Source organism: Chiloscyllium plagiosum, unplaced genomic scaffold (genome assembly GCF_037043375.1).
Source record: "Chiloscyllium plagiosum isolate Xiang-an unplaced genomic scaffold, Cpla_swu_hap1 HiC_scaffold_38, whole genome shotgun sequence".
NCBI lineage: Eukaryota > Metazoa > Chordata > Chondrichthyes > Orectolobiformes > Hemiscylliidae > Chiloscyllium > Chiloscyllium plagiosum.
Window position 1 is genome coordinate 86,738,651 of NW_028270176.1, and position 144,179 is coordinate 86,882,829.

Here is a 144,179-nt window from a genome sequence, read left to right on the forward strand (position 1 = left end):
CTCTTCTCTCACTTCTTCTCTCACTTCTTCTCTCCTTCTCTCTCTTCTTCTCTCTCTCCTTCTCTCTCTTCTTCTCTCTCTTCTTCTCTCTCTTCTTCTCTCTCTTCTTCTCTCTCTCCTTCTCTCTCTCCTTCACTCTCTCCTTTACTCTCTTCTTCTCTCTTCTTCTTCTCTCTCTTCTTCTCTCTCTTCTTCACTCTCTCCTTCACTCTCTCCTTCACTCTCTCCTTCACTCTCTCCTTCACTCTCTCCTTCACTCTCTTCTTCTGTTTCTCTGATATACTCTGTCTTCCTGGTCCTTCCCTCTCCCTCTGACCCAGATTCTGGGAGTGGTTGATGTTGAGGCTGCATGGGGTGGGGGGGGGGTGAGATGTGGGAAGTCTGGAAAATGAGGTAGAGATGGAATTGTGGGAGGGAGACAGCGATTGCATGAGAGAGAGGGGGGGGAGAAGGAAGAGTGGAGGCTGGTGGAGAAACCGGGGTTGGCTGTGTGTGTGTGTGTGTGTGTGTGTGTGTGTGAGAGAGAGAAAGGGATGAGGGAGACGTTTGAGAAAGAGTGTGTGCTGAAAGAGAGAGAGAGGGAGAGAATTGAGGAGAAAGAGTAGGGGAGAGGTAATGGGAGGCCATGTTGGAGTCGGGGGGACAGAGGGAGATAACCCCAGCTCCTGAGCACAGGGCACGGTGCCCTCCCCTTCCCTGAGGACCAGGACTTGGGGCTGAGTCTGTCTCTCTCCAGCTCAGCTTCTCCAACACAAAGACACTCAACCACATCGGTCACTCTGCTGCTCGGCACGCTTTAATCAACATTTTTATTGTTTACAAATGGAAGTGAGGGATACAGTCAGTGGGATGGTGCCTTTTCTCACCGGCCCCTGAGTTGTGAGAAACATTGAAATGTTTCCCTGTAACCCCCCTGTGGGATAAGGATGGACAAACCAGTGCTACCCTCAGTCTGTTACCATAGCGACAGGCTGCTCCATCGTTGAAACACTGAACTGAAATGAGAAAATCCCGGATGGTGTGATTAATGATGGAATTTGATTGATGGTTGGATTTGGGTGAAGGGATATTTCAGCACATTCTTCAGCTGCTGCCTGAACTTAGTCTGGGTCACGGCATAAATCGCGGTGTTTGAGCAGCAACTGAGGAGCTGCAACATGAAGCCCAATTCATGCACAAAGGGATGGAGATACACAGACCGATACCCAATATGATACATCCTTATCCATATAGAATACAGCATTAACGTTGGCCATAACACGATGAAATTGGCCGAGATCACAAACAGTAAAACGATGGATTTTTTTCGGTTTCTCATTTCAGTGTCAGACTGAGCGTCCCCATTGGTGGGAGCGCGGAGTCTCCTGCGGGCTCTGCTGGTCACTACAATGTGTCTGACGGTGAGAACATTGAGCAGCAGAATCAGGAGAAACGGGACACACGGGGTTAGAATGTGGTGGAGGGACTCGATTGTGACCCAGACAATGGAGTCACGAACAGCGTCTGTTACATCACAAAACCAGGCGCGGTTCCGCAGCCGATACCGAGCCGTGAACATAAAATACCAGGAAATGTTCTTTAAACAGCTCAGCACAGTCACTGCTCCCAGAACCACAGCCGCCGTTTTCTCACTGCAATATTTACTTTTCAGCTTCTGACAACAAATGGCCACAAACCGATCAAAGGTGAAAGTGACGGTGAACCAGACAGAGCAGTCAGTGGCTGCATAAAGCACGACGGCGTGGATATTACATACGGGGACGGAGTCCCTCAGGAAATAAAACTGTTCCCGATAAACAATGGGAATGTGTCTCAGGATCAGGTCGAGGATAATGACCAGGAGATCCGCCGCTGCCATGGCCTCCAGGTAACGTCTGACACATGGAGACAATCCACAATGTTTATAAAGCAAGACGTAGATGGTCACGACGTTAACTGTGAGGAAGGAAAACAAACCCATTATCCATCAGCCTGGAGGCAAAGGGAACCGTTTGATCAGGGACCCAGTGAGATTTCCAAATGTCTCCCTGTATTCAGGGATTTATTAAAATAATTGGAGCTGGAATAACAAATGGGAAGGTCTGAATTACTGACAAAAATATGACATAAACCACAAGAAACCCTCCCTCCCCAAACACACAGAGACACATCCGTAAGGACAGATGGTTTCGAGAACATTCCAACACACTCGATCACTCGAGAGCAGACATAGGTTACTCCTTCCCAGTTCCTCATACAGACGGTGGAAACGTTGCTGTCCTGAAGGATTCTCTCCCAGTTTCCTGAGGACAAACGGAGTTTGGGAATTTCTGTATTTTGGTCTAAATTGTGGTCGATCCTGTGTCGTGAACAAATGTAAACACAGGGAAAACGTATTCCCCCCTTTAACTGCCTGAGGATCCTTCGGAACAGTGTCTCCTTCTCCCTGGAACGGGATCTCTTCCCTCGGGATCTTATCGTTTGTTCAATTCACTGACGTCCGGCCGTTCACAAACAATGTCAGAGACAGAACGTTCTGGGGACACAGCCCCAGTGCATTGATCTGTTAGCCAGGAGCAGTTGCCCTCTGAACATGTACGGCTGTGTACACCAAACCAGGGCATTGATCTGTAACCCAGGAGCAGTTACCCTCCCAGCATGTAGGACTGTGTACCCCACCCCAGTGCATTGCTCAGTAACACTGTGTGAGACCACTGCCCGGCGCGGCGAAACTTGCAGCCCGTGCTGGGAGTGACAGGATGTACAGCTCCCACCCATTTCCAGCTCAATATATCCATTGTGCCCTGACAAGGGGGTGCTGTGGGTGTGAACATCACTGCCAGAGAGAGATGGCAGGGGGAATCAGTTTAAATCTCACCACATGGGAGGGGTTTGGGGTATAGACAGAGAGGGGGAGACTGAGGGACAGTATCATGGAAGGATGTGTTCCCAGGTTTCAGAATGCTGAAATTAGACACTTCGATAACATCCTGTAACATGAGCCTGTCTTCCCACGAAAGATGGGAAAAAGGGATATTGGTGTTAGGCCAGATGAGCATTTGTTCTGCATCTTTGTAACTGGAATTAGTTTCAACCGAATCTATGACTCATTGGGCAGATTCTAACAATAATTTCTCTTTGTTTGATTTTCCTTGAGTGTGACAGAGGGATTGTCCGCACGAGGCTGAGCTAGTTTCCTGGTGCTATCGTATCGGACTCACCTCATTAACTACCCAGCCCACCCCATGGTGTCACCCTCATTCAATACTAGCCTGATTCTCCCACCCATTATGGCCGCAGTAACTCACCATCGCCCGGTTACCCCTGGATATTCTCTGATCCCTGGCATTGGTGCCATCTTTAAAAGGCCAATGGGCACACGGTTGAGCTTTCTCTGTTAGGAGATGCCCTGCACAGTTTACCCCGAGCATGGCAGATAAGAGGCAATTGCACCACAGTTTGTCGACAGGGGCACGGACGTCCTGCTGGATGGGCTAATACAGAGGGAGACCATTCTCTTTCTAGAAGGGACCACACCACTAGTCCCCTGAGCTTGGTCTGAGCTCACAAGCCAGATTAGTGCAGTATCTGTGGTCTGAAGAAATGTCCCGCAATACAGGACAAACATCAATAACCTTCCCCGTTCTGTCAGGGTAAGGGTCACCATATTCTCTCTGCTCCCTCACAGTCACTGTATATCTGTTTTCGCACCGACCCCCGAACAAGGCTCATGCTCCCACACTCTCACTGCCGCATGCTGCACCTTCTCTCTCTCTCCCTCTCTCCCCCCCCTCCCTCCACTTCACCCCCACATTAATAACACCGCATGGATACAACCCTGCGGACTGACTCCCTCCGGACACCTCACCATGACCCCCTCCCCACCTACACCAGCACTAACAGCAGGGCCACCCACTCCCACCCTCACTCCCTCCCTCCCCTTCTCCCATTCCAGGAGAAACAGCCTGGAATAAGACAGAAAGGGCCAAGCCGGGTGGTGGAGTGCCCGATATCCGTTCCCTCACCTCCCTCTCCCCCCCCACACCGCCATGTGGGGAGGACCCTGGTATGAGCTGGAGAGGAGAGGGACGCCTTGTGTGGAGATTCTGAAACATCCACGTCCCACCGACCGAGTGAGGAGCAATGTTCAGTGAAGGACAATTCTCACTTTAAACCCACTGGCAGCTCCGTTTCCCCCTGGCACAACTTAGAAGCCGTGGCCCTGATGCCATCTCCCTTTTGTGTCGAGCTGGTACAAATTGAATCCCGACGGTCTCGGTGGGCAGGAGGGTGGGCTCACATCACATCGTCACCACCACCTCCCAGGAAGGGAGCACAGAGACTCCCTCCTACACCTCCCCCTGTAAACAGCTCAGATACTGAAACTAATCTGTGAGAGTTACTGCTCTCGCCACTTGTCCTGACATCTTCAACAATCTGTGCTCATATACACGCAGTGCTCTCTGCTCCTGCAGCCCCTTTATAATGTCACGGCCTGCTTTAAACTGCCATTCGTTGTCTTTCCTACCAAAGTGTATCACCTCAAACTGCTCTGCACTGATCCCCATCTGCCTTACACCTGAACACTACACCAACGTGTCACTGTCCTGTTGGAGTGCCACACTGTCCTCCATAGAAATCAGAGTTCTTCCAGGTTCGGTGCCATCTATAAACATTGAGATTGTCATAGTATCACAGTCCCCATGAAACAACTGAAATCCTGCCCCCCACACACAAGTGTGAGCAATTAAAATACTGATATATTCCCATGGACAGCGTCGAATAATGACATGCTGTCAATGCAGCAACAAAAATCCTGACACATACGAGACAGAGTAGATGAAATATTGTAGGAGAAAGTGAGGACTGCAGATGCTGGAGATCAGAGCTGAACATGTGTTGCTGGAAAAGCGCAGCAGGTCAGGCAGCATCCAAGGAGCAGGAGAATCGACGTTTCGGGCATGAGCCCTTCTTCAGGAATGATAAAAGTGTGTCCAGCAGGCTAAGATAAAAGGTAGGGAGGAGGGACTTGGGGGAGGGGCGTTGCATATTCGATAGGTGGAAGGAGGTCGAGGTGAGGGTGATAGGCCGGAGTGGGGGTGGGGGCGGAGAGGTCAGGAAGAAGATTGCCGGTTAGGAAGGTGGTGCTGAGTTTGAGGGTTGGGACTGAGACAAGGTGGGGGGAGGGGAAATGAGGAAACTGGAGAAATCTGCGTTCATCCCTTATGGTTGGAGGGTTCCTAGGCGGAAGATGAGGCGCTCCTCCTCCAACCGTCGTGTTGCTATGGTCTGGCGATGGAGGAGTCCAAGGACCTGCATGTCCTTGGTGGAGTGGGAGGGGGAGTTGAAGTGTTGAGCCACGCGGTGGTGGGAATGGTTGGTCCGGGTGGCCCAGAGGTGTTCTCTGAAACATTCCACAAGTAGGCGGCCTGTCTCCCCAATATCGTCGAGGCCACATCGGGTGCAGCGGATGCAATAAATGATGTGTTTGGAGGTGCAGGTGAATTTGTGGCGGATATGGAAGGATCCCTTGGGGCCTTGGAGGGAAGTGGGGGGGGGGAAGTGTGGGCGCAAGTTTTGCATCCTTGGGGCCTTGGGGGGAAGTAAGGGGGTAAGTAAGGGCGCAAGTAATGTCAACACATTCCTAACCTGCAATCTTCTTCCTGACCTCTCTGCCCCCACCCCCCACTCCGGCCTATCACCCTCAACTTGACCTCCTTCCACCTATTGCATTTCCAACGCCCCTCTCCCAAGTCCCTCCTCCCTACCTAGTAGATGATGTATTGACAAACCACAGAGCAAGAATAAATCCTGATAGGTCCCACTTATCTATATTCATCAGGGTATAATGTGATGAAGTTGAAAGTGTGTACTGTAACTTTAAGAGAGGGTGAATGCTGTCCTGAACTGAGAGCTTACAAGCACCTGTGATATGAGACGATGGCCGACACGGAAACAGTATATTGCTGTAGAGCTGGAGTCGGGTAATAAGCAGTTCAGAGAAAGAGGGTCCCAGAGTTTTGAATAGTTGATGTAAAATGTTCACTTTCAGAGTGAAAAGATAAATTGATGGTTTTATTTAAACAGTGGAATTTGACAGATCTGTCCCTCATATTTTGACAGTTTATGAGGCGAATTGAGCATTTCTTTATGTTTCATTTAAGTTACCAGATGAGCTTCACGCGGTGTCCTAACCATTCCCGTGTGTGTATCTGTGTGTCTCTGTGTGGGGCAGGTCTGGCAGTCTCTCTGGTGATTAAAGTGATGCAATGCCACCCTCTGCTGGCCTCCACACGCCACTGCATTGGCAGAGGGTGAAAACCAACAGGGATTCATTCAGAGATGGGGAGGGGGAGGGCAGCTGCCCACAGCACCATCCAAACTGATGTCTTATCCATGGACTGATCTAAATGCCCTTCAAACATTGTAACTGTCCCTGCTTTTACCACTTCCTCTGGAAGTTCATTCCACACACAAGCCAGATTCCGTCTAACATAATTACCTCTCGTGACTTTTGTAAATCTTTTTCCTCACACCTTAAAATATCCCTCAGTTTTGAATCCCCAACTCTACGGAAAATACATCAGCCCTTCAGCTTCTCTGTACCCTTTATGATTTTGTAAACCACTGTAAAGTTACCGTTTAATCTCATATTCTTCAGTGAAAAAAGTCCCAGCCTACCCAGCCTCTCCTTGTAGCGCACTCCCTCCAATCCCAGCAACATCTAGGTTAATCTCTTCTGAACCCTCTCCAGCTTAATAAGGTCAAAGTGAATAGTCAAGGTATTTTCCAAGGGTATGGGGAGTCCAAATCTAGAGGAGATAGGCTTGCGATGAGAGGGGAAACACTTAAAAGTGACCTAAGAGGCATATTTTTCACCCAGAGGCTGGTGTGCCTATGGAATGAGCGGGCAGGATGACCAGACTGGACACAGTATTTCAGAAGGGGTCTCACCAAATCCTGTACAACCACAACATGACATCCCAATTCCGATAATCAAAGGTCTGACCTATGAAGACAAGTGTGTTAAACACCTTTATAACCACACTATCTATATGAGATGCAAATTATAAAGAATTATACCTGACGGCCTCGGTCTCTGTTCTACAACACTGCCAAAGACTCTGCTTTTAATTGTATAGGTCCTGCTGTTGCTTGATTTACAAAATCCAATACCTCGCATTAATCCAATCTAAACTCCATCTGCCACCCCTCAGCCCAGTGTGTGATATTACTGCCTCCTCACCCTCTCCCTTCAATTTTGAAATGCCCATCCGTCTCCAGGATGCCTGAACACTCCGGCCTTGATTTTCACAAAGATCCTAAGCTTGGTTTGCCTTGTGTGATTAGGGGGAGAAGGGACAGATTGCTGACACAGTCAGTGGGGAGGAGAGGCTGGACAGTAATCAGCGGCCTGGTATCATTTCATGTTTTTAGGAAGAGGGCAGTCGCACGTTAGAGGTGGCTAAGAGTGATCAGTGTTCTGGGACCAGAAATTAAGCTCTTCCTTCGTCTCTGGTGTTCAGTAATAAATACCCATTTGAGACCCTTCATTGGGCAGACTGTGACTGCAGGATTTCTTTCCTTAATATTGCAGAAAACAGATAATAGTGATTAAAGATGGCCATAGTTAATTTCGATAGCATAGCACATACAGTCAATATCCTACAGTTGAGACAAATATCTTGCATTTGTTTAACAATACAAAGTGTTTTGTATAACTCAGTAATGGTAACCTGATTATAATAAATCCACACTGAGCTGAAAGCTGGCACTTAAAATATGACTCAAAATCTGGGTATGGTAGTGTAGTGGGTAGTGTCCCTGCCTCTGAGACAGAACTTTGGATTTGATTCCAATTCCTGAACTTGTGTGGTAGTGTACCTAGCTCTGGACTAGAAGGCCTGGATTCATGTCCTGCCTGTTGCAGAGGTATGTCACAGTATGTCAGAACAAGCTGATGAACAAACACACAGGAGAATACTGTTACAGCTTTATGGGTATTGCTGAGTGATGCTAGTGTCCCTACCTCCGGGCACAAAGGTCTGGGTGTAAAGCTCACAGATGTATCTTGTGATACATCTGAACAAAGTGATTAAAATGGATTTAGAATTGTGACTTGATGGAGAAGGAAGAGATGTCAATATTGAATTTCAGAATTTAGGCCCAAGATGACTGAAAGCACAGCCATTCGTGTTGATTGGAGTCACATTTCGCAGCAGCAAAGGTTTATAAAATCAGAATGGCCATGGATAGGGTGAGTAGTCAGGGTTTCCCTCAGGTTAGGAGTGTCCAATACTAGACGGCATTGTTTGAAAGTGAGAGGGGAAAGGTTTTGATGAGGCCAAAAGGGCACCTTTTCACACAGAGGGTGGCGTGTGTATGGAATGAGCTCCCAGAGGAAGTGGTGGAGGCTGGTACAACAACAACACTTAAAAGGCATCTGGATGCTGACAGACATAGAACATAGAACATAGAACAGTACAGCACAGAACAGGCCCTTCAGCCCACGATGTTGTGCCGACCACTGATCCTCATGAATGCACCCTCAAATTTCTGTGACTATATGTATGTCGAGGAGTCTCTTAAATGTCCCCAATGACCCTACCTCCACAACTGCTGCTGGCAACGCATTCCATGCTCTCACAACTCTGTGTAAAGAACCAGCCTCTGACATCCCCTCTATACTTTCCTCCAACCAGCTTAAAACTATGACCCCTCGTGTTAGTCATTTCTGCCCAGGGAAATATTCTCTGGCTATCGACTCTATCTATGCCTCACATTATCTTGTAAACCTCAATTAGGTCCCCTCTTCTCCTCCTTTTCTCCAATAAAAAAAGTCCGAGCTCAGTCAACCTCTCTTTATAAGATAAGCCCTCCAGTCCAGGCAGCATCCTGGTAAACCTCCTCTGAACCCTCTCCAAAGCATCCACATCTTTCTTATAATAGGGCGACCAGAACTGGACACAGTATTCCAAGTGCGGTCTAACCAAAGTTTTATAGAGCTGCATCAAGATCTCATGACTCTTAAACTCAATCCCCCTGTTAATGAAAGCCAAAACACCATACGCTTTCTTAAAAACCCTGTCCACTTGGGTGACCATTTTAAGGGATCTATGTACCTGCACCCCAAGATCCCTCTGTTGCTCTACACTACCAAGAATCCTATCCTTAATCCTGTACTCAGCTTTCAAATTTGACCTTCCAAAAAGCATCACCTCGCATTTATCCTGGTTGAACTCCATCTGCCACCTCTCAGCCCATCTCTGCATCCTGTCAATGTCCCGCTGCAGCCAACAACAGCCCTCTATACTGTCAACGACACCTCCAACCTTTGTGTTGTCTGCAAACTTGCTGACCCCTCCTTCAATCCCCTCATCCAAGTCATTAATAAAAATTACAAACAATAGAGGCCCAAGGACAAAGCCCTGTGGAACACCACTCACCACAGACTTCCAGGCAGAATATTTTCCTTCTACTACCACTCGCTGTCTTCTGTAGGCCAGCCAATTCTGTATCCAGACAGCTAAGTTTCCCTGTAACCCATTCCTCCTGACCTTCTGAACGAGCCTACCATGGGGAACCTTATCAAATGCCTTGCTAAAGCCCATATACACCACATCCACAGCTCGACCCTCATCAACTTTTCTAGTCACATCCTTAAAGGACCCTCGATAATGTTTGTGAGGCATGACCTACCCCTCACATAGCCGTGTTGACTGCATTTAATCAAGATCTGCCGAGCTTTTCCAGCAATTTCTGTATTTCTTTAAAAAAATGCATTCAGTTTAACACAGGTATTCTGAATAAAGAAAACATTTTATGTTTTAATGACGCAGGGCCATGCAAATATATTTCAAATCGACCGAGACCATTTTCTGCCAAGAGGATGGCTCTGTATATGACAGCAGCAATGATGCACCTACATGGAACAGGGAATGCGATGGAGACATAGTTTGGACAATGTACAAGGAGACCTCACATGGTCCAGTTTGGGAGAGGATGACATTATTGTGTGACTCAGCTCAGAGAGGACGAAAATGTAATCTGTCCGAGAAGGAATGGATAATGCACTCTCGCTCTTTCATTATTCCTCATCACAACAATGTGTGCGAGTCAAAAAAACCTCTAAACTCATCGTTACCATTCTTATTTGTATAGAATCCCTGCAGTGCTGAAACAGGCCCCTCGGCCCAAAAAGTCCATATCAACCTTCCCAATCCATTCCCCTAACTATTGCACGTAAACTAGAAATCCCTGAACACTACAGACAATTTAGCGTGACCAATCCACCGAACCTACACAGTTTGAGCTGTGGTAGGAAACTGGACCACCCATTAGAAGCTCACACAGCAAGGTGGAGAATGTGCCAACTCCACACAGACAGTCACCCAAGGCTGGAATCGAACCCAAGTCCCTGGTGCTGTGAGGCAGCAGTGCTAACCACCATGCTACCCTTTGGGTGCTCCCTGACCAGAATTCATTGGAATCTACTCACTGTCTAAAGCAAAGGGAATTCAGCCAAATCCAAATCTCCCAGGATGAAATCCCATTGCAAGCAGCTGTGTGTGTACAATATCTTCAGAAGCAGAATAACGTTTTGGACAATCTCGCAATTTTTCCTTTTGTCATGAGTTCCCTTAATATCTGGACAAAGTTCTATCAAGTTAAAATTGCAGAGATTTTGTGTGTGTCAGTGGTTTTAGAAAGGGAAATATTGATTTTATATTTGCAATACCCAAACAGTTTCCCATTCATCTTTCCATCATAGTCTGAGTAACATTGCTCTGGATCATAAATGTGTTGTTTTAGCAGATTAAAGAAACTAGCCTGACTTGTTCCTAAAACTGACCCTGACCCAGTCTGAGACCGATATCATCTGCCATATAACCAAGCTGGTTATATTTAATATCAGTTGTGAGCAGTGGAGGAGTGGGACTAGAAAAGGAAACAGTGACCCCAAAAGCCTGGGAACTACAGACCGGTGAGCCTGATGTCGGTGGTGGGTAAGTTGTTGGAGGGGATTCTGTGGGCCGGCATTTACATACATTTGGTAAGGCAAGGGCTGATCGGAGTAGACGTGTCTTTCTGCATGGGAAATCATGTCTCATTAATTTGGTTGAGTTTTTTGAAGCGGTGACAAAGAAGATTGATGAAGGCAGTTTGGTAGACATTGTCTATGTGGACTTCAGCAAGGTGTTCATTTAAAGAACAAAGACCAAAGAAAATATACATCCCAGGAACAGGCCCTCCAGCCCTCCAAGCCTGAGCTGATCCAAATGTACTGTCTAAATCTGGCGGTCAATTCCTCAGCATCTGTATCCCTCTGCTCCCCACCTACTCATGCATCTGTCCAGACGCATCTTAAATGAATCGCCCTGACTACCTCTACCACCTCTGCTAGCAGCGCATTACAAACGCCCACCACCCTCTGTGTGAATTACTTACCGCGTGTATCCCCCTTAAACATTCCACCTCTCATTTAAAAAGCACGACCTCTCGTTATTGAATCCTTCATTCTGGGAAAAAGCTTGTCTCTGTCTATACCCTTCATGATTTTGAAAACGTCAATCAGGTCCCCCCTCAATCTCCTTTTTTCTAGTGAAAATAAACCTAACCTACCCAGCCTCACTTCATAGCTAGTATTTCATTCTGATTGGTAGACAGATTAGTAAGTTTCAGTCACGTGGGATACAGAAGAAGCTCGTCACAAATGGCTTGAAGGAAGAGGGATATTTTTCAGCCTGGAGGCTTGTGAGCAGCAGTGTGCTGCAAGAATCAGTACTGAGTTCACTGCATTTCATCATTTATGTAAAGGATTTAGATGTGAATATTGGGGTCATAATTAGTAAGGTTACAGATTACATCAGAAAGGTGGTGTAGTAGATTATCTCAGAGTGCAACGAGACCACAATGAGATGGTATAAATGGGCAAGGAGTGACAGATGAACTTTGATTTAGATAAATATGAGGTTTTGCATTTTGGAAAGGCAAATCGGGGCAGAGGTTATGCACTTACTGGTAAGGTCCTGGAAAATGTTGTGGAATAAAAGGGACCTTGGTCTGCAGGTACATTGTTCCTTGAAAGTGGAGTCGCAGGTAGACAGAGTTGGTGCTGAACACATTTGGCACATTTGCCTTAATCAGTCAGAGCATTGAGTATAGGAGTTGTGGTGGCATGTTGCATCTGTACAGGACTTTGGTGAGGCCACTTTAAGAATACTGTGTACAACTCGGTTTTCTGCAGATATGACTTACACAGATGTTCCAGGACTGGAGGTTTGAGCTTTAGGGAGAGGTTGAGGTGCTCCCCCCTGGAGTGTCAGAGGTTGAGGGGTAACATTATAGAGGTTTATAAAACCATCAGGGCCATGTATATTCTGAACAGCCATGTTCTGCTCCCCAGGTTAGGCGAGTCCAGAACGAGGGCATAGGTTGAAGGGGAGAGGGTGAATGATTTAGAAGGGACCTGAAGATAAATGTTTCACACAGAGAGTGGTGTGTGTACAGAAAGTGCTGTCAGAGGAACTGGTGAAGGCAGTTACAATCACACATTTAAAAAAGTATCTGAAAGAGGAGGGATATTGGCCAAATGCTGGCAAATGGGACAGGATCAGATTTGATATCTGATCGGAGTGAACAGATTGGACTAATGGGTCTGTTTCCATTCTGCATGGCTCTCTGATTCTATAAGAGGAACGACGAATAATGCTGAAAGGACCTTTCAAGTCGGAATTCTCTTCACTGGAAGTCTATCGTGTCTCTATGTTCACATTGATTGAAAGCTGCGTTAGGTAAATATTTGACAGAGAAGTGAGTCACAGATAATGGGACACAGACAGGAAAGTGGGGCTGAGACCACAATCTGATCAGCTACAATCTTACTGCCTGATGGAGCAGGTTCAAAGTATCTAATGACCAGCTCCTGTTCATCAGTCCCATGTTCCTGTGTTCCATTCAGCCCCTCAAACCTACTAGACAGGAGCAGTTGGAGGCTACTTACTCCTATAACCTTTTGCACAGAAACAGAGGAGACCTTTTGGCCCTTCAAGTCTGTCCCACACGCTTTGAGGTGATTTGCGAAGTGTAATTGGAAAACCCAGTCTGGGTATGAAAGAGGCCCCTCATCTCGCTTTACAGAGCTTCCCCTCTCTGCAACTTGTGCTTCATTTGTTGGTCATGTTGTAGACCCAGATTCACTGAGAATACAACCCCCATACCTCACCCAGAGATGGCTCACAAAATCCTCTGGTCTCCCTGTCTGCAACATTCAATAACAGAACGTTCATAAAAATAACACCCACTAACTTTCCAATAACAGAATGGGAGAACATCAGAAACAGGGGCAGGTCATTCACTCCCCAAGCCTGCCTTGCCCTTCACTAAGATCATGACTGATCTGCTTTTGGTCTCAAATCATCTTTCATACCCAATTCCTCATAGCCCTCACCTCTCTGACAGGTCAATATCCATCTACCTCCTCTTCAAATACTTTCAGTCATCTAGCTCCCTAACATTCTTGAGAAGAGAAATCCTGACATTCAAATACCACCTGTTTGAAGAAAACACTTGCTGCTCCTATGTCATTGACGTATTGATATGAACAAAAGAGGTTGTCACAAGGGTTCAGGGAAAAATGACCGGCCCTTATATCAAGGCAGTGGTTGACTTCTGTTGACATAAAGGAGCTGAACAAAACTGAACTTAATGGGAATCAGAGTAACCTCTCCAGTGTTTGGAATCAAACATGGCACAAAGGAAGATGTTCATCATCTCTTTCCTGGGTCATCTCTGTGCGAGAACCTCAGGGTAGCTTCCTCTTCACAAACATCTTCAGCTGCTTCATCAATGTCTCCCCACCGCCACCCTCCCCACCATAAGATCAGAAGTGGGGATGGTCACTGAAGATTCCACAATGTTCAGAACATTTTATCCCCCGTCAGTTCCTGAACTGGTCTGTGTCCATGTGCAGCAAGACCCAGACTCCATTGAGGCATGTGCTGTTAACGTGTCAGTAACATTCATGTTACAGCACTGGCGGACACTGCACATTGCCACAGTAAAACAAGAGTTCATTCAGCGCCTGACGCTGGTTTCACAGGAATATGAGGAAGCCATTTAGCCCATTGACACTGTTGGAGAAGATAAGTGACAGCCCATTCAGTGCCTCCAGCCTATTACTCAGGAAGAGAAGGAGTGATGGACCACACCAGAACCCCTCGAAAATATTTGAAGGCGGTAACCTAGACTCTAATGTTTTCTTATTTTAAAGGAAATGTAAAGTGTCTGTCCCAGATGCAAGGTGACTGGTCAGACTACTCGGTGTGAAGCTAAACACTATATATTTAAACATGAAAGATAAAATGAAACCAAAGAAAGAGGAATTTAGAATAACTTAATTGCATTGGACAAGTTAACAGAATAATAGATCTAGGAACTATTACTAATGATCTGTTCCAATATAGGGAAATCCCATAAACACAGCCCTTGGCAAAAAGAAATATTCAGACCCAGATTGTCACAAACATTTCTCCAATCCAGGAATTGAAAACAGCATCAATAGAAAATTCAGAGAGAGTAGCAGCCAGGAGATATTCACTTAAGCTTCCAACTCTGTGGATACAGCAATAGTTTCTGATGTTGCCGAGAAACCAAAACCCAGAGATCCTAATCTGTGAGAGCTGGCCACACTCATTCAGGCTGCATTAAAATAAACACAAGGCCTCCCTAGCTGTTACTCAAGTGGTCTTATCTAGCCAGCTTGGTAACGATCGTTCAATCTCTCTCTTAAAAGAAACCAGGACAAAATAACCTCTTAAAGCTGCAGCACTGTCACACTAGTCTGTACAATGACTGTCAAACAGGAACCAGGGGTAACCAGTCAGGCCCTTGGCCTTGTCCAATTGGACGAGGTTGAAGCCAGTCAGTCCCTTGAGTCACTTACACAGGAACATTAGGAGGCTATTCCCACCTCAATGGACTTACACAGGGGCAGAATGAGGTAATTGATGCTGATTCCCGATGAATGTCTTATGCCCAAAATGTCGATTCTCCTGCTTCTCGGATGCTGCCTGACCTGCTGTGCTTTTCCAGCAATCGACGCTCTACTCTGATCTCCAGCATCGGTAGTCCTCACTGTCTCCTAATCGATGCTCTAACATGATGAAGATGTAGAGCAGAGGCTGCACAGATAGACTGCTCCACGTTGTTCCTCCTGACTCCGTTGCTCATGATACACACGTGGGACTTGAACATGTTTTTTTAGTGTTGAGGAGGGAAGCGATATGTCTTGTGTGAAGTCTCAAGAAGGTACCTTCCATCTCCGAGAAGCCAGCCTGGTGTTGTCTATGTCGGGGCGGAAGCTGGTGGGAATGGCTACCTGTTTTAGATGGAAGGTATTGTGGCTGCTGTTGGGGACTGTAAGCAACATGACATTCAGGACAGGATTCACTCGCCGACTGCACAATAATGTGGGGAGAGTTAATTTACGCATATAAACTATTAGGAAAGCCACGATAGACTGATGAATGGACTCTCTAAGGTCAAATAATGCTGATCTTGTTCATGTTGATCTTGTCTAGTGCACGTCCTGTTCAGTGTAACCTGTATGCCTTACTCTGTCCAAGTCTATTTCCACCCTATGATCTGTCTGGCTATGCTTACTATGATCTGCCTCCACTGCTCATAAATAAAGTGTTTCCCTGTACTGAGGTACACGTGACAATAAATCAAACCAATCAATCCTGAGTAAAGTATGGAATTTCTCTCCCTGTCAATGTCTGTTTTGGAAATAAGAGATCGCTGCTACTCCTCGTGTTTCAGCATCACCATTTCTTCGTCTCTCACAGCTCTACAAATTAAACACTCAGCTCATTCACTCTATCGTCATGTTATCATCACCCACATCTGTGGTAAGATCATTCCTTGCAAAGGAGATCAAATCTGTACAGAGTGCCACAAATGCTCTCTCAGCAAGGTTCCACAACAGCAGGAAGATGGCTTTACTTATGTACTCGAATCATCTTACAATGAAGGGCAGCATACCATTGACTGCACCCATTAAATACACAGGGTTTAATTCGGAGCAGTCAGCATAGACTTATGAGTGGGAGATCATGCGTCCCAAATTTCTTAGAGTCCTTTGATGAACTGACCAGGAAGTTTGATGAGGGCAGAGTGATAGACGTCGTCTCTATGGATTTCAGTAAGGCCTTTGATAAGGTTCCACGTGGCAGGCTGCTCTGGAAGGTTACATCACTTGAAATGCTGGGGGAACTGGCCAATTGGAAGGATGCTTGTCAGACGAGAGGCTGGGTCCGTTGCTGTTTGTTATCTATGATTTGGTTGAGAATGTACAAGGTATGATTAGTAAGTTTGCAGATGACACTAAAGTAATTGGGAGCATGATCAGTGAGGACGTTTATCAGAAATTGCAGCAGGTCCTTAATCAGGAGGGGAAGTGGGCCGAGAAATAGCAAATGGAATTTAATATAGAAGCGTGAGATCTTACAGTTTGGTAACTGAAGTCAAGGTAGGAGTTTCATGGTGAATGGAAGAGTCTTAAGGGGTGCAGAGGGCAGAGAGACCTTGGCGTTCAGGAGCACGGTTCTCTGAGAGTGGAGTCACAGGTAGACACGGCAGAAAAGAAGGCTTTTGGCACATTGGCCTTCATCAGGCAGGATATTGAGTATAGAAGTTGGGAACTTATATTGCAGTTACACAGGACTTTGGTAAGGCCGCACTTGGAGTATTGTGTTCAGTTTTATCATCTTGTTATAGGGAGGATGTTATTAATTTAGGAAGAGTGCAGAAGAAATTTACAAAGATGTTGCCAGGACCCAATGCTCTGACCTATAGGGAGAGGTTAGATATGCTAGGACATTTTCATTAGCGCGTTGGAGACTGAGGAAGTCCTTATAGAGCTGTATAAAATCACGAGGGATATGGATAGGGTTAATACTCTCAGTCTTTTACCAAGGTCTAGAGAATCGAGGATTAGAGGGGATCAGTTTAAGGTTAGAGGGGAAGGAATAAAAGGGAACCTGAGGGGCCACTTCTTTACACAGAGGATGTTACGTGGATGAGCTGCCAGCAGATGTGGTTGAAGGGGGTGCATTAACAACATTTCAAAAGCATTTGGATAAATATGTGGATAGGAAAGGACTGGAAGGATATGGCCCAACTGCAGGGAAATAGGGTTAGCGTGGGTGGACATTTACAAGGTGGAGTTGAACCTCTCTGTTAATTAAAACCAAACACCCAGAAAAGCTCGCCTCACCTCGTAATCTGTTAAAATATGAGCGACACAGATCTCCTACCTTCCACAATTTAACAAAAATTAACAAGTTAGTTTCTTAACTTTAATAGTGAACACTAAACAACGACTATTCACAAATACAAGCCCCTCTTTTCTTAGCTACTTACTATCTGACTCCAACTCTGTAAAATATATGCTGTTGCAATAACCCACATATTAAACATTACAATCTCAAGACCACACAGTCTCCATCATCCCTGCTGTGTTCACTCTTCCAGTTGCTGATCTCCCTGGGTCATGTTTTTTTTTTATTGCAAGTATGTTTTACATGAACATGTATCTTTGATAGAGAGTGTTTGAAATGGCCAGTTAGCACTCCTGTTCGACAGCAGTTACTCTGCTGTTGGATGACAGTACGAAACTTAATCATTCTTGTTCAATAATGGGGATATTGTATTTATTTCTGGTGGATGTTGAGTTTTTTCGACAAGTAGCCAATTGGCCACTCAATTCCATCATCATCTTTCTGTATCAATACATCTCCGAGCCCTATATCCAGAGCATCAGACACCATTTTCAAAGCTTTTCTAAATATTTGGTGCAGCTAAAACTGGTGCGGGGTGATTAATCCTGCTTTAAAATTCTCAAATGCCTCCTGGCATTGTTCTGTCCACCACAATTCCGTGATCCACTTTAGTAAATCCATCAGTGGTGCCAATACGCTGCTGAAGTTTGGAACAAACTTCCGATAGAATCCACTCAGTTCCAGAAATCGAAGCATCTCTTTCTTCGAGATAGTCGTGGAAATTCCTCAGAGCCCTTTGTCTTTGTGTTCCTGCGGTCAACTTTCCATGTCCAATGCAATGTCCCACGAACGTCCCCTCTGCCTTCGCAAATTCTATTTTCTTTAAGTTTATTACCAAGTTTGCTTCTTGTAATGGTTCAACATGCTCTGCCAACTGTAATATGTGAGCTTTCAATCACTTGCTAAAGATCACTACATCATACAGATAAGCTGCACAGTTTGTTCATATGGCCACACCTCTGTTCCTGAGCCTTAAATGTGGCTGGTGCATTATTCATCCATATTAAATACTCGATAAAGTTTTTTGTCATCTCCAGGATCTTTACTAGATAGCTTAACTGACTCCACATTTTTTTAAAATTTGAAATGGGCCAAGAACACTATCTTTGAAGGGATTGGTGGCAATACTAATACGTCATCCCCACGGGAAATCTTCAAAGTTTCAGAGTTTGTATCTGCCACCTGCTTCACTCTATGCTGTGCTCTTCAGATACTGTTTCGCAAACTCACCCATTCCATCTACTCTCTCCTTCACCTCTCACACATAATCTAAGTGTGACGTCAGTCGGTCCTGTCAATTTATATTTAATTAATTTCAAAGGACCTCTCACTTCATATACGAATATTAAGTCAAAGGAAATAAACGGAGTAGATTTATTTGGGGCAGCTCTAATGGCAAACAATATAATGGGACACCTTTATTCCAATCATTCAGGTAATCATAACAGTACGCTGTTAACATGGTCTTCAGCGTCTGATGCTAACTTTCCAAGGCTCTCTGGGATTCAGGATCTGACGCACTTGAGTTAAACTGCTGTATGCTGAACCTATCCATGACTTCCTTAAACAGCTGAGCGGTAAGATGAGATCCTTGGTCAGACTGAATCTTACTGCATAGCCCACAGCGAGTAAAAAAAGCTACCAACCCCTCCACCTCGCTTTTTGTCTTAACATTCTGTAAAGGAATTGCCTCTGGAAATCTGGTAGACACATTCATTATGGTCAGCAAATATAGTTTTCCACTTCTATTTTAGAAAGGGAAGCTACACAATTAATCATAACCCACGTGAAATGTTCTGCGAATGCAGTAATTGGTAAGAAAGGTGCTGGTTTTATTACTGGAGGAGAAAGTGAGTCTGCAGATGCTGGAGATCAAATTTGAAACTTTATTGCTGGAACAGCACAGCAGGTCAGGCAGCATCCAGGGAACAGGAGATTCGACGTTTCGGGCACAGGCCCTTCTTCAGGAATGAGCAGAGAGTGTTCAGCAGGAGAAGATAAAAGGTAGGGAGGAGGGACTTGGAGGAGGGGCGCTGGAAATGTGATAGGTGGAAAGAGGTCAAGGTGAGGGTGATAGGTCGGAGTAGGGTGGAGGCGGAGAGGTCAAGAAGAAGACTGCAGGTCAGGAAGGCGGTGCCGGGCTGGAAGGATCCGGCTGAGACAAGGTGGGGGGAGGGGGGATGAAGAAACTGGTGAAGTCCAAGTTCATCCCCTGCGGTTGGAGGGTTCCCAGTCGGAAGATAAGACGCTCCTCCTCCGACCGTCGGGTTGTTGTGGTTTGGCGGTGGATGAGTCCAATGACCTGCATATCCTCGGTGGAGTGGGAGGGGGAGTTGAAATGCTGTGCCACAGGTTGGTTGGGTTGGTTCGTCCGGGTGGCCCAGAGGTGCTCCCTGAATCGCTCCGCAAGTAGGCGGCCTGTCTCCCCAATATAGAGGAGGCCACACCGGCTGCAGCGGATGCAGTAGATGATGTGGGTGGAGGTGCAGGTGAATCTGTGGCGGATATGGAAGTTTCCCTTGGGGCCTTGGAGAGAAGTGAGGGGGGAGGTGTGGGCGCAAGTGTTGCACCTCCTGCGGTTGCAAGGGAAGGTGCCGGGAGTGGTGGTTGGGTCGGTGGGGGGTGTGGATCTGACAAGGGAGTCGCGGAGGGAGTGGTCTCTACGGAAAGCTGATAGGGGAGGGGAGGGAAATATATCCTTGGTGCTGGGGTCTGTTTGGAGGTGGCGGAAGTGACGGCGGATGATGCGCTGTACATGGAGATGGCTGTACATGGCCTGACCCCGCCCCCCCGCCGCGTTCCGCCACCACGCCTAACTCCGCCCCCCGGCCGAGTTCCGTCACCGCGCCTAACCCCGCCCCCAAGCCGCGTTCCGCCACCACGCCTAACTCCGCCCCCCGGCCGAGTTCCGTCACCGCGCCTAACCCCGCCCCCACGCCGCGTTCCGTCACCGCGCCTAACTCCGCCCCCCGGCCGAGTTCCGTCACCGCGACTAACCCCGCCCCCCCGCCGGTCTCTATCACCATGTCCAACTCCGCCCCCAAGCCGACCTCTGTCCCCGCCCCCAGGCCTAACCCCGCCCCCACATCCAGCTCCAGCCCCACACCAGGTCCTAGCTCCCAGCCCTGCCGTGTGTTCACCATCCCTCCAGACTTGCCCCTCTCTGAGGATGAGAGATCAGTCCTCAGGAGGGGTCTCACCTTCGTTCCCACACGTTCTCGGGTCAATGAATTCAATACACGGAGTGACACCGAACAATTCTTCCGCCGCCTTCGCCTCCGTGCCTTCTTCTTCAACCAAGACTCTCGCCCACCCTCTGACGACCCCTTCTCCCACCTCCAACACACCCCGTCCACCTGGACACCCCGTGCTGGCCTCCTACCTGCCCTCGACCTCTTCATAGCAAACTGCCGCCGCGATATTAACCGCTACCTGAACTCCCACACTCCCCCCACCCACTCCAACCTCTCACCCTCGGAACGCGCAGCCCTCCACTCCCTCCGTTCCAACCCCAACCTCACCATCAAACCAGCTGACAAGGGAGGCGCAGTAGTAGTTTGGCGCACTGACCTTTACACCGCTGAGGCCAAACGCCAGCTCGCAGATACCTCCTCCTACCGTCCCCTTGACCATGACCCCACCCCCCACCACCAAACCATCATCTCCCAGACCGTCCATAACCTCATCACCTCAGGGGACCTCCCATCCACCGCCTACAACCTCATAGTCCCACAACCCCGAACCGCCCGTTTCTACCTCCTGCCCAAAATCCACAAACCTGACTGCCCCGGACGACCCATCGTCTCAGCCTGCTCCTGCCCAACCGAACTCATCTCGGCATACCTCGACACGGTCCTGTCCCCATTAGTCCAAGAACTCCCCACCTACGTTCGTGACACCACCCACGCCCTCCACCTCCTCCAGGATTTCCGCTTCCCCGGTCCCCAACGCCTCATCTTCACCATGGACATCCAGTCCCTGTACACCTCCATCCCCCATCACGAAGGACTCAAAGCACTCCGCTTCTTCCTTTCCCGCCGTACCACCCAGTACCCTTCCACCGACACCCTCCTTCGACTGACCGAACTGGTCCTCACCCTGAACAACTTTTCTTTCCAATCCTCCCACTTTCTCCAAACAAAAGGAGTAGCCATGGGCACCCGCATGGGCCCCAGCTATGCCTGCCTCTTCGTAGGGTATGTGGAACAATCCATCTTCCGCAACTACACTGGCCCCACCCCCCATCTTTTTCTTCGCTACATTGATGACTGTATCGGCGCTACCTCGTGCTCCCACGAGGAGGTTGAACAGTTCATCCACTACACCAACACCTTCCACCCCGACCTCAAATTCACCTGGACAGTCTCGGACTCCTCCCTCCCCTTCCTAGACCTTTCTGTTTCTATCTCAGGCGACCGAATCAACACAGACATCTACTACAAACCTACCGACTCCCACAGCTACCTGGACTACACCTCCTCCCATCCTGCCCCCTGTAAAAACGCCATCCCATTCTCCCAATTCCTTCGTCTCCGCCGCATCTGCTCCCAGGAGGACCAGTTCAAAATACGTACAACACAGATGGCCTCCTTCTTCAAGGACCGCAATTTCCCCCCCGACGTGGTCGACGGTGCCCTCCACCGCATCTCCTCCACTTCCCGCTCCTCCGCCCTTGAGCCCCGCCCCTCCAACCGCCACCAGGACAGAACCCCACTGGTCCTCACCTACCACCCCACCAATCTCCATGTACAGCGCATCATCCGCCGTCACTTCCGCCACCTCCAAACAGACCCCAGCACCAAGGATATATTTCCCTCCCCTCCCCTATCAGCTTTCCGTAGAGACCACTCCCTCCGCGACTCCCTTGTCAGATCCACACCCCCCACCGACCCAACCACCACTCCCGGCACCTTCCCTTGCAACCGCAGGAGGTGCAACACTTGCGCCCACACCTCCCCCCTCACTTCTCTCCAAGGCCCCAAGGGAAACTTCCATATCCGCCACAGATTCACCTGCACCTCCACCCACATCATCTACTGCATCCGCTGCAGCCGGTGTGGCCTCCTCTATATTGGGGAGACAGGCCGCCTACTTGCGGAGCGATTCAGGGAGCACCTCTGGGCCACCCGGACGAACCAACCCAACCAACCTGTGGCACAGCATTTCAACTCCCCCTCCCACTCCACCGAGGATATGCAGGTCATTGGACTCATCCACCGCCAAACCACAACAACCCGACGGTCGGAGGAGGAGCGTCTTATCTTCCGACTGGGAACCCTCCAACCGCAGGGGATGAACTTGGACTTCACCAGTTTCTTCATCCCCCCTCCCCCCACCTTGTCTCAGCCGGATCCTTCCAGCCCGGCACCGCCTTCCTGACCTGCAGTCTTCTTCTTGACCTCTCCGCCTCCACCCTACTCCGACCTATCACCCTCACCTTGACCTCTTTCCACCTATCACATTTCCAGCGCCCCTCCTCCAAGTCCCTCCTCCCTACCTTTTATCTTCTCCTGCTGAACACTCTCTGCTCATTCCTGAAGAAGGGCCTGTGCCCGAAACGTCGAATCTCCTGTTCCCTGGATGCTGCCTGACCTGCTGTGCTGTTCCAGCAATAAAGTTTCAACGCTGGTTTTATTACTGCCTGTTACTTACCTCCATTTGGTATGTATGTCATGTACAAAAAAAATTAACGAAGTCCTTGTGAATTCCAGGCCACTAGAAATGCTTCTGTACATTAGCCTGAGTCTTCTGTACATCTAGGTGACCGCCTGCAGTTAGTTTATGAGCTACCCATAACATTGCATACTACCGGTAACACAATCTGGTGCACTTTGGCCCATTGCACTTCCGCCCATTTCCCTTCTGCACTAACCTATCAGGGTCTCCATTTTAATTTTATGATTCTATTTTTAAGTTAATAACGTTCAACAATATATTCTGATTCCTTTTCTGTGTGTGTGTGTGTGTGTGTGTGTGTGTGTGTGTGTGTATGTGTGTGTGTGTGTGTGTGTGTGTGTACGTGTATGTGTGTGTGTGTATGGGTATGTGTGTATGTGTGTGTATGTATGTGTGTGTATGTGTGTGTATGTGTGTGTGTGTGTATGTGTGTATGTGTGTGTGTATGTGTGTGTATTTGTGTATGTGTGTGTATGTGTGTGTGTGTATGTGTGTGTATGTGTGTGTGTGTATGTGTGTGTGTATGTGTGTGTATGTGTGTATGTGTGTGTGTGTATGTGTGTGTGTGTATGTGTGTGTGGGTGTGTATGTGTGTGTATGTGTATGTGTGTATGCGTGTGTATGTGTGTATGTGTGTGTGTATGTGTGTGTGTGTATGGGTGTATGTGTGTGTGTGTGTATATATCTTTTGTCAGTCCATTAGCCTTTTAGGACAAAACACCTCTGCCTGATCCTCTGCCTGTTCAGGTATTTTACTACACCGTTACATCAAACAGGGTGTCAGTTCACTAAGCATCAACTCATCTGTCTTTTTAGTTCGTTTTTCTTTCCTGCTGTAACTTATGACAATGGGATCTTGTTACTACACAGTCTGGGAAAATTCCTGGGTAATTTTCTTTTAACACCCCAATTCCCTAGTCTTCCGTTGGCTTCTCCACCACAAGGGATGCCAATCCCACCTCGCTTCCTGCTAAATCATTCCCAAGAACAAACTGTGTTCCGAGAACTGACACTCTGTTACTCACTGTCACTGTTACTTCCCTAAACTTGATTTGGCATTCCATCCTGATGTTACACAAGGGAATCCTTAATTTCTGTCCCCACAAATTATCACGCTCCTGATTAACATGCCAGAAAGAGTGAAAAAAAACTTTCATTTCTTACTATTAGAGGGTGAGAGAAAGTGAGGGCTGCAGATGCTGGAGATGAGAGTTGAATAGTGTAGGGCTGGAAAAGCACAGCACGTTGGTGGCATCCAAGGGGCAGGAGAGTTGACATTTCAGGCACAAGTCATTCATCAGGAAAGTTGGGGGTAAGGGAGGGGGAAAGGGCTGAGAAATAAATAGGAGGGTGGGGGTGGAGCTTGGTGGAAGGGAGCTTGGAAGGCGATAGGTATATGCAGATCGGGTGTGTTGGTGATCAGTCGGAGAGGAGGGTGAAGTGGATAGATGTAGGGCAGCTGGAAGCCTCAAACTGTACAGCATCAACGTTGACTTCACCAAATTCCAAATCTCCCCCCCAACCTCTCTCAGATCCAACCGTTCAACTTAGCACTGCCTTCTTGAACTGTCCTAATTGTCCATCTTCCTTCCCACCTACCCACTCCACCCTCCCCTCCGACATATTACTATCACTCCCACCTACATCTTCTTATCACCTTCCCAGTGACCCTCCCACCAGCCCAGCTCCTACTCTCGTATTTAACTTTCTGCCCCATTGTCCCCTCACCACATTCCTGATGATGAGTTTATGTCTGATATTCGAAATTCCTGTTGTTCGGATGCTGCCAGATCTGTTGTGCTTTTCCGGTCCCACACTATTCAACTCTCATCTACAGCATCTGCAGCCCTCACTTTCTCTCGGCATCTAATAGTAAGAGATGAAAGTATTTTCACTCTTTTTGGCATGTTAATCTCTTTTCAACTATTAGAGACTGAGCAGATCCCGTATCTCAGAAAATTTTAACTTCTTGTCCTTCTCCCCCTGTTCTTTCTGAGTAAAGTTTATCCACAGAGGCAAATTCTTTATCGAGATCAGGTACTAACTCCATACCCAGCCCCTGCCTCAGCTGCGCACTCTCCTGCAGCTCATCGGCTCTACTTGGGGTCTCCTTTACCAGTTTCACTAATGCCACTGGCTTTGCCTCTTCTACCACATCATTCCCCAAAGTGTCTTCCATCAACCCCCAGCACTGTGTGTGCCAGCTTACTGCAGTGAAACCACCTTTTCCCAGTGCCCTTCTTAAACCATAGGCACTGTAATTTTGTGTTCCACACCCTTATAGTGAGAACACCTGAGGCTATTCACCTCCTTTCAAAACCTTTAGGCTTCTTTTTTCACCTGTGGTAAAGTATTATGCGCTACTGTTCACTTTGTAGTGTGTGATTTTCCTTTCTCCCAATTTCTATCCTTCACAGGATGAAAATCCTCCCAGAAGCTAAATTTCATCTCATGTACCAATGCATATTTACATGCCATTTCTGCCACGCTTCTCACTTCTTGAACTTCCTGCTCATTCACATGAATTCTTACCGTCTCTGGAAGTGAGTCTTTAAACTTCTCCAGCAGAATAATATCCCTTCGAGCCTCACAGATCTTATCCATTTTTAAGGCTAGCACCCATCTATCAAAATGACTGTGGTTAATTCTTTCAAACTCAATATAAGTCTGACCTGGTTCCGTCTCTGTTTTTATGAATCTCTGTCTATATGCTTCTGGTACCAATTCATAACCAATCAAAATAGCCAGTTTGACATCTGCATAATCTCTTGACCCATCATCTGACAGCGCTGCACATACCTCACCAGCTGTGCCCACCAGCTTAGACTGAACGAGCATTACCCGCAAGTTCACTGGACACACCATCTGCCGAGCCATTTTTTCAAATGAAATAAAAAAGGTTTTGACATTTTTCTCACCGAAATATGACAAGATATTAACATAGTTGTATACATCCCTATGTTCTCTCTTCGTCTCCATCCTGTTAATTTAACTTTCTTGTCTAATTCCCAACTTCTGAATTTCAAATTCTCTCTTTCTTTCTTTTTCCTCTCTCTCTGTCTTCTCTCTCCGTTTCTGTTTCTTTCTTTATCTTCTAACGTCAGTTGACATATTTGCAATTTAAATATTTTATAACTCTACTGTACTTGTTTGTTTCTCTGATACATCAAAGTGCTTGACCAACTCCATTATAATTTCAGCATCCTTTTTGTCCCTGTTTAATCCCAATTCCAAACTTTTTGGTAATTCTAAAATATGTCCTGCTTCTGTCTTTCTAAACTTTCTTGGCAAATTTGGGAACCTCTTTAGTAATGTTAAAAACCATTTCTCTCACTCTTAATTTAACCAACCACAAGTAAACAAAATTAAACAAATTTTCCCACCGGTTTTATTTGAAGATCTCGGTCACTAATTGCCAGATGTTGGAATCTGTTGGGACCTTTTGTACCCGAAATCTGTTCAAATCTGAACAAATCTCATACGGCAAGGCCCCAAAATGTTAAGACGTCACGGTCAAGCCCTTCTGTTAATTAAAATCACAAACCCAGAAAAGCTCACCCCAACTCGTAATCTGTTAATACCTGAGTGACAATGAGGTCCCAAATTCCACTAATAAAATAAAAATAACAATTCGTATGTATGCAAGTTATCTCGCTGTGCTTGAAGGTGTGTTTTCAGATGTTTCGACACTATGACTAGGTAAAATCATCAGTGAGAGTCTCTGCTGAAGCGCTGGTGGTATGTCGCGCCTCTCTTTTTATATGTATTGGTTTCGTAAAAGGGGTGATGTCATTTCCGGTTCCTTTGTTTTACAAGAGAAGGTAGATGGATCTAAATTGTTGTGTTTATTGACAGACTTCTGGTCAGAATGCCATTCCTCTAAGAACGTCCTTGCATGTCTTAGTATGTGTGTGCGTTGTCCCAATCAAAGTTGTGCCCTTCTTTGTCTGTATGTATGGAACATAGTGATAATGGGTCATGTCTTTTGGTGGCCAGTTGGTGTTCATGTATCCTGGTAACACGACAACAGGGCAGTTTCAATAGCAGAAAAATGATTTTATATACACTGTTTAATTAATGTGTGTGTGCATATATGAAACATTTTTCATCTGTGCACAACACATTCTAAATGGACAACGGAGACACAGTTAACGAAAAGTGATGCATATGATGTATAAAATTTATAAAACATTAAAGCATCATTTGATTCTCATCTAAAATTATATGTTGCTCTTCTCTCAACGTTCCCTCCTTTTCTGGAATCCTCTACTCCAATCTCTCATTCTTATCATGATGTGTGTTATAAATTCTTGCTTCTGGTGTCCCAGCTTATTTCAGTTAATCTCCTCTCTACCAGAATTAAATATATTGGCCTGTTGGGTTCTTTTCAAAGCTAGTATCTGTCATATTATTGGAGATAAACATTCTGGCATCAGACCCAGCAACTGAACACGTTACTCTGTTGTCCATGCACTGTACAAGGACCACAGCACACAGGAATTGCCAAAACATTGAGGGATGTACATCTACTTCTTTTGATGATCTGGATTTCTCATTTTTTCACTTTTCTAAATCTATGTTGTCTCGCTCTTTCTCTCTTTGTATCTAGTAAAGAAATTTACCAATTATTCTTTGCGTCTCTTCTCTCAAAACGCCTTCTTTCCGTTTATATCTATTGCTCTCTTCTTGATGTAACGTGATTATAATTGAGTAATGTAACTGCAAAGACATTCGGGAGGAGCTGGCCAGAGTTATTTGGAAGGGGAGCCGAGCAGGGCAGACCATGGAGCAGCAAAAGCAGGAATTCGGAGGATATCAGAAATTCATCCCAAAGAACATGAAACACACTCATGGGAGGACAAGGCAACCATGAGCGATAAGGCATCAAACCAAAAGAGGAAACATACAATGTGGTGAAGATGATTGGGAATCTAGAGAATTCATTGGCTCTGAAACTACTTAAGGCTGGCATCAGTGACACTGCAGAACTCTTAATCATGGTCAGGGAGAGGAACAGAGGGAAAGGCATTCACTTTAAACACAGAAGATGGTATTACTCAAGGAAAAAAGATTCAGATGAATTAAACAATTGAATTAAAATCAGTTAATTTGTTTAGCAGAATGTGTCAGATTGGAAGCATGACCCAGGGAGCGAGCCTCAGCAGAATGAGAGTATGAAAATTGAAGTATTTCCACATCAGAAACCAGAGTAGGTCAGTGAGTACAGGGCTGATGGGTGAATGGGTCTCGATGTGAACTAAGGGACAGACAGCAGAATTGCATTGCAGATATTGCAGCTCAAAACTGCGCATTTATGTTGTGCTATAGACTACAGCTGCAGGAGAAGCAGAAAAGCATTCAACCACAACCTGTAAGTTTTAGCCTCAAATAATCTCCTCAGTCTGCCATTACCATCAATACGATCTATGTTTCAGCAATGACTGTGGGTGAACATGACTGGGTCAGAACCACGTGAACCTAAACCTGACGCGAACCCATTAAAGCTGCCACACTTGACCAACAGATCTGATCAAAGCTCCGCGGTCCTGCCTCATTCTGTCACAAATGGTAATGGACGATTAACAAATGGCTGGAGCAAAGGGATCCACGAATATCCCCATCCTAAATAATAGAACAGCTCTGCACAGCAGTGTAAAAGATCAGGATGTGGTATCTACATCACCCTCAGACAGAAGTGTTGCCTCGATGATCCACCTCGCCCACGCCATGTTAGCCACAGAATCACATATGCCAGTCTTCAACCAATTCGATTCACTGCACGTGACAGGAAGAAACAGCTGAACACAGTAGATACAACAAAGGCAATGGGCCCTGACACCATTCCTGTAATAGGACTGAAGACTTGTGTTGCACAACAAGCCGTGTCCCTGGGGAAGCTGTTTCATTCCAGCTGCAACTCTGAAATCTCCCTGGTAATGCGGAAAATTACTCAACTATGTCCAGTTTCTCAGAGGAATATAATTACAATCTGACCAATTACCACCCCTCAGTGCCACCACGGCAGTCAAATTGGTGGGAGTTCTTTTTGACAGAGCTGTAAAGCAGCACAGAAATAACCAGCTCAATGTGGTTTCCAATAGGTCCCCATGTGGAAATGGTGCTGCTGTGGAAATGCTGTGGAAATTAAGATGCAGAATCTGGTGTCCGTAATAGTGACCTTCAAGCCAATGTCGATTGGAAACACCAATTTGCTTCGCAAATGTACTTTCAGAAAGTGAATCTCCCCTACTTTCCTGGTCTGGCGTAAACGTGACTGCAGACACACAGACATGTGATAAACTTTTCAACGGTCCCTGAATCCACCAACCAAGACATTCTATTGTATCAAACTGTTCCAAGGTCTAAAGGATTAAACCAGACAGAACACCCGGCCCCAGCCTCAGTATCAGAAAAGGGAATGAGAAACACAGTCCTGTTGACCCTGCAGAGACCTCCTTCCTAACATCTGAGAGCTTGTGACAACATTTACAGACTACATAGAAACATCGGGAATGGAGTAGGCCATACAACACATTGAGCCTTCCCCATTCCAGTTCATGTTCAAACATCTCCACAATGCACTTTTCCCACACACTGTACACATCCCTTAATGTGATTAACCGTGGGAAGCGATAAAGTAGGAAGTGCAGTAGTCCATTTGGTCTGTCGAATTTGCATCCAATTCAATATAATGATACCTGGCCCTTTATTTCCACACCGTACCCCTGCTCTCCCACCATCCCTTTACTGTCTCTAAGTCCGTATTTATATTCAGTGTCTTGGCTTCCAGGTTCGAGCCCATTCCCCAAGGTCATCAGTTGCTGAGTGCAGTCATTTATTGTCTTCTCATTGTAGAATGGTCTGTCTGTACCTCATACTGTGGCCCCTTGTTTTAGACACCACAGCCTGGGGAATTATCATCCCTGCTTCCAATCCGTCTCACCCTGTCAGAGCTTTATATATCTCACTTAGATCTCCACCCATTTTCCTAAACCCCATGGAATACAGGCCCAGTCGCCCCAAACTCTGCTCCCACAACAAGCCAGTCATCACAAAGATCAGTCTGGTCATCCTTCACTGCTCTCCCTCAATGTCAGGTTTGTCCTTTATGAAGGTACAGAGACCAAACCTGCACACAATACTGCACAGTGTTTGAGATGGGTTGTCACCAAGGCCCTGTATAACTGCAGTAAGACACGCTTACTCCTGGACCCAAATCCCCTTGAAATGAAGGTCAACACCCCATTTACCTTCCTAATTGCTTTCTTTCCTGCAATATTGCTTTCAGTGACTGGTGTACAGGGAGATCCAGATCCTTTGCAATGTTACAGCTCCATACTTGGTGGGCCTATGTACACTGGGCAGCGTGTAAATGCCATTCCCAGTATTGCCTTCTGGGTTCAGACCTCACTGTGCTGCAGGGACCTCGGAGGACTGTGCAGAAGGAAACAACATAAAGGAGCAAGCGTCCCTTTGTAGATCAACATGTTTCAAACAATCCCTTTTCAAACAAAAGGCTGCCAATCTCTTGTTCCCACCAAAGGGCACACCGTCACCTCTACCCACATTGCTCTGCATCTGCCATGTATTTGCCCATTCACACCACTTGTCTTAGTCACCTTGAAGCTTTTTTACAGCCTCCTCACCCACTCACAATTCAACATCCTTTAGTTGTGTCAGCAGGTTGGGATATATTGTATTTGATTCCCACAACCAAATGTTTAATGGGTATTGAGAACAGCTGGGGTCCGAGCACCGATCCCTGTGATACCTCAGCAACCTTCCTCTGTTAAATTAATTTTTTTTTTTCAATTTATTTATGTCGTGAATCTGGGTGTGACAGGCTGGGCCAGCACTCATTGCCTGTCCCTAGTTGCCCCTTGGGAAGGTGGTGGTGATGTGCCTTGTTGAACCGCTGCAGTCCACTGTGGATTCAGTTCATAGTAACACCATTGAATGCCAAGTGACAGCGGTTAGATTGTATTTTAGTGGTGATGGTCACGGTGTGACATTTTTGTGACGCGCATATTATTTGCCACTTGTCAGCCTGGATACTGTCCAGATCTTGTCGCATTTGGACGTGTCCTGCTTCAGTATCTGAGGAGTCACAAATGTTGCTGAACATTGTGCAATCATTGGCGAACACCCCCAGTTCTGACCTTATAATGGAGGGAAGGTCATTTATCAAGCAGCCTTGAAGATGTTTGGGCCGAGACCATTGCCCTAGGGACTCCTACAGACTTGTCCTGGAGCTGAGTTGACTGACCTTTATCAACCATGACCATCTTCCTCAGTGTCAGGTATGATTCTAACCAGCGGGGAGTTTGCCCCTGATACCCATTGATTCCAGTTTTGCTAAGGTGCCTTGATGCCACACTTGGGCGAAGGCTGCCTTGTTTTAAAGGGCTGTCACTCTCAGCCCACCTCTGGAATTCAACTCTTTTGTCCATGTTTGAACCAAGGTAATCAGGTGGACCTGAGTGGACCTGGTTGGAACCCAAACTGGGCGTCATTGAAGGTTATTCCTGAGCAGGTGCAGCTTGAAAGTACTGACACCTCCCATCACTTTACTGATGTTCCAGAGTAGACTAATGGGGTGGTAATTGGTCAGATTGGATTTGTTCTGCTTTTTATGTGTAGGAGATACTTGGGTAATTTTTCACGTAATCGGGGAATTGTCGTTGTAACGATACTGGAATAGTTTAACTAGGTCAGTGACAAGTTCTGCAGTACAAGTTTTCAGTAGTATTGCCAGAATGTTGTCAGGGTATGTACCCTTTGGAGTACCCAGTGTCTCCAACTGTTTCTGGATATTGCGTGGACTGAATCGAATTGGCTGATGACTGGTAACTGAATTCCTGAGGACCACTGGAGGAGGCTGAGATGGATCATCCACTCAGCACTTCTGACTGAAAATTGTTGCGAATGCATCAACCTTATCCTTTGCACTGAGATGCTGGGCTCTTCCATCATGGAGGAAGGGGTTATTTGTGGAATCTCTTCCTCAAGTGAATTGTTTAATTGTCCATCAGTATTCTTGGCTAGAAGTTAACGGACTGCAGAGCTTAGATCTGAACCGTTGGTTGTGGGATCACTTAGGTCAGTCTATCACTTACTGCTTATGCTGTTTGGCGCACAAGTTGTCCAGTTTGGTGGCTTCACCAGGCTGACACCTCATTGACAGGTATGCCTGGTGCTGCTCCTGCCCTCCTGCACACTCCATTGAACCAAGGTTGATCCTCTGGCTTGATGGGTAATTGTTGTGAGGGGGATATGCCAGGCCATGAGGTTGCGCTGGAGTACAATTCTGCTGCTATTGCTGACCCACAGCGCCTTATGGAAACCCAGACTTGAGCTGCTAGATGTGTTTGAAGTTGGTCTTATTTAGCACAGTAATAGTATCACTCAAAATGATGGAGGTTATTCTCAATGTGAAGGTGTGACTTTGTCTCCGCAATGACTATGCGGTGGTCATTCTTACCGATACTGTCATGGACAGATACTTCTGCAACTGGCAGATTGGTAAGGCTGTGTTCAAGTATGTATTTTCCTCTAGTTGGTTCCTTCACCAGTCCCGCAGTTATATCCGTTAGCACCCGGCCAGCTCGATCAGTAATGCTGTAGCTGAGATACTCTTGGAGGTGGACTTTGAAATCCCCCACCCAGAGTACATCTTGCATCTGTGCTACCCTCAGTGCTTCCTCCAAGTGTTGTTCAGCATGGAGAAGTACAGATGCATCAGTTGGGAGAGGCTGGTACATGGTAATCAGCAGGAGGTTTCCTTTACCATGTGTAAACTAAAGCCATGAGACTTCGTGGGATATGGAGTCACTTTTGAGGACTCCCAGAGCAATTCCCTTCCAACTATATCCCACTGTGCCACCACTTCTGCTGTGTCTGTCCTGTTGGTGAGATAGGAGATATCCGGGGAAGGTGATGGGGTGTCTGGGACATGACCATACCCACAGAATCATACCTTACAAACAATGTCAAACTGTTTCTTGACGAGTCTGTTTATTTCTATTCATTGTTTCCTGCCAGCTGTCCCATTCTAGAAACATGTCCATATATTCGCCCCAATCCACTAAGATTTGGTTTTCTAAACTAGGCTTGGACCTTTACCACAACATTTCTGAAAAACCAAATGTTTTATGTCCATTGCTTCTCTTTCATTTGTCTACCAGTCTGTTTCTCAAACATGATTCCCATTTCATAAATCTATGTTAGTGTTGTCTATGACCATTATTTTCAGTCCCAGTAATTTATCCTAAACCATTTACTTACTATGTTCTATGTTCCATGTACTCTATAATTTTCCCACACCAGACTTGGTTTTCCTTGTATTGTTAGAAAGTTCTGTGAAGACAGAACTGAAGTAGTGGCTTCATAATTCTGCCATTTCCCTGTTCCCCATTCTCCATTCTCTAGTTTCAGTTTGTAAGTAAGCTGCACTTTTCTCATATTTCTCACATTGACATGATTTACCAAGTTATTACAGTTCACTCTTATAACCCTTGTGAATATGCTCTTCAGAAACTCATCAATTCCTGCCTTAAACTGCTCAATAATTGACCTTCCACACCATACACTCACAGGAGCATGGACTCTGTGCCAACAGAAATACAGCGTGTTCTATATTAGACCCACTTTCCTACAGCAGGCCCATAGCTGGGAATGCTATGACACTTCCAAGTGCTCATCCAAGTACTTTTTAACAATCATGAGGTTAAACCATGATAATTCCCCTCTCAGGAAGTAATCCCAGAACACAATACCCTCTAGGTGAAAAAACGTTTTAATCCTCTCAGAACCTCAAAGTTTTCACTTCAAAAGTGTGCTCCTTTGTTCTTGACCCACTGACTAAAAGGAACAGCTGCTGTCTATCCACCCCGTCATTGTCGCTTATAATCTTATCCTTCTGAATCACGGACCCCTCAGCTTTCTCTGCTCCAAAGTCAACAACCTGAGCTTATCCAGCCTCTCTCCATAGCTGACATGCTCCATCCCAGGGAACATCCCAGTGAATCACCTCTGCACCCTCTTCAGTACAATCACATCCTTCCTGGAATGTGGCTCCCAGAACTACATACAGCATTCCATTTTGGCGGAACCAAAGCCCTGTATTGCTCTTATAATCTACGCCCTGATTAGGAAACACAACACCCAAGGTCCAAGTCTTAACTAGCCCATTAACCTGTCCAGCCACATTCAGGGATGCGTGGAGAAGCACCCTCTGAGCTTCCTAGTGTGCTGCCATTCATTGAGTCCCCTCCTGCCTGGTTCCTTCTCCCAAAGTGCATCACCTCATATTTATCAGGGTTACATTCTATCTGCCATTGATCTGCCCATCTGACCATTCCATCTGCATCTTCCTGTAACTTAAGGCCTTCCTCCTCACTGCGAACGACCCAGACAATCTTTATGTTAAACATACACTTACTTATCACATCTCCCCCAATCTCCAGCTCGCCCCTTCCACATTCACATCTTTTTTTATGAATAACACAAACAATAAGGAACATAACACTGATCTCTGTGGTACACCAAGTGACACTGGTCTCCAGTCACACAAATAGCCTTCTCCCACCACCCTCTGTCTCCTGCTACTAAGACAACTTTTGTTGTAATTTGTCAAGTTATCCATCATATTGTGAGATTTTACTTTATTTTTCAGCTTCCCAGGTGGAAATTTGTCAAAGGCCTTCCTACAAAACTAAACAATCGATCTCCTCAAACTAATGCAATCAAATCCATTGGATGTGACTTCCTCCTGATAACGTCATGTTGATTATCCCTGATCAAACCTTGCAACTCTGATTGGAGTTCAATTTTCTCCCTCCCTATTTTCTCCAGTAGTTTCCTTAACAGTGATCTAATACTCGCTCGTCTATAGTTTACTGGTCTATCTCTCCCACCCTTACTGTGAAATGGAATCGTATTAGCAGTTCTCCAGTTCTCTGCCACCTCCCCTATGGTCAGATTCTAATTAAAATATTCAGTCAGGATCTTTCCTCCCTTGCCCAAACAGCCGCCTGTGAGACAACTCATTCAGACATGGAGATTGGTCCAAATTTATACAGAACAAAGCCTCAAATTCTTTCTCGTATTTTACGTCAATCTGTTCAAGAGCTTCCTAGTCCATCTTCTTAAATTCTGTACCTGCCTCCTCCTTCTCCCAAGTAAATAGATGGGAAGGTCTCATGTAACAATCCATCAATGTTCTCCAGCTTGACACACAGATTGCCCGTTTGGTTTCTAATGGATACTAACTGTTTGGTGATTATTCTGTTCGACTTGTCCGTGTAGAATATCGTGGGAATCTCCCTGATCTCGCCTACTTGTACTTCTCCATGTCCCTCTGTTATTCAGTTCCCCCCTATGTTTCTAAGATTCACTGCAATCACCTCTCATGTTTTGAAACTCGAGATCACAGGCTGAGTTTCCACATCAGACAATCTTGCCATTTTAGGGATTAATCTGGATAATACCTTTTGTAGTTCCTGTGTAGTCAATATATTCTTTCTTATATTGGGACTCCAAACGATACAAAATACTCTAAGTGTAGTCTCATGAACACTCGATGCAACTGGTGCACGACATCCTCTATATTCCAATTACATTCACATGAATGTAAACCGAATTTTTTACTTTCCCATTTGCATATGTCCTTCCCAATACCTCTCGCTTTAATTTCTCTCACGAGCTTACGGTGTGAGTTCTTTAAAAAAAGCTCAGGAATATCCAACTATACGTTATCCATTGGTTCTTCATTGCCTATGTCTCCAAGAATAATCTTCAAACCATTTTAAAACAAGGTTTGCCACGTCTGGTTTTCCTTTCATCGGTACATTACCACACTCCCCAGTTATGTTATTACCTTCTATATATCTAGTAGCATGTCCTTTGTAATCGAGTCCAACAGACACCCGACTGCGGATGGCAAGATAACTGGTCTGTAGTTCACCACTCTCCATCTTCATCCTTTCTTAACGTGTTGGATAATATTTATAACCTTTGCCTTATCCAGATTGGCTAAATGCCTTTCGGGAATGTGTCGAAAAATAAAGTGAAAATCTGCGATGCAATCAACATGTCTATTGCTGCTTCCTCTGAAATTCTTGTATGAAGTACATCTAGTCTGTCAGATTTATAAATGCTCCATCCAGCTTTCTTTTCAAAGATAACCCCAACATTGATAAGAATGATCAATGCTACTAGATATATAGAAGATAATAACATAACTTTACTTGCAGAAATCCCATGGTCAATTGGTATTTCTGGGAGAATTTCTGGACATTCTTCCATGAAGATAGACACAAAGAAACTGTTTCTTTTCCCTGCAATTTCTCTGTTCTCTGCAATAAATTATCCTGAACGCACACCAACTATTCCATATTTGACCTTGTTTTTAGTTTTTTTTCATACATTGATAGACGCTTTTTAGCAGTCTTTATATTTTTCTTTCGTTTGCACGCTTTTTCTCTTTCTGATTTTCTTCTCAGTTTCTTGGTCATCCTTTGCTGGGTCCTACATTTCTCTGAATCCACTGGCTTACTGCAGCACTTGGCATTTTTCTAAGCTGCCTCCTTTTATCTAATAGGTAGATGAAGGTGAGGTTGAAAGTGATAGTCGGAGAGGAAGGAGGGTGGACCAGGTTGATAGGAAGGAAAGTGGACCATAGGAACATTCAAAAGGGCGGTGCTGACTTGGATGGATGGAGTAGGATAAGGTGGGATTAGGGGAAATTGGGAAATGGGGAAATCCACTATGATCCCCTATGGTTGGAGGGTCCCAAGGCAGAAGAGGAGGCTTTCATCCACCAGGCTTCTGGTGGCTCGAGTTTGGCGATGGAGCAGGCTTGTCCTTGGCAGAGCGGGAAGGGGAGTTAAAGTGCTCAGCCACAAGGCGATGGAGTTGTTCAATGTGGCTGTCCCAGAGATGTTCTCTGAAATGATCCACAAGTCGACCTCCTGCCTCGCCAATGTAGAGAAGAACACATTGGGTTTAATGGATGCAGTAGATGAGGCGTTCTGTCTCCCTTCGTCACCTATCACTTTCAACCCCACCTTCAGCTACCTATCGCAATCCCAGGTACCCCCCTCCTGCCGCACCCCCTTCCCATTTATCTCTCAGCCCCCTTGGCCCAGAAGCTTCATTCCTGATGAAGGGCTTATGCCCGAAACATCGATTTATCTACTCTTGGTATGCTGCCTGACTGTTCTTTTCCAGCACCACACTCTTCGACTCTGATCTCTAGCATCTGTAGTCCCTACTTTCTCCTCACACCTTCATGGCTTGCATGACTCAGATTTATCACGGTTACTTCAAATAAAGCAAAAATTGTCGTGTACTCAAACAGCTTAAAAGAAAACCAATACATTGTGGTCACTGTTCACAAAAGGTCCTTTCCAGCAAAAGTTTCAATTAGCTCTTCTGATCACTCAACACCAATTCCTAAATAACCTGATCTCGAGCTCAGTGCTCGACATAATGTTCACGCAAACCATCTCACACGTGGTCACGAAATCCATTTTTCCCAGCATCAGCATTCAATTGGGTTAACACAGTTTACATATAATTTAAACAGTACATTTACTGAAGTACCTACAAATGTGTATATCACATTTCCTGTTTAATAACATGTCCAGCATTTGTATTGCAGCTTTCACTTTGATATATAACTCCCATCAATGTTTGCTGCTCCTTGCTGTTTCTGCACTCCACCTTACTAGATTCTGTGGAATCTGAGCGACGTGGGCTCTGGGGAGATTAATGGTAGAGATCATCTCGCGACATCATTTATGATCTTCTCAAACGTTAATTTCTCCAGATCTCCCGTTATGCTGATGGAGTAGAGAAGGACAATGATCTTGCAACAATGCTCTGTATTCGCCCAGAGAGCTGAGACAGCTCTAACCTGGGTGGGAACCTTACAGCAGGCTGGTGAAGTGTTGCTGCTGCTGCACATGGTCTTAGTGAGATCACATCTGGAGTAGTGTGTACAGATTTAGCCTCTGAAATGAAGAAAGGATGTTGTTATATTGGAGATGGTTCCCTCAACTGATTCCTGCAATGAAGGTGCTAACTTATAACGTTGCTAGCTTATAACGAAAGGATGAGAAGGTTGACCCAGTAGCCATTGGAGTTTACAAAAATTAAAGATGATCTTATTTGAACATAGATGACAGAAGGAGTAAACAAGTGAAGTGAATTACACAGAGAGTGGAGGAATCCATTCCGTTCTCCAGTGTGTTACACAGGAACAACAGGAGGATATTCAGGCCTTCAACCCTGTTACACCAAAACAGGACGAGGTTATTCAGCCCCTGGAGCCTGACATACATTTACAGAAGGAGGCCAATCAGCCACTCGAGCCTATAACACTGGACCCAGAGTAGGCCATGCTGCACCAGTATCCTGTTAAACAGTAATAGGATCAGTCCATTCAGCCTCGTCAAGTCTGTAACATAGGAACTGGAAGAGGTCACATAGTGTCTGAAGATTGTTACACTGGGATAACAGGAGGCCATTCAGATCCACCGAGACTATTGCAAGGGAATTGGATAAGGATAAAAACTATCTGAGAATTCTTTCATGAGAAAGGAAGAGGTAATTTAGACATGTGTCTGTTGTATGGGAACAAGAGAAGACCAGTCAATCCCTCGGCCCCATCTCTGGGATACATGAGGAGATCATTCAGGATATCCACCTGTTATGGAGAAGTATGAGAAGACCCATCAGCTCCTCAAAATGTTACTCAGCAACAGGAAGATTCCATAATCTCCCAATCCTCTAAAGCATCAACAGTTGGAAGTCATTCTGGCCTTGGAGTTGGCAACATGGGAACACCAGAAAGACGTCAGCCCATCGATATTGTCCACCAGCAGGATGATGACTCCATTCAGCCACACGTGGCTCTTACTCAGCAATTGGAGCAGATCTCTTAAAGCCTTGTGCCCATTAAACAGGAATTCAAAGAAAACGTGAAGGTTTTCGAAAGGGAAGAATTTATCATAATGTTATACATGAGGGACGAAAGTGTAACAATAAACTATTGTAATTTTTAGGCAAATTGGTAGAGTCCATTGTTAAGGACATTTGCAAACTCAAACCACAATTCGTCAGAGTCAACATGGTTTTACGAAGGTTAAATCATGTTTGAATTGTTTGCTTGAGTTATTTGAAGATGTCACAAACTGTATTGATCGTGGGAATCCTGGAGATGGAACATATCTGGTCTTCCTGAAGGCATCAGATATGTCGTTTCTCCAAAAGGAAGTGGTAAGATCAGACAACATGGTTTTAGGAGTAATTTATTAGCTTGAATGGAGGATTGGTTAACCAACAAAATGGAGTCAGATGGAATTAATGTGTCATTTCATTTTGGCAAATGCAATTTGTGGGGTGCCATTGATTTCAGTTCTCATGCCTCAACCATTTGCGATCGATGGTAGTACTGTACTCGGTTGACGGGATAGAAAATACGATGCCACATTTTCAGATGACACTAACATTAGTAGGAAATTACTTCGGAATGATGATGCAAGAGATTTTAAAACACATGGATAGGTTGGGTGAATGGGCCAACATTTGGCAAGGAAAATTAAAGTGAATAAATATGGGGCTATTCAAGTTGGTCAGTATAATAGAAAGACAAATTATTATCTAAATGGAGGGAAAGTTCAAAGTGTTTAGGTGCAGAGAGATCTGGGTGTCTGCTTGCATATCACAGAAAACCTGCGTGCGGGAAATGCAAGTAATTAGAAATGCAAGCATAATTTCAGTGTTTATTTATTAAAGGATAGAGTAGAAAGGTAGGGAGTGTTGGTCTAGCTATGCAAGGCATTAGTGAGGCTGCAACTGGAGTACAGTTTGGGTGTCCTGCAGAATGAGCTATTTCCATTAGAGGCAATTCAGAAGAGCTTCACTAGATTGATTCCATATTTGAAGTGTTTGTCTTTTGAAGAGTAATTGAGCAGTTTAGTTCTATACTCTCGAGTTCATAAGAATGAAAGGAGATCTCATTGAGGTCTGTAAAATGCTAAAAGTAATTGAAAGTGCAGATGTGGAGTGGTTTTTTTTTCACGTGGCGCAATCTACAACAAGAGCCTAGAGTTTTCGGATGGAGAGATGGCAGGAAAGTGGAACAGAGGCCGCGTTGACATCAGCCTCATCGAGGGGTTGGATTCCTCACAGATGGTCCTTGTTCTTATTCAACTCTTCGACTGTGTTGCCCAGGAATGGGGGAGAATTGGGTATCATACAGGAAACAGACACTCAGGATAAATCAGTTAGAGAGAACGTAACCAGTAGGGTCACACAGTGACCAGCGCTGGGTTTTCAACTATTTACAGTGTGTATTAATGATCAGCAGGATGGAACAGATATACAGATGCTGAATTCGGTGTGGTCCATAAGACCATAAGACCATAAGACGTAGGAGTGGAAGTAAGGCCATTCGGCCCATCGAGTCCACTCCGCCATTTAATCATGGCTGATGGACATTTCAAATCCACTTACTCACATTCTCCCCGTAGCCCTTAATTCCTTGTGACATCAAGAATTTATCAATCTCTGCCTTGAAGACATTTAGCGTCCCGGCCTCCACTGCACTCCGTGGCAATGAATTCCACAGGCCCACCACTCTCTGGCTGAAGAAATGTCTCCGCATTTCTGTTCTGAATTGACCCCCTCTAATTCTAAGGCTATGCCCACGGGTCCTAGTCTCCTCGCCTAACGGAAACAACTTCCAAGCATCCACCCTTTCCAAGCCATGTATTATCTTGTAAGTTTCTATTAGATATCCCTTAACTTTCTAAACTCCAATGAATACATTCCCAAGATCCTCAGCCGTTCCTCGTATGTTAGACCTACCTTTCCAGGGATCATCTGTGCGAATCTCTGCTGGACATGCTCCAGTGTCAGTATGTCCTTTCTGAGGTGTGGGGCCCAAAACTGGACACAGTACTCCAAATGAGGCCTAACCAGGGCTTTATAAAGTCTCCGCAGCACATCGCTGCTTTTATAATCCAACCCTCTTGAGATAAATGACAACATTGCATTCGCTTTCTTAATCACGGACTCAACCTGCATGTTTACCTTTAGAGAATCCTCGACTAGCACTCTCAGATCCCTTTGTACTTTGGCTTTATTAATTTTCTCACCATTTAGAAAGTAGTCCATGCTTGTATTCGTTTTTCCAAAGTGCAAGATCTCGCATTTGCTCACATTGAATTCCATCAGCCATTTCCTGGACCACTCTCCCAAACTGTCTAGATCCTTCTGCAGCCTCCCCACTTCCTCAGTACTACCTGCCTGTCCACCTAACTTCGTATCATCGGCAAACCTCGCTAGAATTCCCCCAGTCCCTTCATCCAGATTATTAATATATAACGTGAACAGCTGCGGCGCCAACACTGAACCCTGCGGGACACCGCTTGTCACCAGCTGCCATTCTGAAAAAGGACCTTTTATCCCAAATCTCTGCCTTCTGTCAGACAGCCAATCCTCAATCCATGCCAGTAGCTCATCTCGAACACCATGGGCCCTCACCTTGCTCAACAGCCTCCCGTGTGGCGCCTTATCAAAGGCCTTTTGGAAGTCTAGGTAGACCACATCCACTAGGTTTCCCTGGTCTAACCTACTTGTCACCTCTTCAAATAATTGTTATGTCGCTGCGATAAGCAAGAGATTAAATTATCAAGAAAGGGTGGAGAGTCTGCAAATAGATTCGGAGAGGTAAATGCAATAGATAATAGTTTGGCAGGTGGAATTTAACATGACATAACCTGTCATTCCATTTACAGGAATAATGGAAAGCAGTATGTTACTGAAATGGAGAGGGATTACAGGACTTATTGATACTGTGTAGTGGGGGGGTTCACTCAGCCCCGTTCAGACATGGGAGGATTTGTTCCATCCCTGATCATCTGCTCCTTGATACTCCAAGTGACCCCATTGCTCTCCGTCCACATGGAATACTTTGATGTGGTTGATTGGTGGTGGGGATGGTGTTTTGAAACGTGCATCAAGGGGACGGCCTTTATCCAAGATATATTCATTTTTTTTCTACGTGGAGACCCAATGAGGGTGGGAATGGCTGACTGCTTCTGAATGAAGACGCCGTGACTGCTGCCAGGGCAGTGGGTATTCACCAACATGATGTACTGTGCATGGGTACACTGTAACATGAATAGAGAGAGAGCTCCTGCAGTTCCTCTATCTCTCCCCATTGACATGGGTACTCTGCAGATGCCATGTACACCATGGGGAATCCCATTATACAGGATACACCCAGCAGCTTCCTGCTGAGAGAGAAACAATGTATTACCTCATCCACCACATATATCCTCCATCACCGAATGGTGACATTGATGTTGAGATACTGGGAGATGATGGATATGTCACCTAGTCCTGCCAGGAAAGTTCTGGATTATAGATGTTGAATGAAACAGTGATTCTAACAGCCACTGGCACCATCATCCTCCCCCTGGTGTGAAGCTGCAGGTTGTGTTGAAGAAGGTTACACCGCACTATGATCAGCTCCTTGTTCAGTCAGGGCCCCTCACACTCTGCTCCTGAGTCAAGTGGAGTTTGGGAAGCTCTTCCTGGAAAACCCGGGGTGGATACAGCAGATCCTTTTCCCCACACATACTCACTGCGTGGTTTCAGAGCTTCCCTTCTCTGCAGCCTCTGCTCCATTTGTTGTTCATGTTACAGACCCAGATGCTGTAACTACAGTCCCCATGCTCCATCCAGAGTTGGGTCACCAAATCCTCAGGTCTCCCTGAGTGTCTGAGGCAGCTCGCAGCACATCCTCCAACAAACCATCCCCAGCCCCTCCACTAAATTTTCAATTACAGGAGCCAGTCAGAAGCCCCTCGCTATAAGTGTTGTGGACCAGGCCAGATCCCCCCAAAGTATTTCCAGAAGGCCATTTAGACCCAAACCTTTAGTTATTTTGAATATAGATCAGAAGTGTGCATTACAGATATGTTGTGACTAGTCAAACCACTCGACATTAAGCAAAATATAACCTATTCAAATGCTTTAGTTAAAATACAACCAAAGAAAAGAACATTTCGGGATGACTTATATGTTGGAACAATTACACATACAATAGATACCATACCTTATTGGTATACACCGCTTGGCACAAAGATATATTCAAATACAGATCCTTACAGCAGTTTTCCAATCCAGGAGGAAACAACATGAACAGAGATCTCAGAGAGAAAAGCAGCTAGGGATCATGTATTGAAATTTCCAACCCTTCTGGGATCCCCAGCAGCTTCCGAATGCTGCAGCTAAAAACAAAACGAGGAAACCTGGTCTGGGAGAGCTGGCCACTGCCCTTCCATTGTTACCACCGCTTTAATAAAACCTAAAATCTCAGTTATTTATTTAAACTGTTTTCAGACAGCAGTACTGCACCTCTGTCTTTAACACCTCTCTTCAAAAAAAAAACAAGAGAAAATAATCTTTTTACAGTGATAGTATCCTCACAACTCCATCTTTAATAAAATAATCCATCAATATACAAAGGTGGATTCATTTTAGACATCCTAATCTTCTTCTATTAGTAGACTGAAATGCATATATATATTACATTGACTCTGAGCATACAAATATTCACATCTATTTCGATTTCAGTCATTTTACTCCTGCCACAGAATGCCTTTGTCTTTCTTCATCCAAGTCTCCACAACGTGTCAAAACTTAGGTTTTCTCGCCCTGTCACCTGTATAATTTCAAATTGAATGGCAGCAATAATAAGCTCAATCGAAACAGACTGGTATTTTTCTCCCTAAACTTCTCCAAAAACTTTAAGGGGTCACAATCAGTGATAAAGATTTGTCTCATGTATGTTATTGGCAATGTAAATCTGAAATGTTGCAAGGCCAACCCCAAGCTCAAGGCCTCCTTCCCCATTGTGGAATAAATCTGTTGATGTTTCCACTGGACACTCCAACCACACATTACATAATGGAGCACTTCTCATCTCTCCAATTGTCCTTTTGAATGACATAGCTCCTCATGTCTCAGCATAAAAGAATTACATGCTTCGGTACCTGTTCATGCTCTAACCTCTTTACCTGCTACTCCTGGCTTATACCAGTAAACCTTAATAAGACCTCGCACATTCTTCTCAATCCCTCACAGAAACCAAACTTTGATTTCTGAACTCAATCATCATCATCAGCCATTTCAGCTTCTAATCTTGCCATTCTTTCTCTCTGCTCTTCCACACGATTTCTCACGACTGCAGGAAGTGAATTGTTGAACTTCTACAAAATAAGAATCTCTCTAAGAGTGTCATAGGTTTGCTCTGTTTTTAATACCCTTACCCACCTTTCAAAATTACTTTGTTCGATCCTTTCAAACTCAATGTGCGTTTAACCAGGGACCCTCTTTTAGATTCCTGTAACCCTGTCTGTCAGTTTCTGGCACAAGCTCATGTGCACTTCAGATGGCTTTCTTCACCACTCCATATTGGCCAGTTACCTCCTGCGGTAGGGATGCAAATACCTATCAGCTTTGGATCAACTAAAACCACAGTCACAACTAAAGTCACTGGTGTCTGCATTTGTTTAGCTACTTTCTCAAATGAAATTACAAAGGCGTCTCCATCCTTCTCATCAAATTTAGATAATGCCTGGATGCATCTAAAGAGAACCCAATTAGACCATTTGTTACAATAGGGTTGATCAACCGCACTATCCTCCTCATCCCACCGACCTTCTACCTTCATCTCCGCCTTCTATGTCAACTTTCCTCTCTAATTGCTAACGTTTTAAGTTGAAACTCTCTGCTTTGCTTCTGTCCTTTTCTGTCTTTCTTCTAAATTTCCCTTTCTTTTATTTCAACTTTTCATCATAATTCAAACTCTTCCAATTCCATCTCATGTTCAAGGTGCCTCATTTGAAATTGAATTCCAGCCATTTCCAAAGAGTCTGATGGCGGTTCCACTAAATGTAATTGCCGAGCTATAGCTGTAATTATCTCTCATTTTCTCACAGGCAATCGTAACTCCAACCCCAGCTTGTCTATCAATTCCTACAGCTTTAGCCATCGTTACCTTTTGTAAAACCCCCAATTTCACTTTTCCACACCCAGAGAACTCTTAGTGACTGAATCTTTATACACAAAACACTGGTTAAACCTACCGAATTCAACATCCAGAAAAAAGACCCTATTAACTACCATACGCGACCTTTGAACCCAATAGCCTCCTGGTGCATATTCTCCAATGTCTGCGTGAGCTTATTCTGGATGATTTGGTTTCCTCCCACAATCCAAAGATGTGCATGTCAGGTGTATTGGCCATGATAAGTTGTTCATAGTTTTCAGGGATGTGTGGTTTAGTTGCCTTCGTCGGGGTTGCCAACCTTTCCTTATTTTAAAGGTAGATGTGAGTTGGGTGTTCCAGATGTCAAACTATTCAAACCACTCACCATTCAGCAAAACACAATATATTTAAACACTCTAATGAAAATCCATAAAAAAATGAAGATGAATTTAGAATAATTTAACTATTGGAAATCTTAACCAAATAATGGATACAGTACCTTCTACTAATGAACTATTCCAATATATCAACATCCCAAAAACACACTCCTTGGCAAAAAGGAACATCCAGGCATGCATTCTTGCATACAGTTCTCCAATCCAGGAGGAAACAGTATCAAGTGAGGTTCCAGAGAGAATAGCAGCTATGGATAATTTACTGAAACTTACAACTCTTCTGGGACCCCAAGCACCTGGTGATTGTTATAGCTACAATTAAAAAAAAAAATAGAAATCCTGGTCTGTGCCAGCTGGCCATTGTTACTGCTATTTATTTTAAAACCCTAAAAGCCTCATAAGTTATTTACTTGAGCCGTTTTCAGTAGGAAGTTTTGCCTTTAAGACCTCTTACTAAAAAAAGGGAGAAAATAACCTTTATTTAAAAAGTGACAGCATTGTCAGGCAATTTATATGCCTGGTCCTTTACTCAGTGGGCTTCCTCGTGTTACTGATCGCAAGGTCACCTGAGAGGGACAGCCACAGTAACAGACCAAATTACAAGGATGTTTCTCATAACTTCTGAAACACGCCTGTCCTCCATGGACCATCACATGGGACATAACAGGAAGTGAACAACAGCTTGACACACCCCATTTCATTATTTCTATGCTACACAATGCCGGCATCTCGATACACTAGGGAGGCCAAAACCCAAGGCCAGGGAAAGATACAAAAGGACAGAGAGATTCACATTAAAGACAGAGACAGACAGTTAATTAACTGAAAAGATGTTGTGGAAATATGTGGAAAACATCAGGGCAGTGTGACTAACTGGAGAAGTGAGATCTTCGAGAGTAAAATGACAAGAATGAGAACATTGAATAAAGGCATTGTCAGATCAGCTGAAATGGTTTGTTTCATCAAATTCTCAATCTGCTTCACAGAACACCACAAACAACATGAACTGGGACAAGATGACAGCCCAGCATGGAGAGCTGTGCCGACCATGCTGGTGTGTTGCTCAGTAAACTGCACTATCTGCCCAGCATGGAGAGCATTGCAAACTTTACTATCATATGCTAACTATACTCGCATCAGATTACTGCCTACAATGGGAAGGTTTGTCTCTCTGCCTGTGTGTGTGTGTTCATCAGAGACTGAGAGAGTGTGTGTATGTGCGCGATTGGCGTGGTTGAATGCGAAACTCATTGTTTGAGAAGGAACGCACATGGAGGAAACAATTTTAAATACGAACACCTGGCAGGCTTTTTGTTAATCAGTGGAGAGAATGAGGGAAGTTTCATGGACAGATGAGGTAAAGTGTTTGAGAATGTTAAAATAAAGGCATTGCCAGACAAAACAGCAATATACATCGGGGTGCACATGAATGACAGATGGATGTGTGTTTGGTGTGAGTTCGAATCAGATTTGCTTCAGCAGGATTGAAGCCAGGAGCGTCAGCAGCAGATTATTGGCTTCATTAAGCCTGTACTTCATAGCTCAAGATTCAAACAACAGATGCAATAAACCAGTGAGATATATTCTGGAGTAGTGAGTATTTCAAGTTAGAAATGGTCAGGAAATGGTGTCAAGAATCAGCTCATAGTCAAAGGGATCTCCCACAGTTGTGACTTGACTACTACAGCCGCAGATATTGGCCAGGAATGGGATGGAAACAGTGGAAGGAAGTGGAGTTAGTAACCAGAAGAGTAGACAGTGACCTCCATGCTCTTAACAGTAAAGGCAATGATACAATGCATTGTGGTTCTCCACTGAAACTGAATAGTTCAACATAGAGACCCGTGAGTAACACTACCAGAGCAGAGAGCGAGACAGTAATTGAACACCTTCATTGATGTAGTTAGCAGTGGTCTGTAGAGTGAATATCTGGATGGAGAGATTCAACAGGAACAATAACAGTGGCAGGAAGTGTAGACTATATGAAATAACAATAATACACTCATAATCGGTTTATAGAAAACAAAATCTGGATAGTGACACTCACCAGGAACACCAACGATAGCCAGGAAGGGATAATAAAAGTATTGAATAATGTGAAGAGCGTAATAGACCTGCGCTGATAATGACAACCAATAAAATGCAGAAAGATACCAAACATAATCGGATAAACTCCTGTCTGTTGTTGGAATATTCCTGTCTAATGTTCTCAGATTCTGATCCATTGTTGGAACATTCCAGTCTAATGTTCTCAGATTCTGATCCATTGTTGGAATATTCCTGTCTAATGTTCTCAGATTCTGATCCATTGTTGGAACATTCCAGTCTAATGTTCTCAGATTCTGATCTCTCCTCCCCCTCTCTCTGGATCTGCTGATCCCTGTCAGTGCTGTTGATGATGATCCCGCTCATGTTATGGGATAACACATTGAACGGAGCCCATTTATCATTAAAAGATGGAAACTCTCCACTGGGATAATTAGAATCCATGGAGATTGGCATTAATCGCAGTCACTGAACAAATAGACTCAGTTAACCAATTCAATACATCAGTTTTCATTTACTGGTTTTGGATGGAATGGATAAGGTTGCTGAGGGATGGACCATCAATCTTTCAATATTTTTACTCTTTTTTTTTCCTTGTTTATGAGAGTATTAACAGAACACTGCAGCGGTCTATATGTGTTCCACTCTGTTTATGAAAGGAGGCAGTTATAAAATAACAGATCAGCTGCATAAAAAAAAAATGTCGGGTGGGCAAGTTTCTAGATACCTGAAACAAAGTACGGTACTTATTGACCAGTGTGGGGCTACTCATGGTTTTAATGCTCTGTTGTCAAATCCTTTCATAACCTTGAGACAGGGCATTGAGACTGCAGCTCCGTAACAGGCCAAAGCAATTCTGTCCCTATGGGCCTCTTACAGAGGGATAGGAGAAGGCCATTCAGCCCATATTAGCCTGTTGCTCCTTGAAAAGATGGAAGGTTGGAATATTGGCACATTTTGTCAACAGAATCATTCAATACAAAGGAATGTGTTGCTGCAGCTGTATGAGGTGTCAACGAGAGGGCACCTGGAGTACATTGTGTTGTTTGTGTTTATGTAACTGAGAAGGAATAGGTCTCCATTAGATACAGTTTACCGGCAGCTCGTAATCCACGGGTTGCTGTGTCTCGGATCTGTTACACAGGGACAGGAGGAGGCCATGGAGCCTCTCGAGTGTGTTATAGAAGATATGGAGGAGGCCATTAAGCCTCTTTGGTCTATCACAGAGGGACAGCATTTCCAGTGTATTACAGAGGGACAGAAGGAGCCTATTCAGTCTCTCGAGCACGTTATAGAGGCACAGGAAGTGTTTATTTAACTTTCAAGTTTGTTCTGAATAAATATTAGTTTTAAATTAGTTATGGAATCGGAAATACCTGACGTCAACATTAAAGTTCTAACTTTGAATGAGGCCAATTTAAAAAATGTTCGGCGTGCACTGTGAAAGGCTGATTGGAATACCCTATTCACAGGTAAAGGAATGGTTGGTAAATGCAAGGCCATCAAAACGTGGTTTCAAAGACTCCAGAACCAACGTGTTCCTATTAGTGAGATGGGCAAGGCTGGTGAGTGCAGGGAGTGCTGGATGGCTAGATTTTTTGATGCTCTGGTCAAGGTAAGGAAGGAGGCATATGTCAGATAAACAGAGCTGAGATCAAGTGAATCCCGAGAGGTGGAAAAGGGAAGCAAGTGTATGTTCAATGGGGATTTCGGGCCAGAAAAATGTGGACAAGAGATGGCTTTAGAAATTGGGTTAATGAGGCATTGAAGAAATTCTACAAATCCTTTAATGGTAAAAGATTAACTAGGGAGAGAATAGGGTCCCTTAAAGATCAGTAAGGCTACCTATGTATGGAACCACAACAGATTTGAGGGATACTAAACAAGTATTTCTCCTCAGTATTTAATGTGGAGGAGGTTACAAGAGCGAGAGAATGAAGAAATATGCAGTGATACCTTGAAAAGTGACTATATTACAAGGAGGTGTTGGACATTTTAAAACATATAAAGGTGAACTAATCCCTGGGACCTGATCAGTTGTATCCCAGAGGTTTGTGGGAAGCTCGGAAATAGATTGCTTATGCATTTTGCTGATATATTTGTAACATTGATTTTCACACGTGAGGTGTCAAAAGACTGGAGGGCGGCTAACATGGTGTCATTATTTAAGAAAGTAAGGGAAAAGCAGGTAACTATAGATCAGTGAGCATGACGTCAATAGTGACTAAATTGTTGGAGGAGATTTTGAGGAAAAGGATCGATATGCATTTGGAAAGACAAGGACTGAAGAGGGCTTTGTACAATGGAGATCACGTCTCACTGACTCGGTGGATCTTTTTGAGGAAGTGATGAAGATGATTGGTCAAGGCAGGATAGTGGATGTTGTCTTTATGGAATTCAGTAAGAAAACCAAAATGGTCTACATAGTAGACTGGTTAGCAAGGTCAGACTGCCTGGGATCCAGGGAGATGTCACCATTTACATCCAAAATGTTCTTGAATATTGGAGATAGGACGTGACAGTGGACATTTTTTCATTAAACTTGGAAACCTGTGACCAGTGGCACTGCTCGCAAAGATCAATAGTGGATCCACTGCCTTTTGTCACTTATACAAATCATTTGTATTTGAGTATATGAAGTATAGTCAGTACGTTTGTAGATAATTCCAAATTTGTTGGTGTCAGCGACAGTGAAGAATGATCTCTCAGACCACAATGGGACTTTGCTTAGGTGAACCGAGGAGTGGCAGATGGGGTTTATTTTAGATAAATGTGAGGTGTGGCATTTTGGAAAGACAAACCAGGGCAAGACATATCGGTAGGGTCCTGTCGAAAGCTGTCAATCAAGGAGAACTCCAAAGAAGTTATCGAATCCCTACAGTGAGGAAACAGCCTATTCGGCCCATCGAGGCCACACCAAACCTCTAAACAGTATCCCACTGGACAAACCCGACCCTATCTCTCTGGGCCTGCATTTCCCATGGCTAATCCACCTCGTCTACACATCCCTGGGTACTGTACACAATTTAGCATGGCCAGTCTACCCATATCTGTATATCTTTATACTGTCGGAGGAAAACATAACATCCGGAGGAGACTCACGCAGACATGGGGAGAATGTGCAAACTCCACACAGGCTGACATTCAAGGATGGAATTAAACCCAGATCGCTGCACTGTGAAGCAGCAATGCTCGTCACCGAGCTGCTGTGTCACCTTGTGGTGCAGGTTCTCCGTTCCTTGAAAGTGCCGTCACAGGTAGACAGCGCAGTGAAGAAGGCACTAGGTGATCTTCCCTTTATTGGTGAGAGCTTTGTGTCGAAACATTTTCTCGACATGTTGCATCTGTACAGGACGTTGGTTTGGCCACTTTCGTAATATTGCCTTTAATTCTGGTCTCCCTGCTTTCGGAAAGATGTTGTCAAACTTGAAAGGGTGCAGAAGAGATTTAAAAGAATGTTGCAGGTGTTGGAGGGTTAGAGTTACAGGGAGAGATTGAATAGGCTGGGACTACTTTCAAGTGTTGAGGCTGAAGGATGACCATAAAGAGGTTTATAAAATCTGAGGGGAATAGATAAGGTAAACAGTCAACGTCTTTTCCCAGGATAGACGAGTCCAAAATTAGAAGACACAGGTTTAAGGTGAGAGGGGAAAGATTTAACTAGGGACATGAAGGACAACATTTTCAAACAGAGACTGCTGCGTGTATGGATTGAACAGCCAAAGGAGGTGGTGGGGGCAGGTACAGTTACACCATTTAAAAGGCATTTGGATGAATACATGCATGGGAAGTGTTAGAGGGAAATGGGCCAAATACTGGCAAGGGGAACGAGATTTATTTAGGATATTTGGTCGGCATAGACGACCGGACTGATGGATCTTTTTCTGTACTGTACATCACTGAAACTCTGTTGACTCTTGAGTGTATAACACAGGAATAGGAGGAGGCTACTCAGCTTCTGAATTCTGTCAGTCAGCTTGTTTGCTCAATTACTGAGAGTCAAATACAAAAATACATCATTCAGATTTTGATGGTGATTTACAGAATCAGGAGAATTGCTTTTAGTCAACAGAAGCTGTAAGGAATGTGAAGAGGCTATTTAGTCTCTCAATTCCATTCCACAGGAGCAGGAGGTGAGCACAGAGCTATTGGAGCCTGTTGCACAGGAACAGGAGGTGGACATCCATTTTCACAGACTTGGGATCAGGAGGCAGTCATTCAACTGCTCGAGGCTGGGACACAGGAACAGGAGGCAGTCATTCAACTGTCGAGGCTGGGACACAGGAACAGGAGGCAGTCATTCAACTGCTTGAGACTGGGACACGGGAACAGGAACAGGAACAGGAGGCAGTCACTCAATTGTTCGAAACTGGGCCACAGGGAAGTCTGTAGGCTAGTGAGGCCCCAGGATCCTGTTACGCAGGAACAGGAGGAGGTGCCTCACTTCCCAGCAGTATGGGACATTGGGAGAGAAGATGAGTTTGTTTGGAACAAACATAAATACATGAATAAGTTGCATTCGTGGTCCATTCAATCCTGCCCCACCATTCACGAAGACCACGGCTGATCTGACTCTGATTTCCTCATTCCATTTTACGGAGACTGTCCTCTCTGCAGCCTCTACTCCATTGTTGTCATGTTGCAGACCCAGATGTTTTTACAAGTCACCATGACTCATCCAGAGGGTCGGGTCTAAGGATGAGTCAGGATGTGAAGGGTCCAATCACAAGAATGAAAACACAAAATAAAGGTATTGCCAGATGTTTAGTTATCTCACATTCGCAATCAAACTCACATAAACAGCCCATCCAAAATAAATTCAGGATGGAGCCCTGTATAGATCCGGCTACCGTACTGCTGAATGCAACCCAACAATATCCAAAATGGAACTCTGTGCAGCCCACACCAATACTTGATCGATAATCCTGGGATAAATGTCCACCCTGGGGAGCTGTGCAGACCTCACTGGTTCATTCATATATAAACTGGACATATATGTCCAGTTACAGCGCCATATCTCCACTGTACCTTGACAAGTTTTGCTGCAGATGTGAAAATCATTGCAAGGAAGTGATGTAAATGGAAACAGTTGAAATACCAACAGTTCTGATTAAGGCGAGTAACACACAAGTATTTAAAGATGAAATAACTGAGATAATATCTGATGAGGTTTTGTGAATGGTACAACGAAGTAAGAGGGGGGATGGTGATGTTATAGTGGTTGCACTATAAGCCTCCAAATCATCAATGGGAATTAGAGGAACAAATTTGCAGGGAAACTGGTGAGAGTAGCAGGAGCATTAGGATTGTCATAATAGGTGATTTAAATTTTCCTAACATAGACTGGGACATCCAGATGGTTAAGAACTTCGATGGAACGTAATTTCTTAAGTTTGTTCAGGAAAGTTTCCCCAAGCAGTATATAAAAGGTCCAACACAGGAAGGGACAAACTCGACCTACTTTTGGGAAATAGTGATGGATAGCTGACGGTAGTAAAGTGGGTGAGTATTTTGGGAAACGTGACTAGCGCTGTATTAATTTTAAAATAGTTATGAGAGGGACAAAATTGGTCTCCAGATTCAAGTTCTAAATTGTGGCAAGGCATATTTTGTTGGAATTAGACAGGGGATTGCAGGGGTTAATTGGAGTAGTTTGTTTTCAGGTAAAAGGATATTGGGCACGAGGGAGGGCTGTAAAAGTGAGATAGCTCGAGTTCAAGGTTTACATGTTCCTGTGAGGGTGAAGGGAAAGTAAGGCTGGAAGAGAAAACCCTGGATGACAAGAGATGTTGAGGCTCTAGCCAGCAAATATGAGGCGTGGCTCAGGTACAGGCAGTTGGAATCAAGGGAATCCCTGGTGGTGTACAGGGGATACAGGAGTTTACTGAAGAAGGAAATCAGGAAGGTTAAAAGGGATTATGAGATAGCTTTGGCTGAGAAGATTAGGGTGAACCCAAATTCAGTATAGTAAAGAAAAAGAACAACTAGAGAGAGAATAGGACGCCTTAAAAACCAAAATGGGCACGCATGCGTAAAACCACAAGAGATGGTTGAGGTCCTCAACTTCCACTCTGTGTTTACCATGAAGAAAGACATGAAGACCTGTGACCTTTGGGAGGTTAATTGTCATATGTTGGTACTGTGCATATCACAGTAGAGGTGCTAATGGACATATTAGAATGCACAAAGTCAGATAAATCTCTTGGGCCTGACCAGATATATCCAAGAGCACTGCAAGAGGAGAAAGAAGACAGGGGCAAAGGTCCTGGAAGACTGGGCGGTAACAAATAAATGCCTGGGAAATTTAGACCAGTAAGCTTCACATCTGTTTTCGGTAAACTACTTGAGAAGGTTCTGAGATACAAGATATGCATGCATTTGGAAAGACAGAGATTGACTTGGAGCAGTCAGCATAGCTTTGTGCGTGGCAGATCATGCCTTACAAATTTTATGAGAGTTTTTTGAGGAAGTGACCTGGAAAGTTGTCGAAGGCAGGGCGGTCAACATAATCTATTTGGATTTCAGTAAGGCCTTTGGTAAGATTCCACATGAAAGGCCGCTCTAGAAGGTTAGATCGCACGGACTCCAAGGTAATTGTTTTGACATTATGAAGCAAATGGCTGTGATGAAGGTATGCTTGTCGGACTGGAGGCCTGTGACTAGTGGAGTGCCTCGGGGGTCGGGACTGTCCCCATTGCTGTGTGTTATCTCGATCAATGACTTAGAGGAGAGTGCACAATGCAGGTTAGTAAGTCTGCAGATGACACTAAAATATGAGGCATTGTTTACAGTGAGGAACGTTATCAGAAATTGCAGCACTACCTTGATCAGCCGGGAAAGTGGGCTGAGAAATAGCAAATGGAGTTTAATATAGATAGGTGCAACATGTTTCATTTTGGAAAATAAAATTCAGGTGGGCGTTTAATGGTGAATGAGAGGGCCTTAAGGAGTGTAGTGGAACAAAAGGATGTTGGAAATCAGGTGCACGGTTGTCTGAATTTGGGTCGCAGATATACAGGACAGTGAAGAAGGCTGTTGGCACACTGGCCTACATCAGGGCAATGAGTATAGACGTTGGGACGTTCTGTTGCCATTGTACAGGATGTTGGTAAGGCTGCAGTTGGAGTATTGTTTTCAGTTTTGTTCACCTTGCCCGAGAAAGGATATTATTGAACTAGAAAGAACGTAGAAGAAATTTACAAAGATGTTTCCTGGGCTCAAGGGTCTGCGTTATAGGGAGAAGTTGGACAGGTTAGAACATATTTCTTTATGGTGTAGAAAACTGAGGGGGATTATATAGAAGTGTAGCTCTTATCAAGTCATGAGAACCATGCATAGGGTGAATATTTCAAAGTTGTTTGCAAGGTTGGGGAACCAAGGACTAGAGGACATCTGTTAATGTTTGGAGAGGAGAAAAATAAAAAGGAACCTGTGGGTCAACGTTTCTACACAGACTGTGTTTTGCATATGGACTGAGCTGCCAGTGGAAGTGGTTGAGGTAGGTTACAGTAACAACATTAAAAAGGTATTTGGATAAATACATGGATAGGAAAGGAGCAAGGGCAGGGAAATGGGGTGAGTGTGGACGCATATTTTGGTCGGCATGTACCAGCTGCACCGAATGGCCTGTTTCCATGCAGTAGAAACGTATGACTGTAAATAGAGACAGAGAGGGACAGAATGAGAAAAACATGTCATGGAAAGATATGTTCACAGGTTTCAGAATGCTGATATGAAGACATTTCGATAGTATCATGCAACACGGGTCAGTATTATGAAGAATTATGAGTGAATGGAATATTGTTGTGAGTTCAGGTAATGGAGAGTTTTGAATGAGCATTTGTTCTGCAGCTTTGTAACTGGGAGTGAGGACAGCAGAGTCTTTGGCTCATTAAACTGTATAAAACAGCAATTTGTCTCAGTGTCATTTTCATTGAGTGTGACAGAGGGATTATCTGTTCGAAGCTGAGCTAGTTTCCTGGTGCTACTTATCGAACTCACCTCATTAAATACCACCGACCTCACCCACCTCTCCTTGAATTCCAGCCCGATTCTCCCACCCATTATGATTGGAGGTACTCACAGTCGCCAGGATTTCCCTAGATATTCCGTGTTTCCTGTCATTGGTGCCATCTTTAAAAGGCCAGGGGGCACACTGCTGAGATTTTGAGCTGCCCTGTGCAGTTTACCGCGAGCATGGCAAATAAGGGGTAATTATACCACAGTTTGTTGACGGTGCATGGTGTGCATCGTGGATGGACTAGTGCAGAGCGGGACCATTGCCTTCCCAGAGGGGGCCATACCACCAGACTCACCGAGCATGGTCTGTGTTCACCACCGAGCTCGGTGTAGTATCTGCGGCCTGAAGAAATGTCCAGCAAAACAGGACAAGCATCAATAACCTTCCCCGCTCTGTCAGGGATATTGGTCACCGTATTCTCTCTGCTCCCTCACACTCACTGTATATCTGTTATAACCCGAACAAGGCTCATGCTCCACCACTCTCACTGCTGCATGCAACAGCTTCGCTCTCTCTCTCGCCTTTGCAATATCCCCCACACAGTTAGAGAATATTCCAGAGAATACCAAATATGGAATGTTCCAGATAGTGTTTCAAATAATGCCCAGTTTCAGGAAAATGGCAGTGCCCCAGTGTTTAACCACATAAGAGGAAGGAGTAGAGATGCATGTTTTCCAAAGCACACATACTTCAAACCATGTTGAGGCCATTCAACCCTTCAAATGTTCTCTCGCATTTAATAAGTTCCCGGCTGATCTGATGCTTTTCTCAGATACAGGAGCTTTCAGTCATTCAACTCTCTGGGTTCCTGTCACTGTTCAGACGACACTCAGGCACTTTTACCCCAATTTTCTTCAATCGCCTTTTGAGGGCATTTCCCATGGAACGCACTCTCCGAACAGTATATTCCATCAACTGTATACTTTCATGCAACAGTCAGCATGCTTTACACAGACCAAACAAAAATATACTCTTATATTATGGTTATAGATATCCAATCACACTGTGCAATTCTGGTTGTTTCAGTTGACTCACCTTAATGATGTTAAACCAAAAACAGCTTCTAAACACTCTTGTTATAAAATACAATTTCGAGCAGAGAATGTTTTAACCCTCAGCCATTATCTTGACCGTTATCTGAATTGTACCACTTTCCTTATTATGAATGTTTCTCTTACCTTTGTCTGTGACTGTTTCTGTGTGTAACAGTTACACAGTCTCACACTCAGTTGGTTGGACGGCTGGTTTGTGATGTAGAGGGAGGCCAACAGCGCAGGTTCAGTTCCATACACTGACAGAGGTTACCAAGAAGGGGACGCTCTCTCAACCTTACCCCATCACCCGAGGTGTGGTGACCCTCAGGATAAACCACCATGAGTGGTCTCTCTAATGAGAGTTCTTTGGGACTCTATTCTATCAATGTTAGCATTTTAATACTTTAAAAAAATATCTTTATTGAAAAAGAGAATTTTAATATTATAATAAACCAATAACAACACAACTCAAGCAACTGATCAAAATTGCACCCATGTGCATGTACATGCAAATCAAGTTAAAAACACTAAACGAGGCCTGATTCGGACATCCAACACAACAGAATGCTTTTCCTAGCACAGAATGTAAGGATATTTTTTCACTTGTGCATCTGTGGAAAGTACCCTGGGCAGGCCCAGGAAAAGAGAAACCAGGTCCATCTCCAATTGAGTCCCCAATACACACTCTATCACACCGGACACAGTGCTCCAATATATATGAAGCCTGCAGCAGGACCACATGCAATGAGTAAGAGTGCCTGTAGTCATTCTGCATTTCGGACATGCTGAAGATAATCCCACTTTGAATTTTGGGAGATAATCCAGGGTCAGATAGACCCTATGAAGAATTTTCAACTGCATGGAATGCGTACTATTACAGATGAAATTCTTCGAGCATTTTCACAAATATCCTCCCATGGCTCCGAAGTGTTCTGAACCCCCAACGCTCTCTCGCAGACATCACAAAACTGCACAGTCTCGTCTGAGGGGACACTCTCCAACTAATGATAAAGGGTACTGACAGAGAGTATATTCTGAGCAATAAGCACCCTTTTCTCTCTATCGGATCTGCAAGAGCCTGGAAAAAGTGTGTTTTTTTAATCAAATCTCTGATCTGGAAAAAAAAGAGAAGTGGTCTCTACTAGCCAGTCCATACGTACATCATTGTTTCTCCCTCAAATAGCACGAGGTGGCTCAGTGGTGAGCATTGCTGCATCACAGCACCAGGATCCTGAATTTGGTTCCGGCCTTGGGTGCCTGGCTGTGTGGAGTTAACATATTCTCGCCGTGTCTGTGTGGGTTTCCTCCCACAGTCCAAAGATGTGTTAGTTAGGTGAATTGATTATTGATAAATCACCCATAGTATTCAGTGATGAGTAGGTTGGGTCATTAGTCAGGGGAAATATAGGATGGTAGGGGAATCGGTCTGGGTGGGCTACTCTTCAAAGGGTCCAAGTGGACTTGCTGGGCTCAAGGACTTGTATCCACACTGTAAGGATTCTACTAATTCTAAATCACTCAAGCAAGGCACAGCCCTTGCTGCCCACAGTTTAAACCTGGAATCCATTATCCCAGGATGACGACCCAGTGTACCAATTACAGGGGTAAGAAACATGATAATGGCTGTATTGCCCTCGATCTGACGCATTGTCATTCATGCTTTAACATTATTGATATTATTCGGTTATGACAATACTCCATAAATGTTCTCATTTTGTTTAAGACCAGCAGAATAATAAGGGTTCACTTTGTCTGAGAGGGTTCAATATCTAATCCTATTGACGCCGAGTCCTCAGCTGCCCAGGCACTAACATAGGATAAAAAAGACCTGCATTCATAGCTTTTAATCTGGGAGATCTACTCCCCACAATGTGGTGTAGTTACAATTTGGTTAGCTTGATAGAGAGTCGCTGATGGTGCCAAATGAAAGAGCTAAACCAGCCATAAAATCTCCTAAATGTCTGTCTGTGAAACATGAAAGGAAGCATTCACACGGGGTATAGTAAATGAGGAAGGATATTCATTTTAAGAATAGCTATCCGACCTAGCCAGGATATTGGTGGTGTCTCCCTTCTTTGAAGGTCTCGTTTAATTTTTCAAACAAATGGACATAGTTCACGTTAAATAATTGATCAAAAACGGATGTAATGAATATACTGAAATAGAGAAACCTCCCCTCCAACCCCGTCGACTTAAAAGGAAAACAGGATTTACCCTCAAAATCTTGTATTTCCCTGAGACCTCCCATAGGCATGGCCTCCAACTTTGTAAAATTAATCTTAAAGCCCAAAAAGGCGACAAGCAAATTAATGCATTGCATCACGTGAGCTGCCGAAATTCCGGGATTCGACAAAAATATAAGACCTTCATCTGCAAACAACATAATCTTATGTGACTTCTATCCCACTTCTGGGGCAGGTGTGTTGGGGTAATATTCCCAATTGTGCAGGATGCCAACGAATCTAAGATTGTTGCAGGGATGGGGAATAGATCAACCCTCGTGTGCCATTTATGCGGGTTCAAGAAGAAAATAAAATCTCTACTTGTGAAGTAGAACTGCCTCCAGACATCCACTAGCTCTGATTCTGCACACAAATCCACTAATTATTTACATTGTAACGAGGGTATTGGGGACCTTTGGACATTCTGTCCACCCTGGGGTGCATAAGACAGTTGAAATATCCTTCTACAATAATGTGCCACGATGCAAGATAACTTACTTTGGGAAATGCATCTACCAGGATTTTAAGAGGGTGCACTGGGTGGCAATTCAAACTATTGTATTAATTCCCATAGTTCAAGGCTTTGAGGATTATGATCCTTCCATGAGTGTTTAATACAATCAAGTAATTTAAATGGGAGATTCTTACTATCCATTATGACTTTTCCCTTACTCCTCGTATTAAAAGACGCGAACTAAACCCGACCAAAGCCGCCCTGCTGTAATGTCAAATGTTCCTTGTCATCAAGGTGCATCTCCTGCAATAGACCAACATCCACTCTCTTTCTTTTTTAAAAAACGAGAAATTACATTTTTCCTCTTGACTGGCAGATCACTGCCTTTAATGTTTCAGGTACAACATTTAAGCACATAATAATCCATAACACACTGCAGCAACATTTGAATTCGAGAGAGTTTCACATCGAATTACACATCGCTGAGCATTAATGATAAAAGATTCAGCGACCCTAAAAGTGATACAAACTATTACTACTGCAACTAACAAGCTCGCAAAACTTTCCAAAGCTAAACACATAAAAAAAAACGAACGAAACAAAATCCCAAGTGCCAATGACACTTTATAGGGGAATTTACCCCGTCCTTTGGGGACGCTTACATATCCCAAAACTTTATCTCCTCCCCGCTACTAATATGGCATTCAGGGCAACCAATAGCAAAACCAGGCTTCAACTGTCCTGAGGTCGGCATTTTGTCATTACAACTACCTTTGTAGCTCCCTCCAGCTTGAGCCACACCTCAGACACAAGCAAAGAAAGAGAAAACGAGTAGTAATACTAATGAAGAAGTAAAAAGTGTGAACTCTACCCATCCCCGACTATAATTTAACACTGGTTAATACCAGAAAAATCCAACAAAATTTCTTTAAGGGAGAAACATGATTATCTAAACATCCAGCTTACTTTAAAATGTCCACAAAGTTTTCGCTTTCTCTGGAGAATCAGACGAGTTCATTGATCCATTCAAAGCAATACGGAGCGCACCACTGGGAACCTTAAGGATTACTGAATCCCGAGTTCCTTTACTCTTCTCTTGATATCATCAAAATATTTTCTTTCCTGAATCGGCCGCTGAAAAGTCCTGAAAGAACATAATCCTGGAGCTCTCGTGAATTAAAGCCATCGGAAACCACTCTGAGCTTCCATCAGTCTTTGTTTATCCCTGTAACTGTTAACCGCACAAGGACAGGGCAAAGGCGTTGGTCTGTGTCGAACTGCCATGCCGTAACCCAATGAACTGTCTTCACCCGTCCCTCTTCAGCTTCGAAGTGAAGGAATCACAGCAGCCAGATCAAAGCTGACCACCTACCGTCTGGCCCAGCAGATCGACGAATGTGAACATTCTTCATCCTGTCCCTGTTCTCGAGGTGGTCATCTTGTTCAGTTAAGGTATGGACCTGTATTTCAAGGGGGAGGATCCTCTCCCGAGAGGAATTGATCACAGTTTCTGTAAATGCAGTTCGGCACTTGACATTGTATGTTCTGTTTCCAAGGCTGTCTAGTTGCTGCTCATGTTTTTGGAGCACGTCTGACAGCGGTTCTAGCCACAGCCTTCAATCATTTCACTTAAGTTGGTGAACTCAGTGACCAAGGCCTGGTGAGTAACTGGGTCTATTGAACGAGCAGAGTGGGTTGCAGCTACAGCCTCAGGCAGGCTCGATGCTTCTGACGGGTGAATCGTGTGTTGGGACTTGCTCCATCCTTTCCCATGTTTGTCATTTCCACTTCACAAAACGGGATTAGTAAAGATTATATCGCTCTGTTTAGTGTTGAATGTTAAGTAACTGGTTGGTATGGGGTGAGTTAGAGAACCACTTTGCCTGTGCTGTGATGCAGACCCCAGTAAAACAGACCTTCCAGATCGCCGCCATCTGGGCTTCCCCCTTAACATTTTATCGATATTACCATTTCGTATTGAATTATATTCCTGGATGTTCTGGAGCAGTGTCATTTGGTACCACTGTACATTTTCCCCCATACAGCGCATTCCTGCCAATCCCCGATAATCCTCGACACTGTTGTTATTTATGAACCTTCTGTCTTTGCCTCAAAATTATTCAATATCTCTGCCTCCAATGCTCTGTGGGGAAGAGAGTTACAAAGAACCACAACACTGAGAAAACAAAAATAAAACTCAAGATCTGAGTGTGAGATTATTTTTCCTTTGTCTCCTAATCTGAGAAAGAATATAATTATATTGGAAGCAGTTCGGAGATGTTTCACTTCACGCATTCCAGGAATGAGTACCTTATATTATCAAGGATTTAACAGGTCACTCTTGGAAAGAGAGATGATCTTATTGAAACATACAAGACCTAGACGAGAGTGGATCAGATAGATAACCACTGGGTATAGTCCAAATTTCTTGTCATTTTCACAGAATCTCTACAATGTGGAAGCAGGACATTCCATTCATCAACCCCACACTGACCCTCCAAACAGCATTCACCGGACCAGCCCCCCCCAAACCTATCCAAGTAACCCCGCATTTCCCATGACTAACCTACCTAACCTACACACCCTGGGCACGATGGGCAATTTAGCATGGCCAATCCACTCTAAGATGCGGATCTTTGGACTATTGGAGGAAAATGGAGCATTGGGAGGAAACCCACACAGAAAACTGCAGAGAGAATGCTCAAACTCCAACATAGCGTCGCCTGAGGTTATATTGAACGCAGCTCCTTGATGATGGGAGGTAGCAGTGCTAACCAGATATCCACCATGCACATCGTCAGTTCTATTAGTTATTTGTGGCTGACTAAAGAAATCTGCCTGACTTGTTCCTGTCACTGAACCTGACAGGTTGAGAACTTTATGATCGGCCATATCACCAACCTGGTTACATTTAAAGTTTACTAGGAGAATAGTTCATCCACTTTACTAACACCTTCCACCCCGACCTCAAATTTACCTGGACGGTCTTAGACTCCTCCCTCCCCTCCCTAGACTTCTCCATTTCTATCTTGGACGACCGACTCAACACGGATGTTTACTATAAACCAAATGACTCCCACAGCTACCTAGATTACACCTCCTCCCACCCTGCCCCCTGTAAAAACGCCATCCCATGTTCCTAATTCCTTTGCCTCCATCACATCTGCTCCCAGGAGGACCAATTCCAATACTGAACAACCCAGATGGCCTCCTTCTTCAAAAACCGCAATTTCCCCTCAGACGTGGTTGGCGATGCTCTCACCGCATCTCCTCCACTTCCCGCTCCTCCGCCCGTGATCCCCGCCCCTCCAATGGCCAAAAGGACAAAATCCCACTGGTCCTCACTTACCACCCGACCAATCTCCAGATACATCGTATCATCCTTCGTCATTTCCGGCACCTCCAAACAGACCCCACCACCAAGGATATATTTCCTTCCCCCCCCCCCCCCTATCAGCGTTCCGGAAAGACCACTCCCTCCGCGACTCCCTCGTCAGATCCACACCCCCCCATCAAGCCAACCTCCACTCCCGGCATCTTCCACTGCAACCGCAAAAAATGCAAAACCTGCGCCCACACCTCCCCCCTCACTTCCCTCCAAAGCCCCAAGGGATCCTTCCATATCCATCAGAAATTCACCTGCACCTTCACACACAACATTTACTGCATCCACTGCACCCGATGTGGCCTCCTATACATTGGGGAGACAGGCCGCCTACTTGCGGAACGTTTCAGAGAACACCTCTGGGACACCCGCACCAATCAACCCAACCGCCCCGTCGCTGAACACTTTAACTCCACCTCGCACTCCACCAAGGACATGCAGGTCCTTGGCGTCCTCCATCCCAAGACCGTGGCAACACGACGCCTGGAGGAAGAGCACCTAATCTTCCGCCTAGGAACCTTCCAACCACAAGGGATGAATGCACATTTCTACAGCTTCTTCATTTCCCCTCCCCCCACCTTTTCTCAGTTCCTCAGACTCAGCACCGCCTTCTTGGGCTGCAATCTTCTTCTCGACCTTTCTGCCCCACCCCTCTCCGGCATTTTACCTTCACTTTAACCTCCTTCCACCTATCGTATTCCCAACGCCCCTCCCCCAAGACCCTTCTCCCTACCTTTTATCTTAGCCGGCTTGGCACACCCTCCTCATTGCTGAAGAAGGGTATATGCCCGAAACGTAGATTCTCCTGCTCCTTTCATGCTGCCTGACCTGTTGCGCTTTTCCAGCAACACATTTTAAAGTTACATTTTAAATTTGTTGGGAGCAGTGGAGGAGTGGGATAAAAATGAAACAGTGACACCCTCCAACCGCCGTCAGAGCAGGAATTCGGAGAAAGTCACCAAGTGGGAATTTATTCCAGTGGGAATTCTCTTTCCCAGAAGTTTGGGATGGCTGAATCTTTATATTATTTCGAGGCTGGCTTCAATATAATATAAAGTTATTTTCCGCAAACAGGTGAATCAGGGATAATGGTGCACCGGGAGCAAAGTGCAGCTGTGAACACAATGAGATGAACCACAACCTTATTTACTGGTGGAGTAGTGTCAATGGGCCGAATGGCCCACTCATGTCCCTCAGCCCCATGTTCTGATGTTACGTTCAACCCTTTGGACCTGCTACACAGAGGCACATCGAGGCCACTCCGATGGTTAGGTGTTGTTTCGCAAAGGTACTTGGAAAATCCAGACTGGGTCAGGAACCGATCCCCCATCCCCAAGCTCTCTTTCCAGACTTCCCCTCTCTGTAACCTCTGCTGCAGATGTGGGTCATATTACAGACCTAGATACGCTGGGTATACAGCCCCCATACCCCACCTACGGTTAACCCAGACAAATCATCTGCTGTCCCTGAATGCAACATTGTGCAAAACGACTTCCAGGAAAATAACCTGTTAGTTTCCAATAGCGTAACATGTGAAATTAATAAATAGGAACGGAAGTAGGTTATTCGCCCCCTCAAGTTTGCCCTGTCATAAAATAAGAACATGGCTGATCTACTCCAGGCCTCAACTCCACTTTCTTGCCAACTCCTGTATCACTCCACACCTCTCTGGTTTAGTGAATTCCAGATATTCACTACTTTCTGAGAGAAGACATCACTTTGCATCTCAGATTGAAATCAATGTTCCTTATTCGGTATCTTTATCCTCGAGTTCGACACTCTGCCCAGGAATGGGAGCAACTTCTCAACATCTACCTTCTCAAGACCATTCTGTATCTTGTATATTTCAGCAGTATCCCTCTTCATTCATTTAAACCCCAATGAATAATCACCTCACCATTATAGAGATTCTGAATAACTCAACCCTTTCATCTCTGGAAGCCGTTTAATGATTCAACCTAGTTATTCGCTGCATCAGCATGCTGACGTTATGTTTCATATTCAGGAAGACTCCAATCACTTTGTACTCCTCCTTTTCTGAAAGTCCTCTCCATTAAATAACAGCCAGCCTTTTAGTTCTCAGTGTCTTCCACAAACTCGGATGTATATTGCACGCAGCTCCCTCCTTCAGGCTGTCAGTGTAGATGACAATAATTGATGCCATCGGACTGATATGTGTGGTGCTTCAGCAGATACACCTTTATCATAAAGATCCATTAATCATGAATCTCCGATTTCTATGTGTTAACCAATCATCATCGCATGTTAATACATATCCGTCATCCTACGAGCTTCCGGCTTGAGTAAGATCTTTTATTTTGTAATACCCTGTGGAAAATCATTGGAAAGCCTCTTGTCTACCAGATCCCCTTTATCAAGTCCGCTTGTTATATTCTCAGTCATCTCCAGAAATCTTTGCATGATCTTACAGGGCAAAATATAATTTCCTTTTCACAAACCCACACTGACACTGCGTGAAGCTTTTCTTAATATCCATGCTGGCCAGGTTTTCCAAACTGAACTAGCCCCATTGGCTTTCATTCGGCCCATAGGCCTCTAAATGTTTCCCATTCGTATGTTTGTCCAAATGAGTTTTAAATGTTATAGCTGTACTGGCATCTACCACTCTTCCTCTGACAGCTCATTTCATACCCATACCACTCTGTATAAAAACACTGCCCCTGCGTCCCTTTTACATCTTCCCCCTTTCACCTTAAACCTCTGCCTTCTTTGGGTGAACTCTCCCGTCCTGTGGAAAAGCCCTTGGCTATTCACCCGATGCATTCCTCTCATGATTTCATAAACTTCTATAACGTCAGCCGACAACCTTCTATACTCCATCTGATACTAACTTCAAGAACAAGCATTTAAAGATAAGTGCTGCAAATTTGAAACTATATTAAACATTACAGTAAAACAATACTCAGCCAGAACTTCATACTATTATTTGTTTTTCTCCTTATTACAATACTGAGGTAGCATGAAACGCTTATTTAGTGCCAATAACAAGTCACACACCTGAATTTATTTGTCTAACGGGGGTGATGATCTCGACAATGAAAACGTATCTATGGCCAGATCTATATAATAATACATAGTCAACATTCCCCCTTATTGTTGTGATTCTGTTTGCCGAGCTGGAAGTTTTTGTTGCAAACATTTCGTCCCCTGGCTAGGCGACAACATCAGTGCTGGGGAGCCTCCTGCGAAGCGCTTCTTTGATGTTTCCTCCGGTGTTTACAGTGGTCTGTCCCTGCCGCTTCCGGTTGTCAGTTTCAGCTGTCCGCTGTTGTGGTTGGTATATTGGGTCCAGGTGGATGTGTTTGTTGATGGAGTTTGTGGATGAATCCCATGCCTCTAGGAATTCCCTGGCTTTTCACTGTCTGGCTTGCCCTATGATAGTAGTGTTGTCCCAGTCGAATTCATGTTGCTTGTTGCTTGCGTGTGTGGCTACTAAGGATAGCTGGTCGTGTCGTTTCGTGGCTAGTTAATGTTCATGTATGAGGATTGTTAGCTGTCTTCCTGTTTGTCCTATGTAGTGTTTTGTGCAGTCCTTGCATGGTATTTTGTACACTACATTAGTTTTACTCATGTTGGGTATCGGGTCCTTCGTTCTGAGCGTGGCTGTTGGTGTGTGTGCCGTTATGAGTCCTAGGGGTCGCAGTAGTCTGGCTGTCAGTTCTGAGATGCTCCTGATGTATGGTAGTGTGGCTAGTCCTTTGGTTGTGGTATGTCCTCGTTCCATGGTCTTTCTCTTAGGCATCTGTTGATGAAGTTGATGAAATTCCCCCTCCTGGCCTCCCAATGACCTTGTGTGCTTGTGTCTTCCTTACTTTGCACTGAATAGAGAGAACCCCTTTCCCCATCGCATCTTAATTTAAACCCGTTTCACAGAATCTTCTTTTCTCTTTTGCCAAACCCTCTTTCCCCTGTCACTCATTCCCCAACTCTGGCTAAGGATTAAAAGCACATTTTCCAATCATTTTGAGTTCTGACGAAGTGTCACACTAGACTTGACACACTGTTTCTCTGTCTCTGCAGATGCTGACAGACCTGCTGAGTTTCTCCAGAAAAGAATAAGGGAACAGAACAAATTTTCAATTAAAAATAACGATCGATACTGGAAATAAAAGTACCAAAAATTGCTGGAGAAACTGGGAGCTTTGTAAAAGGTTCACTGGACCTGAACGTTTATATCTGCATTCACTCCATAAAATGCTGCAACATCTTCAGCAATTTCTTCAGCAGTTTCTGTTTTTGAACAATTTCCAACGACATATGTCAAAGTTGCCCAAACATCCTGTCCAACATGGAGCGCCTTACATGGGAACTGAATGAAAACGCATGGTGACATTTTCCATGAATCTGAAACTGCATAAGGCTGGCATCACTGCCACTGCAGAGCTCTGAATCATGGTCAGGGAGAAAAACAGAAGGAAACACATTCACTTCAAATACAGAAGATGACATTACTGAAAGGAAAAGATTTAGATTCGTACCTTAAATTGATTGAGTTAAAGTAACAAATTGGAGGCGTGACACCAAGGAAAGAATTTCAGCAGAATGAGAATATGAAAATGGAAGTGTTACCGCATCAGAAACCACAGTAGGTCAGTGAATACAGGGCTGTTGGGCAAATGGGTTTCGGTGTGAACTGGGGGACAGTCAGTGAAACTGAAATGTAGATATTGCAGCTTAAACTTGGTTATCATCTGATGCTGTAGGTCACAGCAGCAACAGCAGAAACAGAATTGTATTCAATGACAATCCGTAACCTTTCCCTCTGGATAATCCCTCAGTCCACCATTACCCTCAAGCCAGTGACGAGTGTGGGTGAACAAGCCAGGTTCAGTACCATGTGTACCTTTACCTGATGACAACCCATTAAAGCTACCGCAATTGGCTGGTTACTCTCGAAACAGCAGAACTAACATCTGGTACAGAGGCAGAAATTATACCACGAGTAACAAATCAGATCTAAGCACTGTCACCCTGCCAAATCCAAGCATAAATGTCGATGGACTATTAAACGACTTACTGGAGGAGAGGACTCCACAAATATCCCCATCCGAAATAATGGAACAGTCCTGTACATCAGTGTAAAAGTCAAGTATGTGGTGTCTGCACTATCCTCAGGCAGACGTGTTGAGTGGATGATCCAATTACCCTATTATGATGCCCACAGAATCACAGATGGCAGTCTTTAACCAATTCGATCCGCTGCACGTGACATGAAGAAACAGCTGAACACAGTAGATACAACAAAGGCAATGGGCCCTGACCCCATTCCCCCAATCGGACTGAAGGCTTGTGCTGCACAACAAGCCGTGTCACTGGGGAAGCTGCTTCATTCCAGCTCCAAGTCTGACATCTCCCTGGCAACGTGGAAAATTACTCAGCTATGTCCAGTTTCCTAAGAGGGGAATAAATACAATCTGACCAATTACCACCCCATCAGTCCCATCACGACAGTCAAATTGGTGGGAATTCTATTTGACAGAGCTGTCAAATAGCACAGAAATAACCTGCTCAGAATGGTTTCAGATCGGTCTCCATGTGGAGATGGTGCTGTTGTGGAATTGTCATTGGATTACTAATACAGACCAGGCTCATGCTTGGGCAGCTGGTGGAAGATAAAAACAATTATTAACATATCAAGATCTAAAATCTGGTGTCAGTAACAGTGATCTTGAGTCCAATGTTGATTATAAACATCGATCTCCTTACCAATGTACGTTCAGGAAGTGAATCTCCGTGCTTTCCTGGTCTAGCCTAAAAGTGACTCCAGACACACAGCCATGTGATAAACTCTTCAATAGTCTCTGAAACGGCCAAGCAAGACTCTCAATTATATCAACTGCTCCGAGCGCTTAAAGGATATACCCGGAGAGAGCACCTGGCTCCAACCTTGGTGTCGGAAAAGGGAACGGGAAACATAGTCCTGTTGACCCTGCAGAGACCTCCTTCCTAACATCTGACGGTATGTGACAACATTTACTGAACTTTCCCACACACTGTACAGGAATATCGGGAAATGAGTACGTCACACAACACATTGAGCTTTCTCTGTGCTAGTTAATGGTCGAACATCTCCTTAATGCAGTTTGACCCATACAATATTAATATCCCTTAATATGTTTAAACATTGTGAAATACAAAGTGAGAACTGTTGCAGTCCCTTCAGCCCATCAATTTTGCTCCTCCATTCATTATGCATGCAGTTCTTAGATAACACATGTTGATTAAATACAATGTAATGTAATTCATGAAGCTTTTCCCATAAAGTGAACTCCCGTTCATTGTGACGCAATTCCTTGCCGGGAACCAGCTGAACAGCAAAACCCAGCCTCAGGATCCTCTGTCTGCAAAATGTACAATCAATGTGTTCAGATAAAACAGGAATGCAATGCGCTCAGGAAGCCTTGAAACTGAGCCTGAAACGGGGAATTGTAGTATCAATTTAGAAAGAACTTTATTTCAAACTGTGGGGAGAATCTTGAGGAGAACTGGAGTTTCCCCATCGGCATCACATGGTCAGTCAACTCCACGCACTTTCTGGTGAAGAGTGTGGTGAAAGGTACACATGCTGTAGTCAGTGACCTGTAGTTTGAAAGTGTTACATTTACAGCACTGTTTTATTACAATATGTGACTTAAAGATTTATTTAGACTGTGCTAGTATGTGTGTTAGACTAAATTAAATGTTTGGCTTTACTAATATTTTAGGGGGTTCGCCCCTTACCCTCTTTTTCCCATCGACCCCATTATTAATATTGCACGATTTTGCACAACACGGTGTTGCACAGGAACACAGCTACTGAGTTATTGGAGAACAACCTGGACTGATAGCTGATGTTCTATCTTCACATGATACTCCTGCTCTCTCCCTATCCTTTTAATTTCCAGAAATCCTTATTTATATTCAGTGCCTAGGTTTCCACAGCCTGAGCTGGGAGAGAGTACTCCTGGTTCGCCAGTCTCTGAGTGAAGACATTTATTCTCATCTCAATGCAAAGTGGCCTGTCTGTACTTAATGCTGTGGCCCCTTGTTTGAGGCGTCCAAGCCAGCTTCCAATCTGTCTCGCCCTGTCAGAGTTTTATATATTTCTCTGTGATCACCACTCATTTTCCTAAATCCCATGGAATACAGGTCCAGTTGCCCAAAACTCTGCTCCCACAACAAGCCTGTCATCCCAGAGATCAGTCTGGTCATCCTTCACTGCTCTTCCTCAATGTCAGGTTTGTCCTTTATTGGGTAAGGAGACCAAAACTGCACACAATACTGCACAATGTTCGAGATGGGGTCTCACCAAGACCCTGTACAGCTGCAGTAAGATACTCTTACTCCTGTACTCAATTCCCTTGAAATGAAGATGAGTACACCATTTATCTGTCTACCTGCTTTTTGCTCCTACTATATTGCTTTAGTGACTGGTGTACAAGGTGATCCAGATTCTTTTCAATGTTACAACTCCCCACTTGCTGTGTCTATATACACTGGTCAGCGTGTCAATGCCATTCCCAGTATTGACTTCTGGCTTCAGACTCACTGTCCTGCATGTACTCAGAGGGCTGCGCAGAAATAAATGAAAATGCAACTTAAGTTCCTTTGTCGAACAACATTTTTCAAACATTCCTTTTCAAATGAGAGGCTGCCATTCTATTGTTCCCATCAAAGCATCTCTCCCATTGCTCTCCATCTGCCACTTATTTTCCCAGTAATTTCACTTGTCTCAGTCACTTTGGAGCTTTTTTACATCTTCCTCACCAACTCACATGCTGACATCGTTTTGTGTTGTCAGCAGACTTGGGAATATTGCATTTGAGCCCGTCAACCAAATATATGATGTGTATTGGGAATAGCTGGGGCCCAAGACACGATCCTTGATATATCCTCCAAGCCTTCCATTTAAAAAAAAAATGTTGTGTTATTCCTGCGCAGCGTTTCCTGCCAGCTCTCCCATTCTAAAACCATGACCATATGTTTGACCCAGTCCCACAGGATTCGAATTCGCACAATAGGCTTGGGGCTTTATCAAAAATCTTTCTGAGATTCCACTCGTATTACATTGATACCTTCTCCATAACGTTGCTAAAAGCCACTTTCTCAAATATGATTCCCATTTCGTAAATCTCTGTTGACTTTGTCTATGTCCATTAATTTCATTCCGATACTTTCTCTAAACTGTGTAGTTGCTAATTTCATTCTATTCCCTTTTTCTCACCAGACTAAAGATCTCTAGTATTGCTAGGAAGTTTTCTTTTTTATTTTGTTTTCCTCTGTGAAGGCATAACAGAAACTTTTGTTCCATAGTTCTACCATTTCCCGGTCCTCAATTATCTGACATCAAACTGTAAGAAAGCTGCACATTTATTTCTGTTAATTTTGCCATTAACATATTTTCAGAAAATATCACAAGTTCTGTCTTATAAACTTTGTTAAGACATTCTTCAGAAACCTATCAATTCCTATTTTAAGGTACTCACTGATTGGCCTTCTACAGCCATACAGTCACAGAAGCAAAGTCTCTGCACTATTAGAAATACAGCATGGTCTATATGAGGCCCACTTTCCGACACAATACGCCTGGCCGCGAATCTTAAGGCATTTCAAGTGCACTGCCGTGTATTTTCTAATGGTTTTGAGTTTGCCATGACATCTCCCCTCTCAAGAAGTGCACTTAAGACCCCAATACACACTGGCTGAAAAGCAATCCTCAAATCCTCATTAAACCGCAAACCCTTCACTTTAAAAGTGTGCCCCTTTGACTAAAAGGAACAGCTGCTGTCCATCCACCCCGTCCATGCTCCTCGTAATCCTATGCTTCTGAATACGTCCCCCTCAGCCTCCTCTCCTCCAAACTAAACAACTCAAGCTTATCCAGCCTCTCTCCATAGCTGATGTGCTCCATCCCAGGGAACATTCTGGTGAATCTCCTCTGCAAACCCTCCCGTGCAGTCACATCCTTCCTGTAATGTGATTCCCAGAACTACACACAGTATTCCACCTTGGCCTCGTCAAAGTTCCACATAGCTCTTATAATCTGTGCCTCAATGAATCAAGGTTATGTTTACAGTCTCTTAAGTTTTCCTAAACTGTGCATGAACCTGTCCACTCACATTCAGGTATGTGTGGAGAAGCACCCTCTGACCTTCCTCATGTGCTCCCATTCATTGGTTCCTTCTTCCAAAGTGTATCACCTCATATTTATCAGGGTTACATTCCATCTGCCATTGATCTTCCCAGCTGACCATTCCATCTGTATCTTCTCGTAACTTAAGGCCTTCATCCTCACTGCCAGCCAACGGCCAATCTGTGTATCAAACACAAACTTACTTATCACACTCCCCACCCCTCGTCCATATTCACAGCTACATAATTTATGAGTACCACAAATATTAAAGTTGAAAATCACACAACATCAGGTTAGAGTCCAACAGGTTTATTCGGAGGCACTAGCTTTCTAAGCACTACTTCTTTATCAGGTGATTGTGCGCTTTGATGAAGAAGCAGCACTTCGAAAGCTCGTGCCGCCGAATAAACCTGTTGGACTCTAACCTGGCGTTATGAGATTTACAGCATTGTCCACCCAGTCCAACACCAGTACCTCCGAATCACAAACAATAAGAGATACAGCACTGATCCCTGTGATATACCATTGGACACTGGCCTCCAGTCACACAACAGTCAACCACCACCTTGTGTCTCCTAGCACTAAACTTCTTTTGGATGCAATTTGGCAAGTCACTAATGAGACCTACCTGTTCCCTGGTTATTCTGTTCCGCTGGACACACTGGTAGAATATCTGAGAATTCTCCCGAATATTGCGCTGCCAGAAGTTTCCATGCCCCTGAGTTAGTTAGTCCCCGAACCGTGCAGAATTTCCTTCTTATTGCAGTCTTAAATGGTCTGTCCTTTATCCTGCCATTATTTCTCTTGAATGTGGATTAGGCAGCCGGAGAAACATCGTGTTAATTTCCAACTTGTCACATATTTTGTGAATTTTATACATTTCACAGTGACCCATCTCTCATTCTTTGAAACTCTGGAGAACACAGGCCGAGTTTCCTCATCACGCAATCTCGCCAACTGAGGGATTAATCTGGAGAATGTCCATTGAACTTCCTCTGTGGTCAGTATATTTTTTCTCAGATTTGGTGACCAAAACTGTACTCAGTATTACAGGTACAGTTCTCAGCAACACGCTGTTAAACTGATTCAACATGTCTTTACATCTATATTCTTATTCCCTTAAAGGAAGGCAATCCAAACTTTAACTTACCACTTGCATATATCCCTCCAAATACCCTTCACATTCATTGCATTTACGAACTCATTGTGTGAGTTCTTCTAGAAAGCCTTCTGATAATCTAAAATATGCCAATTGTACTGGTTCCCCATTATCAATGCAGTAAGAATCAACTTCAAACAATTCCAAAGCTTGTCAAGTATGATTGCCCTTTCAGAAATGCATACTGATTCTCTCCATTGTGGCTGTTAATTTCTAAATAACGAATATCACATCCTACATGTTAGATTCCAATAGTTTCCCCACAAAAGTCAAGTTAATTGGTCTGCAGTTCTCCACACTAACTCTTCTTCCCTTTGTAGATGCTTGGATCGCTACCGTACATCTATAGTGCTTGGATCATGTTTACTAATGTCCATTTATCTACAACGGCTTCCAGACTATGCAGAATGCACTGGGTAATAGAACACAGTCATCGACAGTGCAACTAATACTTCTATTAGTGGTTATTTCTGAAGATTTTGGTATGAAGTACATCTGGTTTGTCATGGTTAGCAATGCTCAATCCAGCTGTATGTTCAAGTAGAGCCTTGTTACTGATACAAATTGACTTTATGTCTATTGACCCACAAGTCCTATATGATGACGTCGTATTTCGGGGTGATTTTCTGCATCTTCTCCATGAAGACAGATGCAAAGTAACTGGTTATTTGCTTGGCCATTTCCCTGTTATCCATAATAAGCTCGTCTCTCCTGATTGCTGATTTCCACATTTGACTATGCTTTTCTCTTTCCTTTGAAATATAGAACATAGATTTATGCAGTCTTTGTGTTCCTATTTGTTTGCATATATGTTCGCTTTTTGATTTCCTTACCCGTTTCATGGAGCTCCTTTTCTGGGTCGTAAATTTCAAGAGAATTCTCAGGATTCCACAATGTCTGGAATTCTTCTGAAGTCACTTCCTGTGATTCATGTAATCTCTAATTTATTATGCTAATCATTGTTAATTCACTTTCTCACTCTTGGGAGTTTGCCTGAAATAAATAGACATATTTTTCAGACTTTGTAGTATTTCTATAAATCTCCTGGTCCTGACCAGATATATCCAGGAACACTGCAGGAGGACAGGAAAGAAATAGCGGGGGCCCTGGTTGGTACTTTTGCATCAGCGGTAGCCAACGGGTGAAGTCCTGGAGGACTGGAGGGTAGTGAATGTTATGCCGTTATTCAAGAAGGGTTACAAATAGAAACCGGGGAACTATAGACCAGTAAATCTAAAATCAGTAGCAGGTAAGTTACTTGAGACGATTCTGAGGGAGAAGATATACATGCATTTGGAAAGGCAGGGCCTTGTGAATGGGGGATCATGGCTCACACATTTGTTAGACTGCTTTGATGAAGTGACCAGTAACTTTGGCAAGGGCATGGTTGTATATATAGTCTATATGGATTACAGTAAGGTCTTCAATAAGGTTCCACATGGTACGCTGCTCTGGAAGGTTAGATCAGATGGAATTGAGGGGGAGCTGGCAAATTAGGTCCAAAATTGGCTTGATGATAGGAAAAAGAGGGTAATCGTGGAAGGGTGCTTGTCGGACTGGAGGCCTGTGATGAGTGGAATGCCTCAGGGGTCGGTGCTGGGACCATATATTCATATATTACACATATCTATGATTTAGATGAGAATGTACAGGCATGATTTGTAAGTTTCAAGGTGACACTAAAATAGGTGGTATCATGGACAGTGAGGAAGGTTATCAGAAATTTCAGAAATTACAGCAGTACCTTGATCAGTTGGGGAAATGGGCCGAGAAATGGCAAATAGAATTTAATTCAGATATGTGTAAGTTGTTGCATTTTAGAAAGTCAAATCAAAGCAGGAGTTTCATGGTGAATGGCAGGGCCTGAAGGAATGCAATGGAACAGAGTGACCTTGGAATTCAGGTGCATGGTTTTCTGTAAGTGGAGTCCCAGGTAGACAAGGCACTGAAAAAGGCATTTGACTCACTGGCCTTCATCGGTTCGAGCACTGAGTATCAAAATTAGGGAGTTATGTTGCAGTTATACAAGATGTTGGCGAGTCCATACTTGTCGCGTCATGTTCAGTTTTGTTTACTTTGCTCGTGGAAGGATGTTATTAAACTGGAAACAGTGCAGAAGAAATTTACAAGGATTTTGCCAAGACTCAATGGTCAGAGTTATAGCGAGACATTGAACAAGCTAGGAGTTTTTACTTAAGAATGTATGAGTCTGAGGGGGATCTGATAGTAGTGTATAAGATCATGGGAGGCATGGATAGAGTCAATGAACTCAGTCTTTTTTTCCCCAGGATTGGGCAATCACGGACTAGAGGTCATCGATTTAAGGTCAGAGGGGAAAGAGTAAATGGGAACCTGAGGGGCAATTTCTTTTACACACAGGGTGTATGCATATGGGATGAGCTGCCAGCAGAAGTGGTTGAGGCGGGTACATTCACAAAATTTAAAATACATTTGGACAAATACAGAGGTAGCAAAGGATTAGAAGGATACAGGGAAATGGCAGGGAAATGGGGTTAGTGTGAATGGATATTTTTTTCGGAATGGACCAGCTTAGGCTGAATGGCCTGTCTCCGTGCTGTAAGACTATATGGGTCTAACAACCATTGTTCTCCAACTGAATGTTATATTGTGTTTTCCCAATTCACTGGAGCGAACTTGACACTCACGCCTCTGGGCTTCCATGATGTTTGATCAGAATGTTCAAACATTCCATATTGAATGCAGGCGCCGTGTAAAATACAACATATTAATGTCACTATTCCTCCAAAGCTGCTTCAGAGCAAGATTAGTAATTAGTCCTTCCGACCACACAATAGACAATAGTCAATAGACAATAGGTGCAGGAGTAGGCCATTCCGCCCTTCGAGCCTGCACCACCATTCAATATGATCATGGTTGATCATCCTTAATCAGCATCACACAACACCAAATCCGAAATAATCTGCTCTCTAGTTTGGTTCACAACATACTCTTCAACCTACCTGATATACACTTATGGAATTTATTTTTCACAACATTAGCAGTCACTTAGTTAACCCAGTTTCGATACAACTTGACACCATGCATTATTACTGCAGAACCCACGTGTATCTGTTACTCATTCACAGGATGAGGGCTTAGCTGGAAAACCAGCATTTACTGGCCATGCCAGACGGCAGTTAAGTGTCAACAGCGTTGCCTTGGATCTGGAGTGACATGCAGGCCAGACCATATAAGAACAGCTGTTTTATTCCTTAAAGGACGTTAGTGAACCAGACGGGTTTTTCCAACAATCAGGAATGGATTCCTGATCATCATCAACCCTTGATTCCAGACACTTACTGAATTCAAATTCCACAATCTGTCATGGCAGGATTTGAAACCATGTCCCCAGAAAATTACCTGGGTCTCTGGGTTAAGAGCCCAGCGATAATATCAGTATGTCATAGCTTCCCTTTGCACATAGTTGCATATATGATTTCCAGAGCATATGATGCAAAATATTTGCGCGATAGTTTTGGTTCAGATATACAACACAACAAGTTTGTTTCTCCTTGCTATTTGCAAGACCCACCCAAACTCATTCTGTGGAATCTGAGGGACAGAACCTGTGTCGTTATTAGTGACAGACTTGGATAAGACATTCGGGGAGGCTCACCTCGATGTTGAGATGATATGAAGACAAGACCAGCAGTACAGGATAAGCATCAATATCCATTCCGCTCTGTCAAGATAAGTGTCACCGTATATTTTCACTGCTCCCTCACACTCACTGTATGTCTCTTATAGCACCTACCCTCGACCAAGACTCACACTCTAACTCCAATAAGGCTCAAGCACGACCACACTCACTGTTGAATTCAGCACCTTCCGTCCCCCACATTTTCTGTCCCTGATGCAATAGCCCCGCACACTAATAGCACTACATGGATACAACACTATGGACAGAGTCCATCCGGCCACCTCACCATGTCACATCTCACCTAGTCCAGCACGAACAGCAGGGCCATCCACTCCCACCCTCACTCATTCCCTCCCTTTCTCCCATTCCAGAAGAAGCAGCCTGGAAAAGGCCAGAAAGGGCCAACCCGGGTGGTGGAGTGCCGGATATCCGTTCCCACATCCCCCTACCCTGATATGTGGGAAGGATCCTGGAGAGCTCCGGAGAGGACCAGGAGGCCTTGTGTGGAGATTCGGAAACATCCACGTCCCACCAACCGAATATGGAGCAGTGTTCAATAAAGAGCAATTCTCACTTCAAACCTACTGTTCGTTCCAACCTCATCTCTCTCACTCGCAGAAGAACAGATACCTCATTGCACAGAGATGCAGGCATTGAAATACACAGACGTATTGGTAAATACCCCAATATACTAACATACACAATGCATACAAGGAGATAAGCATACACACACGTAGAAGCACACAGAGGCATAAACAGTCACACACAAATGGACACAAACACAGATAGAAACAACAGGCTGATACAAAGACAGACAGATATAGTCACACAAATACAAAAGTAACAAGTACATGGACACACACACACACTTAAATACACATTAAGACCCAGACACTAGTGCCATTAAGACGCAAAAAATAAGTTTTTGATTTATAAGGAGATCAAGGATTCTAGGGAGAAGGTAGGAGAATGATGTTGAGGAACATATTAGAAATGACTGAATGTTATATCAGACTCGATGGGCCAAATGGTCTAATGCTGCTCCTTTTTTAAATGCTCGTGTGGTGTTATGCTATCAGGTATTCTCTTCCTGAGACAGCAGCAGCAACATATTTGATTGGAAACAGTCAGTGGTAATATGGGAAAAGATTGGAGGGCAGGATGGTTAATGTCTATTCCTAGTTATTGTACCACTTTATCCGAAAAGGGACAGTGATTTGATATGAGGTTAACACAGTTTTTAAAAAATGTGTCCCACAATGAAAAAAGGATGTCCCTTTCCCTTTAATGTTGTGCTATCTGTGGTGTCCTTATCCTCAGGGAGCAGTGAAGACTCGGTTAATTAAGATATTTTAGTTTGAGCTTGACTGATCTTTGCCAGAAAGGAGAGTCAATGTTTATTGGGAACAGACAGGAGACGGATGGTCAGACACACTGGATCAGGCACGAGCATTCTGAATGGTGCCACCAAATGACCAACTGCTGCCCCTTTCCAATGTGTTGTTCAGTAAATCTACCCTCCCGGCCGTTACAGGAATATACTGCTGCCCCTACCCCATGTGTTGTTCCCTCAATCCACCCCTCGATGCTGTTACAGAGATATACTGCTGACAACACCCCATGTGTTGTTCCCTCAATCCACCCCTCAGTCGATTTCAGGGTAGAGGACCATCCCATTCAGCCAGACTGGATCGTTACAATGAGACGGGAGGAGACCATTCTGCTCCTCCAAAGAATTACACAGGAATATAGGATGAAGTAATTCAGCTCGTTGAGTACATTACACAGCCCAGGACGAGGCCATTCAACCCGCCTGAACTGCTGCACAGGAACAGGGATGCTGTCACTAAAAGGAAGTAGACAGTAGAGATATATGATTTTTTAAACAGAACTGTAACTAGTTTTGACTCAGCGATCACTGTAGGGTCATCACTGATCAATGATCTATGTAAAATATCTGGATGAAGGGACTGAATGGATCAAAGCTGAACTACCTTGTACACCAAAATGATCATTCAATAGATCTTCAAATGGAGGTAGCGAATCTGCATTATGATGTAGACAGGGAAGGTTAGTGAGCGTACCCTCAGCAGAAATAATATAATGTGAGTTGTCTATTGCAGTCGGGAACAATTTAAATGGAGAGAGATTGCAAAACTCTGTGATGCAGATGTTTTTCATATTCTTGGTACATGAATCATATGAAGTCTATCTGCAGATGCAGCAAGTGATGCTGAAGGTAAGTGGAATGATGCTGTTTGTGGCAACGGGTACTGGGTTTAATTAGGAATATTTCACTGTCTCTGTACAGGGCATTGCTGAGACCACATTAGATACATTGGGTGCAGTTTTGATCCTCTAAACTAAAAATACAACAAGATACAATTCCTTCCAAAGATGTTCAAAGATGCTTCCCTTTACTCATTCCTGAAATGAAGGCCTTTTGTTATCGGGGATTATCTGTTTAGATCTTAGATGAGAAATCTTATTAAACCACGATTTTCAGAGAAGTCTTTCAGCTGTATGCATATTTTCTCTTGTTAAGAAGACTAAAGCTAGATAATAATTTTTTGAATGAGATGCATTGGTATTAACACAAATATTATGAAGATATCAACCCATTTTTAAAAATTACGCAGACGCATATAAACATTTCATCAAATCATAAAACGGGCACATTACTTTCTTTTGCTAATGAAAGGCACTGTGCACAACAACAGCAATGATGCTGCATACAGCATACAGTCTATTATCACCCATTCCAGGGAATGTACATTGAGAGTGCATATGGTCCAGTTTGGTTTTTAGTTGATATTCTTGAATTTTTCCACACAGAGACGGAGAAAATTATTACTTGCTTCAGAAGCAGCAGCCAATTGGTCTCTCTCTCTCTCTCTCTCTCTCTCTCTCTCTCTCTCTCTCTCTCTTTTACTTTGTTCTGCCTGAAAACAAGGTGTGAGAGCAGAAAAATCCTGAGTCATCTTTCCCACTCGTGGAGGATTCCTGATGAGGATTCATAGGAATCTCTGTACAGCTGGAAGCAAAGGGAATTCAGCCAAATCCAACTGTTTTGGGAAGAAATCCGCATTCCCAGACATTTATGTGAGCACAATAAGTTCAAAGTCAGAAAAAAATTTGGGACACTCTATCATTTTATCATTTGTTCACAGTTCAACTTTCTGTGTCTCAGATTTTTCAAGAAAAATTACCCAGTCCGATACCTATATCATTGAACACAGCACTCAACTGGTTACAGTTAAATTTTGCTTTCACCAATAGAGGAGTGGGAAAAGACATGAGTGACCCTCCAACATTGGTCAGAACTCACACAAGAGATTCTCATAGGGTTGTTAAGGTGTGAATTCCCGTCCACAGAAGATTGTGATGCCTGGATATTTCCATTTGTTCAAAATTGTGTATGTAAGACATTTGAAAGACAAATGAATGTCGGAAAATGGTACACTGACAGAAAAGTGCTGCTGAGACCTTAATCAGATCATAGTGCATGGTAGAGCCTCACTCAGAGATGACTCAAAAGTGATTGCTCTCTCTGATTACAACATGCGATAACAGTACATCTCGGAAAATTACAGCTGTTTACTTTGAAATTACAGAAAATGAAAACATAAGGAACAGGAATAGGTAATTCGGACGGTCAAGCCATTGTATACGATCATGGCTGATTTACTGTTAGCATTAACTCCTCCTTAGTGCCCAGTTATTCACACTCCTCAGCTCTCTGACAGGTCAAAGATTCATGTACCACCTCTTTAAATACTTTCAGTGATATAGCTCCCCGAACTGTCTAGTCCAGATAATTCCTGACATTGATTACCCTCTGTGAGAGGAAAACACTCTCTACACATACACCGTCACCTATTGATATGAATAAGAGGTGAACACAGGGGCTCAGGAAAGGGTGAATGGCCTTGAGGATGTTATCGGGACCACCTACTTATCTGAGCTTAATGAGAATCAGGTCTCACCTCCCCACTGGTTGGGGTCTTTCAGAGCACAAAGGAAGATGTTTGTGGTCGGTGGCCGACAATCCTCTCAGTCCCGGGACATCTCTTCAGGAGACCCTCAGATTAACTTCCTCAGCACAAACATCTTCAGCTCCTTTGTCAACGTCTATGTGCCCCCATTCCCGCCCCCCCCCCCCATCTATCTCAAGATCAGAAGCAGGCTGATCACTGAAGATCACGCAATATTCAGAACATTTTGTCCTCACTCAGCTCCTGAACCTGATTGTGTCTATATTCAGCAAGACCCAAACAACATTCACGTTTGTGCTGTTAACGTGTCGGTAACATTCATGTAACAGTGCTGCCAGACACTGCACATTTCCACAGTTAAAAGTGGAGCTCATTCAGCATCTCAAGCTGGTTACATGGATATGTGGAAATCATCCAGCCCATTGAAATGACTGAACAAGAAGAGGGACAGCTCATTCAATCCTCCTGCCTGTTCCACAGGAAGAGGAGGCGTCTGGTCAGTACATTGAGCTGTTAAACAGGAACAGGCAGAGTCCAGTAAGACCACTAAACCTGTTCTATAGAACCAGGAGGCGACCATTCACCCCTCGAGACACTTACACAGGAACAGGAGGGTGTCATTAATGCTCCAACCTGGAAAACGAATGGAGCAGAGACTGCACTCATCGACTGCTCACAATGTTCCTCGTGGCTCCAGTGCCTGTGGAACAAATGATACTTTAACGTGTTTTATCGGCAGTGAGGAAGGAAGTCAAATGTTTTGTGCCTAGCCTCAAGGAGGCATCTTTCATCTCCAAGAAGACAGATCGTATGTTCTCCGTGGGGTCAGAAGCTGGTGGGAATAATTAACTGTTTTAAAATGAAGCTATTGTGGCTCCTGTCGAGATGGTGGATAACGTGAAGTTCTATGTATGATCACACATCAAATGCACTGTATTAATGTTGAAAGAGTTCAGTTAAAGACTGGTTCTCTCTCTCTCAATCGAAATGGGGAGTGGCGTGGAGTGAGAGGAACGTTCTCAGAGACTTTTAAATCATCGGGAATCATGTAAACCAAGTAAAAAAAGACATGGAATTTATCACCGTATTAGTTCTGTTTGGAATATAATGAGTGACTGTCCATCACCTTAAGGTTCAATGCAATCACCTCTTATTCTTCAAAGCGCTACAGATTAATCCTCATGCACACCCGATGGTACAATTATCCCAACAATTAGTCTGGTGAAACTCCTTTCCACTCTTTCTGCCAAGTGGATTATTCCTTATAAAGGAGAGACGATCTGTGCACAATACCCCAAATACTATGTCAACAACATTCTAGGGTTGATCACAATGATTCTGTTCCCTCACTTAGCTGTCTCAGCTTTTTTCCTGTGGTATAAAAAGCCATTCCTTCTCTCTACACAGCGAATGATGTGGAATTTTGAAGTCTCTTACATCTTTGCGTCATTCATCACCAGAGTTGTCGATGGAGATGTATATCACGTTCAGAGGGAGACTCAATCAGAAAGAATTCACGTGAAACAGGGAATGGTCACCTGCCTCAATGGAAATTACTTGCAGGAACATGGAAATCAGGCAGAGGAAGGGAGCTATCTTTCCTTTTGTTCTCCTCTCATGGGATGTGTGCAGCCCTGGACAGGACAACATGTTACGCTGATCTCTTATCTGAGTGGTTGATTCAGCTGTTGTACAGGATAATAAAGAGAAAACCACATCGCAGTCACACAGAGACCTGAACATGGAAGGATAACCCATTGCATTCTCTAAAGGACATGAGGCAAACAGATGTTGAAAACAAGTGGTGATGTTGAAAACAAGTGGTGATGATTTCATTTGCATTCCATCAACTCCCTTCATGAGACACCAACAGATTATTATTCTGTGCCGCTTGATTATGAGTCAATGACTTGACCACCATGCACTGTCTGTCCATCTGACAGATTCTGTGGAGAGGACAAATTACCCATCTCAAGTGCAAATATTTTGTGACGTAAGCATAGTTAGAAGGGACTTGAAACGGTTATATCTGGATTTACCAAAGGCACAAACGATGGATTATTCAGCAGCTGCATTGAGGCTGAGAAGGAGACTGAAATATCCTGATAGTGGTCTTGGGCAGGATTGGTGAGCGGGGACATTATGCAGAAATGTAAATATAAATGGAGAAAAAAGATCATGGAGTTTAAGAAGAGTCTGGTTTCTCCTCGCGTACTGTTGAGTAAGTTTTGAATAGTAATTTGCTAGTTATAATCAGGAAGGAATAAAATTTTTGACCTGATCTGAAAATGATGACTTCCAAATTTTAAAATTTGAATATGAACAGCAATTCAGTTCAACTCAGCTTAATGGTCAGATGGAATGATTTACCAGGAACACCAACTATAGCGAGGATGGGATAGTAACCACCTTGAATAATCCAAAGGATATCTTCGATCCGTGATGCTAATGATATCCAAGGCTTAGAAAGGTAGTAAAGACCCAAGGATAAACTCCTGTCTGTTGTAATATTCCAGTCTAATGTTCTCAGATTCTGATCCATTAATGGAACATTCCAGTCTAATGTTCTCAGATTCTGATCTCTCCTCCCCGTCTCTCGAGCTACTGATCCCTGTTAGTCCAGTCGTTGATGCTCCCGCTCATACTGGCATAACACATTGAACCGAGTCCTTAATTAATAGAAGAGACAAACCCTCCAGTGACACATCTCGGATCCACGGAGACTGACATCAACCACAGTCACTGAACAAATAGCTCCAGCTAACGCCTTTCAATTCAATATTGTTTTACTCAAATTCAAAACAATGATTCAAACTTTCGCATTCTGGATGGGCTATGTAAGGGTGACTGATGGACCAAATCTTGAGGCTGGTAGATCAATTGAGTGCAACCATACAATCTGTCTTGGATGCTGGAGTAATGCCATAAGTTTATCAGAATGTAAACATGCCTCTCTGATTACAAATGGAAACATAAATCCTGGAACTATTGATCCAGCATCATAATTTCAATTAAACATTGAGACAATTTTTATAGTTCATGATCTGAGGGGAATGTGTGTCTGAGAAACGTGGGGTTGTAACAGACAAATGGCATGGGTATGTTAACAGAGAACTGAACGTGACAAATGCAATTCAGACTGTTATTCCAAGTTCAGAGAGAGGCAGATGAGGCCTCTGCTATTGATGTTATCGATGTTAGTGAACTGTGATGAAATGTCATTTACTGGACTTCAATTACAGTGTGATTATGGCATTGTGGAGGACACAGAAAACAGAATTTTGGGACATGGCAGTTCAGACTGGAGGGATGGACAATAATATTCCTCAGTCATCAGTATTAGAATGTTACTCTTTATAACTCATATGAAGAACAGATTCAATGATACATCTAAAGTGAGGAAGAAGGAGTAAAATTTGTTTATTGAACACAAAATACGGGGACAAAATGATTTTCTGTCCATACTAAACTATGGGAAGTACAAAGAAATAAGATACACTCACGATATTGAGCTACATAAATTGAAGTGTGTATTACAAAACCACGGAAGTGGTGTGTAATCTTTGTCAATCATTATTTGGCCCACAGCTGAGATGCTGATTTCCCCTCTGTCAGTGATCCACCTCATTGAGATTCTCTGGCGCAGTATCTCAGTACTGAGGGGGATCTCAGTTCCTGCTGTTGTTCACCTAGTCTATATAAATTAAATCACCTTCTCACTGTAGAAAAAAAAATCACTTGGCCTTTTGGACTCTGTTTCACTGTCAGCAACTCACCTCTGTGATATTACTGGCGATAAATGATCTGGAACCACAGCCAGTATCCGCATAATGATCAAGCCGTATGGCAATAGATAAAGGCCTTGCAGTCTGTGAGAATTTCTAAATAAAACTTCCATTTTCTGTCTGTTCCTGTCTATCTCCTCTCATGCTGTCTTCTGATCTATCCAACTCACCCTCGTTTAACATTCCTCCAAATCAGTCCCCGTTTCCAAATTGTGCAGTTGGCCAGCTTGATGTGGTGGCCATTTTGGAGAAATGGATAGTGCAGACAGGACTGATCGTTGGAGGGTCCGGAGTTTAGATGCTTCATTAAGAACAAGGAAGGTACCAAACGTGGGGCGGGGGTTGGGGTTGGTGTGGGCGAGGGTGTGGTGGCATTGAAAATCAAAGGCAGCGTTACGTTGGTAGAAAGGATGCTTGATAAGGACTCATCTACTGAGGTAGAATGGGAAGAGGTTAGAAACAAAAACGGAGATGTCACCCTGTTGACAGTTCTTGATTGCACTCTGAAAAGTTCCAGAGATGTCGTGGAAAGGATTACATAGATGATACTGAACAGGAGCGAAAGTAACAGAGTAGTTGTTATGGAAGAATTTAACTTTCCAAATATTGACTGGAAACGCTACAGTTCGATTACTTTATATGGGTCAGTTTTTGTCCAATGTGTGCAGAATGGTTTCCTGACACATTATGTAGATAGGCCAACAAGGGGTGAGGCCAAATTGGATTTGGTGCTGAGTAATGAACCAGACCAGTTGTTAGATTTGGAGGTCGGTGAGCACTTTGCTGATAGTAACCACAATTCAGTTATGTTTACCTTAGCGATGGAAAGGGACAGGTGCATACCGCAGGGCAAGAGTTATAGCTGGTTAGAAAGGCAATTATGATGCGATTCGGAAAGGTTTTAGGATGCATAGGATGGGGAAGGAAACTGCAGAGGATGGGTACAATTTAAGTGTGGAGCTTTATCAAACAACAGCTACTGTGTGCCCGTGATAAGTTTATACCTGTCAGGAAAGGAGGAAGTGGTCGAGTGAGGCTGCTGTGGTTTACTGAAGCAGTTGAATCTCTTGTCAAGAGGAAGAAGGAGGCTTATGCAAAGATGAAACGTCAAGGCTCAGTTCGGATGCTTGAGAGTTACAAGTTGGTCTGGAAGGACTTAAAAAAGAGCTACGAATAGCCAGGAGAGAGCATGAGAAGTCTTTGGCAAGTTGGATCTTGGAAAACCCTCAAGCTTTCTATCAGTATGTCACAAATAAAAGAATGACCAAATGAAGATTAATGGCAATTAAGGACAGTAGTGTTAAGCTGTGTGTGGAGTCTGAGGAGATAGGACAGGCTGTAAATTAATATTTGAATCAATATTCACAATGGAAAAAGAAAATAATGTCAAGGCTAATACTGAGATACAGGCTATTAGACGAGAGGGGATTGAAGTTCGCAACGTGGAGATGTTAGCAATTCTGGAGAATGTGAAAATAGAGAAGTCCCCTGAGACAGATGGGATTTATCCTAGGATTCTCTGAGAGGCTATGGAGGAGTTTACAAAACCATCTGTTCGGATTTTTACATCGCCATTGTCTACAGGAATAGTGCCGGAAGACTGGAGGACAGCAAATGTTGTCCCTTTGCTCAAGAAATGGACAAGAGACAACCCTGGTAATTATATACCAGGTTTACTTTGGTTGTGGGTAAAGTGTTGGAAAGAATTATATGAGATAGGATTTACTGTCATCGAGAAATGAATCATTTGATTAGGAATAGTCAACAAGGTTTTGTGAAGGGCATGTCACGCCTCACAAATCTTACCGAGTTCATTGAGAAGGTGACCAAACAGGTGGATGAGGGTAAAGTGAAGGATGTGGATTTCAGTGAAGCATTTGTTAAGGCCCCCATGGTAGGCTATTGAAGAAAATATGTTAAAAAGGTAAAAAGGTAAAAAATGTAAAAACAAGGTAAATAACTCCGTCCCCCTCCGTCCACGCATCAATAAATTTAATACACGCCGTGACATCGAACAATTCTTCCATCGCCTCCGCCTCCGAGCTTACTTTCACAATCAGGACTCCCGCCCATCTTCCAAGAACCCCTTCGCCCACCTACAACACACGGCATCCACCTGGACACCCCGCACTGGCCTAGTACCTGCCCTCGACCTCTTCATTTCCAACTGCCGCCGGGACATTAACCACCTTAACCTGTTGACCCCCCTCCCCCACTCCAACCTCTCACCCTCACAACGCGCAGCCCTCCAATCCCTCTGCTCCAATCCCGACCTCACCATCAAGCCAGCGGATAAAGGGGGCGCAGTGGTAGTCTGGCGCACTGACCTCTACATCGCTGAAGCCAAACGCCAACTCGAGGACATCTCTTCCTACCGCCCCCTTGACCATGACCCCACCCCCCATCAACAAACCATCATCTTCCAGAACATAGAGAACCTCATCACCTCAGGAGATCTCCCACCCACAGCTTCCAACCTCATAGTCCGGGAACCCCGCACTGCCCGGTTCTACCTAATTCCCAAGATCCACAAGCCTCCCTCCCCTTCCTGGACCTCTCCATCTCCATCAGTGATGACCGACTTGAAACTGACATTTTCTACAAATCCACCGACTCCCACAGCTACCTGGATTACACCTCTTCCCACCCCACCTCCTGCAAAAATGCCATCCCATATTCCCAATTCCTCCGCCTCCACCGTATCTGCTCCCAGGAGGACCAGTTCCACCACAGAACACAGCAGTTGGCCTCCTTCTTTCGAGACCGCAATTTCCCTTCCCACGTGTTTAAAGATGTCCTCCAACGCATCTCGTCCACATCCCGCACCTCCGCCCTCAGACCCAACCCCTCCAACCGCAACAAGGACAGAACGCCCCTGGTGCTCACCTTCCACCCTACCAACCTTTGCATAAACCAAATCATCCGCCGACATTTCCGCCACCTCCAAACAGACTCTACCACCAGGGATATATTTCCCTCCCCACCCCTCTCCGCTTTCCACAAAGACCGTTCCCTCCGTGACTTCCTGGTCAGGTCCACGCCCCCCTACGAACCACCTCCCATCCTGGCACTTTCCCCTGCCACCGCAGGAACTGTAAAACCTGTGCCCACACCTCCTCCCTCACCTCTATCCAAGGCTCTAAAGGAGCCTTCCACATCCATCAAAGTTTTACCTGCAAATCCACTAATATCATTTATTGTATCCGTTGCTCCCGATGCGGTCTCCTCTACATTGGGGAGACTGGGCGCCTCCTAGCAGAGCGCTTTAGGGAACATCTCCGAGACACCCGCACCAATCAACCAAACCGCCCTGTGGCCCAACATTTCAACTCCCCCTCCCACTCTGCCGAGGATATGGAGGTGCTGGGCCTCCTCCACCGCCGCTCCCTCACCACCAGATGCATGGAAGAAGAACGTCTCGTCTTCCGCCTCGGAACACTTCAACCCCAGGGCATCAATGTGGATTTCAACAGTTTCCTCATTTCCCCTTCCCCCACCTCATCCTAGTTTCTAACCTCCAGTTCAACACTGTCCCCTTGACTTGTCCAGACTTGTCCGACCTGCCCAGCTACTTTTCCACCTTTCCACTCCACCCTCTCCTCCCTGACCTATCACCTTCATCTCCTCCCCTACTGACCTATTGTACTCTATGCTACTCTATCCCCACCCCCACCCTCCTCTAGTTTATCTCTCCACGCTTCAGGCTCTCTGTGTTTATTCCTGATGAAGGGCTTTTGCCCGAAACGTCGATTTTGCCTGTCCTCGGATGCTGCCTGAATTGCTGTGCTCTTCCAGCACCACTGATCCAGAATCTGGTTTCCAGCATCTGCAGTCATTGTTTTTACCTTGTTGATTTTAACCCAACTGCGAATCCTCTTGCAAGGATGCCTGCCTTGAAGAAGTTTTCCTCCTCTCTCTACAAGAATCTTAGGGAGTCTCTCTCCCACTGCAACTCCCAGGTCATTTCCTCTGCCCTGAAGCTCTTCAACCATGTCCTGAAACAAACCCGCTACTACAGCCACATTTGCTTCCTCAGTACCTGCCTCCGTAACCAACTCATCGCACATGGACTCCGGACCACCTTTAAACCAGCAGAGTTCGGACTCGAACAGGACAAACAGGTACAGACTACAGATTCAAAAACACCAACAACTGTTCTCCTTCAAGATCCTCCGCTCCACGCTCACAGCCATGTGCCGCCACCTAACCTCTCTACAGTCATCCCTGCCTCAGCTGAGGGCCACACTCTCTCAGAATTGCAAAGGACCCACTCTGTACGACATCCTCAGGAGAATCCATACTCTCAACAAACAGTATTTCAATTCCATCTCAAACATCAAAAACTGTAAGTACAACAAACTTTTATCTACCCACCTCCATAACCAGCACTCCTCAAACATTCCAGAAGATTCCTCTGGCCTCGGAAACGCCATTAGCCATGCGGCTGATGCAGCTACCCCACCCACGCTGATTGATGATGTCACTTCTGCCCCCATCATGGCCACTGCCACAGCCACTTCCGCCCCTCACATCATCGCTGATGCCACACACTCAGTGACTTCCTCCACCCCTACTGCCGTATCTGCCACCACTTCCGCCCCCACCAGCGCCACTCACCTGCATTATGCTGACACACCACTCACAGACCCCACTGTCACTAACCCCACCCCCCAGAACGCCGAGGGGAACACTATCCCTGCTCATGTCTCTACCCCCATTCCTCCCACCATCACACCCACTCCAGGTACTTGCTCCGACCCCACTCCCAGCTCTACACCCACACCAGCTCCCAGCTCCCAGCCATGCCGAGTTTCCACCATCCCTCCAGACCTCCCCCTCACTGAGGACGAACGATCAGTCCTCAGCAAAGGACTCACCTTCGTCCCCCTCCGTCCACGCATCAATGAATTTAATACACGCCATGACATCGAACAATTCTTCCGTCGCCTCAGCCTCCGAGCTTACTTTCACAATCAGGACTCCCGCCCACCTTCCGAGGACACCTTCGCCCATCTCCAACACACTGCATCCACCTGGACACCCCGCGCTGCCCTAATACCTGCCCTCGACCTCTTCATTTCCAACTGCCGCCGGGACATTAACCGCCTTAAACTGTCGACCCCCCTCCCCCACTCCAACCTCTCACCCTCACAACGCGCAGCCCTCCAATCCCTCTGCTCCAATCCCGACCTCACCATCAAGCCAGCGGATAAAGGGGGCGCAGTGGTAGTCTGGCGCACTGACCTCTACATCGCTGAAGCCAAACGCCAACTCGAGGACACCTCTTCCTACCGCCCCCTTGACCATGACCCCACCCCCCATCAACAAACCATCATCTCCCAGACCATACAGAACCTTATCACCTCAGGAGATCTCCCACCCACAGCTTCCAACCTCATAGTCCGGGAACCCCGCACTGCCCGGTTCTACCTCCTTCCCAAGATCCACAAGCCTGACACCCTGGCCGATCCATTGTCTCAGCATGCTCCTGCCCCACTGAACCCATCTCTACCTACCTCGACACTGTCCTATCCCCCCTAGTCTAGGAACTCCCCACATACGTTCGATACACCACCCACGCCCTCCACCTCCTCCAAGACTTCCGTTTCCATGGCCCCCATCGCCTCATCTTCACCATGGATATCCAATCCCTCTACACCTCCATCCGCCATGACCAGGGCCTCCAAGCCCTCCGTTCTGTCCTCTCCAGACGTCCCCAACAGTACCCTTCCACCGACACACTCATTCGTTTGGCCGAACTGGTGCTCACCCTTAACAATTTCTCCTTTGAATCCTCCCACTTCCTCCAGACCAAAGGGGTAGCCATGGGCACACGTATGGGCCCCAGCTATGCCTGTCTCTTTATTGGCTACGTAGAGCAGTTGATCTTCCGTAATTACACCGGCACCACTCCCCACCACTTCCTCCGCTACATTGATGACTGCATTGGCGCCACCTCGTGCTCCCGCGAGGAGGTTGAGCAATTCATCAACTTCACCAACACATTCCACCCTGACCTTAAATTTACCTGGACCATCTCTGACACCTCCCTCCCCTTCATGGACCTCTCCATCTCCATCAGTGATGACCGACTTGACACTGACATTTTCTACAAACCCACCGACTCCCACAGCTACCTGGATTACACCTCTTCCCACCCTATCTCTTGCAAAAATGCCATCCCGTATTCCCAATTCCTCCGCCTCCGCCGTATCTGCTCCCAGGAGGACCAGTTCCACCATAGAACACACCAGATGTCCTCCTTCTTTAGAGACCGCAATTTCCCTTCCCACGTGGTTAAAGATGCCCTCCAACGCATCTCGTCCACATCCCGCACCTCCGCCCTCAGACCCAACCCCTCCAACCGCAACAAGGACAGAACGCCCCTGGTGCTCACCTTCCACCCTACCAACCTTTGCATAAACCAAATCATCCGCCGACATTTCCGCCACCTCCAAACAGACCCGACCACCAGGGATATATTTCCCTCCCCACCCCTCTCCGCCTTCCGCAAAGACCGTTCCCTCCGTGACTACCTGGTCAGGTCCACGCTCCCCTACGACCCACCCTCCCATCCTGGCACTTTCCCCGCCACCGCAGGAACTGTAAAACCTGTGCCCGCACCTCGTCCCTCACCACTATCCAAGGCTCTAAAGGAGCCTTCCACATCCATCAAAGATTTACCTGCAAATCCACTGACATCATTTATTGTATCCGTTGCTCCCGATGCGGTCTCCTCTACATTGGGGAGACTGGGCGCCTCCTAGCAGAGCGCTTTAGGGAACATCTCCGAGACACCCGCATCAATCAACCAAACCGCCCAGTGGCCCAACATTTCAACTCCCCCTCCCACTCTGCCGAGGATATGGAGGTGCTGGGCCTCCTCCACCGCCGCTCCCTCACCACTAGACGCATGGAAGAAGAACGCCTCATCTTCCGCCTCGGAACACTTCAACCCCAGGGCATCAATGTGGACTTCAACAGCTTCCTCATTTCCCCTTCCCCCACCTCATCCTAGTTTCTAACCTCCAGTTCAACACTGTCCCCTTGACTTGTCCAGACTTGTCCGACCTGCCCAGCTACTTTTCCACCTTTCCACTGCACCCTCTCCTCCCTGACCTATCACCTTCATCTCCTCCCCCACTGACCTATTGTACTCTATGCTACTCTATCACCACCCCCACCCTCCTCTAGCTTATCTCTCCACGCTTCAGGCTCTCTGCCTTTATTCCTGATGAAGGGCTTTTGCCCGAAACGTCGATTTTGCCTGTCCTCGGATGCTGCCTGAATTGCTGTGCTCTTCCAGCCCACTGATCCAGGATATTGAAGAAAATATGGAGAGTGCGGTGTTGGAAAAGTAGAAAAGATGAGGCAGCGTCCAAAATGCATGCACGTTAATGTTTCTCTTGTAAGCCCTTCATCAGGAATCAGTTTTCTGGTCTGCAGCATCTGCAGTCTTCAGTTTCTCCTCGCTCCTCGGATGTTGCCTGACCTGCTGTGCGTTTCCAGCGCCACACTCTCGACTCTGATCTCAAACATCTGCAGTCCTTACTTTCTCCCACAAAATATGGAGATGTGGAATTGTGGGTGATTTAGCGTTTGGATCACAAATCGGCTAGCTGAAAGCAGACAGAAGGTGATAGTTGATGGGGAATGTTCACCCTGGACTTTAATTGCTCGTGGTATACTGCAAGGATCTACTTTGGAGTGGCTGTTGTTTGTCCTTTTGAAAATGACCTTAATGAGGGTGTAGAAGGATGAGTTAGTAAATTTACGGTTGACAGTAAGGTCGATGGATCTGTCAGCAGTGCTGAAGGATGTTGTAGATACTGAGCAGTAATGTTCTGTGTGCATGAACCTACAATGGGCTAAATAGCTTTGTTCTGTGATGTAACGATTCTGAGGTTCTCTGGCCCACAATAAAAGCTTTAGGTGCCTGGAGAGACAAGCTGGTCCAGTAAAGAACACACACTGCACAGTCATCCATCATCTCTTCCTGTTCTCTGATATACAGCGGCCTCAAAATATCATTCCAAACAAAATAGATTGATTCAAATTCAAGCAGTCAGGAGGTCGTTCACCCGAGGGGATTGCCGTCAGAGGATTCAATGAATAATAAGATTTCAGAATAACACAAAAATAAAACAATATCAAAGCAGCATAATAATTGGCAGCAGAGTAAACTTACAGTTCCAGATATTTCCAAGTTCAGCATTGTGTTCAGTTTTGGTCACCTTGTTATAGGAAAGATGGTATTAAACTGAAACTTAACAATGATGTTGCCAGGACTCAAGGGTCTGAGTCATAGGGAGAGGCTGGATAAGCTGGTACATTTCTCTTTCGAGCACAGGAGACTGATGGGAGTGAAGTTCTTCGAGAAGCTAGTCATGGCCCACAGCAGTTCCAATCTCCCAGTCTGCCTCGATCCCCTACAATTTTCCTCCCAGTGGAATGGGTCCATAGCGGGTGCCATATCCCTGGAACATCTGGACAACAAGGACACCCACATCAGATTCTTGCTCGTTAACAAAAGGTTCACCTTCAACACCATTATTCCCTTCAGACTGATCACAAAACTCCCTGACCTTAGTCCTGGCTCCGCCCTCTGAAGTTGGATCCTCAGCTTACTGACCTACAGTGCACAATCAGTGAAAATAGGTAAGTGTATCTCTTCTATGATAACATTCAGCACTGAAATCCCAAAGGATGTGTCCTCAGCCCCCTACCCCTGTACACCCACGACGGTATTGCCAAATTTTGAACGAATGCCATCTACATGTTCACTGATGACACCATCATAGTAGGACAGGTATGTAATGATGACACGTCAAAATGCAGGACAGAAATAGAGGACTTAGTGATGTGCTGCAATGAGACCATCCTCTCTTTCAACATTGGCAGAACTAACCAACTGATCAATGACTTCAGAAAGAAATGAGGGGGACATGCCCCCATCTGCCTCAATGGAACTGAAGTTGAAAGAGTGGAAAGCATTAAGTTGCTTGGAGTGACGATAACCGACCTCCCATGTGGATGTGTTAGCCGAGATGGCACAAGAACGCCTCTTCTTTCTCTGGCAGCTCAGGACATTTGACATGTCCACAAGGACCCTCACCAATGTCTACAAATGCACCACTGACAGCAAACTATCTGGGTGCATAATGACCTGGTGTGGCCGCAGCCCTGCCCAGGACAGTAAGAGAAATGACAGAAGGTTGTGTGCACAGCCCATGCCATCACGGAAACCAACGGTTATCCATTGTCTCCTTTTACACAGCTCGCTGCCACGGAAAGGCTGACAACATTATCAAAGACCCATCGCACCCTGGATCTCCTGCAATCTCTTCCATCATGCAGACAATACAGAAGCCTGAACACACAAACCAGCGGCTCATGAACAGCATCTTCCCAGCCATTATTAAACTAAGGAATGGACACTCTAACTTCAAATAATGCTGATCTTGCTCACATTGATGTTGCCTATAGCATGCCTTTTCTGGTGTAGCCTCTGTGTCTCAGTCTCAGTTTTTCCTTTACCCTATGATCTGCAGGTCCTTGCTTATTGTAGGAGCGAGATTCCCCAGCGAGGGACACAGACTCTGGAGGCAGAAAAGGCACAGGCACGGAATGGACTTTAATTCAAGCAAAACCTGGTTAATGCTGGGAGAATACCAAAGGATCTTCCTCGAATCTGGATTTGACATGAGAAGACAATCCTTTCCTTAATCTTTAGCTCAGATCAGACGGCAAATCAATGACCCACTTCCATTTTACAGTAAAAAGACAGTATTTTTATACGTTCTGTGTTGCAATGATGGTACACAGCCTTGTCAGTGTCCCCTCCACTCCCCTTCTGCAGAACCAATCTTGTACAACAACTGATCAATGATGGATACTCGCATGGACAGCCCGAGCTTCTTATTTGTTTCGGATGTTTAACGATTTTTGTTATCTCTAGTCCTTGGGATCTTTCTATAATGCATTCCAAAGTTCGTGGCTGTGCTCTTTTTAGTCATATCCCTCATTGTTTATCTTGAAGGATTGCATGAATTCTATTCTCCAATGGGCAGGCTATTTCTTATCAAATTCCGAGATCACATTTTCCATTAAAACGTTGATTCTGTTACAAAGTTCGTAATATAATTATTATTTCTTCTGTTAACCTTTTTCTTAGCGATTTAGACAAGACATGCCAGGCATCTCTTTACGGTTTTATTATTACATGGAAATCTGTGTCCATGATTACTTACCAAATATTTAACTAGAACTTATTACTATTGTAAACAGTTTCAAAGGCACAGCTATCTTCTGAAAGATAACTTGAGTTGCTGTTTTTGTGGATGAAAAGAATCCTTACTGAGATCAGAATAATTTACCTTTTGTGTTGACTCTTCATAGTCTTTGTGCTACAATTTCATTATTCCATCTGTGTTCTGTTAGAAATCATCAATTTTGTATAAAAGAACCTTCTTTATCATTATGTTGGCATGTTTCAGAATCTTGCGTATCAGATTATCCTTTCTTTTGCCTTGGAATAATTCCCTTCTCAAAGGCCCTTTTTCACTAATGCTGAAGCAATCTATTTTAATTTCTGGCTATTTTGTGACTTTTCAGAAACGAACAGCTGAAGTAGACTTTTAAATTTCGGCCACTCAATGTCTCTAAAAAAAGGCAGCTCCAACTCTCACTATGATCTGCCAGAACTGTGTATAAACAAAGAGTTTCACTCTACTCAGATACATGCGACAATGAATCCTATCAAATCAAATGAAACCAAATCATATGGTCGAGAGAGAGAAATTGTCACAAGGTCAATACACCCAGATGAAACCTTTGCAGCCTGCCACATCCGGCCAAAGATCGTGATAGACGATAAAACAACTAACTGGTGGAGAGGGCTCCACAATTATTCCCAGTCTATCAATGGATCAGCTCTGCACATCAGTGTAATAAACAAGGAAATAGTATCTGCACCATCCTCGCCAGGAGTGTTGAGTCGATGATTCAATTCACCGTCATCATGATGCCCACAGCATCACAGATGCCAGTCTTCAACCAATTCGATTTGCTGCACGTGGCATGAAGAAACAGCTGAACACAGTAGAGGCAAAGGCAATGGGCCCTGACTTTTGATAGAGCTGTCAAGCAACACAGACGTAACTTGTTCCTTGTGGTTTCTGATAGGCCCCTATGTGGATATGGTGCTGTTTTGGAAAAGTCACTGGATTAATAATTCAGACCAGGCTAATGATCTGGCAGCTGGTGGAAGTTAAGAACAATTATTAAAATATCGAGATGTCAAATCTGGTGTCAGTAACAGTGACCTTGAACTCAATGTCGATCGTAAACACCAATTTGCTTTTCCAATGTACTTTCAGGAAGTGAATCTCCCGTGCTTTCCTGGTCTGGCCTAAAAGTGACTACAGACACACAGTCATGTGATAAACTCTTCAACAGTCTCTGAAAACCTCAAGCAAGACACTCTATTGTATCAAACTGCTCCGACGTCTTAAAGGATAAAACCTGACAGAACACCCAGCCCCAGCCTCAGTCTGGAAAAGGGAACTGGAAAGACACTCCTGTTGACCCTGCAGACACGTCGTTCCTAACATCTGTGAACTTGTGACAACATTTACAGAGCTTTCCCACAAACCGCACAGAAACATCGGGAATGTAATAGGCCATACAGCACATGGAGCCTGCCCCATTCTGGTTAATGTTTGAACATCTCCTCAATGCACTTTCTCCACACACTGTACACATGCCTTAATGTGATTAACCTTGTGAAGCTATAAAATAGGAACTGCGGTTATCCCCTTGGTCTGTCGAGTTTGCTATCCAATTCAATATAATGATGGCTGATCCTTTATTTCTATACCATACTCCTGTTCTATCCCCCATCTTTTCGGTGTCTAAACATCCTTATTAGTCTGTAGTGCCTTGTCTTCCACAGCCTTATGTGAGAGAGAATTCTCAGGTTCACCAGTCTCTGAGTGCAGACATTTATTCGTATCTAAATGCAATGTGACCTGTCTGTACCTAATAGTGTGGCCTCTTGTTGTAGAAGTCCCAGCCAGGGGAATTATCATCACTGCTTCCAATCTACCTAACCCTGTCAGTGTTTTATATATCTCACTGAGATCGCCACTCATTTTCCTAAACCCCATGGAATACAGGCTCAGTCGCCCCAACCTCTGCTCCCACAAAAAGTCTGTCATCCCAGAGATCAGTCTGGTCATCCTTCGCTGCACTCCCTCAATGTCAGGTTTGTCCTTTATTAGGTACGGAGACCAAAACTGCACACAATACTGCACAATGTTCGAGTTGAGGTCTCACCAAGAGCCTGCACAGCTGCACTGAGATACCCTTATTCCTGGACTCAAATCCCCCTGAAATGAGGGTCAACACCCCATTTATCTTCCTGACTGCTTTCTGCTCCTGCAATCTTGCTTTCAGTGACTGATGTACAGGGAGATCCCAGATCTTTTTCAATGTTACAGCTCCCCACTTGGTGGGTCTGTGTAAACTGTTCTGTGTGCCAATGTATTCAGAACTAACCGCCCTGCATGGAACTCAGATGTCTGTCCAAACAATGACAGAAGAAAAGTGCAGCTCCCTTTATAGATCGACATTTCTGAACCACTCCCTTTTCCAATGATTGGCTGGCATTTTAGTGTTTCCCAACAAAGTAGACAACATCATATCTATCCACACTGCTCTTCATCTGCCACATATTTACTCATTCACTCCATTTGTTTCAATCACCTTGAAGTTTTTTTCATATCCTCCTCACTTTTCAAAATCCTCGTTCCGTCAGCAGACTTGGAAACTTTGCTTTTGATTCCCTCAACGAGATGTTTGAGATGTATTGTGAATATCTGCCGCCCCAGCACAAATCATTGCGATGCCTCATGAGCCTTCCAAACTGAAAACCATCCATTTCTTCCTACTCATTGTTTCCTGTCAACACTCCCATTTTAACACCATGTTCATATATTCCCCCCTATCCCATGTGCTTTTACTTTGCACACTAGGCTTGGGACTCTATTAAATTTCTTGCTGAAAATCCAAGGTCAATGCCTCTATTTTTTTCTGTAATTAATCTACCAGTCAGTTTCTCAAATATGTTACCCATTTCATCAATGTGCGTTGATTTTTTCCTATGCCCATTATTTTCAGCTCCAATAATTACTCCAAATTAGTTTATTTACTAATTTAATTCTACATCATTTTCTCATCAGACTCAGGTTTTCTCCTATTGCTGGGAAGGCTTTGTTTATGTATTTTTCTGTGAAGACAGAAGTGAAGCAGTTGTGTCATGTTTCTCTGTTCTCCATTCTCCATTCCCTGGTTTCAGATTGTAAGGAAGCTGAAACTTTGACTAAAAAAGAACAGCTGTTGTCTATTCACCCTGTCCATGCCCTTTGTAATCTTAAAGCTGAATTACTTACCCACTCAACTTTCTCTGCTCCAAAATAAAAAGGTCGAGCTTACCCAGCCTCTCTCCACAGCTCATATGTTCCATCCCAGGGAACATCCTGGTGAATCTGCTCTGCACCTCATCCAGTACAATCACATCCTTCATGTAATGTGGCTCACAGAACTGCACACAATATTTCATTTGGCCTTACCAAAGTACTATATAAAACTCATATAATCTTTGGGTCAATAAATGAAGGCTTTATCTACAGTCATGCTGAACTCATCAATTATCATATCCAGTTACATTCAGGGATGTGTGGAGAAGCACACTCTGAGCTTCCTAGTGTGATGCCGTTCTTTGAGTGCTCCCCTGTCTGGTTCCTTCTTCCAAAGTGTATTACCTCATATGTATCCGGGTTACATTCCATCTGTCATTCATCTGACCATCTGACCATTCCATCTGTATCTTATTGTAACATAAGACCTTCCTCCTCACTGCCAACCATTGGCCAATCTTATCACACTCCCCCTACCCACGTCACTTTCACGTCACTTATGAATACCACAAATAATAAGGGACACAGAACTGAACTCTGCAGTACACCAGGGGAAATTGGGCTCCAGTCACCCTTCTACCATGAAGTTGAGTTGGGATGCAACTTGGCAAGTCATTAATAGGCCCTACATGTTCCCTGGTTGTTCTGTTCCACTTGATATACGTGAAGAATATCTGGGGATTCTCCTTAATCTTGCCCTGCCAGCAGGCTTCCATGCCCCTGTGTTAGTCAGTCCCCTCCGAGGGAAGAATTTCCTTCTTATTACGGTCTTAAATGGCATATCCCTCATCCTGTCATTATTTGCCTTAAATATAGAGCAGACAGCTAGAAATACATCCTATTTATTTCCACCTCATCACATGTATCATAGATTTTTGAAATTTCACTGTGATCACCTCTCATGCTTTGAAAGTAGAGAGTTCGCAAGACAAATCTCCCCATCAGAAAATCTTGTCATCTCAGGACGTAATCTGGAGAATGTCCATTGCACGTCCTCTGTGATCAGTGTAATCTTTCTTAGATTAGGTAATCAACACTGCACTCAATACCTCAGGTACACTCTCACTAACACTCTATGCAACTGCTTCATGATGTCTTTACCTCTATATTCCGATTCCCTTAAACAAACACCAACCTAACTTTAACTTTCCAATTACATGTATTCCTCCAAATACCATTCACACTAATTGCATTTATGAACTCACTGTGTGAGTTATAGAGGCATAGAGATGTAAGCATGTAAACAGACCCTTCAGTCCAATCCGTCCATGTCTAGCAGATATCCCAACCCAATCTCGTCCCACCTGCCTGCACCCGGCCCATAACCCTCCAAAACCTTCCTATTCATATAACCATCCAAATGCCTTTTAAATGCTGCAATTGTACCAGCCTCCACCACATCCTCTGGCAGCTCATTCCATACACGTACCACCGTCTGTGTGAAAAAGCTGCCCCTTAGGTCTCTTTTACGTTTAGATTTCTTTAAGTATGGAAACAAGTCCACACCGACCCGCCGAAGCACAACCCACCCAGACCCATTCCCCTACATTTACTCCTTAATCTAACACTGCGGGCAATTTAGCATGACCAATTCACCTAACCTGCACATTTTGGATTGTGGGAGGAAACCCACAGAGATGTGGGGAGAATATGCAAACTCCACACATACAGTCCATGCAGCCTGAGGCTGGAATTGAACCCCAGTCTCTGGCTTTCTGAAGCAGTATTGCTAACCACTGTGCCACCGTGCCACCCAATAACTTTCGTGTCTCACCCTAAACCTATGCCCTTTAGTTCTGGACTCCCCGACCCCAGGAAAAAAGACTTTATCCATTTATCCTCTCCATGCACTTCATAATTTTGTACATCCCGATAAGGTCACTGCTCAGACTCCAACGCTCAAGGGAAAATAATCCCAGCCTGTACAGTCACTCCTTATACCTCAAATCCTCCAACCCTGCCATTATCCTTGTAAATCTTTCCTGAACCCTTTCAATTTTCACAACATATTTCCGATAGGAAGGAGACCAATATTCCAACAGTGGCCTAACCAGTGTCCCGTACAGCCGCAACATGACCTCCCAACTCCAATACTCAATACTCTAACCAATAAAGGAAAGCATACAAAACGCCTTCTTCACTATCCTATCTACCTGCGACTCCACTTCCAAGGAGCCATGAACCTGCATTCCAAGGTCTCTTTGTTCAGCAACATTCCCCAGGACCTTGCCATTAAGTGTATAAGTCCTGGTAAAATTTGCTTTCATTAAATGCAGCACCTCACATTTATCTGAATTAAACTCCAAGTGCCACTTCTCAGCACATTGGCCCATCTGGTCCAGATCCTGTTGTACTCTGAGGTAACCTTCTTCGCTGTCCACTACACCTCCAATTTTGTTGTTACCTGCAAACCTACTAACTGTACCTCTTACGCTTGCATCCAAATCATTTATGTCAATGACAAAAATTGAGGACCCAGCACTGATCCTTGTGGCACTCCACTGGTCACAGGTCTCCAGTCTGAAAAACAACCCTCCACCTCCACCCTCTGTCTTCAATATTTGAGCCAGTTCTGTATCCAAATGGCTAGTTTTCCTTGTATTCCATGAGATCTAAACTTGCTAACCAGTGCCCCATGGAGAATCTTGTCGAACGTGTTACTGAAGTCCATATTGATCACATTTACTGCTCTGCCATCTTCGTTACTTCTTCAAAAAACTCAATCAAGTTTGTGTGACATGATTTCCCACACACAAAGCCATGTTGACTCTCCATAATCAGTCCTTGTCTTTCTAAATGCATGTGCATCCTGTCCTTCAGGATTCCGTTCAACAACTTGCCCACCACCGACGTCAGGCTCACTGGCCTATAATTCCCTGGCTTGTCCGTACGACCCTTCTTCAACAATGGCACGACGTTTGCCATACTCCAGTCTTCTAGCACCTCTCCTGTGACTATCAATGGTACAAATATTTCAGCAATCACTTCTCCAGCTTCTCACAGAGTTCTAGGGTACACCTGTTCAGATCCCGGGGATTTTTCCACCTTTACCTGTTTCAAGACATCCAGTACTTCATCCTCTGTTATGTGGACATTTTTGCAACGTGTAACCATCTATTTCCTGACATTCTATATCTTCCATATCCGTTTCCACAGTAAACACTGATGCAAAATGCTCGTTTATTATCTCTCCCATTTTCTGCGGCTCCACACAAAGGCTGCCTTGCTGATCTTTCAGGGGCTCTATTCTCTCCCTAGTTATGATTTTGTCATTAACGTATTTGGAAACACCCTTTGGATTCTTCTTAATTCTACATGGTAAAACTTTCTCATGTCCCCTTTTTGCCCTCCTGATTTCCCTCTGAAGTATGCTCTTACTGCCTTTATACTCTTCTAAGGATTCACTCGAACTATCCTATCTATACCTGACATATGCTTCCTTCTTTTTATTAATAAAACCCTTTAGTTATAGGCATTCCCTATGCCTACCAGCCTTTCTTTTCATCATGATAGGAATATACTTTCTCTGGATTCTTGTTATCTCATTTCTGAAGTCTTCCCATTTTCCAGCCTCCCGTTTACCTGTGAACATCTGCCCACAATCAGTTTTTGAAAGTGCTTGCCTAATACCGTCAAAATTGGCCTTTCTCCAATTTACAACTTCAACTTTTAGATCTGATCTATCCTTTTCCGTCATTATTTTAAATCTAATAGAATTATGGTAGCTGGCACCAAAGTGCACCTCCACTGACACCTCAGTCACCTGCCCTGCCTTATTTCCCCAGAGTGGGTCACGTTTTGCACCTGCTCTAGTAGGTTCATCCGCATACTTAACCAGAAAATATTCTTGTACACACTTAACATGAGCAGCAATTCAGTCCAAACTGGCTCAATGACCAGATAGAATGACCTATCAGGAATACCAACTATTCGCTTTGTACCGAGGATGGAATAGTAACCAGCTTGAATAACCAGCAATACATCATAGATCCGAAATGCTAATGCGATCCAAGGTTGACAAAGCCAGCAAAGACCCCCGGATAAACACCTGTCCATTGTTGGAACATTACAGTCTAATGTTCTCAGATTCTGATCCATTATTGGAACATTCCAGTATAATGTTCTCAGATTCTGATCCATTGTTGGAACATTCCAGTTTAATGTTCTCAGATTGTGATTCTTCTCCCCCTCTCTCTGGGTCTGCTGATGCCTGTTATTGCTGTCGCTGATACTATGGGATAACACATTGAACCGAATTCCTAATTAATAGAAGAGGAAAGCCCTCCAGTGACACATTTAGGATGCACGGAGACTGACATCATTCACAGTGGCTAAACAAATAACTCCAGTTAACCCATTTCAATTCAACACTTTTTATTAAAATTCAAAATTATGATTAAAATTTACAGTCTGGATGGGATATGTCGGGGTGACTGAGGGAACAAATGTTGGGGATCGTAAAACAATCATGTGTAAGCATTCAATCTGCCTTGGATATGGGAGCAATGCCAAAGGTTTATCAGAATATAAGCATGCTTCTCCGTTTCTAAATTGAAACATACGTTCTATATCCACTGATCAGGCACTGCAATATCAGTAAGACATTGAGAGAACTTTTATCTTTCATGATCTGAGAAGAAAATATCCCTAAGACTACGTGCAGTTATAACAGACAACGACGTGGTTAAGTTACAGGGAATCGTACCTAAGAGGCAATGGGTACGATTCCCTGTAACATAATTCAGTGTAGGCAAAGCATGGCGGTGGAAAAGGCACAGTAATCCAGGTAACATCTTTTTAGCAAGAGAGTCGACGTTTCAGTCAGGACCTTACATCAGAACTGGGGAGGGAAAAGGGGGCTTAGTGAAACTGGGTGATGGGGTGAGGCGGGGGAAGAGATAAGTGATAGGTGAGCGAAGGTAGGAGGTGATAGTGATAGTTCTGTGGGGAGTGGGGAGCAGAGGGTGGGAAGGAAGATGGACTTTAGGTCTCCTCGAGAGGGCAGATGTGAGTCCGGGGGTTGGATCTTTGATCTGGGTTGGCCAGGGGGGATTTGTACATCAGTGAATCCAATGTTCATGCCGTGTGTTTGCTGGCTTCCGAGGCAGAAGATGAGGTGTTACTGGTAACATCCTGGTAAATCTATTCTGAACCCTCTTAATAATCTCCTTCCTATAACAGAACTGCACACGGTACTTCAGAAGAGGCTTTATGAATGTTCTGCACAATCTCAGCATGACTTCCCAACTTCTAACCTCAAAGGTCTGAGCAATGCAGTAACCTTAAACACCCTGCGCCACAAACTTCAAAGAATTATACCTGCGCCCCTGGGTCCCTCTTTTCTATATAACTACCAAAGCCCAGCATTAATTGCGTAAGCCCTGCCCTTGTTTGATTTACCAAAATGCAAAGCCACACATGTATCTAACTTAAACACCATCTGCCACACCTCAGCCCAGTGAATGATATTACTACCCCTCACACTCCCCCTTCGGATTAAAACGGCAACCCCCTCTCCAGAAGGCCGACAGACACCAGCCTTGAAATTCCCAAAGAAGCGGAGCTTGGTGTGCCTTGCGCAGGCAGAGGGAGGAGTCGGTAAGCAAAAGCTGGAAAGGAAACAGCTGCCTTGTATCAATGAATGATTTTAGGAAGAGGGAAGCCACATGTTAGAGATTTGAAATAGTGACCGGTGTTTTGGGACCAGAATTGTGCTCCTTCCTTATCTCTGGTGTTCAGTATTGATATCTACTCGAGATCCTTCATAGTGCAGCGTGTGTTTGCAGGATTGCATCCACAAAAATAGCAGACTACTGATAATAGCCATTTCACCCAGAAATGAGAGCCAAACAATTAAAGATCTTCACAGTTTATTCACAATGGCACAGCAAATGCACTCAACATTCTGAAGGGCTTTTGCCCGAAACATCGATTTCGCTGCGCCTTGGATGCTGCCTGAACTGCTGTGCTCTTCCAGCACCACTAATCCAAAATCCTATAGTTAAGGCCAATAACTTGTACTTTTTTCAATGAGTAATGCCCCCTGTATAATTTGGTAATGTTAAACAGAATTTAATAAATCCATACAGCATTGATTAATGGATGGTGACCACGTTTCTGAGGCTGAAATCTGGATACGATTCCAGTCCATGACTGTCTGGTAGTGCCCCTATCTCTGTAGAAGATGGTGCATATTCATGTCCTGTGGAGGTGTGTCACAGCATGTTACAACAGGCTGATGAACAAACACACAGGAGAATCATATTGCAGCTTCAGCGGCTAATGCTGAATGATGGTAGTCTCCCTATCACGGGGCCGAAAATTCCAGTTTCAAAGCCCGCCGAGCTGTTTCATAATATGTCTGAACAAGTTGATTAAACTCTTTTTGGAATCGTGCCTTGATGAAGAAGGAAGAAGTACGACTACTGAATTTGAGAATTGAGACGCACTCCCGTGAACGCCCAGCCATTCGTGTTGATTGGAGTCACAATTGCACTTTCTAGAAGTTTATAAAATGATGAAGGGCATGGATAGGGTAAGTGGTCAAGGAGCACCTGAGGTGGCGTCTGGAAATACAGAGTAGAAATCATTACCCATTTTGTGTTTGGAAATCTGTAACTAGTGGAATTCTTCAGGGATCTGTGTGATGTCATCAACAAATTACAATCCATACCAATAAATTGGATGAAAGGGATGGAGCTCAGTTTGCTCATGCATCAGGATAGTGATTCAATAAGATGTCAAATGGAGACAGAGCGTCTGCAATGGCAAATAGGCAGGGGAAGGGCAGAGCGTCTGCAATGGGATAGAGACAAGGGAGTGCAGAGCATCTGCAATGAGATACAGACAGGGGAGGGGAGGGCGTCTGAAGTGGAATACAGACAGGGCGAGGGCATAGCGTCTGCAATGGTATACAGACAGAGGGAGGGCAGAGAGTCGTCAATAGGATACAGACGGGGTGAGGAGAGCGTTTGATTTGGGATACACAGAGGGGAGGTCATAACGTCTGCAACGGGATACTGAGAGAGGCAGGGCAGAGAGTCTGCAATAGGATACAGCCCGGGGAGTGCAGAGCAACTGCAATGGGATAGAGACAGGGGAAGAGCAGAGCATCTGCAATAGCATAGCGTCAGGGGAAGGGCAGAGCATCTGCAATGGGATATAGACAGGGGAGTGCAGAGCATCTGCAATGAGATACAGGCAGGGGAGGGGAGGGCGTCTGAAGTGGTACACAGACAGGGCGAGGTCATACCGTCTGAAATGGGATGCAGACAGGGGGAGGGTAGGGCGGCTGCAATTGGATGCAGACAGAGGGAGGGCAGAGAGTCTGCAATGGGAAACAGACGGGGGTGAGGAGAGCATTTGATTTGGGATACACAGAGGGGAGGGCATAACGTCTGTAACGGGAAACTGACAGAGGGAGGGCAGAGAGTCTGCAATAGGATGCAGCCCGGGAAGTGGAGAGCATCTGCAATGGGACACAGACTGGCACTAGGCAATGGCAGACAGACAAAAGACAGTTGTGAACAAACCTTCACCAGATAAAATTACTCTGAAGATGCAGCAAATAATTTGGAAGATAAGTGGAATGATTCTGTTTCATGCGAGGTGTGTCGGGAATGATCTTAGCCATGTTTTTCTGCATCAGTACAGGGCATTGCTGAGATCATATCTGAAGTATTATGTGTAGCTATAATTGCCTAAACTAAAAACAAACAAAATTGCTGTTCGAAACGTTTTAAAGTTTTTTCTCTCTTTACTCATTCTTGGGATGAAGGCATTCCGTTATGAAGAATTAACAGTTCAGCCTGAGAATGCGGGTTGTTTTATTGATCATATAAGATCCTGAGAAGAGTGTAGTTGGTGAATACCGGATGGATATTTATTCTTGTGTGGGAGAATAAAACTGGGGAAATAATTTCAGAATAAATCAGTTTGAAAGGAAAGGTCATTGGACTGAAAAAAATGAACTCTGATTAGATGCTGCAAGACAAGCTGAGCTTTTCCAGTAATCTCTGTATTTGTTTTAGAAAGGAATAGGATTTATGAGTATCTGGAAAGACACTGCTTGATTAGGGACAGCCAGCACGGATTTGTGAAGGGTAGGTCTTGCCTTACAAGTCTTATTGAATTCTTCGAGGAGGTGACCAAGCATGTGGATGAGGGAAGAGCAGTGGATGTAGTGTACATGGATTTTAGTAAGGCATTTGATAAGGTTCCCCATGGTAGGCTTATGCGGAAAGTCAGGAGGCATGGGATAGAGGGAAATTTGGCCAATTGGATAGAAAACTGGCTAACCGGTCGAAGGCAGAGAGTGGTGGTAGATGGTAAATATTCAGCCTGGAGCCCAGTTACAAGTGGAGTTCCGCAGGGATCAGTTCTGGGTCCTCTGCTGTTTGTAATTTTTATTAATGACTTAGATGAGGGAGTCGAAGGGTGGGTCAGTAAATTTGCAGATGATACGAAGATAGGTGGAGTTGTGGACAGTGAGGAGAGCTGTTGTCGGCTGCAGAGGGACTTAGATATGATGCAGAGCTGGGCTGAGGAGTGGCAGATGGAGTTCAACCCTGCCAAGTGTGAGGTTGTCCATTTTGGAAGAACAAATAAGAATGCGGAATACAGGGTTAATGGTAGGGTTCTTGGTCAGGTGGAGGAACAGAGGGATCTTGGGGTCTATGTACATAGATCTTTGAAGGTTGCCACTCAGGTGGATAGAGTTTGTAAGAAGGCCTATGGAGTATTATCGTTCATTAGCAGAGGGATTGAATTCAAGAGTCGTGAAGTGATGTTGCAGCTGTACAGGACTTTGGTTAGGCCACAGTTGGAGTACTGTGTGCAGTTCTGGTCGCCTCACTTTAGGAAAGATGTGGAAGCTTTGGAGAGGGTGCAGAGAAGATTTACCAGGATGTTGCCTGGAATGGAGAGGAAGTCGTACGAGGATAGGTTGAGAGTTCTCGGCCTTTTCTCGTTGGAACGGCGAAGGATGAGGGGTGACTTGATAGAGGTTTATAAGATGATCAGAGGAATAGATAGAGTAGACAGTCAGAAACTTTTTCCCCGGGTACAACAGAGTGTTACAAGGGGACATAAATTTAAGGTGAAGGGTGGAAGGTATAGGGGAGATGTCAGGGGTGGGTTCTTTACCCAGAGAGTGGTGGGGGCATGGAATGCGCTGCCCGTGGGAGTGGTAGAGTCGGAATCATTGGCGACCTTTAAGCGGCATTTGGATAGGTACATGGATGGGTACTTTATCTAGGTTAGAAGTTCGGCACAACATCGTGGGCCGAAGGGCCTGTTCTGTGCTGTATTGTTCTATGTTCTATGTTCTATGTTCTAATACAACATATTCATCATAACACAGATATTGTGAAGACCTGAAACGCTTATTTTTATATTATGCAGGCACACACTAATAGATCTTCAAAACAAGTCGGGCCATTTATTGTTAATGAATTGATTCTGTGTACGACAACAGCAATAATGCACTGATCTGGAGTCGAGAATGTGATGTGTCATATAGTTCGGACAATGTTCAAGGAGAGCTCACATGGTACAGTTTGGGGTCTGATAACGTGATTGATTTAACTTAGAAATGGAAAAAATGTAGCCTATCTGTGAAGGGACAGTCTATTGCTCCCTTTCTGTCTCCCTGTCGCTCATCACAGCAACGTGTGTGAGTGAAAAAAAAAAGTCGTCTTTCCCAGTAATGAAGGATTCCTGATGAGGATTCATTGGACACTCCCCACTGCCTGAAGCAAAGCAATTCAGCCAAATCCAACTGGTTCAGGAAGAAATCCCATTGTCAGAAGGTTGTGCGAGCAGAATAACTTCAGAAGTAATTATTCAGACTCAATAGTGAGGGTGATAGACAAGAGATGGTGTGGCTGCAAATGGGAATCCGGGATGGTGTTTAGCCTCCCACGTGCCAGGGACCAAGATGTCGCAGAGCGGCTATAGAACGTTCTCAGCGGGGTGGGGGAGAAGCCAGAAGTCATTGTGCACATTGGTACAATTGACAAAGGGAAAAATAGTGATGAAGTCCAGAGTGATTTTAGAGAGCTAAGAAAAAGGGTAAAAGACAGGACCGCGACAGTGGTAGTATCTGGTTTACTTCCAGTGCTCCGTGCGAGTGAGGGTAAGAACAGGAGGATATGGCAGATGAATGGGTGGCTAGAGAATTGGTGCAGGGGTCAGAGATTTAGATTTTTGGATCACTAGGATCTTTTGTGGGGCAGAGGTGATCTGTTCGGGAAGGACGGGTTGCACCTGATCTGGAAGAGGACCAATATCCTGGCAGGCAGGCTTGCTAGTGCTGCAACGAAGGGTTTAAACGAGTTTGAGTGGGGTTGGGGAGGGGTGGGATCCTCAACAGCAGCGAGGCAAGTGTGAGGCTGGAAAGAGATACAGTAATCAGAAACAGTAAAGTGAAGAGACAGGTTAGGATGGAACACGACAGGGAGCAAGGAATGTCTGTTGGATTGAATTGCAACTGTTTCAATGCAAGATGGCTGACAGGTGAGGTCGATGAACTCAGGATGTGAATAGATACGTGTGACTGGGATATTATAGCCATTACTAAAACATGGCTAAGGGAGGGACAGGACTGGCAGCTTAATGTACCAGGGTACAGGTGCTTTATGTGGGACAGAGATGGTGGAAGGACGGGACTGGGAGTTTCATTTTTGATTAAGGCGAGTGTCACAGCAGTAATCAGAGATAAAATAATTGACGGACCATCCTGTGAGGATTTGTTGGTGGAGTTATAAATAAGAAGGGAATGGTGATAGTATTTGGGTTGTTCTAGAGGCCCCCAAATAGTAAACAGGGAATTAGAGGAATAAAAATAAATAAAGATACTGGGGACACTTGTAGTGTCAATAGGATTGCCACAGTAGGAGATTTTAATTGTCCTAACATAGACTAGGAATGACATAGAATTAAGGACGGAGGTGGGCTGTATCTATTATGTGCGTTCAGAAAAGTTTCCTCAAGCAGAATGTAAAGGGTGCAACTCGGGAAGGACGAAACATGACCTACTCTAAGAACTAGGGCAGGACAGGTGACTGAGGTGACAGTGGGGGAGCACTCTGGGACCAGTGACCATAGTTGTATTAATTTTAAAATAGTTATGAAGAAGGACAAAACTGGTCCACGTGTTCAAGTTCTAAATTGGGGCAAGGCGAAATTTGACGGAATTAGACAGGAGCTTGTAGGGGTTGGTTGGAGGAGTTTGTTTGCATGTGAAAGGACTTCTGGCAAGTGGCAGGCCTTTAAAAGTGAAAAGTCTACAGTTCAAGGTCTATATGTTCATGTGAGGGTAAAAGACAAGGTTGGGAGGAATAGGGAACCCTGGATGTCAGGAGATATTGTGGCTTTGACCAGCAAAAAGGAAGCGTGGCTCAGATCCATGCAGCTGGGATCAAGGGAATCCGTGGCGGTGTGCAGGGGATATAGGAGTTTACTGAAGATGAACATCAAAAGTGCGAAAAGGGGGCACAGTTTAGCCTTGCCTGAGAAGATTAGGGTGAATCCAAAGACGTTATTTAAGTATATTAAACTAAAAGGAATAAGTAAATGAAAATATGACCCCTCAAGTCCAAAGTGGACATGCATGTCTGGAACCGTAGGAGATTTGCGAAATTCTCAATGAATATTTCTCCTCTGTCGTTACGGTGGAGAAATACATGAAGACTTGCGAGCTTAACAAAGGTTTTGGTGTTATCTTGGGGTGAGTCCATATCAGAGGAGAGGACGTGTTGGATGCATTAGAATGTATGAAGGTGGATAAATCTCCTGATCCTAAGCAGATGTATCCAAGAACACTGCAAGAGGCTACAGAAGAAATTGCGGGGACCTGGTTGATGCTTTTGCATTATCGTTAGCCACAGGTTAGGTTCAAGATGATTGGAGGGTAGCAAATGTGCCATTATTCAGGAAGGGAAGCAAAGAAAAATCCGGGAACTTTGGTCCAGGAAGACTAACATCTGTAGTACGGAGGTTACTTGAGAAGACTCTGAGGCTAAGATATACATGCATTTGGAAAGACAGCGTTTGATTTGAAATTGCCATTTTTTTCAGATTCTCTACAGTATGGAAACAGGCCATTTGGCCCAACCAGCCATCTAAACAGTAACCCACCCATTCCCATTCCCCTACCCTATATTTACCCCTGACGAATGCACATAACACTATGGATAACTTAGCATAGCCAATTCACTTAACCTGTATATCTTTGGATTATGGGAGGAAAATGGAGCACCGGGAGGAAACCCACACAAACACAGGGAGAATGTACAAACTCCACACAGAGAGTCTCCCGAAGCTGGAATCAAGCCCAGATCCATGGGACTACGAGGCAGCAGTGAGCCACCATGCCACACTTGCTTGTTTTCAACACAGTTCAAAGACACAGGTACAAAATCTATTCTGCCCTTCACCCATGATGCAAGATCCAATAAAATATACCATGGATAGTATATTGTCCACTGAAAATGTCATATCATTATTATTTATTGTTGATTGTTATTATTAATTTTAATAATTATTATTAATTGTTGTTTTTTAGACTGAACAGATTGCATAGCTTGGTGAGTGGGAGATCAAGCCTCACAAATTTGTTTGAGTTCATTGATGAAGTGACCACTAATGTTGATGAGGACAGGGCGGTAGATGGAACCTGTATGATTTTCAGTCAGGCCTTCGGCAAGGTTAGAATCGCATGGAATCCAGAGGGAGCTGGCAAATTGGATACACAATTGGCTTGACGGTAGTAAGCAGAGGGTAATAGTGGAAGGATGCTCTTGGACTAGAGACCTGAGACACATGACGTTGCTCTGGGGTCAGTGCTGGGTCCATTGCTGTTTATTAGCTATGTCAATGATATTCTTGAGAATGTATAAGGCATGATTAGTAAATTTGAAGATGACACTAAAATAGGTGATATCATGAAAAGTGAGAAAGTATATCAGAAATTGCAGCACGACCTTAATCAAATGGAGAAGTGGGTCGAGGAATATTTTTGCAAAGTTAGATCAAGGTAGGAGTTTCACAGTGAATGGTAGGGCCTTAAGGAGTGCAGCTGAGCAGAGGGACCATGAAGTTCAGGTACACCGTTTTCTGAAATTGGAGTCACAAGTGGACATGGCAGTGAAGAAGGCTTTTGGCACACTGGCATTTATCAGTCAGCACATGGAGGGGAAAATTGGGATTAAATGTTGCAGTTATACAGGATGTTGGTGACGCTGCAGTTGTGGTGTTGTGTTCAGTTTTGGTCACATTGCGATCAGAAGGATATTTTTATATTGGAATGTGTGCAGACGGAACTTACAAAGATGTTGCCAGGACTCAACAGTGTGACATATAGGGAGAGGTAGGACAAGCGAGAACCTTTTTCTTTCCAGCGTAGGAGACTGAGAGGAACCCAATAGAAGTGCACTAGATTATGACAGGCATGGATAGGATGTATGGACTCAGCCTAATTTCCCATAGTTCTGGAATTGAGGACGAGAGGACGTCAGTTTAAGGTGAGAGGGAAAAGAATAAAGGGAAACTGATGGAAACTGTTTTCCTGCATGCAGAGGGAATAAGCTAGAAGCGGAAGTGGTTGAAGTATTTATAATAAGAATATTTAAACGTCATTTGGACAAGTACATGGGCAGGAAAGGAAGAGAAGTCTATGGGCCACGTGCTGGGAAATGGGGTTAGTGTGGATGGACATTTGGGTCAGCGTGGTCCCGTCTGGGCCAAAGGGCCTCTCTCCATGCTCTAGGACTTGATTACTGTATAAATAGAACAGAATTTGGGTCAAACTCTCGTTTTCCCATTAGCCATGAGTTCGAATAATATTTGGACAAAGTTCTTTCAAGTTAACCTTGCAGATATTGTGCTTTTCAGTTTGTTATCAAACATGTGTGTGTGTGTGTGTGTGTGTGTGTCTGTGTCTGTGTGTGTGTGTGTGTGTGTGTGTTCCACAGTATTTTTCAAGGGAAATATCAATGTACATATTTGCAAATCCTCTTGTCATTCTTGTTTCCATCATAGTTTGATGAATTTTGTTTTGTCATAAACGTGTTGTTTTAGCAGATTAAAGAAATCCATCTGACTTGACCTAACACTGACCCTGACACACTCTGAGAACTATATCCTTGGCTACATCACCATGCTAGTTATATATTGTTGTGGAGGAGTGGGACGAGAAAAGGGAACCGCAATCCAAAAGCACATGAAATTATAGACTCAGTGAGCCTAACGTCAGTGTAGAGGAGTTTGTTGGAGGGGAATCTGAGGAATAGGGCTTCCATCCATTTCGAAAGACTCTACACCCACCACTCTCTGTATGAAAAACATACTGCTGACATCTCCCCTAAACCTTCCTTTAATCATCTTAAAATTATGGCCAATGGTGATAGATATTTATGCCCTGGTGAGAAGTCTCTGGCTATTCACTCTCTCTTTGCCTCTCATCACCTTTTACACCTCTATCAATTCACCTCTCATTATTCTTAATGCAAATGAAAAACGCCCTAGCTCCCTAAACCTTTCTTCATAAGACCTGCCCTCCAGTCCAGGCAGCATTCTAGTAAATCTACTCTGCACCCTTTCTAAATCTTCCTCATGCTTCCAAAAATGAGGTGACCAGAAATGAACAAAATACACCAGGTGCGATCCAACCAAGGCTCTACAGAGCTGCAGCATAACCACACGGCTCTTAAAGTCAATCTCCCTTCTAATAAAAGCTAACACACCATTCGCCTCCTTCACAACCCTAACAATTTAGGTTGCAACTTTGAGGTATCTATGTACATGGACGCCAAAATCCCTCTGTTGTTCCACACTGCCAGGAACCCTGCCTATTACCCTATATTCTGCAAATTTGAGCTTTCAAAGGGAATTACTTCACACTTTTCCAGCTTGAATTCCATCAGCCACTTCTTAGCCCAGCTCTGCATTATCTCAATGTCCTAATGCAACCTGCAAACATCCATGTACCACTTTACAAACATTCGTGTCATCAGCAAACTTACTAACTCACCCTTCCAATTCCTCAACCAAGTCAGTTATAAAAATCACAAAGAGAAGAGGTCCCAGAACTGACCCCTGCGGGACACCACTGGTCGCTTTCAGTGATTTAGCTCTGCTAACTCTCTGTGCAAGAGAATTCCTGCCATTCACTATCCTCTGTATGAAGAAAACATTCTCTCCTTCTACACCATGACCTATTGATATGAAAAAAAGAGGAAACGCGAGTGATTAGACAGAGAGACTGGCTCTGAACTCAAGGCAGTATAAGACTGAGGTTGATATCAAGGACTCTGAGGAAAATCACACTTAATGAGAATTGATTACGGTTTCTATACTGATTGGAATCATTCACATCACAAGGGAAGATGTTTATCATCAGTGGACATCAATCATCTCAGCTGTGGGCCATCACTGTAAGAGATTCTCAGGGTATCTCCCTGAGCCCAGGCATCCCCAATTTGTCATCACAGAATCCTTCCAGCGTAGAAGGAGTCCATTCTGCCCAATGAATCTAAACTGAGCAGAGTTGGGGATATTACTGACGTTTACATAGTTTTCAGAACAAGGTGACTCTTCTCAGCTCTTGAAGCAGTCTGTGTCCATGTGCAACAAGAACTGGACACCATTCAAGATCGTGCTGTTAAAGTCTGGGTAACATTCATGTAACAGCACTGTTAGACACTGGTCATTACCACAGTAAAAGGTGCAGCTCATTCGGCACCTCAATCTGTGTTCACAAGAATATGTGGAAGTCATGTAACCCATCAAACTGTTGGACAAGATGTGTGATTCAGTCCCTCCTGCCAAATACACAGTAAGAGAAGGAATCTGCTCACTCCCTCACTTACATGGGATCAGAAAAAGAGTGTTTTGCACCTGGAGTTACTTACTGAGGGACAGAAAGCTTCTCAAGACATTAACCCAGGAACAGGAAGATGTCAGAAATGCTCCAACTTCACCAACAAATGGAGCAGGGACTAAACAGATAGACCGCACCATCTTGTTCCTCGTGGCTTAATTACTCATATTACATATATGTAACTTAACATGGTTTTCTGGCAGTAGGAATGAAGCCAACTTTTTATAGCCATTCACCAAGGTGTCTTGCATCTCCAAGATAATACACCCATGGTCTCCATGGAGGTGAGAAGGTGGTGCAGAATTGTTAACTCTTTCAGATTGATAGTATTGTGACTGCTGACAGGATTATGTCCAAAGTGACATTCAATTTAGTATCACACAGTAACTGTGCATTAAAATGTCAGGGTTCATTCAGAGCCTGTACCTCTCTGTCAATGGACACGAGGGTTCTGCACATCCAGTTACAAAAACGGAATTTTCACCCTATTCAGCTGTTTGGGATGTAATGAGTATTCGTCTATAGCCATCAAGTTTCAACTTCTTATTCTCTCACTGGGCTACATATTAAACACAGAGTTATGCCCTCTCTCCGCATGGTGCCATCATTCCAGGGTTTAATCCGTTGAGACTCCTTTGCATTGTCTTGGTGACAAAGAGATCATTATTGATAAAGCTGACCAAATGTGTACACAATGCAATAAAATACTCTCTCAACAAAACACACCATTAGGAAAGATATACTAATTCTGGTACTTCAATCATTTTGTACGAAGAGCCACATATCATTTACTTCCGACCCAGAATGAATTCTGTTACTGATTTATAACCAAGGACATTCAGGTCCTTTCCAACAACAGAACTCCCCAACCTGCCACCACTTAGTAAATATAAATGAGAATCATAATATTTGTTGTACTCATCTGAATCATTTTATACGAAAAGGGAACAGCTATTTCCCAAGCACTGATCCTTCTTATACCACACAAGACTTCCACCCAGAGAAAAACACTACTCTCTTTATTTTACCCATTATCCAATTTTTGATCGTTTTGGTGTATTCCACCCCGATCTACCAATGGACTCAAACATTCCCCACTCACCAGTATTGAACCGTCTCTATTTTTTTGAGAAAATTCAAATATTCTACTCCCATTGATTCTCAGTTGTCGATGTCACAACGGACAATCTCCACCAATTCAGAGATAATTTCCTTTTCCTCAATTAAGACTAACTCTACCATATCATATCATTATTCTCGAAGCCTCTAGTTGTCACATTACTTATAAAATGTTACAATGTGTTTCTCCAGCTGATGTAAAGCTAGTTATTTTCCCGTTCGTCCTCTCCATCCTGTTTTAAATATTTCGTGAAAAATCACACAACACCAGGTTATAGTCCAACAGCTTTAATTGGAAGCACACTAACTTTCGGAGCATCGCTCCTTCATCAGGTTGTAGTGGAGGGGCTTAATTCTAACACTGGACTTTTATCAATAATGTCCAGTGTGATGTAACTAAAATAATACATTGAAAACTTGACTGTCTGTTAAGCCTTTCATCTGTTAGAATACCGTGATAGTTTCACTTCTTTCATGCGTAAATCACAAAACATTTTTTTAAAAAGTTGCATTGTCTGGTTAGCTGTTAACTATGTTGATAGCTAGACAATATGTTGAAGGTGTTGGCCCCCTGTGTTCTCTCTCTATGCCATGATGTTTAGGGGATCACCATATGTTTGGGTCTCTCTGAATGGACGCAGCAGCTGATAACACAAACACGAAAAGAGCGTCCATAGAACCTCTCTTTACTCTGTAATGACAGGAGCAAGTCAAATCCTCACACACACGGTGCACCCATTTAGTGCTGAAAATGTTTCTCTTCTGAGCGAAAAAAGCCAAACCATCTCTCCACAGTCCCACACTCACAGTTCTTCTCTCCAAAGAAGCAGGCAACAATGTAACATTACCTTTCTCTGTATCTCAGCAACTATAATGGCAGCACTTGTATTGCAGATGGAGTAGATCACCACACTTACAGAAGAAGGGCAGAGGGAATATAACTCAATTTAAACAGGGACACATCAAAATTAACATGATATTCAGGAATTTGTGAAAAGGGGAAATCTGAGAATAAGCTCCCATTTTATTTTCCTTCTGGTTCATTATCAGCAGTCCCTTTGTTCGCTTTTCATTTCTCTCTCGCTCTCTCTTTATCTGTTTTTCTCCTGACAGACACTGCCATACTTGCTGAGATTCTCCAACGTTTTCAGACACTGGAGAATTTTATTTCAGATCTCCATCATTTACAGTTCATTGGTTTATTTCACCTTTAATGCTGTTGCTTCACACAATGCTAGCATCACTGGCAAGGGCAGCATTTGTCATCCATCACTAACTGTTGTTCACTGCGAGACCATTTGTTAAGACAATATGGAGCTGATCTTTTTTGTCACACATAGTTTCTGTACCAAAGGCCATCAGTGAAATCATAAGAAATCCTGATTGTTTATGGTTGCTGTTTGTAAAATGAGGTGTCATTCCAATTGTTGTCATTCAAATTTAAGTTCTAACATCGGCTGTGGTAGGATTTGAAACAATGCTTTTAAAGTCATAACTTGTGCCTGTAAATTGCATCTGAATTACATGGCCAGTGACATTATTACTCTGATATGAGGTCCCTATTAGGAGATAACTGGAGAGACAAGAAAAAGTTTGTGGTCAAAATATTTGTTACTTGAAGAGTGGTCAGAAAAGGACTGGAGCCGCAAATATGAAGTTATGAAGGAGGCAGATGATGGCTAATTCAGCAACAGCACTGAGGTAGAGTTGGAGACTGGGGATATTATAAAGGTAGGAGTAGGCAGGTTTGATGACAGAGAGAATACAGAGTCATAAAACAGTTCAGGGCAAAAGGGAGACTCAACGGTCTGAACAGTCTTGTTCCTTCTGAGATGTTTATGAGTGAGGAGTCTGATATTGATGTACATGAAGTGGAGTTTGTGACTGAAACTGAAGATAACAGTTTATGCATTTTTAAGATATAAATAATCGAAATAGCAATAACCTTCACCATCATTTATAGAATGGGCAGAAATTGGCTTACCAGGAACACCAATAATAGCGAGGATGGGATAATACCCAGCTTGAATAATCAAGAGTACGGCTTCTATCCGCAACTCTATCCATGCCCAATCCTGAGAAAGCCAGTAAAGACCAAAAGATAAACTCCTGTCCATTGTTGGAATATTCCAGTCTAAAACATTCAGATTCTGATCCATTGTAGAAACATTCCAGTCTATTGTTCTAAGATTGTCTTCCTTTCCCTCTCCCTGTAGCTGCTGATCCCAATCATCTTGAGGATGACAATGCCGCTGATACTATGTGATAACAGGTTGAAGGAAGCCCCTTATTAATAGAAGAGGAAAGCCTTCAGGGACACAGTTAGGATCCATGGAGACTGACAGCAATCACACTCACCGAAAAAACAGCTCAATTTAACCCCTTTCACAACAACCATGACAAATGGCAATAATAATTGGTCTTCCTGAGATGTTGACATCGCTGACTGTCGGGCTAATGGCACGTCACGAATCGTAAAGTTAGAGGTGAGGCAGAGAGATGATGCTTTCTCTTCACTAGCTCCGTGATTCTCCTCTCTTTTGGCAGGGCCGGCATTACTGGGCTCCTGAGGCTGCGTCTGGTTACCAGGCTGCTGCATCCTTTGGCTTTATTTATTTCTATTTAACTTTGACATTTATGTTACCGACATTGCATGGCTTATGTGGGGTTAGGCATTTTTGAGAGACCTACTACAGCTGTATAGACGGTGTAGATACAGTCCATCCCTTGTTGTCCTTGCAGCCGAGACCTGGTCCTGTAGAGTGATAGTCAAACTCTCACTGAACTAGGTTTTTTAGTTTTACCTTTCACCAGTTATTGCTTGGGTATTAGCAGGGGTGGTAGGAAGAAAACCTCTCCCAACTGCTGCACACTCTGAGATTTCTGGAGAACTGCATGTCAGAAAATATGTTTCCTCAATTGTTTTTTGGACAAGTGTGCGTTTCTAGGATGTTACCATTTTGGAGCAGTTACTGTTTAGTAACTAAATAGCCTATTAATATGTTAAGTGTTCCAATAAATTAAGTTATTCCAAGTTCCTCTTTTTTTTTGTCTACAGTATTTGAATAAATTGCGTTTTGCTTAATGTCAAATATTTTGACCAAACGAATTGCACCTGAAACACAGCACCTCACAATTACTTTTAAGATAAGAAAACGTTCGGGTCGAGACGACCTTCGTCATATATTATGAGAGGGGTCTGTTCTGGTCCATAACACGAAGGACAGATATTCCTGTTTTAATTGGATAATTATTTAGTGGACAATAAGTTTCAGGAAAACGGGGTCTGACAGCGGAATGCGCGATGCTGGATGAGTGATAACTCTATCAGGAATTATATCAGATACACAATCCACACCACAGTTCCAGCCCAGATGCATATAAGACCAGATGAGATATCTGAGCATCATCGAGTACTGTGCAGACCAGGTTCATTACAATTCAGCAATCTGTCCAGGATGGAATACTGTGCAGCTCTCAGTAATCCACTAGTTATCTGTCCAACATGGGGAGTAGTACAGACCACACTGGCGCATTGATTAAGAAGCCTGGACAAAATGGTCTGTCCAGCATGGGTGATATGTAGCCCACCCCAGAGTCTTCCTGAAAAACGCGGACAAGGTATCATGTTCAGTGTGGGGAGCTGTATTGTGAATAGCAGTGAATTCATCTGTTACCCTCCCACCATGTAGAGCTGTGTGCACCACCGCAGTGCATTGTTCAGTATCACTGTTTTAGATCCCTGCCCAGTATGGAGAAGCTAGCAGCCCATGCTGGAAGTGATAGGATATGCAGCTCCCGTCCATTTACAGCTCCATACCTCCTTTGTGCAATGACAAGGGGTGTTGTGGGTGTGTAAATCACTGGCAGAGAGTGATGACAGACGAATCAATTAAAATACCTACAAACTAAAGTCTTTTGTGAAAAAGAGAAAGAGAGACTGAGTGACAACTTCATGGAAGATCACAGGTTTCAGAATGCTGAAATGAAGATATTTCGAGAGCATCCTACCACACGAGCCAGTAATGTCAGAAATGATGGGTGAATGGGACATTGGTGTCAGTTCAGATGATGGAGATTTTTGGATAAGCATTTGTTCTGCAGCTTTGTAACTGGGAGTCAGGTCAGCAGAGTGTATGACCCATTGGGCTGAATTGAACAATAGTTTGTCTCAGTGACATTTTCATTGAGTGCGACAGAGTGATTGTCTGTACGAGGCTGAGTTAGTTTCCTGGTGCTATCTTATGGAACTCACCTCATTAACTACCCGCCCCACCCCATGGTGTCTCTCTAATTCAATGTTGCTCCCTCTACTGCATGCAGCACTCTCTGTCTCTCTCTCCCCCCTCACCTTTGCAATGCCCCCACACGGTGATAGAATGTTCTGAAGATTGCTAATTATGGAATGTTCCAGAAAACGTTCCAAGTAATTCCAATTTTCAGAAAAAATGTCAGTGCCCCAGTATGTAATACGTAAGGGGTAGGAGTAGAGATGTATGTTTTCAAAATTATATACTATTCAACTCCATCATGAGACCATTCAACCATTTAAACGTGCTCTAGTATAAAATCGGGGGTGAACTGGTTGTGCCCTGAGCTCCATCTTAGAGGAGCTTCAGACATTCAACCCCTTGGGTTTATGTCACTGACCAGACGACACTCAAGAACTTTTACCCCGGCTTTCTTCAAGCACCTGTTCGAGGCCGTTTCCCATGGGGGAACGGACTCTCCTAACAATATATTCCACCAGCTTTATACGTCTATGTATTGGTAAGCACATTTTACACAGAATCAAAAATATACTCTTCTTTTATGGTTATCAATATCAAATTACAATTAATAATTCTGGTTATTTCACTTGTATCATTTTATTGTATTCAGCTAAAGACAGCTTCTAAACACTTTACTCATTATAACATACAAATCATAGCAAAGAACATTTTTATCCTCAGCCCTTATCTTGACCGTTCTCTGAATTATGCCATGAAGGGGACGCTCTCTCAACCCTATCCCATCACCCGAGGTGTGGTAACCCTCAGCGTAAACCATCACGAGTGGTCTCTCTCTCTCTATTGACAGAGCAGCCCCATGGTCCTTTGGAACTGTATTCTATCACTGTTAACATTTAAAAATGTTATCCACGTCATCATTTCGTTTTGCCTTATATTCCTGGATGTTGTGGAGCAGTGTTATTTTGTACCACTGTCAGCATTACCCTCACACTGTACATTCCTGCCCATTCCGTCGTTATTTATGAACCTTGCGTTCTGTGTCTCAAAAAAGGCAATGTCTCTGCCTCCAATTATCTGCAAAAAATTTAACAAATAATCAAAAACAAAATTAACGTCATATCTGCGTGTCAGATTTTTTTTGGGGTCGTTACCTTAGAAAGGATATATTTACATTGGAAGCAGTTCAGAGATATTTCACTTCACTGCGATGAAGAGCTAATACAATGGAGGCTTTAACAGGTTACTCTTGCAATGAGACATGATTTGATTTAAACACACAAAACCTTGAGGACAGTGGATCAGGTAAATACACACTGGGAGTTCTCATAGTCCAATCTTGCGTCATTTTCGAAGAACTTCGACAATGTTGAAGCACGACATTCTGCCCGTCGAGTCCACACTGACCCACTGAAAAGCATCCCAGGCAGCCCTGTCCCCCTTCACGTAACCCAGCTTTACCCATGACTAACCCACCTAACCTACACATCCCTGGGTACAATGGGCAATCTGGCATGGCCGATCCACTCTAAGTTGCACATATTTAGATTATGGGGGGAAACGGGAGCACTGGAAGGAAACACACACAGACAGGGGGTGAATGTTTAAACTCCACATGGGGGGATCCAAGATGAGTCTATAGTGCTCCTCCCAATACTTGGGTACAGTGGGTTACCCACCCCCTACCACGCTCACCAAATCATTTATAATAATTGTGTAATTTAATTAGTTGTGTAATATTACATTTAAACAATTTAATCCTAAGTAAAAATGACTAAAGGGAGCCCGCAGCTCTCAGCAAGAAGGAACCCCTCCCCCACCCTCTCCAGCTGCAGCAGAGGCGTCTACAGCCGCCCCGGGGGACTTACCTACAGTAACAAGCCTTGCAGAAATGATTTCCAAGCTGGATTCGAAGATCGATGCCTTTATTGCAGAATCCAGAAATCGTTGGGACTCGCTCTCGGCCGCGTTGCAGAAGCACGACCGAGAAATCCAAGAAATTGAGCGCCGAGTCGGAGGGGCGGAACTAAAGGCCGCGACCTCCGAGACAACCGCTCAATCGGCCGTGGATCAGGTCCGGACTCTCGAGCAGCGAGTCCAGACCTTGGAAAATCATATTGACGACCTCGATAATCGAGGTCGTCGAAAAAATATTCGTTTGCTGGGCCTTCCCGAATGGGAAGAGGAAGGTCAGCTTACAGCATTCCTGGAGCAGTGGCTTCCACAGCTTTTAAATCTGAAAGCTGGATCAGGCCAGGTAAGGGTGGAATGGGCCTACCGGGTCGCAATACGCGGGCCCGGTTCGAACCAGCGCCCACGCCCGGTCCTGTTCCGGCTGCAGAGCTACAAGGAGAGGCAGATACTCCTAGAAGCCTCTAGAATTCTCGGAAAAGACCCCCAAGCTATGATCTATAAAGGATCCAAGGTCATGCTATTTCAGGACTTTTCCCCGGCTCTGGTTCGAAAGAGGAAGGCATTCGACGAGGCGAAGAAGTGTTTAAGGGACTTAAATATTCAGTAATCCTTACGCTACCCAGCGACGTTACGCTTTAACCATGAAGGATCTGTATATAACTTTGGATCACCAGAAAAGGCTAAGGAATTCTTGGACTCTCTTAGATAAACTGTAAGACATAATGGATGTTGGTTTGCCTTTCCCCCCGCTTTGGTTTATATCCCCCCCCCCCTTTTTTTTCTCTTACCTTACTGTTTAATATTATCATGGCGGGTGGGGAGAGGGATTTGATTTTTCTCTCCCCCTTTGGGGTTGTTTTCTGTTATTATTTTATGTATATATGAGGAATGTATGTATATGTATGTGTGTATATATATATATATATATATATATATATAAGCTGGGGGGTTTGATTAATGTTGGTGGGGGGAGGTGGTTACCTTATTCAATTTTACCTCTGTCTCTAGGAGCGGGGTTGTTTTCCCCTTGTTATTTTGTATTATTATATTTAATTATTATTTGTTGAGGTGGTAATTTTATAGTTATATGTTTATATATGGTATTAACATTACCAAATATATCCAGGTGTTGGTATGGGTGGGGGTAGGGTGCTCACTGTTTATTCTAGCTTTGTATTATATTTGAATTCTCCTCATTTTATTGAGGAGTGCCTGGGTCAAGGGTGGGGCATTGGTTGGGAGAGGATATGATGGACTTTTGGAGAGGAAGTGACACCCCCTGGGAACAAAGGGGAAATCTCCACTTAGATACTTTTTATATTTTTTTTATTTAGAAATAGTTTTTTATTGTATTGTTGTGGGTGTATTAAAGAGGTTTTATTTTTATACATTTTATATATTCTACACACGGGGTGTTCTGGATAGGGTTCCCCCTCCCGAGGGGTCTCGGATAGGCCCAGAGGATTATGGTTGATCAGTCGGTTAAGTGGTGCACCTGGAATGTAAAGGGGAGTAATTCGCCAGTCAAAAGGAAGAAAATATTATCAAATCTTAAGAAGGAAAGAGTTGATATAGCTCTCCTACAGGAGACACACCTGTCGGATAAAGAACACTTGAATTTACGACAGGGCGGATTTGATCGGATTTTTTCTTCTTTTAGCTCAAAAAGCAGGGGAGTTGTTATTCTTGTTCGGAAGAATTTCCCTTTCAAAATCCTAAAGCAGATAAAAGATGAATCTGGATGATATATCGTGATTAAAGCCCTCATAAATGGAGAGGAATATGGGATTTTAAATTTGTACTGCCCCCCGGCACACCCCTTTAAATTTATAATGGAAGCCTTTTCAAAATTGATGGCTTTTGATGCCCGTCATATAATTATAGGGGGAGACTTTAATTGTATTATGGATCCGGAAATAGATAGGATTCCCAAGATTACTGCAGGAGTATCTCCCAGATCTAGAGAATTGATGGATGTGAACAAAGAATTAGGATTAGTAGATGTATGGAAATGTCTTCATCCACAGGGCAGAGATTTTTCTTTCTACTCTAATCCACATACCAGAATTGATATGTTTTTTGCCCCCTCGATTTTTTAAAATTCCATATCATCCTGTAAAATAGGTAGTATAGCAATTTCCGACCACGCTGCTGTATATATGGAAACTAAGGCGAGGAACAATGGGACATCCCCTCGGCATTGGCGTATGGACCACTTCCTAATGAAAGATAGTAAATTTGTAAAGTACTTCTCTCAAGAATTTAAAACATTTTAGAAAATAATTCAGGTACAGCTAGCAACCCGTCAATGATGTGGGAGGCCATCAAAGCTTACACGCGAGGCTTGATCATCTCCTACTCAACGCCCCAGAAGAAATTAAAGGGAGAACAACAGCGTCTGCTTGAAGCCCGCTTAAAAACGGTTGAAACAGCATACACTGATAGACCTTCTATTATTAAATTGCAAAGGATTCCAGCTCTTAGGCCAGCTCTAAACACTACGCTTACTCAAACGGCTAAGAGGGAAATATTATTTGCAAAACAAAGGTAATATGAATATGGCAACAAACCGGGTAGATACTTAGCATTTCTGGCAAAGAAAAAAAAGGCCCCTCAGACTATTACATCTATCAAGGAAAGTACGGGTATTTTGACTCATGATCATAAAAATATTAATGCGATCTTTAGAGAATTTTATTCTGAGTTATATAAATCACAGGATTGTGAAGATAGGACGAAGAGGATGCAGTCATTTTTTTTAAAAATTGACTTTTCCAGGCCTAACTCCGGAACACGTATCGGTCCTAAATGCTCGTCTTGCACTTCAAGAAATACTTGATGCAATTAGGCAACTTCAGAATGGTAAGGCGCCGGGCTCAGATGGTTTTCAAGCTAAATTCTATAAAGAATTTACAGAAATATTGGCTGGTCCACTTATGGACATGTATAACTATGCATATAGTCAGGGCTGTCTCCTGCCTTCGCTGTAAGAAGCAAATATCTCTCTTATCCTTAAAAAAGGAAAAGACCCAGAAGATTGTACATCATACACACCAATATCCTTGCTAAATGTAGATTTTAAAATCCTTTCTAAAACGTTAGCACTGAGACTAGAAAGGATACTGCCACATATCATAAAGGAGGATCAGACGGGGTTTATTAAGGGCTGTAGATCATCCAATAATATTAGAAGGGCTCTGAATATGATTCAAGCCTGTCATCAGGGAACGATACCAGGAGTAGTGGTTTCATTAGACGCGGAAAAGGCATTCAATAGGGTCGAATGGTCATATATGTTTTACACATTGGAGAGGTTTGGCGTTGGACAGGTGTTTATCAAATGGGTCTCAACATTGTATAGTGATCCCAAAGCAGTTGTGGTTGCCAATGGATTAGGTTCGAATAGCTTCAGTGTGGGTAGGGGCTGCCATTAGGGATGTCCCCTCTCGCCATTGTTATTTGCGCTAATAATTGAACCACTAGCAGAAGCTATACGAGCTGATCCTAATATAGTGGCCCCAAGGATTGGTACAGGTAAACATAAAATTACCCTTTCTGCAGATGATTTTCTTCTATTCCTCAGTAACCCTCTGATGTCTATACCTCGCATAATCCAAGTTATCAATACATTTAGTGCATTCTCAGGCTATAAAATTAATTTCTCAAAATCGGAGGCTATGCCAATGGGTGATCTTGCTATGATGCCCCGCTTAGTGGATGGATCCCTTTTTCCCTTTCGTTGGTCCCTGGAGGGCTTCTTATATTTAGGCATTTTTATTACTCCAGTATTTGGTCAGTTGTATAAGGCTAATTTTCTGTATTTACTGGAAAGGACAAGGCAGGATCTCCAGCGATGGGGAGACCTATCAATTTCCTGCTTGGGTAGAATAGCACTAATCAAAATGAATGTCCTGCCCCGTCTCCTATATCCTATGAGAATGCTTCCGGTGATGCTGCCGAGGACAGCTTTATGTAAATTATATGGATGGCTGGGTCCCTTTATCTGGAATCATAGGCGGCCCCTCATTAACCTGAAGGAGGCAAGGAGTGGATTGGACTTCCCAGACTTTAGGAAATATCAGTTAAGTTCCCTATTAAGTTACATAGCTGATTGGGTCTTGACTGATCCACAATCAATCTGGTTGGACATCGAGGACTCTCAAGTAAAATACCCACTTATTAACCTTTTATTTTCAGACAAGAGGAAAATCATTACAGTCACTGTAAAAACCCTATTATACTAAATACAATCAAGGCTTGGAATATAATGCGGCAAAATGAGGACAATTCACATAAAACATCCCCCATGCACCGATAGTGGGAGCATGGGGATTCCAATCGGGGTTAACAGATGCCACTTTTAAACTCTGGAGATCCAGGGGTATCTCATGTTTAGGGGATCTATTTAAAGACGGGGTCCTGATGTCTTTTGAACAACTGCGTCAGAAATTCGGATTACCTAATGGAGACCTCTTTCGATACTTCCAAATTCGAGATTATATACAGAAGAAGAGTACATTATTAGAGAGTCTTTATAAATCAGATAGAGAATGTAGTGTCCTATGACCAGTGGGGGTATCTTCCGTCATTACTATTTATCATTTACTACATGATGAAGTATCGGGAGATATGGATAATCTGCTTAAAACATGGGATCAGGATTTGGGACTAGAAATCTCTATAGAAACGTGGAATGATATTTGGGAAAATGCTAGAAGAATTACTATCTGTAACAGAACCCAGGCTATCCAGCTGAAGATACTTCATAGGGCCCATATAGCACCGGTTCGATTGGCAAAATCTAAGCCAGGAGCATCTCCAATGTGTCCTAAATGCAAAATAGAGGTGGGCACTCTTGTACGTTGCTTATGGACCTGTCATAAAATCCGTAGATATTGGACTAAAGTAGCATGTACCCTGACAGAAATTTTAGGAACGGAAATTAAAGTGGACCCTGTATCTCTCCTCTTGGGCTTTTCGAACTTTCCCTCCCTGGACACGTACGGGAAGAGACTATTTTCTATTCTTTCTTTCTGTGCAAGGAAAAATATTTTGTTGAACTGGGCGGCTGAGGGCCCCCCTGGACTTTCAAATTGGCACAGACTAATCATGGAATGTATTCCCCTTGACTTCCTTACAAATATGATGCACCGAAAGACCGAATTATTTTATAAAATATGGCAGCCCGTCTTGAATTACATAAATACAGATAGTTCGGCTATCCTAACAAGGGCTTTTATTTATTTGAGATTACAAACCTGGCTGGTCCGGGGGCCTCCGGGGGAGGAATCCCGCATGAATACAGGTTTTATTACATCTGATGTTAACACATTCCCAGCATGTAAGAGACTTAAATATACACTCTGGTTAGTTGTAGGTTAGATTAGTAGATAGTTGAGTTTTGTTTGTTTTTTTTTCTTCTTTTTCGTTTTTTTTTGTTTTGTTTTGTTTTTTTGTTAAATTTTGGCTATTGTATATTTGAGCTAATTGTATATCAATGTTTATATCTGAGAGTTTTGTTTATTTTTGTAAACTTGTAAAAATGTTACATTTCTAATTAAAATATCTATAAAAAAAACTCCACATGGAGGGTCGCCCAAGGTTGGAATTAAGGTAAGCTGCTTGGTGATGTGAAGCATCAGTGCTGAACACAGATCCACCATGCTCCTCTGTGGCTTAAGGAAAAAAAAACTGTCTGACTTCTTCCTGTCACTGAACCGAACCCAGTCTGAGACCTTTATCCTCGGGCATATGACCAACCTGGTAACATTTAAAGTTTGTTGTGAGTAATGGAGGAGTGGGACTAGAAAGGCAAACTGTTGACACCCTCCAAACTCAGTCAGAACCAGAGTGAGGAGAAATTCACAAAGTCGGATTTAATTCAAGTGGGAATTCTCTTTCCCAGAAGTTTCCCATGGAGAGAAAACAGCAGCTGGGAACACAATGAGATGAGCCATGTCCTGATTTACTGGTGGAGTAGTGTCAAAGGGCCGAAATGCCCAATCGTGTCTGTCAGCCCTATGTTCTGATGTTCCATTCAGCCCTTCGGACCTGCTATACGGGGCAGATCGAGGCCACTCCGATGGTTAGGTTTAATTTCAGAAATGTACTTGGAAATTCCAGGTTGAGTCAGGAAGTGACCCACACCCCCAATCCCTCTTTTCAGGCCTCCCCTCTCTGTAACTTCCGCTGCCCACTTGGGTTATGTTACAGACCCAGATTCGTTGTGGATACAGCCCCCATACCCCACCCAGTGTAAACTCAAACAAATCCTCGACTCTCCCTGAATGCAACATTGTACAACACGACTTCCTGTAATATAACCAGTTACTTTCCAAAAGCATAACATAGTAACGAAAAAATGGGAACAGGAGGGGTCTATTCGGCCTCTCAAACCTGCACTTCATTCAATAAGTAGATGGCTGATCTACTCCAGAGCTCAAGTCCAATTTCCTGCTAACCCCTTGTATTCTTCAACTCGCTGATATGTCAAAAACCATTCCACTCCGTCTATAAATACATTCAGTGTCCCAGTTCCCACAACTCTCTGCATTAGGGTATTCCAGGTATTCACTACCTTCAGAAAGAAGACTTTTTTGCATTTCAGTTTGAATTCAGTATCCCTTATTCTGTACCTATAATCCCACAAATCAAGACTCTGGCCAAGAGTGGCCCCATATTCTCTACATTTACCTTTCAGCCTTCTCTGTATTTTGCAAGTTTCAGTAACATCATCCTCATTCATTTCAGCCACAATGAATAATCGCCTCAGCATTTTAGATGTACTCAATAATTCACCCTTTTCATCCCACGAATGCGCCTAATGAACCAACTTAGTTATTTGCTTTATCAGCATGCTAACTTTATGTTTCATACACAGAAACACTCCCTTTTTTACTGTTCCTTTTTTGGGGAGTCATTTCCATTAAATAACAGACTGAATTTTGGTTCTCAGTGTCATCCACAAACTCGGATGTACACTGCATTCAGCTTCCACCGTCAGGCTATCAGTATAGATGGTCAATATCTCATGCCATCGGACTGATATTTGTGGTACTCCATTTGATACATTTTATCATAAAGATTTAGTAATCCTTACTCTCCAATTTTGGTGTTAAACAATCGTCATTCCATCAAATATATTATCCGTCATATTATGAGCTCCTGTACTGTGTAAAAACCTTTATTTAATGATACCCTATGGAAAATCTCTGGAATGCCTCAAGTCTAGCAGTTCCCTTTCATCAAATTCGCTTGTTACATTGTCAGGGGTATTCAGATAAACTTTGCATGATTGTTTCTCGATCCCCTTTAATAAAACCATCATGATTCTGCTTGGAGCATTTCTAAATGTCCTGCAATTCCCTCGTTAATACCAAACTCTCGCAGATTCTCAGCAATAATGGTGAAGCTAAATGGGTCCTGCTTTCAGTCTCGCTCCTTTCTTGAAGACAGGCGCCACATTGGAAGTTCTCCAGATTCTCTGGAACACTCCTGTTATCCAGAGAGGTATGGGCTTTTTTACACAGTGCCACCAGTCACTCTGTAACCACTTCCTTTAAAACCAGCTGTGAACTTCTGCTGACCTGTCCCCCCTACACTTCTCTATTTGTTTTTTTTTTAAATCTTGTTCCCTTTTTTAGAACTTCCCTACTAATATCATTTTGTTGACAGCATTGAAATATTTACAGTGCCTCACCTTGTGAGGACCAATGTAAAATATTGGTGTAAATTAACTGCAAAGTCCCTCTGGGAAATTCCCCTTCATACCCTCCAGATATCCTCAATATACTTTCCTGACTTCATTTCCACAAAAAGTCACGCACTCATCACAGAAACGCTCATGCTGCTTGTTTTTATATTTCTTGCCAATTTACTTATCTCATATCTTTGATTTCTTTTCCCTCACTTTCTAGATTCATCCAGCCATATCACCCACAAATAGACCCTTTCGTCCAACTTGACCATTCTGACCAGGTTTTCCAAACTAAACTAATTCCACTGCTTGCATTTGGCCCAAATGCCTCTGTACGTTTCCCATTAATATGTTTGTCCAACTATCTTCTCAAATTTGTAGCTGTACCTACCACTTTTCCTCTGGCGGCTCATTCCATGCACACGTCACCCTCTGCATGAAAAAGTTACTTCTTCGTCCCTTTTAAATCTCCCCTTTCACCTTAAAGCTATGTTCTCCATGTTTGAAATTAACTATCCTGTCGAAAAGACGTTGGCTGTGCAACCTATCCATGTCTCTCATGATTTTATACACTTCTTTCATTTCACTCTTCAATCTCCTACACTCCATCTGATATTAACTTCAAGACCAACCATTTAAAAATAATCACTGGAAATTTGAAACAATAGTAAAAGCGAATGGTAAACAACACTCAGTCCCAAACTTCATACTGTGATTTGTTTTTCTCCATATTACATTACTAAGGCAGCATGAAACTCTTACTAGTGCCATTGAGCAGTCAAACACCTGAATTTCTTTGTCTGAAGGGGGAGAAGATCACGACAGTGAAAACGTATCTCTGCCCAAATCTATGTAATGCCACATAGCCAACATTCTTCCTCCTGGTCTCCCAATTTGGTTGTGCCTTCTATAGCTTGCAGTCAGTATAGAGAACCCTTTTCCGCAACTCACATCTTAATTTAATCTCATTTTACATCATCTTCTCACCACTGATAAAAGCCCGATTTATCTTTTGCCACATCCTCTTTACACTGTCATCCATCCGCCACCTCTGACAAGGGAATAAAAAGCCCATTTTCCAATCATTTACAATTCTGAACAAGGGTCACACTGGACTTGAAACGCTAACTCTGTGTCTATGTTTCTCCAAATGCTGCCAGACCTGCCGAGGTTCTCCAGAATAGGCACAGCACAAATTTTCAATTAAACAAACAACTATGGATGCTGAAATAAAAATATAAAAATTGCTTGAAGATCTGGGAGCTTTGTAGAAGGGAAACTTAGACAAAAGAGTAACTCTGAATTCACTGCAGAATATGTTGGCAGATGTGTATAGTTTGTTCAGCAATTTCTGTTTTTGAACAAGTTCCAAAATTGTGTGTCAAAGCTGCTCATACGCTCTGTTCAGCATGGACTGCCATACACCAGGAAGTGAACGATAACACAAGGTGCACAAACTCCTTGGTTCCGTAAGTTTGGCATCACTGATACTACAGAGCTCTTAATCATGGTCAGAGAGAGAAACAGAGGAAAACACATTCACTTCAAACACAGAAGGTGGCATTGCAGGAAAGGAGAAGATTCAGATGAATATGTTGAAGTGTTTGAGTAATGTAGCAAATTGGAGGCGTGACACCCGGCAGAAACCCTCAGCAGAATGAGGATATTAAAATGGATGAGTTACCACATCAGAAACCAGGTGAGGTCACTGAGTACAGGGCTGATGGATGAATGAGTCTCGACGTGAACTTCGGGACGGTCAGGAGAATGGAATCACAGATATTGCAGTTCGAACTGGTTCTATCGTGTGATGCTGCGGACAACAGCAGCAGCAGAAGCAGCATTGTAATCAATCACAATCTGTAACTGTTTATCCAGGATAATCCACCAGGCTACCATGATCATCAAGCTGATCTATGGTTCAGTGACGAATGTGGGGTGAACGCAGCAGAGTCAGAATCATGTGTAAATATAAATATCTAAAATCTGGTGTCAGTAATGGTAACCCTAAAGCCATTGTCGATTGTAAGCATCTATTTCTTTCCACAATGTACTTTCAGGAAGGAAATCTCCCGTGCTTTCTTGGTCTGGCCTAAAAGTGACTCCAGACACAGACATGTGATAAGCTCTTCAATGGTATCTGAAACGGCTGAGAAAGATACTCAATTGTATCAAACTACTTCGAGTACTTCATGGGTAAAACCATACCCAATGCCCAGCACTCGACTCGGTGTCGTAAAAGGGAACGGGAGACACAGTCCTGTGACCCTGAAGAGATTTCATTCCGAACATGTAAGAGCTATTGACAACATTTACAGAGCTTTCCCACAGACTGCATAGAAACATTGGGAAAGGAGCAGGGCATTCAACACATTGATGCTTACACATTCTAGCTAATGGAGAAAATTTCCTCAGTGCAGTTTTCCTCACATAGTATTCGTATCCCTTAATATGCTTAAACATCGTGAAATATGTAATAAGAACTGCTGTCGTCACTGTTGTCCATCAATTCTGCTCGTCCAATCAATATACAGGCCGTTCTGTGGTGACACATGCCTATTAATCATGATTTGGCTGCAATGCCATTCATGAATTGTGTGTGTTTTTTTTAAATAAAGCAAGCTCGTGTTCACTGTTACCCGATTCCATCCCAACATTGGGTGAACAGCAAAACCCAAGCTCGTGTTCGTCTATCTGCAAAATGCACACCCAGTGTGTTCAGCGAAAACAGGGATGAAATCCACTCTGCAAGCCTTGAAACTGAGCGTCGCACTGGGAATTGCAATCTACGTTTCGAAGAAACACCATTTCAAATTGAGGGAGAATTTCGGGAAGAACTGGAAATCCCCGGCAGCATCACGTGGTCAGTCAGCCACGAAAACATCTGGTGAAGAGCATCGTGAAAGGTACAGCACTGTAGTCAGTGGCTATGGTGTTGAAGTAATACATAAAAAGTACTATTTCATTGTAATATATGTTTTAAAGATTAACTTAGACTGTGCTAGTGTGTGTGTTAGGCCACCTTTCATTTTTGGTTTTTACTGATATTTCAGTGTTCGCCCCTTAACCCCATAGCCCCCGTTATTTATGCTGCACCATTATCAAACTGCTCCAAGATTTGGAACAATAAAACCGAGAGAAAACTCGTTGTCCGAAAAGGGAACGGGAAACATAGTCCTGTTGACACTGCAGAGATCTCCTCCTTAATATCTGAGAACCTGTGACAGCTGTACTCCAGCTGTTTGTTGATCCCTTTAGTGTCCAGAAATCCTTATCTACATTTAATATCCTGGATTCCACAGCCTTATGTGATAGAAAACTCCCCAGGTTCGCCAGTCTCTGAGTAGAGACATTTATTCTCATCTCAATGCAGAGTGACCTGCCTGTATCTAATACTGTGGCCCCTTGTTTGAGACATCCCAGTCAGGGGAATTTCTATCCCTGCTTCCAATCTGTCTCGCCCTGTCAGAGTTTTATATACTTCTCTGAGATCACCACTCATTTTCCTAAAGGCCATTGAGTACAGGCTCAGTCGCCCCAAGCTCTGCTCCCACAACAAGCCTGTCATCCCAGAGATCAGTCAGGTCATCCTTCGCTGCTCTCCCTCATAGTCAGGTTTGTTCTTTATTAAGTAAGGAGAACACAACTGCACACAATACTGCACAATGTTCAAGATGGGGTCTCACCAAGGGCCTGTACAGCTTCAGTAAGACACCCTTTCTCCTGGACTCAAATCCCCCTGGAATGAAGGTCAACACACAATTTATCTTCCTAACTGCTTTCTGTTCCTGCAATAATGCTTTCAGTGAATGGTGTGGAGGGAGATACAAACCCGTTTCAATGTTACAGCTCCCCACTTGGTGGCTCTATTTATCACTGGTCAGCGTGCCGAAGCCATTTCCAGTATTGACTGCTTGCTTCAGAACGCACTGCCTTGCATAAACCTCGGAGGTCTGCGCAGAACGAACAAAAATGCAGCATAAGTTCCTTTATAAATCAACATATTTCCAACCAATCCCTTTTCAAATTGTAGGTTGTCTTCCTGTTTTCCCACCAAAGGGCACGACGTCACATCTACTCCATTGCTCTCCACTTGCCATATATTTGCCTATTCACTTCACTTGTCTCAATCTTGGAGCTTTTTTTACATCCTGCTCAACGACTCACAATCCGACATCGATATTTATTGCCATCAGCAGAATTGGGAATATTGCATTTGCTTCCAACAAGTTTGGTGTTTATTGGGAATAGCTGGGACTCAAGCCCCGATTCCTGCTATACCCCCAAGCTTTCCACTCGAAAACACATTGTTTTATTCCTTTTCGCTGTGTTATGTCAGCTATCCCATTCTACATTATGTCCACATACTAACCCCAATCCCATAAGATTTGACTTTGTGTGGTAGGCTTGGAGCTTTATCAACTATTTTCCTAAAACTCCAGTCATATTGTGTTGATTGCTTCCCCATAATTTTGCTCAGTCAGTTTCTCAAATATGGTTCCCTTTTCATAAATCTCTATTGGCTTTGTCTCTGCACATTACTTTAGGTTCCAATACTTTCTCTAAAACTGTTTAGGTGCCAATTCCATTCTATTTCCTTTCTTTCCCACCAGATTAAAGCTTCCAAGTATTGCTGGGATGATTGTTTTTTTTTTATTTGATTTCTTCTGTGAAGACATAAATGAAATATTTGCTTGATAGTTCTGCCATTACCCTGTCCTCAAGTCTCTGGCTTCAGCCTGTCAGGAAACTACACCGTTTTTAGAACCAATTATAAATTCACTTTTATAACCCTTGTTAATATTTTCTTCAGAAACTCATCAATTCCTGTCTTAAGGTGCTGAATGACTGACATTCCACAGCCATACAATCAGAGAAGCATAGACTCTGTACCGTCACAAATACAGCACGGGCGACATTCGTCCCACTTTCTGACCCATGACCCGCAACCGGAATGTTATGGCATTTCCAGTTCGCAACGTTGAATATTTTTTGAAGGGTTGTGAGGTTACCCGTGACAACTCCCCTCTCAGGAAGTGCATCCCAGGACCCACCACCAGCTGGGTTAAAAAAAATCCTCAAATTCTCATTAAACCTCAAACCCTCCAATTAAAAAGTGCGCTCTCCTGTTCTTGACCCTTTGACTAAAAGAAACAACTGCTGTTTATCCACGCTCTCCATGGCCCTCGTAATCCTATCCTCCTGAATCACATCCCCCTCAGCCTTCTCTGATCCAAAGTAAGCAAGCCGAGCACATCCAGCCTCTCTCCATAGCGGATATGGTCCATCACAGGGAACATCCTGGTGAATCTCCTCTGTACCCCCTCCAGTCCAATCACAATCTTCCTGTAATGTGGATCCCAGAACTACGCAAATTATTCCATCTTGGAACTAACGTTCTGCATAGCTCTTATAATCTACGCCTCGATGAAAAAAGGCCATGTTTACAGTCGCTATGCTTTATCAACTTGTGTGTTACCCTGTCCATACCCATTCAGGGATATGTGGAGAAGCACCCGCTGAGCTTCCTAATGTGCTGCCATTCATTTAGTCCTACCCTTAATCATCGCCTTTATTAGGGTTACGATCCATCTGTCGTTGATCTGCCCACGTGACCGTTCCATTTACATCTTCCTGTAAATTTAGACCTTCCTCCTCATTTGCAACCACCTGGCTAATCGTTTTTGAGGTTATATTACAATAATTTTATTCAGTGGCATTAGATTTCGATGCGCTGCTTCTTCATCAGGCGATGATGCGCTTCGCAAGCTGCTGCCTCCAAATAAACCTGTTGGACTATAATCTAGTGTTCTCTGACATTTAACTTTGCCCATCTCAGTCCAACATTGGCACATCCAAATTACAAGTAACAAGGGCACAGCACTGATCCCTGTGGTGCACTTTTGGACATCAATCTCCAGTCACACAAACAGCCTTCTAACACCATGCTCTATTTGCTAACACTAAGTTGATTTGGATGCAATTTGACAAGTCATTGATGAGTGCAAATTGTTCCCTTCTTTATAAGTTTAGATTCCCTACAGTGTGGAAACAGGCCCTTCGGCCCAACCAGTCCACAAAGAGTAGCCCATCCAGACCCTTTCCCTCTGACGAAAACACCAAACGCTATGGGCAATTTAGCATGGCCAATTCACCTGGCCTGCGCATCTTTGGACTGTGGGAGGAAACCGGAGCTCCCGGAAGAAACCCACGCAGACACAGGGAGAACTGGAAAAATCCACAAAAAACGGTCGCCATAGGTGCGAATTGAACGTCGGACCCTGGTGTTGTCAGGTTGCAGGTCTAGCCTCTGTACCAATTGATGCACCTGCAGAATACCTCGGGATTCTCCTTAATCTTACCCTGCCAGCAGGTTTCCATGACCCTGTGTTCGTCAGTCGCCTTAAAGTGATGGATTTGCTTCATCTTTCTATTTTAAATGGCCTGTCCCTTATCTTGCCATTATTTGCCTCAAACGTAGATTAGACAGCCAGAGAAACTGTTTGATTATTTCCAACTTGTCATATGTTCCGTGAATTTTCTAAATTTCACTGCGGTCACCTCTCAATCTCGCCATTTCAGGGATTAATCTGGAGAATGTCCATTGCACTTCCTCTGCGGTCAGTATATTCTTTCTCAGATCGAGTCACCAACACTGTACATAATACTATAAATACAGTCTCACCAACACGCTGTGAAATTGCTTCAACATGTCCTTCCATCTATATTCTGATTCCCTTAAATGAAGGCGAACACAATTTGAACTTTCCACTTACATATATTCCTCAAAATGCCTTTCACATTAATATTTTTACGAACTCACTGTGTGAGTTCTTATCGAAAAACTTCTGAAAATCCAAATATGCCAATTCTACTGGTTCCCCATTATCTATGCTGTAAGAAACAATTTCAAATAATTTCGAAGTTTGTCAAGTATGATTTCTCTGTCAGAAACACATGCTGATTCTCTCCAATTTTGCTGTTAGTTTCTAAATATCTAACATCACGTGGTATGTAGTAGATTCCAACGGTTTTCTTATAGATATCAAGTTAAGTGTTCTGCAGTTCTCCACACTGTCTCTTCTTCCGTTGCAGATGTTCGGATTCATTACATTTACCTACAATTCTTGGAGCACGTTTACTTCCTTTCATTTATCTACAATGTCTTCCGGCCTCTGCACAAAGTGCAGGAAAATGAAACAGCGTCATCGACAGCACAGTTAATACTTCTCTTGCCGATTTATTGCTAATATTTGGATGTGAAGTACATCTGGTTTGTCAGACTTAGAAATGCACAATCCAGCTACAGGTTCACGTACTATCTTGTTACTGACGTTAAGTGACTTTATGTCTTTAGTGTCAAAAGTTCCATATGATCATTTGGTAATGCTGGGTGATTTTCTGGCTCTTCCTCCATGAAGACAGATGCAAAGTAACTGGTTGATATCTCGGCCATTTCCCTGTTCCAACAATATATTCTTCTCTCCCTATTACACAATTTCCTATTTGAGCTTGCTTTATTTTGTTTTCTTTGTAATACAGATTGTAGATTTATGCAGATTTTGTGCTCTGAGCATGCTAACATTGTGAAAAAGGCCCTTGGGCCCAGCAGTTCCACACTGATCCTTCGAAGAAGAATCCACGCAGACCCATTTCCATACGATTCTACGTTTACGCCAGACACATGCACCTAATGTACACATCCCTGAACACTATGGAGCAATTTAGCAAGACCAATTCACCTAACCTGCGGATCTTTGGATTGTGGGAGGAAACCAGAGCACCCAGAGGAACCCAACGGAGACAGTGGGAGCATTGGACACTCCACACAGGCAATTTTCTGAGTATTCTCACGTTTTCACAATGTCTGAAATTCTTCTGAAGTCACTTCCTATGATTAATATAATTTTAAATTTGTTAGGTTAACCATAATTAAGTCACCTCCCCTTTCTTTGGGAATTGTACCTTAAAACATAGACGTATTTATCAGACTGTGCAATATTTCTAAAGATTTCTTGGTCCTGACCAGATATATCCAATAACACAGCAATCAGGGAGAGAAGAAATTGCGGGAGCTCTGGCTGATAATTTTGCATCATCGTTAGCCACGGGTGAAGTCGCCGAAGGCTGGTGGGGAGCGAATGTTGTGCCCTTATTTAAGAAGAGCTGCAACGAAGAACATGGTAACTATAAACCAGTTAGCTTCACAACTGTGATAGGTATGTTACTTGAGAAGACTCTGTGATAAGATATACAAACATTTGGGAAGACACGGTGCAGTCAGCACGGTTTGTGCATGGGAGATCACAACTTACTAATTTTTAGAGTTCTTTGATGAACTGAACAGAAATGTTGACGAAAGTAGGGTGACAAGCGGAGTCTACATAAATTTCAGAAAGGCCTTTAGATTAGATTAGATTAGATTAGATTAGATTCCCTACAGTGTGGGAACAGGTCCTCCGGCCCAAGTCCACACCACACCTCCGAAGAGCAACCCAACCTGACTAAAGCACCGAACACTACGGGCAATTAAGCATGACCAATTCACCTAACCTGCACATCTTTGGACTATGGGAGGAAACCAGAACACCCGGAGGAAACCCACACAGACACGGGGGAATACGCAAACTCCAACCAGTCAGTTACCTGAGGCGGGAATTGAATCCCGGTCCCTGGCGCTGTGAGGTAGCAGTGCTAACTACGCAGTCACCGTGGTTCCACATGATAGGCTGCTCTGAAATGTTTGATCACATGGAATCCAGTGGGAGCTGGAAAATTCAACACAATTGGCTTGATGCTATGTAGCAAAGGGTAATAGTGGATGGATGCTTGTAGGTCTGGAGGCCAGTGGCAAGTGGAGTGCGTCAGGGGTTGGTGCTGGGATCATTGCTGTTATCTGTATCAATGATTTTGTTGAGAATGTACAAGGCATGCTTAGTACTTTTGCTAATAACACTAAAATAGGCGGTTTCGTGGATAGTGAGGAAGGTAATCAGAAATTGCAGCAGGACCTTGATCAGCTGGGGTAGTGGGTTGAGAAATGGCAAATGGAGTTTAATATAGATTAATGTGAGGTCTTGCATTTTGGAAAATCAAATCAAGGTAGGAGTTTCATGGTGAATGGTTAGGCCCTAAGGAGTGCAGTGGGACAAAGAGTCCTTGGAGTTCAGGTGCACAGTTCTTTCAAAGTAGAGTCATCGGTAGACGACAGTGAAGAATGCTTTTGGAACACTGGCCTTCATTAGTCAGGGAATTGATAAACGAAGTTGTGGAGTTACGTTGCAGTTACACAGGATGATGGTGAGGCGGCGCTTGGAGTACTGTGTTCGGTTTTGTTCAAGTTGCTCCATGAAGTATGTGATGAAATTGGAAAGAGTGCAGAAGAAATTCACAAGGATATCGCCAGTATTCAATAGCTGAGATATAGGGAGAGTTTGGACCGGCTAGATCATTTTTCTTTAGAGTGTACAAGACTGAGATGATATATTACAGAAATAAATAAGATCATGAGAGATATGGATAGGGCGAATGCAGTCAATCTTCTTCCCAGTGTTGTGAATCATAGACTAAAGGGCATCAGTTTAAGGTCAGAGGGGAAAAAATTAAAGGGAACCTGAGGGGCAACTTTTAAAAAAAAAAGAAGCTGGGACACACATGGAATGAGCTGTTGAGGGGAGAGGTACATTAACACATTTAAAAGGAATTTGGACAAATACATGGACAGGAAATGAGTAGATGGAAATGGGGCAATGGCAGAGAGATGGGGTTAAAGTGAATGCACATTTTGGTCGGAATGGACCGGTTTGGAACAATGGGTCTGTCTCTAAGCTTTAGGATTCTATGACTAAAACAACCATTGCTTGTCTCCCACTGAATGTCATATTGTACTTTCCCAATTCACTGGAGCGAACTTGACCCTCCAGCCTCCAGGCTTCCAAGATGTTTGACCATCATGTTCAACATTCGACACTATAAGCAGATGCCGTGTAAAATGCAACATATTTCCCTCAGAACAAGGTTATCAATTAGTCCTTCTGAGCACACATCACCAAATACAAACTAACCTTGTCTCTAGTTTGGATTACAACATACTCTTCAAGCTACCTGATACACACTTCTGGAATTTATTTTTCACAGCATTAGCATTCACTTAGTTTACGCAGTTTAGATGTAACTTGAGATAGTTCAGTATTACTGAAACACCAACAAGACCAATTTCCCACAGCATAAGATATAAAAAATTTGCACGACAATTTTGCATGGCAGAACACACCAATCTTTGGTTCTCATTACCAAGATCCTCCCAAACTGATTCTTTGGGATCTGAGGGACAGGGTCGGTGGCATTACTGGTGACAGACTTAGAGAAGACGTTCATTGAGGCTCACCTCGACGCTGAGATATTCTGAAGAAAAGTCCAGCAATACAGGACATTCTGTATCCTCGTTCCACCAGGATAAGTGTCACCGTATTCTCTCTGCTCGCTCACACTCACTGTATATCTGTTGTAGCACCTGCCAACGAACAAAGCTCACGCTCTATCTCTAAATAAAGTTCATGTACTACCACTCACTGTTGAATTCAACACCTTCCTTTCATCAATTTGTCTGTCGCCTATGCAATACCCCCACACCAATAACACCTTATGGATTCTGCACTGTAGACTGACTCCCTCTCGACACCTCACCATTCAGCAACCCTCTCCCCCACCACCACCTACAACAGTACGTACAGCTCATTCCCTGCTTCCCTTTCTCCCATTCCAGGATAAACAGCCTGGAACAAGACAGAAAGGGCCAAGCCGGGTGGTGGCGTGTCCGCTATCCGTTCCCTTTCCCCCCTCTCCCCGCCATGTTGGCAGCACTCTAGCATGAGCCAGAGGGCACCGTGTGAATCGTATGGAGATTCTGTGATATCTATGTCCTACCAACTGAGTAAGAAGCAATGTTCTGTGGAGGGCAATACTCACTTTAACCGCTCTGTCTGTTCTGCTACTTCTTTCCTTCCCAAAACAACAAATGTCTCATTGCAGAAAGATGCAGACACAGAAATACCTGGAGAGATATGTAAACACCCCAATTTACTAACACTCACAGCACATGCAATGAGATGGACCCGCACACATGTAGAGGCATACAGAGACATACACTGTCACACACTAACAGACTTAAACAGATAAAACGCAGAGGCAAATACACGGAAGAACAAATGTATACACACAAATACACAGACACACAAACACATGAACAAATGCACGCATGCAGACACACAGAAACACAGGAAATTGTATCTGTAAGCCAGCGAAAGATAGGTTTTTGATGAATAAGGGTACCAAGGATTACAGAGAGAAGTCAGGAGAATGATGTTGAGAAACCTCGAAGCCATTATTAAATGGCATTCAGACTCGATGGGCCGAATGGCCTAATTCTACTCCTTTTTAAAATGCTCGTGTGGTGTTATGCTATCTGGTATTCTCTTTCTGGGATTGGAGCGGGGAATGAGTTAAGTACATATTTGATTGGAAAGAGTAAGTGGTAATTTTCGACAGGTTTAGAGGGCTGTATAGTCTATGTCTAATCCTAATTAATCTGTCCTTATGTTTCAAAAAAGGTAGCAATTTGATGTTAAGTGAACACAGTTTTAAAATAATGGGTCCTGCAATGAAATAAGGACGTTCCTTTCCCTTTAGTGTTGTGCTATCTGTGGTGCCCTTTTCCTCAGAGAGCAGTAAAGACGCGGTTATTGAAGATATTCAAGGCTGAGCTCTAGTGATCTTTGCTGTACAGGAGAGTCAATGTTTTTTGGGAACAGACCGGAGATGGATGGTCAGACACACTCGGATCAGCCATGAGCATTCTGAATGGTGCAGCTGAATGGCCAACTGCTGCTCCTATCCATGAAGTTAGCCTTCAGATGTAGCAAGTGGTTTGAAATGATGTTGTATCTGGGAAAGGATATCGGGTTTAATCGTAGCAATGTTTTACTGCATCTGGACAGCGAGACTGCAGATGCTGGAGGTCAGAGTCGAAAAGTGTCGCACTGGAAACGCACAGCAGGTCAGGCAGCATCAGAGGAGCAGGAAAGTCAATGTTTCGGGCATAAGCCTTCAACAGGAATGTGCCCGAAACATGACTCTCCGGCTCCCTGTCCACACGTTCCTGTGAGGCCTTTTGAATGAAGCATTATCAGTTTAGGCATTGGATGCAAAATCTTTTTAAACCATACACGGTTTTGAGAAAAAATAGCTGGATACATATTTTCTCATGTTAGGGTGTTTAAAACTAAGGAAAACATTTTAAGAATAAAATGTATTGATTGTTATGAATGCATTGGCGGGTACTGTACCTTTTAAAGAGAGTGAATGTTGGCAAGGACTTAACAAGCACAGAGTGTGGAGAAAAGTGTTTAAAAAGTAACATTTGGCTGAAACAAATAACTGAGTAGAGTGTTAATGAAGTTGAATTTTAATGATATAAAAAAATTAGACAATTTGATGTTTTGTGATATAAAATCGGGCATTTTGAACAGTTGGTCAGAGCAGCAAAGAGCACTAACAAATGCAGACTGCCTGCAGAATCGCTCTCTGAAAAGTACCTGTTTCTATGAAATCTGTGCAGCAGTAAACCAAAGAAAAGACCCAGGAAAACCTATAGAGGAAGATGCACAGGAAAATCGACGTAACTCGCTGGGGGTTTTGAAATTCATTTTTTTTTGTAAATCTTAATTGGGTGGTTTTATCGAATCAGTATATTGCTGTAGAGAGGGAAGGAGATAAATTGATCAGACCAAGATGATTACACTGTAGAAAGTTGTTGTTTAATGTTCTTTTTTTCTTGGAGTTAAAGAATAAAATGGTATTGCTTTCTATAAATAATGGGATTTGGTCGTTCTTTGTCACTCACACTTTTACAGACTATGTTTGCGAGATGATTTTTTTTCTTTGTGTCTGGTTTAAATTAGCAGAAGGGCTTCACACTCTATCGTAACATTGATTTTAACGCAGATATAATGAAGACATCAACCGATTTCTTAAAATTATGCAGACACACGTAAACATGCCATCAAATTATACAGCTGGGATTTTTTTGTTGCTAAGGAAAGGCACTATGTACAATAGCAGTAATGATGAACCTTATCATCAATTCCAGAGAATGTTCAAGGACATCATACATGGTCCTTTTTGGTGTTCAGTTGGCATTATTGCAGACTTTAGCACAGGGAGGGAGAAAAAAGGTTACCTACCTCAGAAGCAGCAGCGTAGTGCCCCCCTCTCTCTCTCATTTTGTTCCGCCTGACAAGAGAAAACATCTTGTGTCTTCTTTACCAATCGTGGAGGTTTCCTGATGAAAGATTCTTTGGCATCTTTCCACTATCTGACGCAAAGCGAATTGAACCAAATCCAACTGTTCCGAGGAGATATCCCATTACAAGCAGACTGTGTGAGCTGAAGAACTTCAGAGGACAGAATAACATTTGGGACATTCTGTTATCTTTCCATTCGTTAAGAGTTCAGTCATTATGAAACTCTGGAAAGCTTTCATTTTTCTGATTTGTCTTAAAATGTGCGTGTGTGTTCATGTGTGCATGCAGCTGCAAGTTTGTATGTTTATGACATGTTTCTAGAAGATGAGCCAGGCTGACACTTATATTATTGGCCTTATCACTAAACTTTGACATTTGTTGTAACCAGTGGAGGTGTGTGACTGCAAAAGGAATCAGTGACCCTGTAACATTGGTTAGAAAACGAATGAGAAATTCTGAAAGAGATGTACAAGTGGGAATTCCCTTTCCCAGAAGTTTGTGATGTCTAGGTGTTTGCATTGAACAGAGAATTGAATGAAGAAAAATTGTGCGTACAGAAAAGTGCTTCTAAGACAAAAAAACAGATCATCCACGAAGTTAGTGCCTGGTACAGCAGTGGCAAAGTGACTAATGACCTACTCCTGCTCTTCACTAAAATGTTCCCATCTTCTTTTCAGCCCCGCAAAGGAGCAGATGGAGGCCACTTGCTCCAAATACCTGGTCCACAGGAACATAGGATATCATTCAATCCCTCCAGCCTGATACACACAGTTTGGTGTGGGTTGGAAAATGTTATTGGGAAACACAATCTGGGTTCGAAAGACGTCTCTGGTCTCTTTACAGAGTTTTTCCGCACTGCAACTTGTGGTTCATTTGTTTGTCATGTAGTGGACCCAGATTCACTGTGAATACAGCCCACAGATATCGCTCAGAGATGATACACAAAATACACTACCCTCTGTGAGAAGAAAACACTCCCCACACAGACACAATAACCTATTGATATGTTCAAAAGAGGTGAACACATGAGCCCAGCTAAGAGTGACACACCCTGACATCCAGACAGGACTTGGCTCAGGATTGTATCAAGGAACGCTGACAAAATTAAATTTAGTGGGCATCAGCCATACTATCTCCTCTGGTTGGGGTCATCCATAGCACAACGGAAGATATGCGTGGTTTGTGGACATCAATTCTTTCAGTCCCAGGACATCACGTCCTGATATCCTCGGGAGCTTCCTTAGCACAAACAGCTCCAGCTGCTGCCTCAATCTTTTCCTCCATCATAAGATCAGAAGTTGTGATGGTCACTGAAGATCAGACAATTTTCAAAGCATTTTGACCACTGTCAGCCCCTGAGCCAGTCTATGCCCATATGCAGCAAGACCCGGACAACATTCAGGCTTGTGCTGTTAAAGTGCCGGTAACATTCACGTAACAGCACGGCCAGATACTGCACATTTCCACATTTAAAAGAGGACCTCCTTCAGCATCTCAAGATGGTTGCAAATGGGTATGGGGGTATCATTCAGTCCATCAAAACGAATGAACAAGAAGGGGGACACACCATTTACATCTTCTGCCTGTTCCACAGGAAAAGAAGCAGTCTGGTCAGTGCATCTAACTGCTAAACAGGAACGTGCAAAGTCTAATCAGACCCTTGAACGTGTTCCATGCGACCAGGGCGAGAACATTCATCCCCTCAAGGGCTTATGCAGGAATAGGAGGATGTAATTGATGCTCCAACGTGACAAACCAATGAAGCAGAGACTGCACTCAGAGACGGCTCCATGATGTTCCTCGTGTCCCTATTGCATGTGGAACATGTGCTATTTTAACATGGGGTCCTTGTTGTGAGAAGAGAAGCCAAATATTTTGTGCAAAGTCTCAAGGAGGTACCTTCCACCTCCAAGAAGACAGACCCGTGTTCTCCATCGAGGACAGAATCTGTTGGGAATAGTTAACTGTTCTAGAGAGAAGGTATTGTGGCTGCTGTCGGGATTGTGAATGACATGCCTTTCAGTGCAGAATCAAACACAGAATGCACTGTATTAATGTGGGGAGACTGTATGCAAAGCCTGAACCAGTCTCTGTCAATCGACATGGAGAGTGGGGCTGAAGTAGGGGAAACGTTCTCAGAGGCACTTAAACTATCGAGAATTATAATCCGAGTCAAAAACCAAACAATGGAATTTATCACGTTCTTA